This window comes from Excalfactoria chinensis, chromosome 3 (genome assembly GCF_039878825.1).
Source record: "Excalfactoria chinensis isolate bCotChi1 chromosome 3, bCotChi1.hap2, whole genome shotgun sequence".
Classification (NCBI taxonomy): domain Eukaryota; kingdom Metazoa; phylum Chordata; class Aves; order Galliformes; family Phasianidae; genus Excalfactoria; species Excalfactoria chinensis.
In genome coordinates this window covers 90,755,420-90,864,540 of record NC_092827.1, presented here as the reverse complement: position 1 = coordinate 90,864,540, position 109,121 = coordinate 90,755,420, and the positions used below count along the sequence as shown (strand labels likewise).

The 109,121-nt window shown below is 45.2% G+C and overlaps 10 protein-coding genes across 24 annotated transcripts; 3 read left to right on the top strand and 7 right to left on the bottom strand.

The window, feature by feature from the left end:
* Positions 1–356: 356 nt before the first annotated feature.
* Positions 357–1,172, bottom strand: SMIM26 (small integral membrane protein 26). The gene is made up of 2 exons (XM_072333122.1): positions 993–1,172; positions 357–757 (listed from the first exon to the last, which is right to left on the bottom strand). Exons 1-2 carry the CDS (start codon positions 1,111–1,113, stop codon positions 570–572), a joined length of 309 nt encoding a protein of 102 aa, XP_072189223.1. The 5' UTR covers positions 1,114–1,172; the 3' UTR covers positions 357–569.
* A 93-nt stretch (positions 1,173–1,265) lies between these two features.
* On the bottom strand, positions 1,266–16,575 carry SEC23B (SEC23 homolog B, COPII coat complex component). Its single transcript, XM_072331045.1, has 19 exons — positions 16,165–16,575; positions 14,641–14,698; positions 13,926–14,012; positions 13,482–13,715; positions 13,273–13,358; positions 12,370–12,514; positions 11,667–11,825; positions 10,704–10,819; positions 9,801–9,924; positions 9,328–9,408; positions 9,007–9,096; positions 8,148–8,254; positions 7,813–7,966; positions 6,337–6,414; positions 5,935–6,096; positions 5,534–5,620; positions 3,875–4,030; positions 2,560–2,625; positions 1,266–1,703 (listed from the first exon to the last, which is right to left on the bottom strand). The coding sequence occupies exons 1-19, from the start codon at positions 16,383–16,385 to the stop codon at positions 1,614–1,616; spliced, it is 2,301 nt and encodes a 766-aa protein (XP_072187146.1). The 5' UTR covers positions 16,386–16,575; the 3' UTR covers positions 1,266–1,613.
* A 2,491-nt stretch (positions 16,576–19,066) lies between these two features.
* Positions 19,067–25,590, bottom strand: POLR3F (RNA polymerase III subunit F). The gene is made up of 9 exons (XM_072331044.1): positions 25,420–25,590; positions 24,959–25,076; positions 24,125–24,192; positions 23,058–23,125; positions 22,355–22,467; positions 21,376–21,519; positions 21,053–21,160; positions 20,322–20,513; positions 19,067–19,679 (listed from the first exon to the last, which is right to left on the bottom strand). The coding sequence occupies exons 1-9, from the start codon at positions 25,473–25,475 to the stop codon at positions 19,602–19,604; spliced, it is 945 nt and encodes a 314-aa protein (XP_072187145.1). The 5' UTR covers positions 25,476–25,590; the 3' UTR covers positions 19,067–19,601.
* DZANK1 (double zinc ribbon and ankyrin repeat domains 1) lies at positions 25,572–46,233 on the top strand. Of its 6 annotated transcripts, none has more exons than XM_072331040.1 (20): positions 25,572–25,812; positions 26,437–26,590; positions 27,836–27,953; positions 28,340–28,436; positions 32,179–32,300; positions 32,805–32,887; positions 33,279–33,396; positions 34,310–34,423; positions 35,497–35,592; positions 36,979–37,101; positions 37,959–38,123; positions 38,712–38,940; positions 39,847–39,950; positions 41,718–41,792; positions 42,401–42,494; positions 43,361–43,452; positions 44,601–44,681; positions 45,222–45,349; positions 45,612–45,686; positions 45,923–46,233. In XM_072331040.1, the coding sequence occupies exons 1-20, from the start codon at positions 25,704–25,706 to the stop codon at positions 46,086–46,088; spliced, it is 2,343 nt and encodes a 780-aa protein (XP_072187141.1). In that variant the 5' UTR covers positions 25,572–25,703; the 3' UTR covers positions 46,089–46,233. The 6 variants fall into 6 exon arrangements, with proteins under 6 accessions (XP_072187141.1, XP_072187144.1, XP_072187139.1 ...); XM_072331043.1 differs by having other exon boundaries at positions 25,577–25,812; positions 43,364–43,452; positions 45,923–46,189; XM_072331038.1 differs by having other exon boundaries at positions 25,590–25,812; positions 33,240–33,396.
* A 196-nt stretch (positions 46,234–46,429) lies between these two features.
* Positions 46,430–47,789, bottom strand: LOC140250266 (baculoviral IAP repeat-containing protein 5-like). The gene is made up of 4 exons (XM_072332890.1): positions 47,648–47,789; positions 47,457–47,566; positions 47,252–47,369; positions 46,430–47,068 (listed from the first exon to the last, which is right to left on the bottom strand). Exons 1-4 carry the CDS (start codon positions 47,762–47,764, stop codon positions 46,985–46,987), a joined length of 429 nt encoding a protein of 142 aa, XP_072188991.1. The 5' UTR covers positions 47,765–47,789; the 3' UTR covers positions 46,430–46,984.
* Positions 47,790–49,457: 1,668 nt separating this feature from the next.
* Positions 49,458–65,604, bottom strand: KAT14 (lysine acetyltransferase 14). Of its 3 annotated transcripts, none has more exons than XM_072332886.1 (10): positions 65,349–65,604; positions 63,443–63,561; positions 60,686–60,807; positions 58,960–59,141; positions 58,080–58,499; positions 56,604–57,172; positions 55,947–56,083; positions 55,271–55,446; positions 51,945–52,135; positions 49,458–49,631 (listed from the first exon to the last, which is right to left on the bottom strand). In XM_072332886.1, the coding sequence occupies exons 1-10, from the start codon at positions 65,602–65,604 to the stop codon at positions 49,458–49,460; spliced, it is 2,346 nt and encodes a 781-aa protein (XP_072188987.1). The 3 variants fall into 3 exon arrangements, with proteins under 3 accessions (XP_072188987.1, XP_072188989.1, XP_072188990.1); XM_072332888.1 differs by having other exon boundaries at positions 58,080–58,496; XM_072332889.1 differs by having other exon boundaries at positions 58,080–58,226.
* Positions 65,605–65,878: 274 nt separating this feature from the next.
* PET117 (PET117 cytochrome c oxidase chaperone) lies at positions 65,879–66,714 on the bottom strand. The gene is made up of 2 exons (XM_072332891.1): positions 66,535–66,714; positions 65,879–66,028 (listed from the first exon to the last, which is right to left on the bottom strand). Exons 1-2 carry the CDS (start codon positions 66,628–66,630, stop codon positions 65,879–65,881), a joined length of 246 nt encoding a protein of 81 aa, XP_072188992.1. The 5' UTR covers positions 66,631–66,714.
* A 9,409-nt stretch (positions 66,715–76,123) lies between these two features.
* OVOL2 (ovo like zinc finger 2) lies at positions 76,124–80,926 on the top strand. Its single transcript, XM_072332805.1, has 4 exons — positions 76,124–76,294; positions 76,689–76,876; positions 78,416–78,605; positions 80,616–80,926. Exons 1-4 carry the CDS (start codon positions 76,195–76,197, stop codon positions 80,924–80,926), a joined length of 789 nt encoding a protein of 262 aa, XP_072188906.1. The 5' UTR covers positions 76,124–76,194.
* Positions 80,927–83,748: 2,822 nt separating this feature from the next.
* Positions 83,749–91,778, bottom strand: MGME1 (mitochondrial genome maintenance exonuclease 1). Of its 8 annotated transcripts, none has more exons than XM_072332010.1 (6): positions 91,473–91,545; positions 90,773–90,922; positions 88,504–89,107; positions 87,105–87,327; positions 86,526–86,658; positions 83,749–85,600 (listed from the first exon to the last, which is right to left on the bottom strand). In XM_072332010.1, the coding sequence occupies exons 3-6, from the start codon at positions 89,039–89,041 to the stop codon at positions 85,466–85,468; spliced, it is 1,029 nt and encodes a 342-aa protein (XP_072188111.1). In that variant the 5' UTR covers positions 89,042–89,107; positions 90,773–90,922; positions 91,473–91,545; the 3' UTR covers positions 83,749–85,465. The 8 variants fall into 8 exon arrangements, with proteins under 8 accessions (XP_072188111.1, XP_072188108.1, XP_072188114.1 ...); XM_072332013.1 differs by having other exon boundaries at positions 83,760–85,600; positions 90,875–90,922; positions 91,473–91,538; XM_072332011.1 differs by having other exon boundaries at positions 83,760–85,600; positions 90,863–90,922; positions 91,473–91,530.
* Positions 91,749–108,120, top strand: SNX5 (sorting nexin 5). Its single transcript, XM_072332006.1, has 13 exons — positions 91,749–91,939; positions 100,048–100,152; positions 100,664–100,774; positions 101,322–101,443; positions 101,744–101,867; positions 102,491–102,586; positions 103,436–103,541; positions 103,632–103,707; positions 104,378–104,417; positions 104,513–104,599; positions 105,577–105,736; positions 106,458–106,543; positions 107,517–108,120. The coding sequence occupies exons 1-13, from the start codon at positions 91,853–91,855 to the stop codon at positions 107,562–107,564; spliced, it is 1,248 nt and encodes a 415-aa protein (XP_072188107.1). The 5' UTR covers positions 91,749–91,852; the 3' UTR covers positions 107,565–108,120.
* The last annotated feature ends 1,001 nt before the right edge of the window (positions 108,121–109,121 follow it).

Genomic DNA, 109,121 nt, shown 5'->3' with positions numbered 1-109,121 from the left:
AAGGGGAGGCAGCACCTATTAAGATCCTATAAAGCAACAGCAGCTCTAAGAGGAACCACAGAAAGGAGATTTAGCAAACTGAGGTAAAGGGGGGTAATAAGAACAGGTAGCTGTGCATCAGGGCACAAAGCTGTACGCCCTGCCTGCTTCTTGTTGAAGGATGACAACAACTCCTACGCCCCAAAGATTAAACTGCATTCGTTCCCGCTTAATCATTCTTTAACGTTTTATTTTGGACCCAATCTGTTTGCACACAGCAGCCCCTGTGCTGGGAAACCTTCACAAAATGGCTGCTGAAGCACCTGGGCAGCCCCCCGGGCAGCACTGCAGCTCGCCCCCATCTCACAACACCGCACTGAACCTAGCTCACATTTAATAACGAGTACATGTGCAAAGAACAGCATTGATGTGAACGGACAAGAAAGCCTGCGAGTTTTGCAGAGGAATTTCAGCCATGGAGCTGCTGTTCCAACAGTGCGACTGAACCTCCCCAGCCAACAGGGCGGTGCCAGACGACAAACACATCCTCAGGTCTCCTCTGCAGCACGAGGTTCCACGTCCCTGCGTGCTCAGCTCTCGGAGGGGGGAGGGCTGCTGCCGGCACTAAAGTAGGCTGTCACACGGCGGAGAAACCGCGTGAGAGGAGGCAATTCCTTGTGGTACGTCGTTACCGTGGTGAGCTGTATCCCTAGGGGTGCGTTTGTGACCACCACATTTCTGGAGCGCTCTTCGTCCGCCTTATCATCGCTTTTGTTCTCTAACGGACCAGAGAAACAAAACAAAGCAAAGAACCTCGCGTTAACACGAGCCATCCTTTCCTCGGCCCATCACACCACTCACACACAAACTCCCCGCCGTCTTCTCCGCCAAGTGCGCATGCGCGCCCCGCCAAGCCCCGCCTCCTGCCGGCTCTCAGCCCAGCCTCCCCTCCCGCCCCGCGGAGCTGATTTGAAGCGCGTTGCTCGGGCCTACAGGGCCCCACCGTCCCGTACCGTAGCCGTCCTCGGCTCCGCCGCTGTTCTTGTAGTTGTAGTGCAGCACGCCCCCCAGCATGGTCCAGCCGCCTATCGAGTACAGCAGCGCCGAGCGCGCGTTCCACACCGCCGCCCGCATCGCCCTCAGCGACTCCCGTGCGCCGGGCTGCCGCTAAGCGCATGCGCCTGGGGAGGGTGGAAAGATGGCGGCGGGCCGTGCGTGGGGCCGCGCATGCGCCCAAGCTGAGGGACGGAAGCGAAAGATGGCGGAACGCACTCAGTGTTAAAGCCTTTCTTATCCACTTTTATTCTCCATTGATTCAACCCCTGGTTGCCTAAAGCCACCACTTCAGACCACAGATGATCACGGATTAAGCTTAAGGCTGCTCAGATCTACACCGGATAAAACATCCTTTGGTTCCTGATACAGTATGAGAAAAGTAGCATAAACAACAGAGATAAAAAGGAATACAAATAAATTAGTATCTAGAAGGGCAAAGTACTAAGCTCTCCCCGTGTATTTATTTCATTTAATACTTAAAAACCTCGGTCTAAAAGGAAATGTAAATAAATCGTTCCTCTCCCATCATCACTGCCATACGTGTAACAATCCCATCTGTGCCTCTGGGTTGCATCCAGTCACGCCGCACTGGACACAGCCAGCTTCTTGAGGTGGTCCATGAACACCTGCAGGCTGACATCGTCCGTCAGGATCGGGGCTCCCGATTCCTGTGGATAAATGAAGGAAATAGATACTGAGCCTGAAATAGCGTGGCTGCCCCTCGGGACTAAGCAAAAGGAAACCAAACGTCAGCTCGAAGCTAATTGGCTGCTGAACCTTTTCCCTTTGAAGGGTAGGCTACTAGACAAGGTGCTACTTTGTGACAAAAGCATCCACAATGTATTTCAGTGCCGCCTTCACTACTGCAGAAAAGTCGCTTCCTTCCAAGGCATTAGGACGTATCGGTATGCTACTTACAGAGAACTAGATACACTAACTGTGGACTAAGGGTTTTACATCAGATTTGTAACAGAAAGCAAAAATCAATTCCTACATCAGCTCATCTAAAATCTGTAACAGATTCTCTATCAACTTAGCTGCTTCCATTAACAGCAGCCAGAAAATACATTCTCCTTGTCTACCTGTGCACTACGTAGGTAACTTGGTTACAGGAAAGATGAAAGGGACAAAAGCATTACCAGAACTGTTTATCTTGACAACCATGGACTTCAATTATCAGGATGAGTAAGAATCTACCCTGCCTTAGAGACAAACCTATTCACTCGGTTGTCTTTTAAAATACTACAGCTACTACATTGTCAGACAGTAATTCCATCACGGAACACTTGGTGCACAGAAATAACCTTGTTTTCTTGTAGTCCAAAGCACTGTTCCAAAGATCTCCAAAGACAACCACATATATATCGCAAAAAGCTGTTAGATAAGAAGAGCAAGACAAATACAACCCACTTCCAGTCTGAGGCCAAATACTATGAGACAAAATAAGACAGCTACTATGCAGACAATTATTCGAATGTACATTTTACAGCATTCCCAAACATGGGTGGCTCTACCATTGCTTACCTGTCCCCATGCATAGAGATTATTGTGGGTCTGAGAAGGGTTCACTTTAGACAACAGGAATCGGGCCTGTAAAGACAAAACATGGGAAAAACATTTGAGCAGTATGACATAAATGTCAGCTCCCCTAAGGCTTATCTCCTCAGATACATGACTGCTGATGTTCCCTGCTTTTACAGGGAAAATACTTGTTTAACTGAAACCAGTTTCTGAGATCAGAAACAGTTTTGTTTCATAAACAATTTGACTGGACTTAAAACTAAGAATCTGCTGACTTTTAATGGCACTGCTCTGAAAGGATCAACATTTGGGAAAGGTTTTATCACACAGCTGTGACTCCCATGAGAAAGACAACAGTACTGCTACAATGTGTTACAGATTTACAAGTTGTTTTGAAAGAAATAAGGTTAAGGAACATCACATAACCAGAGTAAGAGCGAGGAAGAAACCTTGGGGGAAGGAAAAGGTGGCATCAAGTTAAAAGTCAGGGTACCCTGCTGTTATCTCAAAGAGAGAGGAAGAATGTGATTGCATTCCTTTCCCTGCTGATATTCTGGAGTTAGTTGCTGGTGACAGATTCCTATGAGAGAACTCTCTATCCTCCATTTAAAAATGGCAGCATCACCTCTTAAGTTTCTCCAAGTGCTGTGCTACAGCAAGTGATGCTTGTCAAGCAGGGAAGCTCTAGTTCCATGCAGCACGGACATAGCATCAGCAGTGTCCCTTACAAGCCCTTTTCCACACATCAGAAAAGAGGTCAGTGGAGAACCAGGGCAACATGCTCACATCGGAAATGAATAAAGTTTTGTTTTGGAGCACCAATTCCTGCCTCTTAACTGCTACAAGCAAGAGGCTAACACTAGACAAACACTGAACTAAGGTAATGCCAGGAACAGCCAAAATAGAGACCATTTTATATTCTCATCTGGCATCTGAAAATGAATGAGCAGATGTTCAAACGTTCAGCGTGACTGACTGCCTTAGCCAACTAACTACATTCCCTGTCTCAGGATGCTTAAGTACACAGAGAAACCATTAATTTCCCACTGCTCAAGGAATAAAAGGATATTTACACTGGCTTTTTTAATTTCCCTTCTTTTTCTGCCCTCAGTAGTCAAAAATTCACTCAGGGAGCAACTGGCGTATTAAAAGACGCGGATGCATTAAGAGCTCATGAGAAAATCTACAAGCTCTGTACTTTTAAGAGCTAAATTACCATTGTGTTTAACTTACGGAACTGTTTACTTAGTAAAGCAAGAAAAGACAGACATTTGCTTTGCTCAACAGAGAGGGTTCTTGGAAAAACCTCCTCACTTACCTGACTGCCCCCATGTTCAGTGTGGACGTAACGTGGCATTGGGAATCTGGTCTGCAAGATTTCCTGGGCATCATCCAGTGGAGCTTGCAGTAGGTGCTTGAAGTTTTCAAATTCAGGCATGTCTTGGTAACCAGCTTTCTGCCACTGTGCAATAGTCTGTTCACAGGCATGGGGAGAAAATGAAGAGATAGCAGAGATGTTTACAGGCCTCCCCTTTTTAATCAGCACATCTTAAGTTAACAGAACATCACGTGCATTTCTGGTTACATAGAGTAGGGCAAACACATGCTTTCACTATTCTGTCAATAGCATTGTTTAGTTTCTGTCTGTTCCTTAAGAACATGCACTAAACACAGAATTCGGTAGCAGACTGAGCAGTACAAGAGCAGATTGTTCAAAGTGAACTTCAAGCCATTATGCTTCTGCCTGCCTCAAATTAAAAGCGTAAAGCATTTATAAATCAGTGACATTCCAAATCTGACGTGGTCTTCAGTGGAACAACCATCGCCTTATATTTTTTCCAAGGTCCACATGTAGTTGATAGTCCCTCTATACGCTTGCAGTTCACATATTTAACATTTCCACTGTCTAATTTTACCCAGCTGATGAGTCTCTTGCTTCCCAGTAGTTGAGGTAGGTAGGCACTGTTTAAAGTAACCTGGGAAGGCTTATTGTTACTATTGACTCCACCATCCAACTTCTGTTTGCATGGACCAAACAACTCACTACTCACTTTTCAGAGAGGACAAATACCACATGGAAGAATGTGGGGAGACAATAATGGAGCAGTCACAAGCTACCAGGCCAAACTTTAAACATAGCAGTCATAAAAAGTCAGTAGCTCAGTTCAAAAACAAAGAGAAGAGTTAAAACATCTCTCCAAAAATGTCACTAGCAGGAAGGTCAGACCAAATGCCAAGCTGAGTTTATTTAAATTCCTTTTGGTGTTGTGTTTGGGTAGAAAAAACTGCATGAAAGGCGCTCCTTAAACAAATCTGAAATAAATCATCAAATAAAAGGAACATTTCTAGAGAAAGAAGAGAGAAGCAAGCCACCTTCACCCTCTACATCGTAACTTCTTCAGAGTGTGAGATGTTCCTATAATCAAGCTGCAGCAACTCAGTGCTCCCTTATAAAACCTGACACAATTCCAACACTATGGGACTTTATACCAAAAAGGCACTGGAAAGCCAAAGCTTTAGATATTGATCTAAATCTGGAGGTTCAGAAGGAGCCTACACCTCAGTACAGGAGCAGCTGTAAAGAACATCCAGTATTTAAAAAGCAGAAGCTGGCAAAATTCCTAACTGATTTCTTTCAGAGTGGCAGTATTTAAGTGTCAAAACCCAGCAACCAATTACATATCTGACAAATCAAACAGCAGGTCTCTCTGCTCTACTTAGCTTCAGGTTTCTCTGGCCCTTTCCAGGCACAGCAAGGAAAGTTCACCTTTGTTTCCAAGCTAACTTGATGGCTATTTCTCACAGCAGAATATATATTTAACTATTCCAGCAGGATTTTTATTCATTACAACTGGCAACAGGCACATGATGTCACTATGCCAGGGGTAAGTTTTGCAAGTGGTTCATTTTGCACTAACAGTAGCATTGTTTGCATGCATGGCAGGAAGAGGGGAGTTCAGAATGGATCTCACCATACCTCACCAAGGTAGATAACTATCTGGAAGAAAGTATCCATCAGTAGGATTCTGTCAGGAAGAATGCTGCTGCTGTCCAAAAGCACTGGCTATGGAAAATAAAGGTCAGTCGTCATTAAAAACTCAAAACCACATTAACCTTACAGTGCAGGGGAACAACTCGCTCAGCCTCGCATGTACAGAGGAGTGTCGTATCTGTCAAGGGCTGCTTGACATATGAATGTTTCAGAGAGCCATAGGCCTACCGAAAATATAACTTGTATTGTACATTGCCTCATCTCATCCATTAGTAATTACTTCAATTAAGAAAAAAGAATAGATAAGGACCTTTTTGATGAACTAATGTTATCCTGACTGAATGCTCTTTACTTCGGATTGATTCACCTCTCTGTTAAACACTTACCTCAGGAGGTCCATGGAAAGAATAAGCATAAAGGATGGGCTGAATCATAATAAGAGACTGGGTGAGATCTTGCCTAGCAAAGTGGTGACGGTAATAAGAAGATTCATCTGGACTGTTATTGAAGACCTGCAGGAATGGCGAGCGTCGCAAATGGAACATGAACTGCATCAGAAAGATGAGTGAGAAACATCAGTGAGCTGCCAAAGCTTCTGCACCTCATAAACTGCAAATCCCCTGAAAAAAAGTCTCCCAGTGAACTTCCCAGAGTTCTTCACTTACCAGTTATTTGTAGCACTGCACTACGAGACCCAACACGCTCAGAAAGCATTGATTTATGGTACAAAACGCTTTACCATCCCCCACCCTTGCAAACTTCTCCCACAGTTGCAGGAAAGTTCTTACCTGGGGATACAAAGAAAATGATTCCGACAATCTGAACGAGTTGGGATCATCTTTGTTGTACTGTCCAAATTTCTGACACTGTTGGAAGCAAAACGCGTGCTTGGTTTATATCCCTCTACGAATCAACATCTTTTGGAATGGGTTTTGTATGTTTTTAAACAGAGCAAACAAGTCATGAATGTGGCAGCAAGAACTTAACAGGCTATTCTTATTTAAGTCAATAGCTTCTGTATCTTACAGGAATAACAATGACCATCTTATTTTATGTACATAAAAATCTTCCATTTTGAATCCAGATTCAAAGTTATTTAAGCATAAACAGTGCTTCTAGCACCACCCATTTTTTCCATTGGATCACCATCATAGTTTATGTGCTTTGCATGCTATGGAACACTTCAGCAAGCATCTCCTACTTCCTTCTAAAGCAACAGCAGACTAAAATTTCACTAGATGCTACACCAAAAACAAGTAGTTTGTCAAGGTTTTATGGTCTGGTTTGGCCTGGTTCCAAGACTAACAGGGTGACCTTTATCAGTTTCTTTATAAATTAATTTTTTTGTGTTAATCAACCACAAATGAGCCCACAATCATTTCAGCATGCGGTATATCTGTGTGTGTTTTGGAGCTCAAATTTTTATTTGATATTTTCCCTTTTCTTTTTTCCAGCACCTGATGTGCCAGAACTGTTAGTGTGAAATTCACTAGGGTTCAGATTAAGACAGAACTGACTGGGACTGTGGCAATTCAGGCCTGTGAAATCTGAAGAGAGAGACAGTATGAAAACACAGAACAACGCTACTAGCTGGGAAGTGATAACTCCCCTGAACTTTGTCCTGCTGAGATCCTACCTGAATGATGTATCCATTCTGAGGCTTCCTAGTTCAAGAAAGACGTGGATATACTGAAGCAAGGCCAACAGACACCAGCAAGCTGGCAAAGGAACAGGGCCCTAAAAAGCTAGGTTTGTTTAGTCTTGAATACAATGTTATGCTGTGCATAGCTACCTAATATGAAACTGAAGAAACTGGAACTCCAATTGGATATAAGGAACAGTAACAGTAAATCTCACTGTGATCAAATGTTGGAACAAGCTACCAAGAAGCAAGAGAAATTCCACCCCTGGAGATCATAAAAACTCAGCTGAACAAAACCCACAGCATCTAACTGTAACACAAACCCAGCCCTGCTTAAGCAGAGTGTTGAGACCTGTAGAGGTCTCTTCCTACATGCCTTATCATTTCACTATTACTTCTTTAATCGCAAGGTTTAACTCTTTCATCATGACTGGATGCTTACCTATCCCATCACCAATTTACTGATCATACTGCCTTCGCAGTTATCACATATTATAAGACCACAAACAGCACAAATGAAGCAAAAGTCAGTTTGGAGAAAGAACGGTGTTTTCATTCCAAGAGATCACTTCAACTGAAAAGAGATCACTGACTGCTGCTGAGTGCACTCCATCAGTCTTACCAGTCTGATCAGCTGCCTGTCCAGCCATCGCAGCACATCAGGTCCCTCCTCAGACTCAGCTCTGTACACTCCCAGCCGCGCCATCAGCACAGCAGCTGCTTCCTGGTCAAATGCAGCTTCTATGTGCTGAAGCTGACTTTGTGCATCTGCCCAGCTAAAGGATTAATAAAGGGTTAGTGCAAAATCTGTTACCAGCAAAACCCAATCCACAGTTCTTCCCCCATGGTAAGTACTCCATGGCCAACAAATGTAATAACCAGCTAAAGCAATACCAGCACACACACAGTGGCTTACATTTCTGCAATCCTGCCAAAGAACCAGCATGAGGTACTCACTTTCTGGCTATGGTGGTGACACGAATGCGTTTCTGTGTGCTGGAGTGTTGATACTGAGTGACAAACTGTACGGCTCCTCGGCCTCCCTGAGGTATTGGTGCATTGTGCTGCAAATTAAACAAAGTAAGCCCTCAACATAGGCTGGCTTTGCACGCTACAGAGACAAATCCAGGGTACCTGCTGAACAGAGTTAAGTTTAAGCTTGACATAGACCACAGAGGAGACACATATCTGTTAATGTTGTGTTTTATAAGAGCCCTCAAAGCTGAGCAATTCTGGATGCATTTTTAACTCCATACCTGGCACTTATCAGCTTGTCCTTTGAAGGATGGCAGCAATTTATTTATCATCCCTATAACACTGAACATTAGTGTGGCAGTGCAGGGTCTGACTAAAAGTTCTCTGGGTCCTATTCCCAACAACAGGAAACCCACAGAGCAGAGTGGGCATGAAACAGAATTCCTTTGGTTTAGTACTCCCAGCTACAACGTGCTCAGAAGCTTCCCCAGCCTGAAGTTGCTTTTGATCTGTCTCATAGAACAAACTGGAGGATAAATTCTCCAAAAAAAGTGAGACATTTGTGCTTTTATTCTCCATCACGCCTAATAGCAAAAAGACATTTTCCTCTTTGTGAAATTAATGCCATCAAAAGATGAAAGAATGCAATTTTGGTACAAAGTAAAAATACGCAATTTACAAATACAGAAACAACCGCCTGCGAATATCACTTTGGCACCAAACACTTGTCTACTTTGCAACCATCCATCTACAATACAAAAGATGCCGTTGGACTTGATGGCCCTGTTACAAACAGCTGGTATATAAAAATGAAAACAAAAAAAGAAAAGCCAGGGCTGACCTGATTTACCACTTCAAAGTAAATGGCCAGAGTCGTGCAGGGATCCAGGCCACAAATTTTCCACTGAGATGTTCCTCCAATTCCGAGTTCCTGCACAGAATTGAAAAGAAAACAGCCTTTTGTATTTTGGCAGCATTTAAGGTCAGCTCACGTTAAATTCTGATCAGAGACAGGACGCGATCCTTCTGCATTTATCTTCAGGATGTGGATTAAGTTACTGAGAGCAATACAGTTAGAAGGCAGCTTTATGGGGTCAAGAACTCAGTCCAGCAAGCACCGCCTTTTCTCACATTCTATGTTTTTTTCACGTTGGAAACGTACATTTTCAGAAACACAGGGTCCTTTCACGTTCAGAGATACACACGGTCCAATAGCTCCTGCAATTTTCAGCTCCCTGGATGTCTAGAACAAGACAACAAAAATTCTTAAACAAAAAAAATCAAGTTAGTCAAATGGAACACACACAGACTGAATGAGGTGCTCAGCTTCAATCAGAAGGTGAATATACAAGGCTACCAAGGAAAGAATCCTTGAGTATTCTTGCAGGTCACCTACTGCCACAGTTGGTGAAAATAAGCTCAGCTTTTTATTATTATTAATTTTTTTAACCATAAATTTAATAAAGTTTCAAATAAAGAATGCCTTCTCCCATTCCAGAATGATGCTTTTTCCAAAGGCACTACAGCTGACTTCAAAGACGGAGAATTTTCTACATACAAATACCTAGTCAACTTTTCCAATCAACAGCACTTGCACTTCTAAGTCAACGTCAGCTAATTAAACTCATCTCTCACCTTCACTTCCAAATTTGCACCAAAAGCCATCCGAAATTCCCCATTGAGCCCTTTGCTGAACACCCGCTGGAAGGTCTGCTTGAAGAGAGAAGTGTTGAAGGAATCTCCCATCACCATGTGTCCTCTGAGAAGGAAAAAAAAAGCCATGCAAGGGAACTGAAACAATTGAGTACTAGAAGTGTATCACCAAGGATACAACCCTTCCAACTCTCATGCACTCAAATACAGGCAGAAACTGTTGTAAAGCATGCCTTTGCATACGTAGAATTCGCATCAGGGAATGTAGTCGTGGATGCCTCCAAAGCCAAACAAGTTAGTGCTCCATCTTTGCCAGCTTGCTTTCTAAACTATATTTCTTGTCATCCCTTCAGCTGCCTTAAAAACACTTCTGTTTCAACTGGTTACAAACACCTCTACCCAGAAGAGAGCTTTGCTCAGCCTACTTCTGTTAAGAAAGCAAAACGAGCTGTTAAGCATGAGGAAATCTGGCCAACACAATGAAAGCATTTACCCACCATGCCTGAAGCTCTGCTATTCTGATAGCATTTCAGTCACGCACACACCACAAAGGATACCTCTTGCTACCTGCCAGGGCACTTGAAGGAGACAGAAGGCATTTACAAGACATGTTGCATCATGCTTTAGAATACCTTTCTCCAAAGCAGGACATTGAGTTTTCTACCAGCAGTGTTAACTCTTACGCTACTTTGAGGCTTCAGAAATGTGGACTGGGATCAGGGGAGGTTTACCATGTAACTCCTGGCAAATTCAAACCACAATTTAGAATAAAATGCCACAAATCTCACCCTTTTGCTCTCCTAGAAAACTAACTGCTTTCCAAACTGTTCTCCCCTTCTAAAAAGAATAAAAGTGCCACCTTTGTGTTTCCTGTTACAGACATACCCAGTGAGGTTTGCACAACATTTCATCTCTAGCAGTCCAGTCTGATCCAGGGCGCAGGCATAGATGTCAATGCAATGCCCATTGGTGGCAGTGCGATTGGCCAGAGTCTCATAGTGCTGGGGAGAAAAGACAACACAAACAATATTAAGGAATATTTAGGATGCTGCACTAGGCAATTTTTCCTCTGTTCTCCAGCTGAAGTCAACGCACTGCTGCATGAAGCATAAACGAAGCCATTGCCAGTGCTGTAAAGGTAAAGAGCTGTCTGCTTGAACATAATTTTTCCTCCTAGGCTGTTTGCCCTTGGATAAACCTGAGCTGCAAGCTGCAAGTGCAGAGAAGACACACATTGCTACCATCATACAAACACAAGCTCTTTGTGATAAAGAACCTAAAGGTTTCTAAGTGATAATTAAGCAGACAGGTATCATACTACTCCCTCTAAGCTGACAGGCACATTTCGCACCTAATATTTTAACTACTCTTTCATATGTCAAGAGAAAAAGCCGCCTTTTTGGAAATCACCAGTTCTTGGAGTAGAGGCTTGTTTTTTTCCCCTCTCCTATAGGAGGTAAAAGGACTTCCACTCCCCATCAGCTAAACGAGAACACTGAGATACATCTGAGAAGGCACAGGACCATACTTGGAGAAGTAACTAACAGTAAGACTCTCACCCATCCTTTGACCATTCTCATAGCTTAACACACAGAAAGGCTCATGCATTTCATGAACAGCCATGCAAATGTCTGGACATACTAATTCCATACCAAGAAAATAAGACTTCTGTGACCTACAGAAGGATACTGGACAGCTGCCTATATAGGTTTGGGTCATCTCCTTCCTCCCAACCCCATTCTGTATTCTAACACTTGCATTTGTATTTTGCCTTTAAACACCTCCCCCCCACGCAACAAGTCTAAGCTGCTGTGTGTGTTTTCTCCCTCAGCTGACACCAGCACCTACCTTGGTAGCCTTCTTCATGAACCTCGCGTTGTCCTTCTCTATGTCATGCCAAGAACGAATGGGTGTTTTCAATTCATCTCCCACCACCATGCCTGGTCCCTGTGTCGGTGGACCACCTGTAAATAGCATTATTCTGGCTCCTGTGTTCGGAAACGTGCCCTAAAATAAAAACAAGATCTTATATTAGAACTCAGGGAGAGGACAATGCTTTCTTTAGAGAGGAATCTGTACGTTATTCTGCAACACCACCTGGGACCTATCTCTGTTACAGGCAGGCCTGAAAAACAGCAACACATTTCCTGACAGGCACCCTCTAGGTAAGACTCAAACTACAACAATCTTCACAACAGGAAGTAGGCAGTTTCTATTCTTTTTACTTCTACCTTAAATGACCCTTGCAAAAAAAAACAAAGAATCACAGTACATACATTCACCTTCATGTGGCAATATACACAAGAATTAGAAACCTTTAAACACCTGCACCTTTCACACAGTTTACAAGTAAATATAAATTCCTAGCCCGCTCTACACCAGCTGGTAGTAACTCATGCCAGACATCAGCAAAGACAAAATATGCCACTGCATCTCAATGTAACTGGGCTGCAAAACCAATCTGCACTGAGACCTGTACATGTCTCAGCAAAGACTGCCACGTGCTTCATTTGACCAGCTCATCCCTAACAAACAGCTGCAATAAAAGTACCTCTAGCAAGCCAACTGCAATCGAAAGAGCTACTCCAGTGGAACGCAAAGGCCTCTTTCCTTGGGTCACTGGCCACGGGTCCCTTTGAAGTTCTCCAAGGAGATCTGTTAAATTCATGTCAATCTTATGTACTGGCTGCAGGAACCTGAAAAATTGAAATGTTTTCCCACTTTAAGTGTGCCCCTGTTCCTAGCACACCTTAATTACACTGGAAGACTTATCAAAAGCAAAGTGTTACACAGCACGTTCCTTTATGTCCAGACTATCCAAGCTAACAGGCCTGTGCAAAGTAACAAAATTGATCAAATGAAGCCATCAGGAACTGACAAGAAGGCAAAGTCACTCACAGCACAGGAAAGGACCTTAGTGGTGATTTAGTCTACCAAAAGGTAGAGGAGCTGCCACAGAAAAAGAGAAGCGGAGAATAAAGGCAAACATCTGTATTCAACAGAGGCAAATAGGGCTTCGCTGTTCAGGGGTCACTGCCTGCCCAGCAATTGTTGTTTTTTGGGGTTTGACTCGTCCAAGCAAGAACTGTTACTCATAAACAAGGGCCCCATGAGGTGGTCAACCAAAAAGGCTCCTGCTCTAAACACATTCGACCCCTGAACAATATGCTTTCATAGGACAGCTATGCTATACTTCTCAAGAAGAAAGTCAGTCTGAATAGCAATTATGTTCTTGTAACTGCAAAACTGAGACACCACAGAAGGCAAAAAAATTGTCCTAGTAAAGCTCACCCACTTGTATCGCTTGATGCAGGGCAATAACTCTGACAGGACAACACCATTTGCGTTTTGTTACAAAAACACCTCTTGGAAAACGTAGGTTTAGAAGTGTGATCCCAAATGATATAAAACACCCACCCTGCTCTTCTGCTGGTTGCGCTTCTGTAGCACTCACCTGCTCGAAATAACAGGCTGCTCTGGAGCTTGAAGAGGCCTTCCCTGTTGAATAGGGACAGCTGGCCTTGAAAGACCAAGCATATCCTACAGAAAAGGAAAAGAAAAGGAGGCAGAGGAGACTTCATAATCAAGCACTACACACTGTTGGCTTTCAAGCAACAGAGATAAGAGGAACAAGCCACTGGCCTAACAGATGGCAGGACATACCTGTATTTGCTTAGCTGTCAGGTCCTTAGTGCCTCTAAACACGTAGCTCTTAGAAATCCCTTCACAGCTCAGCTCATGAACCTGGATCATTCTGCCAAACGTGATAAGCCCCACTAGAGCGTCAGCAGGCAGCAGACTTAGGGACATCTGGAGGGACTCCTTCAATGCCTGCAAGTCCTCTTCCAAGCACGTGTCGACAACATACAGGAAGATCAATGGCGTCTGTGGGCCTCGCTAATGCGGAGAGAGATTGATTTAATAAGCTTGTACATGAACTGGCTGACACTTTGCCCAATGACTCCAGAAAAAGAATAAAATGAGCCCTATCTCAAACATCTTACATGAGTGCTACTTATTTCCATTAACTTAAGTACAACAAATACATACAAAAGATACCGCAGAATAAAATTTTGGAGACTGCAAACTTGCCTATGTATGATTTACCTGCACTATATATTCGATTGTTGAAAACTGAGGCATAAGTTCAGCTGGTTGGTTGACTTCAGATATGCCTGCATACGCTGGAGGGAACTGAAAAATAGGACCAAAAATTAGGACAAGTTGCAGGGCAGAAATGTAGGGCTCTCCTCTGCGGTACAGAGGCTGCCCAGCTTATGATGTGTTTATTCAATTCTTTACTAACTACCAACTGTACCAACCTGGTTAACTCATCAGAGCCCTGTACAGCTGCTTTGCTAAGCACGCATGACAGTGGCCAGCGCTACCAACAGTTCATCAACCCAGTGTAAGTTAAGGATAGGACTCAAGCAGCAACCACATCAGCCAAAACTTGCTTAGCCACATGAGCGTTTCTGATAGTAAAAGTCTACATGAATCTAATAAAGTTTATATTCAGCAAGAACAGTAAAAGTCACATACCAAAAACCACACTGGAAGCACATGTGATAAAATGGCTTTTTAGCTATTTTCCGTGTTCTCCGTGCTATTAAAATCACTAGCAAAACAACTGAAAATAAGCAAGATTTCTTATATAACAGACTCATTAGCAAGCACTCTGGCCTGGCTTCAACAAGAGGAAAGCCCACGAGATGAAATCTAGACAGGCAGAATTTCTGCTTCTTTTAATACCCTTTGCACAGTGAGATCATCAATAAAACACTCCTAAAAGACAAAAATGCTGATTCTTCTTTCAACGTACCTGATTTCTCTGAAAGCAGAAATTACAGGCCCAGAGCTTGGCCCGATAGTCAACTTGGCTGCAAAGGAAAGGTGAGGCGTTAGTATAAGAACGGGAACAATTTCACAACCCAGCTTTATAGTTGTCTGTGCTGATGAAGAAGAAACAAAATACCAGACACTTCAACCTGATGGATAGTTTTAGGGATTCAGACTCTTGTTCTAATGCCAGAAAGCCTGTTAGCTCAGGCAGTCCTGCTGTTTCCAGGCTTGCTAGCATGAGGGATCACCAACAGATTGTCATAGCTTAGGATGCAGTAAGCAAACATTTGCATCTAATCACTCTTTTCCTATACTGAGGCTTATCTCAGTCCCCTTACTGTTTGTACAGTTGCAGCACGCAAGTACTCCAGTCATAGAGCTGCAGAAGCCATTTGCTCACATCCTGTACGAACACAGAACAAATTAGCTGTTCTCTGCCCTAAGGAGTTTCCTCTCCTCAACCCATTACGACATACTACGTTGACTGCTAGTGCAGTGAAGCCTGCATGGCTTCTTCCTTCATGGGTTTGACCTCTTCCTACTTCCTCTTGCTAGCTTTTCTGGTTTATTTTGCAGCCCAAAGCAATGCTCCAAGGAAGTATGTTAGTAACATGGCTCTGTGACAAAGATTATTCCTCTTACTTTCTCAGCACAACTCCAAAGAAAACCAATACTCATACTGGAGCTGGCTGATAAGCAAGGGAATGTATAGAAAGCATGAAATCAAGTGAACACCACAGCCCAGAGGATAACACCAGTATAAACAGCATCTTTAAGTTCCACCATTCACCATAACATTCTCTAGGATGATAACAGCATTGCCCATGTCCCTATTATTTCCAGCTGAACAGCCTCCCTGATGATACACCTCTCTTCTCAGGCTCTGGCAGCTCCAGCAGTGGGTGCTATTCAACACACCTCACCAGGCATGTAAGGCTTTCAACATAACCAGTATATCTAAAAGAAAGAGGCTGCCAAGCACCATGTTGAGAAAAAAGGGGAACTATGAATAACCATAATTATTAAGGATGGAAAAGACCCTACAACCATCATGTCCAACCATCAACCCACCACCCCCATGACCACTAACCACGTCCCTCAGTGCCTCTCCACAGCTATTGAACATCTCCAGGGATGGTGATTCTACCACCTCTCTCACAGGGCAGCTGTTACCTGGGAAAAGAGGCCAACCCCCACCTCAGCACAACCTCCTTTCAGGCAGTTACAGAGTGCAATAAGATCTCCCCCTGAGCCCCAGACTGAACAATCTCAGTTCCCTCAGCTGCTCCCATAAGTCTTGTGTTCCAGACCCTTCACAGCTTCGATGCTCTCCTCCGGACACACTACAGGACCTTAATGCCTTTCTTGTTGTGAGGGGCCAGCAGAGCTGAACGCAGGGGGACAACGACCTCCCTGCTCCTGCTGGCCGCACTACTGCTGATACAAGCCATACAAACCAGACTCTCCCCATCCTCCCCGGCCCCTCCGGCTCAGCGTTACATACCACAGCGGGTTGAGCACGGCCTTGCAGGTGGGCCTGCTGCAGAGCACGGGCTCGTACTGCACGGGCGGCAGGTCCGGGCGCTCCCGCAGCGGGGTGAGCAGGCAGGAGAGCGGCACGACCATCCGCGTAGCCTCCAGCCTGCTGGACGGCCACACGTTCCAGCTGAAGCGCACGCCGTCGCGCTCCTCATTCTGCTGAATGAACTCCAGGTAGGTCGCCATAGGGCAGCTCTGAGAGCAGAGGGGAGGCCGACCTCAGACGAAAACACGCGCTGCAAATACCAGCCCGCCCTCCTCACAGAACGAAGGGCCGACAGAACGCTCCGGTGCCGGCTCTTCCCGTCAGCGGCACCTCACGGCGGCACCTCACGGCCGCAGCCCGCCCGGCTCCCAGCCGCCGCTCTCTCCCGGCAGGCCCCGCGCGGCCAGCAAGGCCAGCTCAGCGGTAGCGGGCTGCCCTCACACAAGATGGCGGCACCTACACACGACGCCCTCCCGCGCCATCTTAGTTAAGGGCATCCCGCCCGCCGTTCCGCGTGACCCTAGCAAACATGGCGGGGAGGGTCGGGCCGAAGAGCTCCCATTTGTCTCAGGCCAGCCATGCCCGAGTGAGGCAGGAGGTGGCGCTCAAACAGCAGCAGGTGAACAGCCATTGCTCTACGGGTCCAACAGGAGAGGCGTGAAGCAGACTGCACTGAAAAAAAAAGAAAACAGGGGAAATCCAACTAGCCAATCAAGCACAGCTTTCACTATCAAAGCTTGAAGTTTGCCATTAACGTCTTAAACTTTGGACTGCAAGGCTAGGCACGTTAAACAGTACCCGCCAGCTGTACTTTCTCTCCATTAACAGTACAGCCTGACACTGCAGTTCATGCTTCTGCAAACACCCAACATTTATATTTCATAGCACATGGTAAGGGGGGCAGCTTACTAGACCAGCTCTCCACTCCCTACAGCCACTGAGAACAGGCTCTGTCTCCTGTTTCTGGCTGCCAGTAAATATGGTCATACTGCATGAAGTGACAAACGATATATCGTTTCCATGAAAGCTGTCTTCTAGCTGGAGTACAGACAATGTGCACTGTCTCTGCTGCAGCAGGATGCAGGCTCTGTTCTGTTAGGTTGCCTTCATAAGAGGCAATCCCAGCCTCACACCTCAGGGAAATCATCTTTGGCCACACAACAGGTGCCTGAAGCTGAGGTTAAGATCAGTGAAGCAAGCAGTGGTTTTCTCAGGCTTCAGTGTGCCACATGGTTAAAGGCAGCAGAGAAAGAACAAACATCTCATAGTTTCAGCCCCCACTTTGTGACAACACTTCTTCCTCTGCAGGAAGAGATGTTCCCCTGTCACCTCGAGAGACAACGCTGCCAACAGAAGGAAGAGCCAGCTGTGGGTGCACACAGTAGCTAACACCATCAAACTTGTTCCCATTGCACCCTAGTAGGCCGTCCTCCAGAATTCAGTCTATATTAGCCAACTGCTTACTACTTGGAGTCAGAATCCCTCGCTTGCTGAAAGTTCAGTTGCAGAAAGACTTGGCCTTCACCCTCCCAAAAAATGTCCTGGAGGGCTTATTTTCAGACAGAGTTCCGAGAACAGATGCAACGGGTCCACTATTGTGATCAACCCCACTGATGGCTTCCCAGTGCCGGGAGGCTATCACAAAGATAAAGTAGTTGTGTAGACATCCTGCAAAGCTAAGCCAGAGGAAGCAAGCTGTACTGAGACCAGGCTCTCTCCACAGAGTTCATGTATCTACATTGCCCTGCCCACTAGTACTTCATCTCAGCCCTCTGTTATTGTAGGTGGTGGAGAGATGACTGTACCATATATGCACAACATTTTCATTGATGAAATGAGCTGACTTTTCAAGATGTTACTTGATGACAGGACAAGGAAGAGGTGATGTAATTAATTTCCCTGTTAGTACAAAAGCCTGTTTACTTCCAAAGAAGGATTTGAACACACATTCCCAAAGACAGTATCACATCTCTAACGCTGCCAGATAACAATAGCTAGAAAGCTGTATCTGGTTGCCTCAAAGAATAGGCCTCCGTTCCAGCATGTCTTTGGCCACTATGAAAGGGCAATAGGCTTACGAAAACACAGTTAATACATTATTGCCAATTCATGAATCCAGAGATGCATAGAGAAGGAGCACGAGAGGCTATGCTCAAAAGAAGCACAAATTTGCCTGCATTAGAAATAGTGTGACCAGCAGGAGCAGAGAGGTAATCACCTGCATGTACTCAGCACTGGTGAGGACACGCCTCAAGTACTGTGTTCAGTTTTAGAATTCAGGTTTAGATTAGACATAAGGAAAAACTTTTCCAGTGCTCAGGCACTGGAATGGCTGCGCAGGGAGGTGGTGGAGTTGCCATCCCTGGCAGTTCAAGAGGCGTCTGGATGAGGAGCTACGAGATATGGTTGAGGCTTGTGGTAGCAAAAGTAACAGGAGGACGGTTGGACCAGATGATCTTGTGGGTCCTTTTCAACCTTGTGATTCAATGATTCTGTGATTCTAAGAAATCGGCTCTACGTGACAGGAAGATAAGAGCATGTTTTTGATGGTATGCCAGTATCATGCCTTCAATCACAATCCGTATTTATGTACAAACAGCTGTCACTGGTGCTTTTTGTAATCCTCAGGGCACCGATACAGCCTATACAAATTTTCACTGTACCTGAATAATAACCAGGACAGAAGAGCTGTTTCTCATCTGGAAAACACATCTTCACAGAATACCTACATCTGGATTTCAGCTGACATTTATGTGCACGATGCAGCTGCCAGAACAAAGAAGTGCAGATCAGATAATCAGATCACAGTAGCTGTCCAACAGAAAATGCAACAGAAACATTGACTCTGACAGCAGTGGAGAAAATGAAGCACCAAAATAGATACGAAAAAAAAAAATCAAATACAGTTTTAATCATAGATCATAGCAGGTAAGAACAATGGTAAAGAATCATCCATTTCTATTTTACATATGGGAAGAAAGTGTCAGCTTTAGGTCTTAAGCTCCCACCAGCACTCTAAGTCTGAAAGCGAAGTTTAGGATCTCATTCTTGGCAATGCTTCTTACAAGTTCTTCTGATCAGCTGATGACTTATTTTCCTCCAAAGTAAGTGCCTGTTGAGTACTCAACAGAATCCTTGAATGCAATGCCTCCCCACACAGCTGTTCTGTGGCGCTTCTCAAGTCAAGCACTCACATTTTGTACAAGACGGGATCTACGTTCAGCCTTGATCTTCAGTGCTGGTTTGATTTTCAGTCCACTTACAGGACTGCTCACACAGCTGATGTGCTGCAGCTTTATGTTTACTTAAAAAGAAAAAAGGCAGAGGAACTTCACGTCTTGAAGTAGTTCACAACCAGAAGCTGCTTTGTCATCTTAGCTGTGAAGAATGAATCGAGTTTACAGTTTTCTTTCACCTTAAAACTCCAGCCATTCTGTCATATAAATACAGTTAGATGGAGAAATCTCACCACCTTCGTGGCAATCATCAAAAACCTAGGAAAGAAAGAAAGACCTGTGTCAGACCTGTGTAACTGCATGCAGCAAGCATGAGTTAACTAGAAGTAGCAGAGCCTCATGTTTCCTTTTCCTTTCTAAGTAGAAAAACAGCAGTCTAGCTGAGAACAAAGTCTAGGAAGTTCAGTGCCAGTTTGGAGTAAGAGCAACGTGAGCACAACAAAGCAAAACAGAACCCATTGTAAGAAATGATGCCACAGACCCGTCTGGCAAGTTTTACCTATGAACCAACTCACGGTCCTTGCAGAAGAGGCCAAATGCTACACAGATGTGAGTTAGCTTTTAAAAAAGGATACAAATAGGCAAAGAACAAAAAGTCAGATAATAAAAAGTTATATTTTAGAACAGGCTGAACTTGAAAGCACTCTGTAACACACAGTAAAGGAAAGAGTCAGCATGTACGTGGGAAATCATAGAAATGTCCTCGTCTAAAGGCTCTCCCCTTTATGCCACAGCTAAAGCATCACCAGTGATGTTCATGAGCATCATGAGCACGCTTGGCTTAGAAACCCACAAGAATCACTCACGGGTATAACCTTCATTTGCACCAGCTGACCCTTTGAAGGACTGCATCCAAAATGTGCATGTGCCACCTGTTCATGTACAGAATTTGTTACTTACTGGACAGAGTCCGCAGGGTGTCCTGACTAATCCAGTGGGTTGTATGAGAGGACTGACAGCTCTGTACAACTTCATCTGTCCATCCACACTGCCTACTGTCCCTTCCTTTGCAGCAATGATAGTCATCTCCACTTTTCCATCGTATATTAGTGTATTTAAAATGGTTTCAATGTCTTCCATTGACAATTCTACCTAAGGAACAATTTGTAAAATAAATATAGGAAAGACATATGCCACTAAGTCCTGCAATGAGGAAACAAGAGCAAACCCCGAGTAACCGATGCTTCCAGGAGCCCTTCTAACTTGTCCCACATTACAGGTACAGCTCTTAACTGAGCACTTGATAGGGTTGTGTAGATACAAAAAGAAAAATCCCATGACTTTTTGGACTACATTAGCCTTTACTAGCGCAAAAGAATTTTCATATGCACCTCAAGTGTCTACATTATCTCAGCATGATATATTCCTAGTCCTACAACAAAACAGCTGTGGAAGAAAAGGACAAGAGTACCGAAGACTGCTGGTAACAAGCAATAATGGCCCACGCATACAGGCTATCCTGGAATCCCATACAGCACCACTGGCAATCCTCAACAAGCAACAAAGCAGCAAAGTCCACCTCCACTGCAGTAACTGCAGGGAACCAGAGCACTCACCAAACTTGCACGACCCAACTCCTGTTGCTAATCATGTACTGACAATTCTGATCAGAAAGATTGATTTATGCTGACCTTACTGATACCCAGCTCACAGATGTATTTCCACACCTCGTGGGAAGAGGCAAATGAGCTGTTCCTCTGTATCATAGGGTTCTGTTTGCTCTCTCGAGCCGCTTCTGCCTGAGGAAAAAAACACAGACAAGTTGTAGTCAGAACTCACTGTCTTGTCATCACGGTTTGGAGAAGGAAGGTTTCACTCACTGCAAAGGCTACAAAAAAGTGTAACACTCACAGAAAGTACCATGGAAAACTCAAGCCTTGTCTGACACTGGCTTTAGAAATAAAAGACTTATTTGCGAATACAAATGGAGGATCAGTTTAGTAATGGCACTTACCTTACTCTGTAGAAATTTAAAACACTGCTGATTTAACACCTCCACAAATTCAGACTCAAAGTCCTGGTCACTGTACCAGGCCCCACCGGTCACCGATCGGTCAGGCTGCAGGTTATACAGCATATACACCTTCTTCTTGGATGCCTGGTAGAGAAAGCACACGGCTCTGAATAGATGAAGGTAAAATATAAGGCACAGTAATGATAACTTGAGTCAGCTGGATTGATGTGTACAAGTCCTAGATAAGATGGACATGCATTGCTAGTATGCAACAGGCCCTGCAACAAGACAGGACCTGAGCTAGAAACCAGGAGAGTGCCCAAATAATATGCACATGCCAATGATTTGTAATTAAGCAGGTAAGGCAGAGCAGGATGCTGCATTACAACAGAATAACAAAAGTAGTGAAAAAAATAAGCCCTACCCTCACATGTGGGATATTTGCATGTAAGAAATGAAAGTGCACAAAGTACTCGTAAGCAGGTTGCTTATTTGGGTGGAAACAGTGGATGAAGGTGGTAGGTGGATGGTGGAAAACCAAGTCAAGAAACAAAAAAGAACGTGGTGTAAATACAAGCCAGCAATCAACAGAGGGAAAGGTGCAGATGGCAGGAGCACGGAGACAGAACTGTGACAACAGTTTTGTGTAATTAAGAATTAAGAGCACTGAAAACGTGATTTGATAATAATGGTATGTCATTAACAGCAGTATGAACAGAAATAGAACAGTATATTAATGGCAGTGTATTTATTACTTATATTATTGATTTGCTTGCTATAGTATGTTTATTATTTATCAAACATGATAGCATCTTGGATCTGGTACACCTCAAACATACATTGTAAATGTTGGTCCACGTGCAGTGACAAAGCTGGAGGCAGAGCAAGGTTTCTCTGCTCCCTGTTCCACGTTCAAACATGTGCAGCATGTAGCAAACATTTGGAAATGTTAAAAAACAACAAGTCACAAATTACTCACTGCCACAGATTTAACTGCTTTAATTAGTTTCTTGCTTTCCAAGTTTTTCAGTATCTTGTTGATCTCCGTTAAAGGCAAATTACTTTTGTATCTGATGTCCCTGCTCCAAATACCTGTTTAAGAAGCACAGAAATGAAAAGAAATTAATTAGAGAAGCGGGTATTTGTTTCTGTAAGGATTAACCAAGCCAAAAGTCACAATGTTGCTTGCCGGCCAAAGGATGCATCTCCAATCCTACCATCCTCAGCAAAAGGGAGGGAAGGGGAAAAAGAGAATGAAATAAAAATCAACTGACAAAACAGAAGGAAAACCTCACAGCACAGTCACCATCTGCATCTCTGGGAGCTCTTACATGTACACGTCATTTGGCCTCACAGGAGATCCAGGAGACACAGAATGTTGTCTTTTAAGTAGTGAGTGTTTTGTATAGATTCCCCAGTTTCACAGTCCCATAAATAAGCCATAATTTATATTCTGAAACTTCATATTTTGAAAGAGGTCCCAAAAGGTCAGACCAGATAATCTGTTATTTTAATAGAGAAATATGTCTTCCTCTGTTTTTAATAAGTAGGCACGTGGAACATTAGCTACAGACTTAGCATACTCTAGATTTGATATCTGCATTGCCTGGACAAGAATTTGGACAGGAAAAGTTCCATAAACAAAGCTATTACCATTCACCGTTATAATTTATTTAAACTACCTTTGTTGCCTGCATCTTCTATGATTTGGTAAACCAGCTTCTCTTGATTGTCAGAGCCTTTCATTTTACTGTGGAGTAGAAGAGACAACGAGATTTTTTTGGGTAAGTTTGAAGTTTGAAAGAGGGTGGATTTATTTTAAACTGAAAACAAATACTATGAAAAAAAAACACAACACACAAAGGAAAAAAGAAGCCCTACACAATAAACCAGCCAGTGGCAAATAAAATACATGACACCAAATCTCTCTGGATCATTCTGCGATTGCCAGTGAAAAGCCACAGTAAAGAGAAAATAGCACAGTTGAAAAAAAATAATAGTATTAGTCATTAAAAATGAGGGTAAGCAGGAAACGCTCAACTTCTCCTAACAAAGGGAAGTTTGGAGTCACATATGAACACAACTGCGTAAGGTCAAACACTCAGCACATAATTCAGGATCAACTGTCGCAACAAGGGGACAGTAGAGCGCTCCAAGCTCTACAACGTGCCTTCTCACTGCTCTCAGAAAGCCTCAGCTTAGAAGGTTTTTTTCTAATGCACTGGAAAGAGAAGTTGAGATGCCTGCATGGAAGATAATTTTGATGGATGTTTCTTTCTAGAAGTAAATCCAGGCATCTCCTACTCAGCTTCACACAGACATCGCAAAACATGACTTTTTTGAAGGCACATTTTAATACATCAAATAAAGAGCATGAACAGCAGATCAAGCGGTCTTCTGGAACTGCTGTAAGTGGCTGAAAAAGACCACAGAACTACACTTGTAGATGGTGTGGCCAAGCTTCAGCTGGGTTTCATCTGAGCATACGCATCTGCTCACACAGATCACTTTGCCAGATGAAGAATTCTGCTAGTAAGCTACAGCTGGAGCCCCATGGTAGAGTCTGTGCAGCAGAAATCATAGAGCAGTTGTCAGAGTTGGCTCAGGGGGGTTAAGCGTATCAAGCAAGTAAATTCTGTAATATCTTTGTTATAGAGCTCATGTTAAATTCCTTACTGCGTTCCCAGCAGTGCTGCACATCAGCTGCAGAACCGCGTTCAAATATGTATTGCATAAGCACAAGGCTCACCTTGCATTTTGAGACTCTTTGATTCTATAGAGGAGACCTGCGTTGCTCCTGAGAAGGTCCAGTTGCCCCTGTGGGAAACAGGCACAGCACATTAACTTTCCTTCTAACAGCTCGTTTTCAGAACACGGCAAGAAAATCTCCTTAACTTGTAAAGAAAATAAATGTACTTTGTATCAGCTGAATACAGAAAAGGGAAAAACAACATTTCTAACTGCTAGACACAACAATAACCCTGAGGATATTATTCTTCCCCTCTGACCATCCACTTATCATGAGCTGTCAGAAATAAACACAGTTCCAGCCTCTTCCCACAACACTGGTGTACTTCCCATTGTTTCTCCTAACATTCACCTTGCACAAGGGACATCAAACTCTTGTATACTTCCCACCAAAGTGCTCATTCACGTGGGCACCCAGATATCAAGTGAGAGCTCTGCTGGCCAAGAGCATTGAACAACTCTGATTTCCAGTGGAAGAGATGAGGGCTCTTATTTTGTTGGTTACGTTCTCAGTTTTGTAGAGATCACCAGAAAACCATCAGCCAGGTTTGAGAATGCCTCATAGAGGCCGATCACTCACACAACAGATATTAACTTTGTATATTACAGAACGGAAACAGTACATGTTGAGATCTGTTTTAATAGGTTATGGTGACCGTGGTGGTCTCAAGTGGTTATGAGAACCAACATTACGCTGCAAAAACTGCCAATTCTGGCAAATGACACTAAATCCAAGATGAACTTCCTAGCCCTGCCCGGCTGGGTGCTACCATGCAGATCATTTACATCGAGAGCCTCGGGCTAAAGCAACTGGAGGGAATGGGGAACATCATACCATGGAGAGCAGCCTGTTGATGGCCATGGCTCGTTGCTGGGCCTCCATGTGGGGCATGTCATTTTGGATCACCTGGTCCGTGATGCCGTGAGGGAACTGCTGACACAGCTCAATGATCCTGGGGGAAGAGAGGCGGTTTGGGAACCCAAGAGCGTCGTGCACAAAAGCAGCGCCCTGAGAGGCGATCAGCGCCGGGACGGGAAGAGCAGCTGAGGAAGAAGTAATGACGAAGCGCTCCTCAGCCGCTGACAGCGCCGAGTCACAGCGCCCGGCCCTGCTGCCTGACAAGGCGTTTCTCCACCTCATGGAAAAACGGCCTCAGCTCCTCCTGACAGCGCTGCTGCTCCACTTCACTTTTAGGCTGCCCCCAACAGCAACACACCGGGCCCCACCGCTCCCCGCCTCCCCAGCACCGCGAAGCCTCTCCCGTGGATATGGGGCCAGGGCCCGGCCCAGCGCACCTGCTCTCTATATCCACGGGGTCCGGCACCTCCGGCTTCACCTTCACCTCCGCCATGGCGGCGGGTCCGGCTGCGCGGGGAGATGGCGTCACCAGGCGCGGAGAGGAGCGGTTGCTGAGCGGCACGTCGCGGGCGGCGCGTTGAGGTGACGTTATTTGTACGAGCCGGTTGCCGAGCAGCGGGACGCGTAAGCTTTGTCGAGAGTCATCTCCGGTTGCTTTGCCGTTGTTGTTGCTGCTGCTGTTGCTGTTGTCGTTCTGTTGCAGGGATCGCCGCTGAGCAGGATGGCGGCGGGCTCCGTGTCGGTGCCGCAGCTCATTCCGCTTCGGGTCCCTCTTCCCGGGCAGGCCAAGCGGCGCATAGACACCGGCACGCGGGTGGAAATCAGGTCAGGTACGGACTGCAGCTTTGCCTGTCAAACCTCACGGGAGCGTTCGAGCCTTTCAGCCTCCGTGCTGCTGGCTGCAGGTAACTGTGGCCTTTATCCTCATGAGCTTTACCGTCTGCCTTCAGTAGCCCGGAACACGGACTGCTTGGAGACACCAAATATACTTGCAGCGGCGTGCGATTTTTTTACATACAAACAGTATTATTGACCCGGGGGTCACTTGGGGTCTCACCCGGTGGCCTCGGCTGCTTCCAAGGTCCAGCTGTGTGAGCGGCTGCGTTTTGCTGTGAGTGCAAAGCCGGTGTTTGGCAGCACCCTGTGCCAGCCGCAGAAACTCCACCTGCCATCAGAGGAGGAAATGGTTTGTCTGCTGTTAGAACAGCGTTTTCCTGCACAACCACCGTGCGGTGACTTTATGAAGAGAAATATTGCTAATCACGACGCTGCAGCCGTTTAGTTTTTCATGGGAGAAACAGTTTTGGTGCTGAACTTTGATGCAATTGCTTCCTTGTGTTTATGTGAGGAAGTCAAGCGCAGTACTGAGTATTTGCAGGGTTCTAGAGATGTTTGTGGTTTTTTTTTTCCAGCTCCTGCACAGTTTGGCTAATTACTTTCTCTGTGTTGTTCAGATACACCTGAGGTCTCTATTTATTACACTTTAGATGGAAGTAAACCAGAACTTTTTAGGAAACCTGGCTATGGAGAGAATAACACTTTTAAGTATAAGAGTCCTATCACGTTGCCAGTCGGGAAAATAACAGTCAAGGCTCTCGCAGTTACCAAGTAAGTATCCTGGTTTAACTTAGTTCTGTTTTAGAAGGGACAGAAAGCAGCAGTGGCTTGGAGCCGTGCTGTTTAGTGCAGCCTGTACTTAGCAAATGAGAGGCAGCAATCTCCCCAGCCAGTTTGCAATCCAAGTAATTTCTGGGCTGCTTCCTCATAATGCTTTTTATTCATTAATATTTATGGGGATGGATTACCTCTAGGATGTTTATCTTCTGCGCTGTGGATGTAGGCCAATGATCCACAGAGGCTATGGATGAGAGACTAATGACATGCACTGTACGGTGTGGTCAGAACTGCCAGAAGTAGAACTAGGATGGTGTTTCCTGAGGTCAGAAAGCACCCGGTGTTTCAGCAGATTTACAAACACTTCCCAGCAATTACCATAGCTTCTGTGGGAGAAGCAAACAGTGGCTGACCTCACATTGTAAGTACAACACTGCCTGTGCAAGAGAGAAGTAAAAATAAAACAGTCCAGAGAACCGGATTGTGCTGCACAACCTTTGACTGTCTCCTAACTTTATGGTTAGAAGAACACAGAAGGAATCCCCAGTCCAGCTGGGAATCTGGGCTTGCTGTTGCCCACTATTAGCACCTGCAGGTAGCCTTAGCTTGTATCTGCATTGGAATATGACAGCATCATATTCCCTGTGCAGGACATGCAAACCCTAGGTCTGAAGGTATTTTCATATATCACTATCTGAATTAACAGTTCATTCCAGTGTTTTATTAAGACATTTTCAGGTGCACCAAATCGATGCTCTGGAATGAAAGCAAATTCTAAATAGCTTGTACATTTGTGGCATTTTAATGTTACTGCTGTAATTTAACAAGCGAGAAGGTAGAGAAGGTAGATAGAGATGGACAGTTGTTATATCACATTGACAGTGTGCTGTCTGCTGCTTGACTGTCCTTTGTTGCCTGCAATGCTGGCAAGCAGTAATTACTCCAGAAAGCAAACACAGCAGCATCAGGAGTTTTACAGCTAAAAGATGTTGAGGAATTAACGTATCCATCCGTATGTTTTACTGTTAACTTCTTAGTGTGCACACTAACTTTAAAATAATAACAAAACAAAACAGAGGTTTTTGAGAGTATTTCCCAGGACTGTGCTTACTACCTGAAGTAATGACTTGCAGACTTGGAAGAGATGTTCCAGAAGATCAACCGCGTTCCCCTGTGGTTTCCTTTTCACCGCACGTGGTTTTATGGCATGTTCATAGCTTTGTGATCATTGACTTTCAGGGACTGCAGGGAGAGTGCTGTTGTGACAAAGGTGTTTCTGGTAGAGTACAAGCAACCAAACATCCTCTTCTCTATGGAAGACAATGACAAGAAGTTCCTAAAAGATGTCACAACACAGGCAAGTTGTAGAAGTTGTAATCTCTTGTCTGGATACAGAAGGTTGTAGGTATGATAGTGCTTAGAGATTAAACCTTGACTGCCTGTATTTTGTACATATTTTATTTTCCCTGTTGCTCATCTTTGCAGCCGTGGTCCTTTTTATGAAGTGAAATTTCAAGGGAACACGTTTTTTTTCTTTTCTCACTGCTCTGTCATGATCGATTCAGGTCAAATATCATAAAATACATCTATCCTCCAAGCTTTTCAAATGCTTACAATGAAAAGAAATACCTCAATGATATGCCTTTAAAATCATAACAGATAACTATAGCTTCCTATAACTATAGGAAGGATTAGAGCAAAAAACAACCAATCCTAAGTAATCCAAATGAAATCACTTCTTAGGAGAAGGAAGATGGAACATTTACTACAAAACCAAAGCAAAATGGAATGGGTGTGGAAATCAAGCCTGCCTGGACTGAAACAACCCGGGATTTTCAAGGTATGGTATTACTGAGAATACAGTGCAAAGTTTTCATCTTATGTCATCATTAAAATACAGGTGAATCTAAAAAACATCTCAGAAGACAAAACATCTTCTGAGGAGTCCAATTTCCATTTCTCAACACTGCAAGCAGAGAACAAAAATTGCCTTGTATACTTACCAGATTGCTTATTAAAAACAACAACAAAATGATTCATTTCTAAGCAGCAAAACAAGGCCCGTTCTACATCTGCATTTCTGCTAGAAAATGACGTTAAACTGATGAGATTGCAAATTCATTTGCAGTAAGATTTAAAAGGAATCCACAAAGCAGAAACAAAAGCTTGATAGATTTGTATACATAAAGGCTGTTAGCCTGTGGTAACAGCAATGGGAGGGCTTGTCATGGTTTTGCAATTCTGTAATTGTGCTATCAGTATTCCACATCATAACATCATGTTAAGCATAGATAATTTTGACGAATCTGCTGCTCACAAAAGAAGACTGAATGTCCCAGGGAACACCATGGTCAGTCATATGACAGGGACTCTATATAATCTCACTTTGGTGCTGAACTCACTCTCTTGGACCTTGCCAGCCAGGGGGAGAGCCGTGTGGGAGCGTTCCAGCCGTTTCGCCTAGAGTTACAGTAGGTCTCTTGGTTTTGGGACTCACTCTCTCTTATTTTACTTGATTCGTTAGCCGTAATTCCAATTATATTGTATTATATTGTGTTATTCTGTATTCCGATATAGTATTTAGTAAATAAGTGTGCCTCCTTAGATCGTTGCCACTGTATTTATTTTCCTTTTCCCTGTTTTTCTTTTCCTTTTGGGCCAGCGGCCTGCGGGCCGACTGCCCCCCTGTCATGGGTGCAGGTAGATTTTAGGGTAACCTGTGACATTCTTGGTGGAGAATGCGGGCAGTCTGCCAACAAATTTGGGCATTGGTGGGCAAAAAGTGGGCAAAAACTGCTTAAGTTGCCATTTTTTTCTGCTGTTCTTTTAAGCCCGTAGAGAGAATCCTTGTTACAAGTCTTTTTTTCGTTAAGAAGCTAACTAAGTTTACGTTTCTGCACCTGGGAGCTTGACCTTGAAAGTCCAGGGGGACCGCCAATACCCCGGAATAGTCTATAAGCTTTGAGGTCTTGAAATCCAGGCAGACTGCCGACAGCCCGGTATGTTTTGTAAACCTTAAGCTCTATTTTGTAAACCTTGAGCTCTACTTTTTTTCGCTATTGAAGGAAAAAAATGCGATTTCTTGTAAAAATTTTCCTTGAAGGTTTGCTTACCTGGTACAAGTATAAAGAGCAGTATACAGCTCCAAAGGGAGCAACTAATTTTACAGAAATGGTGGCTTTTGGGCATGCTCCTCGTCGCTTCCTTGAATCCATTAGGCAGTTTTTGAATGCCCATTTGATCACACTGTCAATTTCCCTGAACCTGCTGTTGATTATTTTACTTATTGGTTTCTGGATTTATTACATTCTGAGGAAGTCTTCCCCAGAACCAGAGAATACTGAATGGCAGGGAGTGTGCAGAGGTTTTGGAGAGATTTTTAAGGGAAAGACATCTTCAGTGTCATGGAGCTTTACTCCTGAACACTTGAAGAATCCCGAAAGTTTGATTGCATATTTGAGACAGGAATGTTGCGGCTCAGGCAGATCTCAGGAGGCACAAATGATTTTGGGCCTGGCTAATGCTTATCGGGCCTTATTCAATACCATTCCAGAGAGGGAAGAAGTTTTGGAAACTGAGAGAGAGCGTTTCAGAGCTGAGAGAGAGAGTCAGAGCTGAAAAGGCAGTGAGGGAAAAAGTTTTGGAAGCTGAGAGAGAGAGTTTCAGAGCTGAGAGAGAGAGTCTCAGGCTAAAATGGAGAGCATTAAAATCAGCCAATTTGATCAACCACAGGGGGCACCAGATTCAATGTTGGTTGCCCCCGTAAGAAGATGAAACGAGTTTCAACTCAGTTAGAAGATCAGGGGGAGGAAGAAGAGCAGGAGGAGGCAAAAGAGCAGAGGGATGTAGAAAGGAGGGGGTTAGAAGAGAAAAAAGTAAAGAAGGGTGAACTGGAGGAAATAGAGGAAATAGGAGAAGCCAAAAACTAGTGTTTCTTTGCGAGAACTTTTTGGCCCCAAAACTTCAAATGGGGGGGCCTCATCAACACAACTGCCACTAGCAAAAGGCGAGAAAAAAAATCACAACTCTCACTGATCGATCTTTAAAACTGAGTGAAATTCGGGATCTAAGAAAGGACTACACACGCCACCCAAAAGAATCTATAGCCACTTGGTTACTTCGATGTTGGGACAATGGGGCCAACAGCGTGTGGCTTGATGGCGATGAAGCTCACCAACTGGGTAGCATTTCCAGGGACTCACGTGTGGACAGAGATATTGGCACATGCCAAGATGAGTCCTACACCCTCTGGAAGCGAATGCTGTTAGCAGTAAAAGAAAGATTTCCCCTTAAACAGGACTTGACACCTGAAGAAAATAAATGGACTGATATAGAGACCGGTATTCGACATTTGAGAGAACGTGCTGTGGTGGAAATGCTATACAGCCCTGACTTCAATTATGATGACCTGAACTAATTACATGATCCTGAGACAGTCCATGTTTCACGGCTTATGTGGCATGCATTCACAAGGACTGCACCAAAAGAGCATGCTAGTGCACTAGCAATAATATATGGCACAGGGGCAAGGGAACCCCTTGTGAGTGAACTGATTGATAAAATTCATGGAATTGAGTTATTTATAAATGCTATAGAATTTTACATCTCGGCTGTCACCAAGGTAATTAAAAGGTTAGATAAAGTGGAAAACACACAGAATGATATTATAGATATATTGACTGCCATGCCTGATGTTGATGGATCCTTGGTGGTACCAGATGATGGGGACCAGGATTCCCACAATGGCCAATCAGGAAAACTAAACAAAACAAGACCCTCCCATCCTGTATCATTGAAGATTTCAGCCATAAAAAAGGGACGTCTTCGTGTTGGAGCAAATGACAACAGTAAGGTCATACGTTTTGCCTTGTTGTTTTTTCCTGCGTAGTCAGGGGGAGGATATAAAGAAGTGGAGTAATTCACCCACTTCTGCACTATAGGCACGAGTGAAAGAATTACAACGCAAATCAGTCATCAAGGCGAACCCCTCCAAAAGGTGGAAGGCTCCAGTTGCCGCAAGCCACCGAGGTAACCAATAGAGGGGCCCTGCCCCCAGCCAGGGGGGGGAAAGGGACAATAGAGTATACTGGACTGTGTGGATTAGGTGGCCTGGCACATCTCAACCACAGAAATATAAGGCCCTGGAGGACACTGGTGCACAGTGCACCCTAATGCCCTCCAGTCACCAAGGGACACAATCAATACATGATTGTCATGGGTGCAGGTGGATTTTAGGGTAACCTATGACAGGGCTAAAGAGCAGGGAATCATGTTAATGTCCATGCATTAATTTACTCTATAGAGCACATGGTTTTTGAAAGTGCAGGAAGGAAGAAAAACCTAAATGGTGCAAAATACAAAAGAAAGCTCTTTTGGAGAAGAATGAGGTTTCTTCTAGTTTAATTTCCTGTAATTTCACCCACTTTGTGTTAACCTAAAATATGGACATGAAAATGAGTTATGAATGGCTAGCAATATGCTTGCCTATTGAAATTTAAAATTTGAGCATATGTACTCATCATGTTAACACATGATAACTGTATGAAGTGAATACCAGAAGGATAACACATCTTTTGTTTTAGGCTTGGAAACAGAAAGAAAGACTGATCACAAGTCCCTGCAAGGACCACAGCTCCTCACCAGCCCTTTGGGAACAGCAGGGTACGGAGAGGAATCCTCAGTACTACCAATGGAGTCCTCACAGGCAAGGAAATGGGCATGGAGGAAAACTGTACAAGTCTGTCCAGAAAAGAGAAAGATGTGAAAATCTGTCATCATTTTGATATAATCTCTCAGAAAGCACTGCCTTTGGCTGTACTACACAGGACTGATTTAAGGTTATGGGTAAAGACATGCTTAAATAGGAAAGCAGTTATCAGTAAAGACAAAACCAGGTATGACAAATTACCAATGCCTGCATTGTTACAAATCCTTTTCTAACACATTACAGAGACTGCAATTAACAAACATTTAGACCTAAGATTTAATCATACTGCCTTGGATAAGACAGATTTTTTTTGAATTGCAGAATCTCTGGGTCACCAATACAGCTAATGGGAGATGTATTAGATATTCCTTAAAGCAATACGTTTCTACGCACTTTGTCTCAAATAACATGTCTTTATTTGAATTAGCTAGATGCATTTATCTGCATCTTGTATGTATTTGGCAAACAGTAACTAATGCAAAAGTATTACCTTCATTTCAGTTCGCCAGTTCTGCAGTGACCAGCCGGAAGAGCTTAGCAAGCACACGGGTGGCAAGGATCCAGAAGGAGAGAGATTTCCTCAGGTAAATGACTGCTAGTGACATCTTTGTTCTTAGAAACAGAGCAGTTGCTTTCAACATGCAAGTTGATAATGCTGCGAGACTCTGTTAAAAATAAAGAAAGCAAAAGAGATACAGTAGAAGGTGACAGAGCTGACGTCTCAGTAGACCTTATATGGTGAGTAAAAATCATGAAACTTTGTAGCAGCAGCCAGAGAGCTTCCACCTTGCCAAGCTCTTCCTTGTTCAGTCTCCTGCAGACGACACTGGGGAATGGCCTGGTGAGCCACTGTAGACTAGGAACCACAATTTAGACATCGGCAGCCTAAGTCCAGACACAGATGGTTCCAGATTTTTCCTTGTTATGCACCAGTAGATCACCAAAACGAGAGAGCCAGCTTGCTGTTGTTTTCAGATGTTGGTACTGCTCCGCACCTCGCCTGTCTGACCCCTTGGCTCACTTCTGCCAGGAATGCGGCTCTCCTATCCCACCTGTGCCAGTGCATCGCCTCCCATCCCCTGAAGGAGCACAGGTCAGCAAAAGAACATAACACAATGAATCCTCTTTGGAGGAACTTCCTCAGCAAATTCCGTATTCATCGTGTAGTCACCCTTTCATTTGAGAAGTTCTTTTTTTTGTTATTCTGTTTAGTAATTTCAGCAGCGGGACCAAAGCAGTTATTTAACGGAGGGCAAAATTAACTGGATTGCTGCAGGTGCCACATATTTTACTAAGGATAACTTTATAAAATTAAATTGTATTTTATTCACTTGTGCCAGGAAACATCACCAATTTCAGATTCCTCCTCATCCTGCAACAACGACCGATTCTTCAGGAGCTGCACATGCATCTTATATCAGTGCTAACTAGTGAGGTCAGTTAGTTAGTAACTAGTAGCTATGCCATAGCTGTAGAAGACCCATCTAATATGCCTGAAGATGTAAATAGTGGTATGCGTGTGTCAGAACACCCCGAGTTTTTGCGGTGATGTCTATAACTCTCTTCCATAAGATATCTCTTCCAGGAGATAATAACCTTATCTCTAATGAGTCGATGGTGTTTGTTGTTTTTTTTCCCCCTGTATCCTCAGAAAGATGCCTTGTCTGAGGCAGTGCTGTAGTTTCAAGAGATAACTGAAAACATGCAGCACCTCTTTAGTTTAGGTTCGTAGTTACAATGACTTGAACTACCTACACACATTATGGCACATTTAAACCTACTGAAATGTAACTTAGCACCTCTCTGGCACAGGTATCATTAAAGCATTCTCTGTGATCTGTGTCAGCTTTTAGTTTTTGCTGTCAGTCTGCTGACTTTGCTGCTGCTATCAACTCTAATCAGCAAGATACAGAAAATGTCGCAATATTGTGACAAACTGTCACAGTATCATTAATGATCTCACAATAATCTCAATGATCTCCTTAATAAGATGTATTTTCTTTCAGATGGCACCATGTCTTGAATGCAGACATCTCGTGCCAATGAATACACCCACCTGCATTGTGTGTGAGTCACCAATCGATCCACAACTGCAGCCCCAAACCAGCACCTGCTTTAAGGTAACTAAGAATCAATATAACAACACAGTAATTCAACTCCTGGCATGCATTTCTTTAACAGGTGACTACTTTGAATATTTTGATCTAATGTTAAATACCTTAAGGCAGCATTAAGAGTTAGGAGGGTTAAAAAAGCTTGAATAGGAATAATTATTAAAGGCAAAAACACATAAGCTCAGGAAGGAACGCTGAAGAGCACCTGAGGTAGAAAACCCAAAGACAGGAATGCATGGAATTGTATTAAGTAGGGATCATCTTATCAATTAAGTGTATTAAATATATTCTAATTACTCTGCTTACCTCATCTGACTGTGAGTGCTCAGTAGAGGTCGGCTGGAAGGATCAGGGCAGTCTTGGTAAGTGATCTGAAAGTGCTGATGGCTTTATCTGGACAAAAGTTGAATACTCCCAACATGCAGGCATTTGGAGCATGGGAACCTTCCTCAGTCCTGCTGCTGAGGGAATAGATTGTCAAGAGGGGACTGATGTTACACACCAGCAATTGGTTGTGGAACTTTTGACGACAGGATTTTAGTTTCTATGATTACAGGATCTTCCTTAAAAGAGGTGGGATCCACCTCACTAAGCAGGGCAAGGGTTCTTTGCTATCAAAATATCATGCTGACCAGATAAGGAAAGTTTTAAACTAAGAAAAATAGTGGAATAAAAGTTCCTAGCTGCCCTGTGAGGCAGTGGACAGGGCTGGTAAGCATAGGAACACACAATCAACAAAACATATTTTTTGTTTTTTCCTTGCAAATACGGCTCCTTCTGTTGTGCGTGAGTGCAGTGACTGAGCTGATGCTAATGATTTGAAAGGTCTGCATGTGTTGATACTGGATCTCAAGTGAATTGTACTGTAGGTTAAAATAAAACTGGCATAAAGTTCTGTACGTGTGTAAAGATCAGGCAATCCAGCTTAACAAAAATCTAAAGCCCAGAGCATAGACTTAAGTATCTTTTCTACTTGCAGAGCTGAATAACCACAACAATTTCTAAGATAAAGCCCTCTTGCTATGATTGTTGTTCACTGTTTTCAAATACCATGTGAAATGTATGCTTTCTTTATTTAGAAGGGCAAAGTAATTTGTCAGGCATGTGGCACAGGAAATCCTCTACACCATAAACACTGTGTGACCTGCGAAAGCGAACTGCCTGAAACACAGATGGTAAGGCTTGTATCGACTGCGGTAGCATTACTGAAATCAAATCATAAAATTATTTGCTTTTCAAAGAAGTCACGTCCCTGTTTGCTTATGTTACAAAAGCAGAGAATCCCGCCCACACGCCATATTCTGGATCAGTATTCCCACAGATACACCATCACAAAGGACAAGCTAAACATTATATACATGTATCCTATGCCTTCAAATTTCTTCTGTGGAAATCAGGACTGGAAATGCCATTGTCAAAACTTAGGATGCTCTTTCAAAACAGGTAGCTGTTTTGAAACTAGGGAGTCCCACTGGTATTCAAATTATTTTTAATTGCAGTAAAAAACTTGAAGATCATTCTCATTGATTTAAATGAATAGATGATTGATATTTAAATAAATAGATCAGCAGGTAGATGCAAAGGTCTCTGGTACAGCCACAGGGGTGTCACTTTAAAGTGAACTTCAGTAGGAATCTGTACTTACCTAAGATGGTTTAACTGCTTCACTGAATGTAGGCGTTAATATGTAACTGCATGAAGTTAGGCATGTGACTTGTACGGTGAGCTCTGCAGTAGCTAGGAGAGAAAGTTAAATGCTCACTGAACTACAAACTTTACCAATAATATTGATTGGTGACAACCAAGAGTAATTCCTGAATAACTGATCATTGGTCCGATAATACCAATATTGCTATTGGTGATTATTGAATGATTTAGATGGAGAACACGCTTAGACATGTTAGTGCCCTGAAGCAAAATCTAATAAAACCATTTTAATGCCTATCTGTCCTAGTTAGGAGCTGTGTTCAACCTCTGGAAGTTTCAGCTGAAAAAACAATCTTTCTTTTGCATACCCACATAAGTAAATTGTAATTGGAAAAGTAGGTCATATGTGACTTGTATGAGGAAAACGTGTGTAGAAAAACATTCACGTGGAAGACATCAACTGAGCAAGAACTCATTGTCTGAACACACTTCCCTGAGCATACTACAAAAAAAGGCTTTAAAAGGTACTGAGAAAAATAACTCTTATGTTTTGGATTTGAAAGTACATGTTTGCCAGGAGAGAAGCCTCCTTGTTGATTCCAAGTATACTTATACGTGGGGCCATAAGAATAAGTACTCAGTGTAAAAGAACAGGATTGCAAAAGAATTTTTTGCACTATTTTGTACTAAAACAAACAGTAATTAATTAGTACCACATTTTAGTGTGGCTCTGCAAATAAAAAAGTTGCAAGTTAGAACAAAGTTGGTCTGTTGCTTATTCTGTGTTGCAAGAATTCCTTTAGGCTGAACTTTATGTTATCAAAGCAGCTTGCTTTCCTATTTCACCTTACTTAGACACTGAACTTTTCTTCATAGGAACTTTTTTCTACCTAATGCTTGCCTTGTTTTATTAGCCCATGTTAAAAAGAGACCCTCCTCCACCTTACGCCACTCAGCAAGGGAAGACAGTATTCTGTTCAAAATGCGGTCGTGTGAACCACTGTGATGCACGTTTCTGTGACTGGTGTGGAGCCAAGGTACGCTGGTCTTCTTGTTGACTAATCTGTTTTCACTCATCTATGAGCTACAGCTTACAGTTTTCTCTTTGCAAAACTGGATGGATAGTACATAGTTTACTACTACCAAAACACTTGCTTAAAGCACACAGGATAAGGTAAAGAACAAATAAAGGCTGAGGTTACATTTTGACTCCACTTCAGTCAATGATTTAAGGGTTTAGAGATGTATACAGATTACCATGGATGAGTGAGCACCACCTCACTCCATCTGTTGAGATGCAGTAGCTGTGAGATGTGGACCAGTTGCAGCACATCCAGAGGAGGGCCACAGAAACAATCCAAGGAATGGAACACCTGTACTGCAAGGATGGGCTGGGAGAGCTGGGGCTGTTCAGCCTGAGGAAGAAAGAGAAAGCTCCAGACTCTCCAGCAGAATCTGTTGTGATAAGAGAAGGTTTAAAACTAAAGAGAGGGAGATTTAGATTGGATATAAGGAAGAAGTTTTTTACAGTAAGGGTGGTGAGGCACTGGAACAAGTTTCCCAGAGAGGTGGGAAGTGTCTCCCATCCCTGGAGGTATTCAAGGTCAGGCTGGACAAGGCTCTGAGCACCTGATCTAGCTGTAGGTGTCCCTGTTCATTGGGAGTAAGACTGGATCTGTCTGAAAACGTTTCTCTCCATATCATAGTGCTGAGATTGCTGAAGAGCCAATCTTGTATCTGCCGGAGTGTTAGCAGTCTGCTATCTTGGTTAATGTTTCTAATCTAATAGCTTTAGATAGTGCTATTTTACTGCCTTTTAATTCATGTAATACCTTTCCTCTCCCAAACTGTGCATTGTGTTTCTGTAGTCACAAGTGTCTTTTGAATTTTGCAGCCTGACCCTCCTCCATGCTACTTTACTTGTTTCAAGTGTGGTACAAAAACTCGTCCGTATGCTCGGTTCTGTGGGTCCTGTGGTGTGTACATAGAGCCCCCATCAAGGCTGAGTTCTCAAAATGGAGTTTGCATGGATTCTGGAGACTCGCTGAGGTTTTCTGAGGTAAGACATATAGAAATTGAAAACCAGGCTTGAACACAGCTAAAAGATGTACTGATCTGTACCAACAGTGGACTAACCTAACTCCATTCACTTCCTTTTTGAGATGTGCTCTGTGAGCATACCGAGAGCAAAACTAACTGTGTTTCTATTCCAAGAGCTATTTTCTTTACAAATGTAGCCTTAACCAAAGGCTTTAATCCAATCTTATTCTAAATATCAAAGTGAGAAACAAGCACCTTTTCAAAAGACTTCGTTCTTTAAGTAATTTTATCTTAGTACTTGTGAATTATTTGCATCCTGCTAATATAAGGCACTACTTCATGCATGTGTGACACTGCTTTGCAAATTCTGTTTGAAGAAAAAGCTGTGACACTCAGCAAGGCCAACTAAGTGGCCTGATCCTGCTGACAGTAACAAAGAGCTTTTCTTTCTTGATTATTTGTGATAAATTGCATCATTGTTACTGACTGGTAAATATAAGCAACAATTGTTAACGACTCTCCCTTCTAGCTTTGTCAGTTTTTATACTGTTTTAGCTGTAAGCCATCTAATTATATTAGACTTTTCCTTCATCTCCACCCTCTACAGACTAAATCACTTCAAGCTCAAGTTGTTTGGCAGCCTCTTCCTATTTCCTTGTCCAAGTCAAGAGCAGAACTAAAAGAAACAGAAGATAAAGGAACCCAAACTGTTGGACTTTTTTACCCATCTAGCAAATTGCTGGAAAAGAAGGAACTTGAGCTGGTTTTACACAAAGAAAAGCTGCAAAAGATGAGTGATCATAAGCCTCTCCTGACAGCCATAAGTCCCGGAAAAGGTTAGGAAGAGCTCTGATTTTATGTGATCGTGAACAACAACTCTTACTCAAAACAAAGCCCTGATGTATGACCTTGTTTTAATTCATAAGATTACAGTCTATGCAGCTTTTGAGCAACCCCAGACTTGCTAAACTTTATCCACTTAGAACAGTCACCTGTGATGAAGCTGCATTCTCCATTAGAGCCTGCCAAGGGCTGGGGAACATATTTCATTCTGAAAAATCAATAAATGTCTGTTACATCAAGTCTTTTATGCTGTTCTCTTACCTTGATGCTAAGCTTGATGAAGGGCTTGAATCTACATGTACCAACGGGAAAGTATGCTGTCACCCAGCAAAATCTTTGTTATATAGGCCAAATATATTCCAGAGATATGGAGAGGCAAAAGAATGAGAATGCTTTAAGCTTTTCATTTGCCCTCCCATATGTAATTGAAATGAATGTATTTGGAGCCTGAGTTACATAGAGCAGAATGCCATATAGGCTCAGTTACAATGTCTGCAGCTTTCAGATCTGTCATATTGTTAGCTGTCAGTGACCTCAAATCAACTAAAAAATCTGTTGAAAGTTGCTACTTGTACTATTGCACTTTTAACCTGAAATTGAAAGTTTCTTTTTTGCTCAGGGCCAGTCTTGATTCCTAAGAACTCGAGACATGATTTTGTTGTGAATGGACCTTGCCTTAGGAATGAATTACAGCCCATGGATGAGACAGTGTTCCACCTTTTTTTAAGAGCGTAACATACTTGATCAGTTACATTTTCTGAAGAAAATTTCAATCCTTTTTTTTTCTTTTTTATGTCTCAGTGAAAATCTTCTGTTTTTAAAATAAAGTATCAGACGAGTAGAAGAAATACTAATTGTAACGCTAGGGATTTTTCTCCTGCTTAACTCTCTCTGATCAGGCTACTGGAGAAAACAGCTGGATCACGTTTGCGCTCACCTTAGAAGCTATGCCCAGAACAACCCTGAATTCAGAGCACTGGTTGGAGAACCTCGAATGGGAAAGGTAGGAGTAATATCTTCCTATGGAGCATCATGAAAAGAGCATTCTGGCTGCTAGACAAACACTGGAGTAAGCGGTTCAGTTTTCTTTAGACCTTGACCCATTTGTATATGGAGATTTCTGTTTGTTTTTGTTGTTCCATTTTTCACTTAGTCTTTCACTGAATGTTTGTTTCTGCCTATAGCAGTTTCTTCTCTCGCCTCAGTAAGAGAAGTGACAGAAGCCAGAAGGCTCTTGCTCAGCTGCTTTTACAGAATCCCACAGCAGGCAATCAAGAAGAGGCCACTGACATCTATGTAGTTGTTCAGTTAAAACAGCCCTACTAGGGCTGTTTTATAGGTGATATGCTTGCCCCTGCATTACACCAACAGATAGCAGTGGTTATATAGCCTACTTTGAGGATAAACTGTATCAAGTAGCAGAACAGTGGATTTTTTTTCATTCTGGAGACAGGGCCTTTAGCACACCGAGTGGGTTTATATGATTACATTGTAACAGCAAGAAAGTAGAAATTGGAGACTCTTTCTAGAGTCCTAGAAGACACAGCTGGAATGACCTATCATTCAGTCCCTGTCCTGAGGGAGGTTCAACTCTGCCTAAGCTTTGCCTGACAGATGTTTGTTTTGAAGCTTTGAAAACTCACCAACAATGGAGATTTCACAATTGCCCGAGGCGGTCCTTTTCTGCAGTCAATTATCCTTTGCAGTTCAGCTGCGGTACTGGATTGCTTTCTTTGGCAGTCCTGCTGGATTAAGGAGTTGCTTCCTCCCTGAATGGAGGCTTTCCTAGGTGATGCCAGCACAAGTGGTTGTGACAGTGTCCTGTGGACTGGATCAATGAAGCGACCTAGGCTAAAAATAGCTGGGAAGAAAAAACATCAGTACTAATACAAAAGAAAGTTGGCAGCAAGCAGCTGGAGGTGGGATGGAGGCAGAGGTGGGGTTAGGAATTCCTTAAACTAGCATAGCTACTGGAAAACTTCTTCTGTGTCCGACCTTGTCCCAGTTCAAACCCAACGCATCTTATCCTGTTCTGACTGATATGGCACAATAATGAAAAAGCAAGTATAGCGCATTGAAACCACTATAGAAAAGCTCATGAATACCAAAGTGAGAAATCTGCTATTTGGTAAGAGTACTTTGTTTTGGGAAGTTTAGCAATCCGTCAGATATTTTGCACCCACGCTGTGTACCCACTGAGATGTACCTGGTACACCAACATGTTCAGAAACTATAATGCAGCTATAAAAAATATAAAAGATATCAGCTTGATATACGTGGTACAGCAAGTGAGGTATAGGTCCACTGCAATGTGTTTCCATTGCTAGACACATTGGAAAGCTTTAGTTGCCTAGAGCAGCTACTGCTGACTTCCTGGGCTTTGATCATTCTAATATGTTGAAACCACTGCCTCCCAGAATAACAGAAGTTATTCAGAGTAGATGCCAACTGTCTGAGTGCAGTGCCTCTTTTTCAGTTGTAATGCAGATTGGAGATGTAACCAACCTTGTTATAGGTTTTGTATAGGGAATCTTAACAACAACACAACCTTCCACGCAACTGCAAAATCTAAGCTGTAATACTCAAAATACCACCTGTTCTTTGCTCAGTTAAATGGGAAGCGTTGGTACTGAATTAGAAACAGATAAAAGTCCTGTGTGATGTTGTGTATTGGCTCCACCAAGGATACCTACAGCCCATTGGCATGACTCATTGTCAGGTATTTTTTTGTAAGGATATTAACGGTTGCTTGGTTGTTCTTTCCCTACAGATTACTTCTGCTGCCATCCATGAGGATGACCATCAAGTCACTATTACATTAAATTATGCTCTTGCTATTAACAAGGTCAGTCCGGGGGATGAGGCCTGTTGTCAGGCAGCTGGTGTAAAGTTGTTGCTTTAGTAGTCAGAGTAACACTGATGTATTTTAAATTCAGGTTTAAACAAGGTATTATTTTGTTCAGAGGGTGTTCATTTTTCACTGCAGAGAAAGGAATCTTTTTTGTTTACTTTTGGAGCTGGTTTAACAGGTATCTTTATCTGATAAAGGCAGACTTCACAATTGTGTTGCTATCATTTCTGCACTTCATTAGTTTACTATTAATATTTACATTCTTCTTTCTAGTAGTGATATTTAGACATTCTAGTGCCCCTCAGCGCCTTATCTTAGAACCTTATTTTCTTCCGTCCACTATTGTGCTCTTAAGCAACGCAGTTAATAACATTCAGTAGTTTGGAGATCACACTTACCAGATCTCCTATAATATTACTCAAATACTTGAAATCCCTCCCTCCAGAATCATCACGTTACAAAAACTGATGTCATGTCAGCCGAGGCTGATATTAAAAGCCTGGTTGTTTGGAGGGTTTTTAATGTGCAACACCACCATGTTTGTGCTCCAGATGTTGTAACAGCGTAATCTGATTAACTTTCCACATTTGATGATTCTACAGGGTGCTCATACCAAACCAGTCAAGTTCAATAATCATTACCTGAGCAGCCTAACAGAGGGCAGAGGTGAACAGGATGGCAGTCAGACTAGTTCTGGTGAGAGCCTTTATTTCTGTCATTGTGATATAAATATAACAGTCAAGAATAAGGAACTACTGATTAGAAGGTTAGACGCTGGGACAGGCAAACATAGACTGGCACATTTGCACCTTAAGTGCAGATCTTTAAGTGTCAAATTCTGTTTGAGCTGTGATTTCAGCACTGTACAGGCTGTCAAAGGCTCACAGGTCTGCTTCATACCCAGAGAACAGCTGGAAAGGCCAATGAACTGTGGCCACACACAGCTGTGTTTTTATTCCAGCGATAAAAATTTCAGATGCTTTGCATATTGGTTTCCAATATTACCTCTACATTTGAGCTCTGCCGGGGACTTCAGCATTGGTATGTTTGGCAGACATAATGATTAGATGCATTCATTATAGACCTAGTTTTTGGAGACACTTAGCTTACATCTCCCAGTGCCCTCCTGCACAGCGGTATATACATTATAAAAACACTGGACATACGTATATATTCAGTGTCCTCTAGTCTTGTTCTCGAGTATTTGGGAACTAAAAAGCATTGAAAGAATTGTAAGTCAAAACAATGATGAACCCAAGTCAAACGCAAAGAATAGCTGCAACTAGTTAAGAGACTGAAACACTCCAACTCCATATTTCACTGAATCTTCGTTTCAAAATAGCAAGTATTTAAGTCTGCTTGAGTGCAAACCTTTTGTTCAAACCAGTCTGATCTGCAACAAATGTTTCATCACTTTCTCTTGTAGAAAAACTGATAAATATCGCTTTCATTTCAGCACAAAATGAAATATTTTTGGATAAATTATTTCCAGATTTTTTTTCCCTGGGTTCTTGTTAGGATACTGACTCTGCTTTGAATTGTTTACTCGTTTCCCTTTCTAGTAGGCAAAGAAGATCACAATCTTTCCCATTCAAGAGGCAAAATAAAGAGAACAAAGTCAAGAACGCTCACAGAAGAAGAAGATAATCTGCTGGTACGTATCTGCTGCTGGTACAGGAAATACTAGGTACAGAGCAGCACTGACAACAAAAAGGACACCCAGGGAGAAAAACAGAAAACTGACTTGAGGAGGAAGGAGACAGAAGTCCAACTTAATTCAAAACCTGAAAGTTGATGGCTGATGTTTATTTCAAAACTGATAATGGTCAAGCTTCCTTTCTACCAAAAGCTTAATGAGACTATTCCCGGTTTTGGATTCATTCTGTCTTAATGACGTAGCGTTAGGCCTAAATACTGTTGCAGAATGACTTATGGGTTTTTCTAAGAAGCAACATCTGATGGAGGCATTCCTGTCTTCCCTTGATGTTGCCTCCTGGTTCTGACCCCACAGAACATCCCCTTGGCTGTGCTATAGCTGCCATATAGTCTGACTGCAAACAAAACAGGTTATGAGACCTATGCAACAGGTTTTAGATTAGCTCAGTTTTCTCATCAAGCTGAGAAGTCAGACAGCTAAAGCATTCCCTAATGCTAGAAGCAAACCTCTATTTCCACTAGAGATCAAGCATTCAGGAAGCACTGCCTACTCTTTTATTCATTATTTCAAGAGGGAAATGTGCAGTTATCTGAGCTTGGATCACTCAGCCTACTCAATAGGTGGAAGATGGAAAGCTCTGCAGTGTGGGTCCAGAGATAAAATGCTTTGTCGAGTGGGCTTTTGAAAAGGGGGGGAAGAAGGTGGAAGGGTGGGAAGAGAGAAAATGAAAAAGGTGTTGGTGCTGTTATGATTTAGTTAAATAACTTCTGCAAGGCAATTATTATTCATTTTCTAAGTAGTGTGCTCCCACAAGTTCTGGGAGCTTGAGATTCTATAGGAAAGAACTAATGCTGTGTTTAATTTTACTGTGGTGAGAAAATCTCTGTACAGCCCCGGACAGGTGTATCGACGTAAAGCAAAGCATTTGCTGGTCTGTTTATGGAATCAAGACTTCAGTAATGAGTTATCCAATATTTGCTCAAATTCAGAAAGAAATTCCCACAGAAGCAGCTGGGGTAATGCAGGCTCAGCTATACTGCAGTCTTCCCTCAATTACACTTTGAGTGCATTTTCCAACCTTCACCCAAATGCAGACCTCACACTTGTATTTCTATGTGAAACATGAGTTTTCTGTGTTTCCAAAGCCAGAGTCCAAACAACTACTGGATGAACTGGGTCCAAACGGGAAAGGAAGAATCACCTTGATAGAACAGTTGCTTAGTGAAGTAAGTTACCATTTCACCTTACAAATCTTTGACCACTTACTGCATGAATATTAGCCTGGCACATGACTTCAGCTTCACGCTTAGGAGGCAACACCCTCACAGAACAACCATCTCCAGGTGGAAAGAACGCTTTAAATGAGAGAAGTCTACTTGACATTTGTATTATTTGTCCCCAGATTTCTTTTTAGCGGGCACATAAAGCATTCTCATTTCACAAGGCCACATACAAAGAAAAAATGAGTGTTGAGGATAGAGTCCTTTGTGCAGAAAAGAAACAAAGCACACATCCTCTGCTTTTTGGCTGTGTAGTAAGTGCACCTTGACTGCAGGAATCTATTCTGACTGCCCTTGGTACATACACATACTCTGGTTTTGAGCTAGGAGACAAATGTTTTCAGCTGAAACATGAAGAATCAATCATACAGTTTGGATATTTATATCCTGAAAACAGAGACCACTTGCCAGTGTAAACTGACTAATGTTAAAGCACAGTGGAAGAGCATGGCTTGTAATGGCTTACCTTCCTCCTGCACATTCTAGGGAGCTGACCCAAACTGCATCAGCGATGAGGACCGACCTGCTCTGACAGTGGCTGTCCTTAACAGGCACGCAGAAGCGATCTCTCTTCTTGTGCAGAAAGGTGCTGACGTTGACCAGCAGTCAGGACTGTAAGTGAGCTGTGCTTCTCTGCCGCGGGTCTTCATTAAAAAGGTACCTGTATTGTTTCAGTTAGAAAATCTACCATTCTATTTAATTTCTTTCCCTTTGACTTAATACATGAAACCACATCAATGCATACAAAAGAAATCAGTGCAACGTCTTGTATATTCTGTATCTTCCAATTTCCCTTAGTTTAATTTGTTGCAACATTTCCCTAAGTTCACATGGTTTCCTTAGCAAATAAGTACCTTGCTGACTCCTTCCATGCAGGCACAACAACACTGCTCTCCATGAGGCAGTTCTGCTTGGACCAGAGGGAGAGGAATGTATCCGAGCCCTGTTACGGTAAGTGCTGCAGCTGAGCATCCACTCAGTGTACCTGCACAGACCTAGCCAGCAATGCTGATGGACGAGAGCCTGCCCAACGCTCAGTGCTCCCCCCTCATAGCTGGCCTTGCAGGAAGAGGCATTCAGAAAGTCTAAGTGACTCCACATCAGCGCTCACCTAGAAGCAACTCGACTAATTCCAGTAACTTGGAATGAACGTAAGTAGCCTAAAACAATCTATTCTTCGCTTACAGCTGCAATGCAAGTATCAAAAAGAAGAATACAAAAGGGCGATCAGCATATGATTTGGCTGTTACAGCTGGAAGTAATGAAATTATTTCATTGTTTGCAAGTGAGCTTGGACAGGGAATGCTGGACAGCCTCACAAAACAGAGGGACGTTGGTCTTGTCAGCATCTGATCACAACTGCCATTTCTCCAAGATGGAGCTCAAGGTTCTCTGAATTCATGAGAACTTAAACTCACAGATCCAGTTCAGTTCAGTCTGCAGACTTCACTGAATCATGCAATAAACTCTAATTATTCTGTAAAACATTCTCCTGCTTATTCGCAGCAGTTCAGAGCATAATTCTTCCCTGTCTGTGCTCCGGTGAAGTTTCTTTTCCTTCCTTAACTTGTACAAGGTGAATAACCAACCTTATCTTACAAGGCACGACGTTTCAAGGTGACCCGGTGAACACTCCCAAACACATTCTGACACTTGAGCAATAGCACTGCAAGCTGGGCTTTTATGCTGTTATTTTTCTGCTTTGAGCTAAAAACTGCATTCAGCCTTCTGTATTGCCTTCCACTTTTATTTACAAATGCTTCTATATGAGACAACAGCCAACTCTAACAAAAGCTTGTAAGGATACACAAAAGCTTGTAAGGATACTAAGTACACCACAGTTTGGTGTTACTAGACATTATTAAGCACCACAATCTTACGTCCCTGGAGTTTTAATCCTTTTTATTTCTAAAAGTATCCATAAGTACTGGTAGAATTCAGTACAAAAACAGAAACGTCTGCTGGCTCTCACAGGTTTCTTAAGCAGAGCTACCAGCACTTCCAAAATGGGAAGAACCGAGTTTATAAAACATAACAGAACAAATAAAAACACAAGTAACGGGAAGAAGAATCCCTACTGACAACCTCCATGATGCACCAAACTCCAGGTACTTCTTGGACAGACTCGGATGACTAAAGAAGAGTTCAGTTGTGCTTCCCACAGGCATGACCATTGCAGAAGTGGTCCCGAGAAACAGTTACAGCATGGCAGTGTCACAGCACATAGGTCTGGTAGAGACCAGAGGAGCCTAAGGGCCCATGTTCTCTATGGCATGCTGCACGTCCTTGGCTGCATCTTCGATATCAGTCTCCTTCTGAGAAATTGCTTTTTTCTGCAAATAAAAAACCAAAACCTTACTGTCTGCCACTGCACGGAGCACCAGCCGCTGTCAGGGCCCCATAAGGCGAGGGCTGGAAGCAGGGGCAGTGCCGCAGCAGGGAGCCGAGGCCGGAAAGCAAACAGCTCTTCCAGCCTCGGCGGTGAGGAAAAGGCCGCGCTGCCGAGGAGTACGTACAATGACGTTTCTGATCCGCTTTTTATCCAGCTTCAAGAACTCCTTCACCGTCAGGCTAGAGGGATCTTTCTGAAGGGAGGCAAAAGCGCAGCCCGCGGAGTGCTTTATGTGTTCCTTCCTAAAAAAAAAACAACGCCCAACGCTTCCTACCGGCTCCAGCTGCCGCCCGCTCCCTTCCCTGGCCCGGCCGTGTTCCAGCACTCACAGCGGGTCGTCGTCGGGCTCCCAGCCCTCCAGCTCCTTGAGGCAGAAGAAGCACTGCACCACGTCGGGGCTGTTCTCGGTGGGGCAGTGCACGAAGCCCGCCGCCGCCATCTGTGGGCACAGCCAAGGCCGTCAGCGCCGGCCGGACCCCGCCGCCCTCTCCCCTCACCTCCCCCCCCCGGGAAGGCTCACCCGCTCGGGCGTGCAGGCGCAGCCCTCGGTGAATGGCCAGTTGCGGAAGGTGGCGGCGCGGGTGGAGGCGAAGTAGACCAGCCATTCTTCGGGCAGCCTCTCAGCACACACCGCCATTTTTCAAACGGCGGCGGTTGGGCTGGAGGGGCAGGGCGGGAACGGAGCGGCGCGAGGGCTGCTGGGAGATGCAGCCCGCCCCGCCTGGAGCAGCTTAGGCTGGCGGCAGCGCACAGCCGGCATCGGGGAACAGGCAGATCATCTCCAGCCCTTGTAACCGTTACCGAGTCCATCCCGGAAGGTCCTCAAACTCCTCACTGCCACCTTGGAGAACGTGGTACAGAACTACTCTTCTACGGATTAGCTTTTGTGCCTGCTCTGGCTGGCAGGGATAGAGCCTGCTAGGTCCTGAAGGAATGTGGCCTCCAAGTGGATGCCCAGTCGAGAAGTAGTTGCAGATTTCATCTCGGAGAAAGTCAGCTTAGCAAACAGGATAACTACAGGTCGGCTCTTTAAGGGAAGGGCTTTAATTCCATTCAGAGACATTTTTTTCCTTTCCAAGTACAGCTAATTCCTAACACCAGTAACATGGACAATGCTCACAGTCATAAAGCAGGCTGAAATGTGCATGGATGTTAGGTCACAATTCTTGGATGGGTTCTTATTTCCTCCCACTAACACTGGTTTTGATTGGATGAAGATGTACATTGGCTACACAAAAGCGTAATACACATCCACCTTCCTGCTGTTACCAACATGAAATGGCCATTAAGGCAATACTGGAACCAGCTCACCTCTGCTCTCTCCAAGCTGCAAGCAGGTTGCTTCTACAAACCAGAGCCCGCATTTCAAACTTAACCACTGACTTCTGCTCCTGGTTTCTTCTAGTCAGAGTGTCTACAGCAGGCAGAGACAGATGCTGTCTGGAGCTTGTGAGGCTTGCTCTGTGGTTAGAGGTGAGCCCAAAGGGCTGATCTGCAGTATCAACAACTGGCAGATAGGCTGTAAGATCTCAAAGAGCTCATCTGGCAGCTGCTGTATCCTACCTCACCTAGCTACAAACCCACCTGACATCTTGTTCCTGAACTCAAAACACTGCGTGCTACAAGAACTTCACAATGAGCACAGAGTCAACAAGGGTGAAGAAGGCCACAGGGAAGGAGCAGAACAAAGACATCCCTGGGCCTTTTAACTTGGGATCACACGAGTTCACACACACCTCATTATTCCTAAAACACAGCTTCAGTATTGCTATTCTGGCCTGTGCAGAGCCTGAAATCAGAACCTGACTATATCCACCGATATTGCATTCCCCTTTGTGGATTCAAGATGTGGTTCCTAACAAAGCAATCAAATCGCAGAAACACTGTGGATGATTTAAGTTTAGGTGTTCATTTTCCATAAACAAAACATTAACAAAACCCCTGTAACTTGGGATAGGTTTCAAAATTTGAAATCCACGCGGCTCCTCTGAAATGACAAGTTTTGGGTGGCTTTTTTTGTTTGGTTGGTTTTTTCCTCCAGTGGCAATCTCCAAAGTATCAGGAAAACTCCATAAGAATCTCAGTCTTCCAGTGGCTTCAGCATGTTTCTGTTGGCATTTCTGGGCCTCTCCCTTGGAGAGTATGAATCAATCCTCTTGGATTGCACTTGCAGCACAAAACATAGCGCTGTTGATATTAGAAGTCCTACCGTAAAAGGCAAATGTGCGTTGCAGCTCTCATGTGACAGCCAGCATCCTCTGCTGAAAGCCACGGTAATACCTTGCTCAACAGGCTGGGCTTTTCACAGATCCCCCAGTGGCTCTGCCAGATCAGCGCCGTAGTCTGAGAAAGAATGCATGCTTGCACTCCTTGCTGTCCAGGGGATAATATTTGTCATAAAAATCCAAAATGTATTCTTCAGTCTTAAAACCAAATTTTTGGTAAAGCAGCATAGCGGGGTTGCTTGCAGAGACGTGAAGGGTTACATCTTTGCCCATGCAGGTCTGCCAGGGGAGGAGGAAAAAAACCAAGTAAGTATCACAGCAAGAGAATGAGAAAGCCTGTGGGGGAATGCAGAGGTGAAGAGATTCATCAGCTTTGGTATTTAAGTCACAGAGAAAACGTGAGAAAAATCGCAGGCCTCAACACAGACGTTACCACACATAGCAACAGCTGAAACATGAAGGCAATACTGTTCTTCCTGAAAGCCTTTTATTTTGGGAAACAGAGACTCTCTGACAATGAAATCAAAGCTTTGGATTCTAATTTGTAAGCTTTCCATTGTCAATTTCTAAGTAATTGTTAATTAAAAATAATCTCGGTGTACTGCACTAATCTCAAGTACTTGACAACAGCCCGAAGAAAAGACAAAACACGCCGAAGGATCAAGCACTGTGCTCCTCCCCATCAGCAAACAGGGCTGAACTCTCTGGGACCACCTGTAACACCAGTGCACCTCTGGGCCGTCACACTGGAATTCCTCTACATTCCACCCAGCTCCTCTCCCACCCTGCAGGGCATGGCACTCACCTCCTGAGCAGGCAAGAGAATTCAGTTCTGACAGCAATTGGCACTGCTGAAGTTACCACAAAGATCCAAGATTATACGGGCACCTTTCTCTCTGATCAACTAATAATATCACAACATTTCCTGCTTTCCTTTAGTGCTTTCATAGCATTCTATGTACACTGAACATACGGTAACTTTAAGTGGTAACAGCACTCAAGGAACCCTACACAGCATATCACTCAAAGTGAAAAGCTCTCACCAGGATTTAAGGGGAAGAAAAAACAGCACAAAACCAAAAACCCTGAAATACTCAGGAAACACAAGGTAATTTCTGAAAGCGAGACCCTCATCAAAGCACTATTTGCCTCAAAGCATTTTTTGTTAGATTATGCTGTTCCCAATAATCCATCCCCAAACTAAGCACATTGATCTTTACCTTCAACGGAGAACGACAGTGCTACCCTCCACCCAATCAACGTATGAAGGTGGCCTGAGCTACAGAGAGAGCAGCCCCTGATATCAGCCCAAGCTCCCTATCCCTGACAAATACGCAGCAATGTAAAAATAAACCTAACATGAGCCTTATACACAATGATCCAATCAGCCTCAGCCCTGCCTGGCTCTCCTCAACACGATAAGCTTTTTGCTAGTCTCAATGAAAGTAGAATTAAGTTAAATGCCTATGATGGGCCCTACAAAAAATTTGTGGTGATTTTGCACAGCTGACTTGCAAATACATCCCAGCCAGGAAAGAGAAGAGTCCAGCTGTTGGATCCCTACAAACCTCAGCTCACCTCCCTTGCCTGTTCCCATTGGGTGTTAACATCTCACATCAGCTGGCTGCAGTTCACAGCAATTTAGTTAAATGATTTAAGTGGAGATGCTCAGGAAAGGCAAGGGGTGACTTTAAAATAGACCGCTCTGTATGCTCACACAGGCTAACAACCAGTAAGAGCTGGGCACTGCAGAATGAGTTTTTTGCAAGTGCAACTAATCTCAACTAAAACAAGTTAAGGAACGTTTCACATCAGCAGCTCTGCCAAAAGAGCTCAGGGAGTGCTAAAACTGGGTCCTGAGGAGGTACAGCTGAGCTCTGATAAGGACACCTATCTGTACCCTTACTCAAAATTACACTGGCTTCCACATAAATCAATTCAAGAAAGTAAATGGAATTAAGGACACCTTATAAAAAGTGGTATAATGAAGTTTAACTACTTTAACACAACTCCTTTCGTTAGCACGGATTAATGTTCCCAAGTGTCCTTGTCCAGCAAAGCCTGGTACAAGTCGGTCTGAACAAATATGAATGAGGTTCCAAACACTTTATCTTCAACTCTGCTGGATTTTATCCAGCATATTACAAGTGAAGGAGAATGATTAGGATCAGTTAAGTGATTTAACACAGCTACACTGGCCATGGAATAAGCCATAAGATAAGAAAAACTGCCATATATTCCAACTGCACTATTAGCATTGTTATTTTTTCCCCTTCAGTTCCCAAATTTACAGGATTACTGTTATGTGAACTACCGGCCACTGGAAAATGCAAAGTTAATCCCAAGAGAAAGACCCCGTCACCTCACTTATTCTGAGGACCTGAGCAACACAGTTACTCTTCTAATCGCATTTCTGTTTCTGCTTTTCAAGCATAATTGTTCCCACAATGTTCCCACATGCTGGCAAATCTGTGCAGCTATGTGAGCAAAGAAAGTGCAAGGGGGAAGAGACAGAAAGGAGGAATACAACGCTACCTGCTCCTGATCACGTGCACACGCACACAGCAGGAAGAAGGGAATTGTTTTTATTACCTGGATAAGATGATAAATCATGAAGGTTGCAATTCCTGCTCTCCTCCACTCAGGGTGAACAAACAGAAAAGAGATGTAAGCTTCGTTGTATTTCACGTCTGGCACCATAAAGCCAAAGGCAATGATAACTTTCTTGTAAAGGACAACAACACTGAAGTCAGGATACTGCAGGCATTCTGACAAATCAATTCCTATGAAAAAAGGAACAAACAACAGTTGGAAGCACTACAAACCAAATGGAAAGCAGGGCTACACCGTCACACTTGCATGGAAATTCACATTTTAAAGCCCTGGTACTTGAGTTCTTCCTCTTATCCATTTCTAAGCCCTGTGACCAACAGATGTTTCAACCAAACACTTAAACAAGATGAGACTTTTGCCACTGATGACAATAGATACAGCAGAGTTAGCATGCACAAAGGGGAAAAACCTGATTAGCTGTCCTGAAGAAAGAAACTAAAACCAAATTAGCCTAAAATAAAACTCAAAATCAAAAAAAGAATGGTTTAAAAAAATACTTCAAAATGTAATAACTAACTCAGCACTCAGCCTTTCCTTACTTTGCATTCTGAGCCATATCAGCAGCCTGTTGAATCCAGTTCTAAACACGCACATGGATTAAGATACTTGGATATGCAAATATTTTCAGGATAAGGTTCCAGTAAATCTGGGACCCCCTTTGCCTACAGCTCTTGGGGCCACAGTAACGTTGAAGGATAAGAGCTTACTTCTTCACCTGCCTGCACCCTGTCAGCACCAGGCAGACATACACCGTTATTACTGCAACCTGCAAATGCCAAAGAACCTGACTGCAAGCAAAGGGGAACAGTACAGAGTGCGTCAGCTACTCCATCCTCTTCCTCCTGCAAACTCTCTCCAGACACAGCAAACCTGAAACTGGGTTTCATGTTTGGTAGCATTATCCACCTACAATTACCGTCTCTTCTCCATCCGGCCTTCACCTCCTACTGCTTGCTCCATTATCTGTACTCAGCTGTTTGTGAAGCTGACCACAGCTTTCAACACAATGAAAACATTTACTTTTAGCATGCAAATTATCCAGGCTGGTGTCTGAAACTGCCTCTCTGGCAGTGGTGCTTCTTTGAGTCAGAGGCTGGACAGAAACACCTGAAGTCAGTGGCTTGTGAGTGGAGTGTCTAACTTTACCTAACCACATTGCTGGTGCAGCCTGAGAGCACCTACAAAGCAAGGGCCAAGCTGTGCTTACAGCACAGAAGACTGCTTGGTAACTTGTCTGCATAGACAGGCCCTACACGAGGCACAGAATCATACTGGCTATTTCAACCTCAAATTGGCAATCTCAGAAATACCTGGAACACGGGGTAACAAAACAGAGTATGTTTTCCAGTAATGTTTATCACTCATAACGAGATGTGAGACTTCAGAAACCATTAGGCTTATAAAAGTGGGTGAATTATTTTCTTGCTCGAGAGTAAAATGGGTGGAGTAAGACGTGGGAGGAACTGATTGGCAATAGGGAGCAGCATTTATTAGTTTATTATCTCAAGGCTGCAATTGACTGTGAAGTGCCTCAGAGCATGTCTGTACAGGAACACTACACTGCCCTGAGCAGCTCTGGTAGTGATGAAGCGGTGTCGTCCCCTCAACGTGCAGTTACTCCTGTAGGAAGACGCTTAGCTCAGTACAGTTTTACCACTTGTCTGCTCAGGAGATGTTTCCCATTAAGGCATGAAGGCACAAGATACCATGTGGGACAAGAGGGAGGAATCTTGCTTCACCTCAGCTCATTTGGGGTAACTACCCACTAGCTTTTTTCTGTCTTGAAGAAAAGCTTTGACAGGAAGGATTTGGAGATGTGTAAGAACTAAGGTTTGGACTTCCTGCGCCTGATGAAGTGCCTATGGACCTAGAACTCAGCCAGCAAGACAGTGTAACTACTACAACACACTGAGTGCACTTAAGTGCACTAAATACAGCTTAATGATAGCACATTTGATAGGTCAGGTTGGCAGACAGACTTGTGGAATCTTATAAAGTCTTACCCAATCTAAATGATTCTATTTCTCTGAACATTACTGCTATGAAACCCTTCCAACTGTGCATCCCACCCCCCCAGTTCATCAGCAGCTACACCGGTCCAGCGTAAATCTAAACCTCTGGTGCCCACACAGGCACCTCATTAGTCTACTAAAATAGATCAAGGTGCAATAATCTTATAACCCCAACCTCAGAAAACTTACACCATGGAAATGATTTTGATTGCTGTTTGGAGACTGATGGGAGTGTCAGCTTTCTGACTGAATGATGCACAGTCCCTAGTAGGGTGGAACACACCCACGTTCCTTATGTTAAACAAAACAAGGTGAGTCCTGAAAAGCTTGATGAATGCGCAACCCAACTTGGCCAGAACTTCAAATGCATTATCAAGAGGATAGACTATGACAAAGGGGTTCTGTCTCTGTCAGGACTGCAGTATTTTATGAGCTCCCAAACAACCTGGCATATCTTGCCTTTTACAAGCCATCTTCCCTTGGACCATACAATTTGGACAATAAGTAGCACAAAGAGCTCTGATCCTGACTGTAGCTTATGAGCACAGCTGAACTACAAGCAACACTGAATCACTATCTGCAAATCAAAGTATAAAGCAAACAGTTATTTGGAATAAAGGCGTGGACTGCTTACACTGGGCTTTTCTAAATTAGCCTGCAGTGTTGACTCCTAATCAGAAGCTTCGCTTCTGTTATTTCATAAGAATCAGAGGCCACAGTCTAACTGTTGCCCCCAGTCCCATGCACCCTTTATAGGTGGCATTCACTGCCCCAGGGATCTTACAATTAAAGAGATGATGCATAAAAATCTATATTCAAACTCTCTCATACATTGCAAATACCAAGCCTTGAAGAAATAAAGAACACCACGCTGAAGCCTGCAGTAGTTAGCATGATTCCTAGATTTCACTCCAATGACCGTTAGATCTATGGTATAAAATTGTTTACACTCTGCCCACTCCCAAACCTCCACGTGGATTCAGCAAAAGGTTCAACTTGTTCCTTAATTTTAGTAACTGACTATTTCTACTGGCATCAACGGTATTACTCAGAATGACCTATTTCTTTAAGTGCTATGCTAATTAGGGCCTAATTGCCCAGGTCTAAGTGATCTCAAAAGACAAAGACACCAAACCCATGTCTCCATCTCAACCACATTCCTATGACATCAGACAATGGTTTTCTAAGAACTGAGCCAGACACCAAATGAAGCAAAGTTTGGCCCCAGAATGCTTTTTTTTCCTGAACAAAACCACTTCCTTCTTAGAAAACCAAGCATCGAAGGAATCTTACCAGGCCAAAAGAATTCGTGGCACATGGAGTTTATTGTAGGGATGTGATTAGGGCGAACGTAGCAGTAATCAATGGGCGCTTCTGGCTCAGCCTTCCAGTTGAGATCATTTCTGTGTGGATACGCCCAGATTTCTGCCAGCAGCCTGAGTTTGGGGGGCTTTGTCTCATAATCACGCCTGCCAATTAACATGAAAAGCAAACACAGAAGGCAAGTGAAGAACAATGTCACTGCAGCCCATAGAATACTTTTTCTAACATGCTCAACTTGGAACAAAAGAACAATCTTCCATTCGTGTGGGAACACAGCATAATGCTCAGCAAAAACACGGCTGTGTTACAGGTCAGAGCACTTGGATCCACAGCACATCAAGACAGCCAGTCTTTACGTCCGCACAAAGGATATTATGGGTCTGACCCAAGAGCAGGTACATCTTGTATCAAAGGACCACTTGATTCCTCCTCTGCTCTACCCCCCATTCTCTTGGAGATTCCCCTTTCTAATGCCAGTTTAACTATTCAGCTAAACAGTGTCTGAGTTGTAGAGCAGGAACAGGGGAAGACAGCTGCCCAGATGAAAAGCACCATTTCCCACATGAACACTCCTTGCTCAGAGGCCGCGAAAGGTGAGCTGCTGTTTCCCAAGTGAAGAGCAAATTCCACCTCTGACCACCTGTACCTGATGTATGGTTTCAGGACACGGGATGTGTAAGGACTGACAATGCTGTGGTCTGGCAGCAGGTCTTCTGAGCCCACCAGTCGATACAGAAACTTTGTTGTCTGCTGTCGATATCCCTTCATGGCAGGCAGCACTGTCTGCACATACAAAAAAAAAAAACCATAATACTTCAGGAAAACTAGTCAATAACTTAACAAAATGGAATCACAATAACATAACGAAAAAGGCCTTTCATTACGGCAGGATGATCTGGATCCCAGGATAACTGTCTCACCTCAGAGGACCGCAACACACTCAACAGATTCAGCAGCCATAACTATGAGCTACACTTACTGCTCAGCAAACCACACCATGTAAACTCTTTCCTACATGGCATGAAGGAATAGTTGAGTACCACCACGGTTTTTGGGGCAGGGCTGGAATACAAATACATAAAAATCTGTAGTACTTATATTGACAGACAGTTGTGCTGACTGAGCATTTCCTGAGGAAAAAAAATATGGACCTTGTGAAATATCCAGTGGGTACACTGTAAGTCACAGTAAGCCTTGTTCACACAATCCTTTCAACTTCCCAGGCCAGATACACTAAAGGTGATGCAGCAAAAACTCTAAAACAACCAGAGTCAAAGAACCACTTAGATTTAACGGCACTCACTTGGTATCTGTCCAAGATCCTGAAGTCCTGACTAGTAGTTCTGTAGGTCGCTTGCCCTACTGGGGACCTGGAAACACCTTCTTTGGCTCCATAAATCCCATCAACCAAGAGCAGTGCAGCATTCACGACCTGGTCCAAGTCAAAAAGCGGCAGCCCTCTTTCCCGCTTGGCTTGCCTGACTATCAGCTTGCGCCTCAGTCTCCGGGCCTCTGGGGTCATGCTCAAGGCATTGGGACAGGCTTCCAGCCTCTTCAGCAGCAGCTTCTCCTCATAGATACTAACAGAAGTATGCTTGGGAGCTCTGGGTTTGGTATCCTTCTCCAGCTGTGGTTTCCTCTTGTCTCGTCCCCTCAACTGCAGAGATGCATTTGATTCTTCAGGATCTTCACTGTCACCTTCCATCCTTTCTGTTTTCTCTTCTTCACTCTCCACTTCTTGCTTGATCTGCTCAGCCGTCTTCACCTTTTTTCTACTTGCCATCATGGTCCCAGCACCAGTAGTCCCACTTGGGGGGGGCACATACTCTATTCCTGGGTCTATGACTCCATCTCCTTCCATCTCCTCATCATCTGCTCAAAACACCAAAAAAATCCAGGGGAAAAAAAAATGTAAGCATACAAGTCCCACTGCAAAGGGGGCTCTTGCAGAATATTTCTGCTAAGGAAAAATACTGTGGGTTACCCAACAGACTCCATTTTCTGTATACTTCTAGGCCTCCAGATTTGAGGCAGAGGATACATTAAGGAGCCCAATTTCGGGGCAAAGAATCGATCCTTCTAAGGTATCTATCTTGCAGTTTGGCATCCAAAAACATCACACACTGAGCTGTAAAGTTCAAATATTAAATTGCTGAGAATTCCTGAACACTGGGGATCAAACGGTCAAGCTGATGAGCTCTACCTTTAGGTAGCATACCCTGGAGAAGCTCTGTTTAAAGTGAAGTAACAATTACGAGTCACAGAAGAACAGTGTTTGCTGCTCTGCAGAACACAGTTCAATGAGTCATGAGGGAATCATTTGAAGTTGCACCAGGGGAGGCTGAGGTTGGATAAAAGGAAAAATTTCTTCTCCAAAGGAGTGGTCAAGCACTAGAACAGGCTGCCCAGGGAGGTGGTGGGGTCACAGTCCTTGGAGGCATTCCAGAATTGTTTCAGTGTTATGCTAATGGACATGTTTAGTGGGGAAATATTGGTAGTTAAGTGGACGGTTGGACTAGATAATCTTGGAGGTCTCTTCCAAGCTTGGTGACCCCATGATTCTATGACTACTTTCCTTCCAATAATAAGTGATTTACTCTCTATCTTCTAGATCAGAACGAGGTCTGACTCCCCAAGGAACTGCCAGCATTCACTATGCATCACTACTCTGCAACCATCTTAACTTGAAAAACTCCTGCCGTTCTTTGAGAGTTCCTTTTTTTTAATGTCTCGTCAACAACTATGTGCAGCGTATTATTAAAAACATAGCAACTCTTACCATGAAACAGGGCCTGTGGTGGCATGACATCAGGGATGAGATCTGCTTCTGAGAGAAGGCTAGGAGTGGCTGAATGGGAGGCTGGCGTGCCGGGAGCAGAGAAGTCCAGAGATGGGGAAGGAGAAGGGCTTGTCAGAGGAGTGCGATCTGAAGAGCTCAAAGAAGAAAAGTCAATCACCTCTCCTTTCTCAAGGACAATATCGGGACGACGGCCTCGACTGGAGAATTTAACAGGAGTGGAAGAAGTACTACGATCCAGGAAGCCAGCTGCCTCCTTCTGGGCTCTCCGAATATCCTTGGCTTCCTGAGTGCGAGACCTCTTCTCCTTCAGCTCCATAGCCGATTCGACTGGATTGCGGCTTACCCGTTTCCTGAGACCTTCTACAGTAATGATGGGATCCAGAGGTGGCTTTGAAGCTGCTAAAGAAGTAGCTTGCTTATTCTAACATACACTCAGCTCCTGCAATCACTGTATACGTACTATATGGTGATAAGAACACACTGCCTTGAAATTTAAGAAGTATATTTTATATTATTTTCAATATATACAAGAAATTTACTTCAAGGCATGTAGCAAAGCCTATGCACCACTATGACATCGCTTCAACCCTGTTCTTGCTGCTCTACGCTGAAGGGAATTCGCATTCAGTGTGGACAAAATGAAAACAAAATAAAACACTCCCTAGGGTAAAGAAGAACAGAAGAATCACAGATTTCACTTCCAAAGAAAGTAAAAAAAAACCACCAAAAAAGACCGTACAGATCTCAAAAGCCTTTAAATCAGTTAGTGCGATGCAAAAAGGAAACACAATATAAAAGGCTTTTCTTTTAAGCAAACTTTTGTTGTGTTTTCCAGACACCCCATCTGGGAAACAGTTACCTTTTGCCTTTAGCGCTGATGCAGATAGCTTTTCTCCTTCAGGTTTCATTGTTGGGGGTTTATTATGAACCAGTTTCCACCATCCTGGTTCTCCGAACTCCTGGGCTCCTGAGCGGAAATACAAGGGGCTCCCCACAGAGAGACAGCCAGCAACTGTGCTCCACCATGTTGAGGTCTTTTTCCTACAGCAGGAGGTGTGAAAACAAGTATTAGGTCCCTACTCACCAGCAGTGCCTTCACCCCAAAGCTTCCCCACTTCTCAGAGATGGTAAGGGCAGAGAGCTTCAGGCACTGACTGACACAGAGGGATTATCTACTCCCTAAATTCCAGTCCTCCAGGAGGTAAAGGATTAAAGAATTTCTTCTCAAACAGAGAACTGTTCTAAAGGACAACCTACAATGTATCAATGGGCTCTGACATACAAAATGCTGCATACCTATGTTCCATAAACACCACACAAATAGAGCATGGTGAGATGTTAATTTTCTTCTTTTGGCAATGAGTTGTAATACACTAAGCTGACAGAGGACAGGCTAATTCTGCCACTAGCACCCCTGCGATGCTCTTTAAATCTGAGAGATCAACATCAAATGTCCCAGTTCAGAGTCTGGAGTGATTAAATCTAGCAAGCATGAACACCACAGCAGTTCCTGAACTGTTACATATATGGTTTAGCTGTCCCTGCTCCAGCAGTGGCTAGTCCAGGAAAGGAGGGAACCAACAGATTCAAGTCAGTAATCACTTCATCTGAAATCAACCAGAGCAGGGACTACCCCACCCATAAGGCAAGTCTCAAGAGACAGCTGCAAACACTGGAAGGCAAGGCTCCCTGAGCCAGGGACAACGGGACATCAGCTGCCCTCCTGTCAGGGTCCTGTTGGCTTCCAGAGGGGAATAACACTGCTGGGTACAGAGCAAGGAGGCACAGGCATGCAATGAAAGCAAAGCCAAGCAGCAAATCTGGGCAGGGAGAAAGACCAGATCTCACAACAGAGAAATCCTTGGAGCCAGGAGGAAGTCTGTGAAACCAATAAATACACAACTCCATAGGCCCGATTGCTTCCGTTCCTGCTTCCATAGCACATGCATTAACAGTGACATTTGGTTTTGACAGTGACAGTATGCTTAGAAACTAACACAACATTCACCTGTGCAAGGCACAAGACACTATGAGAAGGGTTCTTATCTAACAGCTCCCTCCTCAGTACACACGGGCTGTGAAAGAATTCACCATACTGTGCAATACCTACTAAGTAAGAGCTATTTTATTAAGGTCCAAAACAAGCTAAAAGACAAAGCCCAGTTTCCCTTTGTCTTGCACTTGACCATACAAGCTTTGGAGCTGAGGAACAAGGTACTGTGCTGAAGTTCTAAAGTCCAGGTAGATGATATCAGGATTAGCCCATCCACTGTGAAAATTCAGTCAGACTGAAAAGCTCTGTGTGTTCATACAGTATCAAAATAAAGGTAAGAAACACATCCAAAACATATGCAGCTACATCACTACATTTTTTATTTGCTTTTTTTTTCCCCCCTCACATTGAAAAATGCTCATTCTTTCTCAGGATTACCCCTCACACCTACATTCTGGTTCTTAGTACTAACTACTTAATTTTCTGGCTAGCTAGACCCAACAGAGACATCCCTAACTAACCAGGACTCACGTTGCCCACCTGTACACTAGTTTTAATTCATTCAGCTCACCAGGACACAGCATGTCTTTACCTGTTTCCTAATAAGAAAGTCCAGTGTTTCTCAATAAAAGCACAGATATCTTCTTTCCATCTGAAGTACCCCTGACGGCCAGTTCCTTCCAGAGACAAATTGTACATTGCCAGCATGACAACCTGGAACAGAAAGCAGTGGAAACCAGTGCACCTTTTCTGCTTCTCCTGGTGAGCTGCCTTATGATGCTATGCACACACACATCTTAGAAGCCTCATAAATATATTAGTTTTGCAACACCTCTTAAGCAACTTCTGCAATCTTTTTCTTTCATGCTGCCTTTTCTCATCTCTCTATTGTTAGGTGAACATTCTTCTGTCCTTTCCCCCCCACCGAGATTTCACCACCCTCGGAGAATAAAAGCTGCCTAATTATGCAGGTTTATGAAGAAACACAAACTTCTGCAGAGTGGGAAAAATTGATCATATCGCAACTGGGACCTGAATGCAGCGTGGAAGTATGAACGGTCTTTTGAGAAAGACAAAAAGAACTGTGACAAGCAATCCCACTACCTTATTCATCAGAAACACAGCAGTCTCTTCCCAGATATTTACTATTGCATACCAAACTGAACGCAGGTTAAACTATGTAGACATCACATGTCATCTACTAATATTTCTTGGTATGCGGTAATGACGTTTGTCTCCAAATCACAGAAAGGCTTGGAAGGGACTCCAAGGATCTCCAAGTTTCAAGCACCCTGCCACCAGCAGGGCTGCCAGCTGCTAAATCAAGTACTAGATCAAGTACTTGCCCAGGGTTCCAACTCCAGGGACGTGGCATCCACATCATCTCTGGACAGCCTGTTCCAGCACCTCAGCAAACTCTCAGAAAAAAACTTCCCTCAACACCTAACCTAAACCTTCCCTCCTTTAGTTTAAAACCACTTCCCCCTTTCCTATCACTATCTACCCACGTAAAGTTGATTTCCATCACATTTAGAAACTCCCTTTAAATACTGGAAGGCCACAGTGAGGTCTCTCCTCAGCTTTCTCTTCTCCGGGTTGAATGAGTTCAGTTCCTTCAGCCTGTCTCCATAGGTGAGGTGCTCCAGCTCTCTGAGCATCTTTGTAGCTTCTCCTCTGGACCCTATCCAGAAGCTGGACTTCTTTCCTGTGTTGGGGGCTACAGACTGGATGCAGTACTCCAGATGAGGCCTCACAAGGGCAGAATAGAAGGGGACAATTGCCTCCCTATCCCTGCTTGCCATCCCTTTTCCAATGGAGCCTCCCAGGCTGCAAGAGCACACTGCTCATGTTCAGTTTTTCATCTATCAGGACTCCTAAATCCTTCTCAGCAGGGCTGCTCTCAAGGAGTTCCTCTCCCAGTTTGTATACATATCTGGGATTACCTCGACCCAAGAGCAACACCTTGTACTTTGCTTTGTTGAACCTCTTTAGGTTCACAAGGGCCCGTCTCTTGAGTTTATCAAGGTCCCTCTGTGTGGAATCCCTTCTTCCACTTCATCAACTGCACTGCTCAGCTTGGTGTTGGCAGCAAAGTTGCTGAGGGTGCAGTCAATCCCATCAACAATGTCACTGATGCTGAAGAGCACCAGTCCCAAGACAGACTACTGTCCCCTGGGGGACACCACTCGTTACTGGCCTGAAAATGATGCTCTAGAAGTGATCTTCATTAAAAAAAAATCCATTACAGCACTTCTACATGCTTCACAGCCTAATTCAGTCCAACCAACTATTGGAAAGGTTTGGAAAGAACCACATCTCTTTGTGAGTAAATCCCAGATGACCAACTGTTAATTATGTGGAATCAATTCCATACTTCAGACAGATTTGATCACTTCCCTCAATTTAGCGTACCCCAAAGGAGCAGCATCTGCTTGAAGCCTAGGGAAACTTTCCTCTTCACCATTTCTGACTCCATCTTTCCCTTTACCATACCACTCCCATTCTACTGAAGAAGGCAGAGCACAATGCTACTGACTTTGCTCTCTGGGTCTGTAATCTTGCCAGCCACAGGTGGCAAGACTAACTGTTTAACCCTGCAGCCCTACACAGGGCACAAGCAGGAAGGACTGCAGAAATTACAACTGATGTTTGAAATGATCTGTTACATGACAGCACGCTACTTCTGTTACAAAGTGCAAAAAGATGTCTTGTACATATCTCCCAGTGCTTGCCATCTGGAAGCACTTAAAGCAAGCTACTGCTTGACCAAATCCATTTATGCAAAAGCAACTGGCACTTCCTGCTTGCCCCTCAAAGTAAACCTGCACCCTACTGGGAGCAACACACACATCACTCTACCCGCACAGTGGCTGCTGTATAATGCAGGATATTTTGATCACACAGGTGTGTAAGTGACTGAACTTCCAGAACTACTGTTAGTAAGCAAGCAGCCAAGTTAGAGCTTTGCATTCAGGGAACTGGCAAGCTTCCTGTTTGTGTGCTGCCACCTCACTAGTTTTACATTCACTCGTATATACAAAAAACTGTTCATGCCTAGAAGCCAAATTGCATTTTGCTTTTCCACACTTGCCTGAAGCCATGCAATTCATAAGCAACATGAATGAGGAGGGGAAAAAAGGAGAGGAATGTGGTTTGTGTGATTACCTTGCCACTTACTTGCCAAATACTCAAGTTCTAATCTGCAGGCAATCCTCTACTAATTAATTTCTGAAGTTCACTCATGTTTGTCATCTATACCCAATCCTCCTTTTCTAGGTAATGAATGCATAACAAACAACAATTCTATAAAGTGCTGTGGTCGTTCTCCAGACACAGACATCGTACTTACTTGTTGCCAAGTTAATCTCAGCCGTTCAAATTGTTCTTTCCCATCTTCTGAGCAATCAGAGCAAGTAAATCTGAAAAAGTTATCTCCTTTGAGGTAGCTGAGCTGTTCTCTCAGTTGACCTAAAACCAATAGACAAAAGATCAAACTTTCAGTCCTTTCATGTGAAGGAAAGTTGCAAAGAAGATTTGGATTCCCTACAACATCAGGCAGAAAAACACTTTTGCCTCTTTCTGGAGCCTGAAGACCCAAGCAGTTCCCAAGAAGTGCTGGCACGAGCTGTAATGTAAGGTATGGATTCATTTCACAGTTGCAGCAGTCAGCAGTGACTATCAAAAAGCACAGGCATTAGAAAGTCTCATTCTACTTAGCAGCTGAAAACAGCCAAAGGATTTCCTCATTTCCTCCACATCTTTTCATTAGTTTTTGCTTCCCAAGAATAATCTATATACTGCAATAAATAACCACTTTCCACTCAACTTAAAACACACAACAATAACAAGAACAGCTAACCCTGCAAAAACTTTGCCTAAATGTGATCTGCTGAGGTCGAGCCAACAATAAAACACCACGCATCCAAAGTTAAAGGTTCTAATTCTGTTTCTGCAGCAGAGAATGGGAAAAAAGATATATATCAGGACCCCTAAACTCAACAGGGATGAAAGAGATATGAAAAAGTACAAAGCAAAATCAGAAGAGAGGAAAACAGGATTACAGCATTCCTGAAAATACACAGGAAAGGTCTCCCTTTAAAAACGTTCCATCTCTTTCGTTACTGCTCTTTGTATTTGATCCACAGCAACAACAGAGAGGAACATCTTTGTACAACAGAACAAACTGAGTGTTAAATTGAGTGCCCGAGATCTCACACTACCTTTAACTCTGTTCCTTTTTATTGTTATCTATTATTAACACATTTTAAGCTAATATGTCCCACTGTCAGCACAGCATCATTTTAACAGTACTATGCTGGCTCCACCGCATCATTAGCAATGCTCACACAATGCCTTGCGAGATTGCTACACTAGACTTGTGGGGAGTTTTAGGATGGCAATGAGGGCAGCCCCGATGCAGCTGCAAAGCAGACGTCACCTGAAGAGTTCCACGATTCTAAACACAGAAATAAAAACACACCAGCAAATAGATAACAAAACAACAACAAAAAGCAGTCCTTAGCAATACTCAGGTTTTGGATCTAATAATAGATCCAGTTGTCCAGAATTTCAAAAGTAAATCCTGTTATTTAGCTAACAGCATACATCTTATGTCAAGCAGCAACAGCAAAGGGATCAAGTTATCTAGCTTGCTCCAAGCACCCCCCAGTGCTAGCTACTACAGGTTGGACACGCTTCTGCAAAAGCTAAATTAAACTCACATTATCAGAAAACCATTAGTGCCGAGATTTATCCATATGCTGCACAGATGCAGCAAGCTAGCTAGGGAAAAAACAATTAAAAAATAAATAAAAGTGGCTCCACATACAAAGCCCCATTCCTCCACAGACCTCTGCAGAAAGAGCTGCTTTGTATTTGAGAGGAGTGAGGGGACAACTCACTTGCCCAAAGTCCCTTGGCATGCCAGTGACGGGCCTCAGGACAGCATGCACATTTTTGATGTCATACTCTTGTTTGGCACTAATTAGAGCAGACAGCTCCCCTTCTTGCAAGGTACATCAGCTAACAACACCCGCACAGCTCATGGATAGAAGTGCCCAACACACAGAACAAGCAGCATAAGGCAGCTAGGTTCTGCCCTACACCTGAACAGCATTTTCTCCCCACCACTGGGATAGAGCTAACCAAATGTCAAACAGAACATACAGGACAGCACAGACACCTCATACATTACAGCCCTGATGATGCCAATCACACATGAAGGCTACAAGAAACAGCGAAGTCAACCCTCTTACTTGCTGGAATCCACTTCTGGCACTTCTCGCAGTAGTAGGACATCTCCTCCATCCAGGACACATCACCTTCATCACTGTTTAGTGAGTCTCCGCTCTGGTCATGGGATAAATCCACTGAGGCCTGGTCCTCAGACTCTACAATCAGAAGGGTTTCCCCTTCCACCTCACCCTCCTCCAGGCCCTCTGACGTCGAAGTCCTCGTGGCTTCATCATCGTGGCGGCTCAGCAGCCCACTCATGTGGACGTTATTAGCCATCCTTCATGGCCTACAGCAGGATAGTGCTCGCATGACAAGGAGCCTGTCCTCCCTGCATTCACACATCCATCCACACTGGATGTGTCAAGTCTCCACAGTATTAGTGATGGAAGAAATATTCTGCTGTGCCCTATGGCTTCTGGTACAGGAATATAACGTGTCTGAAAGAAACAGTCTTTCACAGGTGATGCCTGTTTACTGAAATACTTGGAAGTAGTTAGAACGCAATTGTCCCAGGTGCCTCGAATCAAACCTCTAACAAGTCAGGTCCCACCTAGGACTGCTGGGATCCCTTTTCCACCAGCATCTTCTCTCTCTCTTCTGTAAGACGCTTCGTCAAAGCAATCTGCTCTTCCAGCAGGCGAATGTTTTCCCTTTTCTGACTTTGTCGCTCCAGATCTCTGAGAACACCGCTGTACAGCCTCTGAAAGCACAAGGGACAGCACTGTACAGCCTCTGAAAGCACAAGGGACAGCACTGTACAGCCTCTGAAAGCACAAGGGACAGGGTTCATCACAGCCTGTTTGATTGTGAGCGTGACCAACCCCACCTGGGCTCCAGTCCGCCTTGCAGGGCTGCTCACAGCCCCATCACCCAGCCTGGCCTTGAACGCCTCCAGGGAGGGGCATCCACAGCCTCTGGGCAGCCTGTGCCGGTGACTGGGAAGGTACCTGGGAGGTTTTTTCCAGGCACCTCTTGAAGCCGCGAGTGAGAAGTGGATTTGGGGAGAAGCTCACAGGAGCAGCCTCGGGTGTCCCAACCAAAGCCACCTGCCAGCGGCTTGCAAACGAAGCAACGACTACAGCACACGAGAAGGTGCAAAAAGGGCTGCGAGCCCGACTCTGACAGCGGTAATAATAAGCGAACAGACGAGCGGGCACCGCACTGCTCCGGGCCTGCCTGCCCGCCCGCCTCCCCGCCCCCGCTCACCTCACGCTCCCGCCGCTGCTGGACGTGCACGGCCGCGATGGTGGCGGCGGAAAGGAGCGCGGTGACAACCAGCACCGCCTGGGAGCTCCTCGACATCGCCGGGCACGACGCACGACCGGGCGGCCGTTAACAGACCGCGCCACAACCGCCGGCCCAACGCGGGGGGAAAGGCGGGACCGCCGTGAGGGGGGGAAGCGCGCCCCGCCCTGCCGAGCGCAGAGCGCGTCGAACAGCCGCCGGCAGCCCTGAGCAGAGGAAGGCCGAGAAGGGCAATGGCGTCCGGACTGCGATCAGCGGTAGTGCGGGCAGCGGGAGCCGGGCGGTGTTCGGACCGCTGTATTCAGCGCTGGTGAGGCTTTGTGTTCTGTGCTAGGCATCTCATACAGGAAAGATACTGAGGCCCTGGAGTGTGTCCAGAGAAGGGCAATAAAGCTGTGAGGGGTCTGAAGCACAAGACTTATGGAGAGCAGCTGAGGGAAGTGGGATTGTTCAGTCTGGAGGAGACTCGGGGTGATGATATTGCTCCCTACAACTGCCCGAATGGAGGCTGTGGTGAGGTGGGGGTTGGCTTCTTCTCCCGGGTAATAGCAATAGGATGAGAGGGAATGGCCTCAAGTTGCACCAGGGGGAGTTCAGGTTGGATACTAGGAAACGTGAGCGGTGAGGCATTGGCACAGGCTGCCCAGAGAGGTGGCGGATGGAGTCACCATCCCTGGAGGTGTTTGAAGAAGGGTAGATGTTGTACTGAGGGACATGGCCCAGTGGGCAGCATTGTTGGGAGCTGGATGGTTGGAGCTTTGTTGTCTCATGATTCTACGATCACAGATGGAGGGTTGTGGTCAATGGCTGTATGTCCAGGTAGAGGCTGGTGGTGAGTGGTGTGCCCCCAGGGGTCTGTCATAGGACCTGTGCTCTTCAGCATCTTTAACAGTGACACGGGCAGTGGGACTGACACCCTCTGTGAGGCCCAGCAGCCCCACTCGGACAGTGTGCATATCCCAGAGGTCTGCCCGCAGGCACACCTGCACACCTGCACACCTGCACACCTGCACACCTGCACACGTAATGTGCACTGAGGCACGTGAGCCAGTGATGACTTTCCTTGCACAAGCAAACTTCCCTTTGGACTGACAGCAGTGAGTAGAACAGGAAAACTGAATGCATAAAGCCAGTCCTTCCTTGTTATAATCTTCTTCATCTGTCTGCTGAACAAATGTGATTAAAATGAAAGGTAAAATTAGTGAAAATGATAGCATTTCAATTTAGTATAATAGTTTTGCTCACATTTGTATGTTTACTGTTATTAAGACATGCTTAAGTGCTTGTAGCACGGCCAAGGCCAGCAGGTGCCAAGAACAGGGTTGGGCCAGATGTAGAGTGGGTGTGAGCCAAGGCACGGTGCCTTTGGCACCATGGAAGGGCACAGCTTGCCCATCTGGGAGCCAAGTGCCTCTGTGTGAGCCTGGCATTAATCATTTCAGGGCCCAAAACCCCAGACAGGGAATGTTCAGGCTGTGGTTTCACAGTGGGGAGTTCTGGCTCAAGGTGTTCCCATTTTCCTCCCACCCCCCCCAAGGGCCAAGCGTTGCTGCACTGCTCACCTTCCCAAGTTCAATCTGCTGTGGTCCACCATTCCGGATGGTTTTTGGCTTTCCATGCTCAGAAGAAACTCATTGAGGAGGTGACCTGATAGAAAACCAAGCTATGGGTCATCTAGGTCTGTCTTAAAACCCCACAGTGACCGTGTGGACAAGTCCCCCTTTCTTTTTGTATGAAGCTGCTCTCCAGCTGGATGGTGTGGGCAGGCAGTGTGCATGCAGCCAGAGGCATGGTGCAGGGATGGAGAGCAGGAACGGCATGGAAGGGAGGGAGGGAGGCTGGTGTGCCCTGCGGTGATACTGTTGTGGAAGCCTTTCAGCTGGAGTTTAGCACAAAGGGGAAAAAGGAGATTTCGGGGTTACCCACAACAAATACAACCTTAACCACCCACGAGCCATTGCAGTGGCAACTCACAGGACTTGCGGTGCCATTGGTGTTAGCTTACTGCAAAGAGTCAAGCCACGCTGCTGATGCTCAAGAGCAGGAGTGAGATGAGACCTTGAGCTTGTGCTGAGGGAAATTGGCTCAGAAGAGCCTTTTGTTTTTTTGCTGGCTCACCTGGTTTCTCTCCACGTAAGGTTTCCTCAAATAAACACCTTGGTTTGCTAATAGAGGGTTCCTGGCATCTTGTGTCTACTATTCTTTGATGTCCTATTTCCTGTGCCTCCGTTGCTAGCCCGGGCATAGCAGCATGCATCATCCCACCGAGAAGGGCTTGCAATTCAGCCAGGAAGGAGTTTATTCGCATGTGAAGGAGGCTGTGAAAAGCTAAAGGCCATTTCCCTCCTGGGCAAACAGCTCAGATCTCTACAGTTATCTTGAATAAGCGTATGAAGTCAATGCTTAGGGGGCATTTTTATCCCGGTTTCCTAAGAAAACGAAGCTTGTGCAACCTCTGTGCCTCATTCACTCCCTCCCTTCCCCTCTGTTCATGCATAGGCGTCTGCCAGTCTCCCAGAGGAGGCCGCCTTGCAGTTTCTGTGTCAGGAAGGTTTCTACGTTCATCTGCCAGTCCCAGCCCTTCCGATAGGCGTGGAGGAGCTCTTGCTGCGCTGTGAAGGCGTGGTTACAGCGAAGCAGGAGAGCAGGGTGGAGGGAAGGGGTGGCTGCGTCACCTCAACCCAGCCACCAGGGAATCCAGCCCACGGGGCGCCCGCTTGCAGCTCACCTAGCGGGTCAGCAGCAGCAGGGAATCCCCACCAGATGTGGCAGGGGTGGATACAAAATAGGAACTGAATCCATTTCCAGCTTTGATTTGCAGCCTGAGCACAGCCCGGACTGTTCCACCTCTCACACCAAGGGACAAAGCCAGCTACAAGCACACAAAACACGAGTGAAAACCCCAAAGACGTGATTCCCTCTTTGCGGAGCCAACCATTCCTCCTTATACAGCATTTGTACACACCCACAGCGCCCCACCGAACAGCCAGAAAGAAGGCAGAAGGTTCAGACCCCAACCAAAGTATGGTCCCCTCCATTCCCTCCTAAGAAATGCCATGATCCCCAACACAACAGCTGCAGACCCAATTGCTGCAATGTGGACATTGCTCAGCCTTACCTGGCCAGGCAGTCCTTGTTACTGTAGGATTTGCCGGGCAGGGAGCGTTGTGTTGTCAGTGTGCAAAACCTTCCAAAACAGAGAAAAGAGATGTCAGTATTTTAAGGGCTTCCTGTCCCTGCTCTGTAATAAGAGGGAGGGCAGCCGAGGGCTTCTCCGCATGCAGACTCCACGAGCAATTTGAATGAATGAAACTGTGTGTTATTCTGGCTGGCTGAGCTCCCTCTCCAAACAGGTGAACATGTGTGTAACGTGGGGGGCTGCTTTTACTTTCTGCCAGGCACCAATGAAGTGAATGCTACCAGAGTGTCCATGAGGGGGTTCCTGCCCTCCCACAGCAGCACGGATGGGTTGGGCTGCTCATCCCCCAGTCTGACGCCGCTAAGATCTAAACGATGAGGGAAAAAAAAGAGAGAACACCCATGTGGAAAGCCGCCTACTCTCTCGAGAGCAGCAGGAAGCAGCGCTCTTCCAAACCTCCCCTTCCCTTCGCAGGGCTCTCTGTAAAACAGTTACTTCTGGTTTTAATTTGCCTGCGCTCTTCCTCCTTGGTGAGGAGGGCAGGCAGGGCAGGGCAGGTGCCGCTGCGAGCGCTGCTGGATTTACAGCTACCTGTGCTCAGTTATAAGTTGGCCAGCGAGCCCTGCTGCGCTCCAGGTAACCTGCAGCACGGGCTGGGCCGCCCTGTCTCCCTGCATTGCCCAGGGCATGGCTCCTCTGCTCCATACCCCGCTGATGGCAGTGCTGGGGGGCTTTGGGGCGCTGGAGCAGGCGCCTGGATAGGGAGCTCCCCCCGGCTCCTGGTGGTGCGGGGAAGGGCGGGTGAAACACAGGTCGAGGCCAAAGTCTAGCAGCGAGGCGACAGGAGGAGGATGTGAAAACAGCACTTTATATTTATATTGGTGGCAATTTCACAGACCCTTGTCCGCAGACGGAGCGAGGCAGGCAGCGCTGCTGGGAGGCTGCTGTGGGCAGGGAAGCTGTTTTTATTTTATATCTGTTTCTTATTTTTGGTCTGGTAAACACCGTCAAAGGCGTTGGGGATCAAAACCCCTTGTGCAGAAAGGCACAACAAGGAAGAAAGGAAAACGCTGGCAAAGTAATCCTGCAAGAAATCACCCCAAAGCTTGCATGACAAAGGTGGCCCTGCTGGAAAAAGAGCCCGTCTCCACCTGAGGCACCCCCAGCTCCGTGGTTCCCTGAGGACGGGGATGGCCGCTGGGGCTGTTTGGGGCCACCCCCACAGACTGGCCTAAGCGGGAGGCTAGGGGGAGGGGACAGAGGTGCCCGCGGTTCCCCTGAGCCCTGGCTGAGAGCAGCCCCGCCGGGAGCGGCAGCTGGGGCCATTTTGAGGCGGCGGGTGCCCGTGCTGATGGGTAACTGCTCCGGGCGTGTCGGAACAGATGCTGTGCCTCAGCACGGGGGAGCACGAGAGGGAAGGCTCTGGCCCTGACGTGGGGATCAAACACCCCAGCAGCCCCCGGCCCAGCTGGGGGCAGAGCGGGCAGCGGGGATCTGTGGCGCTCAGACAACCTCTTTTCTTTCCGCCGTTGCAAACACCTCGGGATGTTTCCCGAGCACCTGAGCCCAGCCCAACACAATTATTTCTCCCTCCATCTCATCCTCATCTGTGCTTGCCCCTATTGCTCCTTTGTGTCCACCCGCTAGTGAAGGGGATGGCACCCACCGCCCGGCTGCCCGCTTCCAAAGGTCGACTCCCACCCATTTGAAATGGTAAAGAAGTGTGACGGCCCCATATGCATACAATGGGTTTTATTGCAGCCGGTCGTCCCGCAGGAATGAGGAAGTATCTCCCCGAGCCCCACAGATGCCATTTGTCCCCTGGGGATGGGGATTTTCTCCCTGAGCTGGAGGGGGATGTTAGATGCGGTCGGCAGGGAGCGCAGCCCGGTGCCTGCCCCGTTATCGGCTGTGCCAGCTGCAGGAAGCAGGGCTCATTATTTTTAGGAAGGGGTTGGCTTGGTCATACCCCAGCCTTCTTCCACCGGCAGCAGCCCTCCTGGGGGGAGCTTCATGCAGGCAATGCAGGGAAAATGTGGCTTTCTGGGGATATTTCCTGCCATTCGCGTGGGTCACCTTGCTACAGCACGCACCATCCCAGCAGAGACGTTGAGACGCACAACTGTGGCGGTGTGGAGAGCTGAGCAGGATGAGATGGAGTGGAAATAAGGGGCACAAGGTTTCCATGTGCCACCCTGCCCTGAGCTGCCCCTTCAGCAGAAGCACTCAGCTCTTTGTTCTCATGGGTACCGGCACCTCCGTGCCCAAGGGAACCACTCAAAGGCCACCAGCTCCACCCCTGTGATCAAACCAGCAAAGCCCTGAACCAAGCAAGAGAAGAGACAGCAACCCACCCGAGAAGCCAAATGGATGGATGCCTACGGAGCATCTGCCGGCACCTCGGTGGGTTCTCCCTTGCCCAGGCACGGTGGGAACATGAACAGGAGTGGGTTTCTCTCTTTAGCATGCATGTGTGAGGAGCTCGTGGCTGTGTGATGCTTGGCAGCCACACACACACACACACACACACACACTGCTCTGGGGGCACTCGGAGGCGACACTGGGAGCGGCTGGGGCTGCTCTGGGTGCCCGAGGGAGCTCAGCCATGACGAGTGGGCGGCAGGGAGACAGCACTGGGCTGGGAGAGGAGCGGATGGATCGGTGCGGAAAGACAGGGAGACGCTGGGAGTGGCAGGGGCTGTGGGAGGCTGGGAGCCAGTGAGTCAGCACGGCGGGGCACTTCTGAGCACGGCAGGGTGCTTGGAAGCACACAGAGCCGGGCCTGCTGCAGGCTCACAGCCACGTTCTCCTGGCTGGCACCCACTGCTGCCCTCCTTTGTGGCTCAGCCAAGGTGAGCAGATCGCTCTCCCGGTTGGGGAGCTGCTGTGGCCTCCTCCTGGGTGTGTGGTACACCTTACTGGGGCAGATGCGGGAGTAGAGCCCAGGAGCGGTGCTGCCTGGCAGCCAGGCTGTCCCAGTGAGCAGGATGCTGCTGGGGACATCACAGCTGGTGGTGCTGCTCGCATCTCCTGCACCCAGACGGGGGACCATCTGTGCTTTGGGTGACACGCTGCATCCACGCGTTCTCCATCCAGTCCATTTGGCTCAAAATCTAAAGGAATCATCAGAAAATGCTGTGTATTGCTGGCACAGAGCTCATCTGCTCAGGATGGCCATTCTAGGTGGCATGGTGATGGCCAAGCTCAAACCTCCTGTCCACAGATAGACCTTTGCCCTCACCAACCCCTTTACAGACAAATGCCTTCGCTTACACTTATTTACTTCCTTTCCCATATATTCCTCCCTCCACTCTTTTCCTCTCTGCCCCCTCCAGCCCAGTCCCTCCCCTCACTTTCCATACCCAGGTCTCCACTCTTGACCTGGCCTTCCCCACTTCCTTCTGGCATTATATGGACCAGCACGGAGCTGGCAGTGAGGACAGCCTTCCACCAGGGCTATGGACCCATCCCCATGCAGGGCTGTGTGCGGGAGGGGTGCGATTGCGACAGCGTCGCGTGGCTGCTGTGCATTGTTTGATCCCATCTCTCCCTTCTCACTCCCAAATGATTTGAGTCAAATGAAGCCCATTTTAGTAGTCAAATATGTAAGGGTGGGTCCCATTGTGCTTTGACCCTACGGGGCGTTTTGTACATTGAATTTGATTTACACCCAAAATGTTAATATGACATACCAGATTTTCTTCCACGCCCAGCTAAGGCTGAAAATGAAGCAAAGTCCCACAGAAAGGTTGGTGCCACTCAGTCTCATTAGCATCGCTGTTTCTTAAGCAGCTATAGTGCTCAGGCTGCACGTGGTGTCTCTCCCACAGCCAATGGGGAAGGATGGTGGCGCATTTGTGGGTTGCTTTGCTGGGGGAAGCACAGCCCTGAAGTACTGCTTGTGGCACCTCATGCAGTTCCCTCCAATGGTGTTTGCGGGGCCATGCTGTGAGCCCTATCCCCAGGCTCCTTAGGGTTAAATAGCAGCATGAGGGAGGTAGCCCATCACTCCAAGAGCTTCTCTCCTCCCTGTGCCACCAGTGGTGGGCACGCTGCAGCCCTGACCGCTCGTTAGGGCTCTGGAGCTGAATTATAGTTCCTGATTCAGCCATGTGAGTGAGTGCACACCTGGTGTGCAGCACCCAATGGGAGCTGAGTATGTGCTCCAGTACCTTAATGAGTGGGGGCCTCAAAGCAGGGTTTGAAAGAGCCGAGAGCGTGATGAAGCAGTCCCAGCGAGCTCTTGGTGCAGGAGTGCTGTGATTAATGACGTTTGCTGCCTCTTTTGGCTTAAAAGACAAGGAGTGGTTAAAATGAAAGAAACCTCAAGTTGAAAGCCTTGCAAAAAGTCAATTAAAACCTGTGTAGTTTTATCCTGACCTGGAGCAAAATCTCAGACAGAACAAGCGAAATCACTTAGCCTCACAGAGAAAGACAGGAGGAGCATTACCAGTGGTATCACTGAGGTGCCCTGGGGCACGTTGGGTTCCACCTCCCCTGGCACCACGGGTCCTGCAGTGTCTGTGTGCTGAGCTGCCCTGGGTGGACGGGGTTGATGGTGGCAATGAGGAGAGCAAAGCCAGGCGTTGTCCCTCAATGCAGCTCCTTGGAGAAGGCTTCTCAGCTCTTCCCTCTGGGCTCTCCCAGCAATTTGGGCTACAAGGACAGGTGGTGATGCTGTCCTGCCTCTCTCCTACCAAACCACAGAATCACTGAATCGTTCAGGTTAAAAAAGACCACTGAGATCATCGTGTCTGACTGGCAGCCCATCACCACCACTGACCACGTCCTTCTGTGCGCCATCTCCTCTTTTCTTGAGCACCTCCAGGGATGGTGACTCCATTACTTCCCTGGGCATCCTCTTCCTGTGCTCGATCACTCTTTCAGAGAATACTTGTTTCCTAATATCCAACCTGAACCTCCTCTGGTGCAACTGAAGGCCATCACCGCTTGTTCTGTTACCTGGGAGCAGAGGCCAACCCCCACCTCACCACAACCTCCTTTCAGGCAGTTGTAGAGAGCAATAAGGTCTCTCCTGAGCCTCCACCAGACTAAGCAATCTCAAATCCAGCTCCCAGCTGGGAGTGTTAGGATGCTCAGCCCTAAGGACGGTGCCTGGTGGACAGCTCTGCTCCATCCTGATCCCACCAGGAGCTCCAGACCCACATGAGCAGGACAAAGTCACCAACAGCCCTGCACTGGTGCTCCTCATCCCAGAGGGGCCAGGAGGGACATGAGTTGAACACAGATCTTCAATTTGGACGTTGCATTTGGAGGCGCATCCTTTCCAGAACCTCCAGGTCTGGCCCTCAACACCAAATCCTTACCCTGGTGGAATCAGCAGCCGATTCTCCCCCCCGCCCCCCTCCCCATCATCTCTCCCTGTGGCATTTTGCTTTGGGAGGAACTCGGCAACCTTGAAGGAGCGCGATGCCCGGAGGCCCCTTGGCGCAGGGTAGTGCCGTGGGGATGTGCGGGGAGGAAGGAGTGCGCAGTGCCAGGCGCAGGGCAGGGAGCACCCAGAACGCTGCTCAAGGACACGCCATGTGCGGGGCTTTGCAGCTCTCGGAGGCTCTTCAGCGCTGTTTTGTGGGTTTTCTTCAGTTTCTTTTGCTTCCTTCCCCCCAACCCGTCCTCTTTGCTTTTGTTTCGTTTCCACTTCGGGAAGAGGAGAGACGACAAGAGACAATTAAAAAAGAAAAGAAGAAAAAAAAGAGGGGGGGGGGGGGGGGGGGGGAGGCGGAGAAGCGAAAAGTCGGAGGCCTTGACACGTTTTTCACTTCAAACAAATGAATAAAGCAGAATGAAGCTTTCCCATCTTTTGTTGGCTCTTCCTTCTCGCTCGCAGAAGTGAAGCCGGCGGTGAAGCTGAATAACTCCGAGAGCCGCTCTCCTGCCCGCTGCCGCCCCGAGGGCACCGCTGCCCCGCACGGCCCCGCTCTGCCCCGCACAGTCCCGAGCGCCGCGGGCAGCTCCGCACACGGGGCCGGGGGCATCGTCGCTCCGGGCTATACGGGAGGGCAGCGGCGAGCGGCTCCCCCCGACTCCTCGTGAGCCTTTTTTTTTTCTTTCTTAATTTTCAGACGTTAAATTCTTTTGCAAACATTCATGCCTTAGGAAGGGCTGGAACAAAGCTCAGCTGCTCCAACCGGTCGGACAGGTAAGCAGACTTGTTGACACCGTTATGTTTGCAGCACGCATGCTCCTTCCCAAGTTTCCTGGTGCATTTTTCTATTCCACCTTATGAAACTTTCCCCCCCCCCCCCCCTTCCACCCCCCCACCCTTTCCAGCCACCCCTCCCCTTCCCCTCCCCGCTCCTCGGGCGGCTCTGCCCCGGTGCGTGCGGTCCCGCTCCCCGCGCACGGCAGCGTTGCGCCCCGCCGGGCTGCGGCCGGCCCGGCCCCGGCTGCGCTCCGTGTGCGCCGCACCGCTCCGCGTGTGCCACACCGCACCGCTCCGCTCCGCGCCCCCCTCCCTCGCCATGCCCAGAGCCTTCCTGGTGAAGCGGCGCAGCCCGCAGCCCGCCGTACGCAGCTGGGCTGGGCTGCCCGACGACGAACGCGCCGACACCTACATCCCAGGTAAGGACCCGCCGCTCCGCTCTGAGCCCCTCGGGGCCGCGGGACCCCAAATAGCGGAGGAGGGCGGCCCCGTTTCACCGCCGGGACACGGCGGGTGGGAAGGGCGGCGGGGGAGGTGGGCGGCGGGGGGGCGGAAAGGAAGGGTCGGGGGTGTCTTCCCGCCCCCCCCCCACTACCCTACTCCTTCTCCTCCCCGCCGCCTGCCCTTGCCCGGGGTATAACGGGAAGGCGGCGGAGCTGCGCCCGTTTGAACTTTGGGACCGTTCGTTGTTTGAGTTTCCGATCGCGGAGAGAACCTCCCCCACCCCCTCAACCCGAGGGCCCGCCCGCGGATTCAGCGCCGCCGGCAGCCCCCGGCCCGCTCCATTTGTCTCCCCATCCCCACCCGCCGCAGGCGGCCTCGGCTGCGCCCCGGGCTACGAAGACAACTGCAGCCTGGAGAGCAGCGGCAGCAGCGGGACGCGGGACCCCGAGCTCGGAGACCCCCCCACGCCGCAGGCGGCCCCCGCGGAGCTGGGTGCGCCCGGGGGGATGCTGCTGGACCTGGCCGTCAGGCGCCCCGCCGTCAGGTCGAAAATCAAGGTAACGGCCCCGCGCACTTTGCCTTCCCGAGCCCTGCCCCGCCTCGCCGCTCCCGGCTCCGGTTCCGCACGGGTGGGCCCCGCTCCTCGGCACGGGGCCTCCCGCAGAGCCCCGCTCCGGGTGCGGGCACGGGGGGCTGCGCGGGCCGTCCCGCTGCCCTCTCTCGGCTTATCGAGTCGCGTCCCGCCCCGGGGCTGCGCGGGGCCATCGGCACCTCGGAGCGGACCTGCGGGCCGGGGACAAGGAAGCGCTTATCTCCCCGTTAGCTTCGCTGCTGCACGGCGGGAGCTGTGATAGGCTCGGTGCCGCGGGCACTGCCGGCGAGGCGAGGCTGAGCTTTCAGTCCCGAGGGAGGTGGGGGGATGCAGGGTGCGGTGGGGTACGCAGGGCGGTGGGCTGCAGGATACATTGTATGGTCAGTACGGAGGGATGCAGAATATGGGATGTAAGACATGGTGGGATGCAGGATGCAACGGGATGCACCGGGCTGAGCCTGTCCATATGGGAGCACTGTGGCCACCCCCGTGCTGGGGCGGAGATGCATAACCCAGCGGCTGGTTCTCACCTCGTTAAGCCCTGAGCACCGCTCTGCGGATGGGGCGGAAAACATTCCCACAGCCCGCGGTGGGGCTGCAGCAGTTCAGCCGTCACGTCGTGCTTTTCCTCCCCTTACGCTCAACCAGGGTGAGGGGGAGCCCCACCTGCCGCCAGCACTCCGCTGCCCCTCTTGTTCCACAGAACCAAGTCTCGCTTTGACTTGAGCCCACCTCTTACAGCGTAGCCTGCACCGATAGCAAAAGATACAGCCCGGTCCGAAGGCGGACCTCTGTGCTCTGCTCCGTTTCTGCAGCGCTGGGTTTTCTGTAGATGCCACAGAAACTTGCCGGGAGCCCCTGAGTGCTGACGGCGTGTGCGTGAGGCGCTGCTGGCTGGAAGGGCCGGCGGCAGCTGCCGCGAGCATAATTAAAGTAATGGCCGGGCATTTGCATAGAAACCTTCCTTGTGAGGAATGCTCTTCCTCAGAGCTGAATCATCCGTGTCTCCCTCCCGACAGGTTGGGCTGTGGAGCTGGCACAACAGTTTTAGTAGTAGAAACGCGATTACCCCATAATGACAGCCTCGAATTAATGAACCTGCAAGGGGGAGGCTGACAGGAGATGAGGGTCATTGTTGTAGGCTCCGCTGAGTCAGCACAGCCCGGCTCAGTCTCAACACATCACCTCTGTGGGCAGAAACACCGCTAACCCCGGGCACCTGGGTGGGAAATAGCGCTGTTTGCAGGGAGGCGCACGGGGGGACGGCGGCACGTGGGAGCTGCTCTGAATGGGCCGCCGAGCAGCGTCCCGGCACGGCACAGAATCACAGAATCCTTAAGGCAGAAAAGACCACTAAGATCGTCAAGTCCAGCCCTCAGCCCATCCCCAGCGCTAAGCCCTGTCCCTCAGCGCCGCAACGAGCCAGTCCTCCCCTCTCCCTTTCGGTTCCGGTTGGTCCTTGCCATGCCCGTAACCCACTCACCCGGTCTCTCCCGTTCCCCAGTTCACCACGGGTACCTGTACCGACGCCGCCGTGCACTCCTGCGAGCTGTGCGGCAAGGGCTTCCGCCTGCAGCGCATGTTGAACCGGCACGTCAAGTGCCACAGCCAGGTGAAGAGGCACCTGTGCACCTTCTGCGGGAAGGGCTTCAACGACACCTTTGATCTGAAGCGCCACGTCCGGACCCACACCGGTGAGACGGCGGCGGGATGGGCGCGACGGGCTGAGGGTAACCGGCGGGGTGGGCGCTGAGCGAAGGCGCTTTGCCCTCTAGAGGAAACGAGCGGCAGTTTCTTCCATCACGTTGCGGCGCCTCGGGCTGTTCTGTGGAAATGGGGCACTTGGGGGTCAGTTTTGGCACTGCAGTGTACGCTGTGCCTCTGGGCTCTCTTGGGAGACCACGCGATGGCTCAAGCACACATCAAAGCCCATCTCCACCACGCAGGGCACTCTGTCAAGCCAGGCTGCTCGCACAAAGAGCCTTTCCATTCCCACCATGAGGTACCCAGGAGATGCAGTCTCTGCCTCTCCCAGGCGCTGTCTACCTTTCCACATTTGCTGCTCCCTCCAGGACTGCTCTGCAGTGCTCTTTTCTTTGGCATGTAGAATTAGGCAGCATTAAGCAGGTGCATGAGTCTGTTGGTGGACAGGAGCTGTTCCTTATTGGTAGACCTCATGAGAACAATGCTGCCCATTTTGGTGACAGATCGTTGGCCAGGGCCAGTGTTTTGGGTTGGTTTGGGTTGTTTGCTAAGCAGACAGGAAATCACCCAGCTCTGACCAATAGGCTGCTCCTGAAGGGCAGAGCCAACGCTTCACAAAGAGGTGGTGCTTTCTACCCTTGCTCTCATTTTGGGCTTCAGAAACTCACCTTGCTTAGGGCAAGGTCTCTGGCCAGAAGCCTTAAGCATCTCTGCTGTGTCTGGGACAGCTGAGCTCAACAGTTGCAGATCCCGACCAGCTGCCTTAGGTGCAGACCCTGCTGCTGGTGCTGGGTGAGCATAAAACTGCACCCAAAATACTCTTCAAAACAGACGTGCTTTTTGTATGTGAATTCTGAGGAAGATTTGGAGCCTCTCTCCAACTACAGTTCAATATAACTGAAGCCACTGGTGCTGTCTCACAGCGGGGAATCCACACTGCAGGTTTGATAGCTCTGACGCTTCGGAATGAACTCCTTGTCGAAGACTTGCAAAAATATGATCAAGTTCTGATTGGAACTCCCAATTAGTTTGGATTTCCAGTGAGAAAATAGCAAACTCAGCACAGTTCGACGACTAATTTAAAGCCATCAGTAGGAACACGGCAGCTTTGCTTCTGCTCTTCACTGTTCCTTGCCCAGCTGTTGCTCAATGATACATGCTTTCAGCAAAGCAGGTTGGGGTAGCACATTGTATCAGCTTTAAGGTTGGCCTTAATACTGAGCTACACTGTATGAAGAAAAACCATGACCATGTTTGGGTTTAAGTGCCGATAAACCCCCAGGTGCTCATCCTCTCAGCACTGAGGAGCTACTGTTGTTAAATCAGAGCTGATTGGTGATAAAGTGGATACTCTTCACTGCTTTCATAGTGACAGTATTGAGGCATTCAAATCACAGCCGCTGGTGTTCTTCCTCCTCCAGAGACACACACGTTTGTTTTTCCATCTCAGCGCACTATTTTGTAGAACCTGAGCCTGTAATCACAATAATTAATGCTCCATCTTATGAAAACGCTCCTGCTCATTGGAAGTGCTGTGATCCCTGAATGTCCACGTTTGGCAGCCATCCACTGAAGAGTGACTGAAAGAGGAAAATAACTTACTAAGACACCAGATTTCATTCATTACGAGCACCACAATGATCACTTAGCTAAAACCATCAGACCTTCCTAATCGCAGCACTAAGGTCTTAAGGCAGGTCTTTAAAGGAATAAGTGTCACAGGAGCAGATAACGTTTCTTCTTTAGGACCACAGCTGTGATGGGCACCAGTTACCTTCAGCTCCTGCTTCAATCTCCTCAAAGTATTCACACGTTCCTAAATGAATCAAAAGCCATTCATGAAGATTTTGGCCTAAAAGTAAAATGTCCTATTTACAGTTTTTTGGTACTTAGTGCCAGGTGTTTGCTTGCTATCTAGAAAGACAGCTTTGCTTTTAGCCGATTTCTTGGCTGTAGTAGATGTAAACTAGAACAATAACGACCCTCTTTTGGTGTTGTAGGAATCCGTCCTTACAAATGTGAGGTTTGCAACAAAGCATTTACCCAGCGGTGTTCCTTGGAATCCCACCTCAAGAAGATTCACGGAGTGCAGCAGCAATACGCCTACAAACAGAGGCGAGACAAACTGTACGTGTGTGAGGATTGTGGCTACACCGGCCCCACGCAGGAGGACCTGTACCTGCACGTCAGCAGCGTTCACCCCAGCAGTGCTTTCCTGAAAAAAACCTCAAAAAAACTCGCAGCGGTTTTGCAAAGCAAACTGAGCCCTGTCCTGCAGAGGAACTCCAAAGAGGACGACAAAGATGAGTAACGCAGTGGATTACAGTGGTCTACAGGAATGAAGTTTACACGTAGGACTACATAGATATTATTTTTTTAAAGAAACCTATTTTGAAACAAATCCCTGAAAGAAAAGGGAGACTTTTGTTAACGGGACTCTCTTGATAATGGTAGAACCTCAACTTGAAAGACATATTGCCACAAATCATACAGACATCAGACTTTTATCTGGTCAAAAAATGGAAACCCTAACGTGGAGTATTTACTGACCCTGGCATTCAGGTAACCTGCTGTTTCAGCTCTCCTGCACATCCGAATGGCACTGACAAACAAGCTCACCTTTTCCCAACACATTTCTTAAAGACAGCAACAGTTACCTCCCACAAAAATTACTTGTGAGGGCGAAAGGGGCCATGTAAGAGTGGCTCCTAGTACACTGTTCTTATGTGCAAAATTAATTACCATTGGCTTACGAGCAGTACATCGTGTTGCTAATTGAGTTTAAATGTGCAAATAACCTTAACCCTGTGCAGTAAAGGAACCATCTGCAGAATGGCTATAAAAGATGAGCTGAAACTTTATTTAAAGCAAAGCAGACCTTTTTCCCTCTGAAACTTTCCGTTCCAGGGCAGAGATTTGCATTTTAGGGACTTAAAGCTGTGAAATTATTTCATCCTATTTAGATGTAAGCGTAACCTTAACACTGACTTTTCTGGACTCCTCATGCTTACCTGGGGATTGTTACTACATCCTTTTGACGTAAATCAATATTAAGCAGAAACCCAAAGAAACCATTTTAATGATTGGAAGATATGTATTTTTTGTCACAATGAAGTGTAACTTTGAGTGTATTTTGTGGTGTGTGCAAGTATGTGGGTTTTTTAAATTTGTAACCACCAGGTGCCTGTCGATTAGTACAACAGAGCTGTGCAAAGCAGGTAAGAGTGTGACTTAGGCTGTTCCATGAGATCAGTGCAAAACCGTATGCATAACTCTGCCCCAAAATCACTGTCAGTTTAGATGGCTCCTAGTGAGACTGATGCTACAAGAGAAGAAGGTGGTGGTGCTGTTGATGAGGGACCAGTACAATGTCTTTGCTTTTAGGACTCCCCTTATATCCAACACTGTAAATCTCTTCAGAAGCTGCTGCAGCCCTTACTGGGCACTCAGGTGTCTAAGTTAGGAAAGACAGAGTGGGGTGGTGACTTCCTCAGCAATAATCCAAGTTACACCATTCCAAGCACACGTTATTCATCTGTCTCATAACTTAATGGCCACAGTCTAGATTGATTTAAATGCTAAATAATGGTTTTCATTGGTGATTTTTCCAATATTCATTTTGGGCTCAAAATAGAAGTATGCTTTTGGAAGAACATGTCACACTCTGTACACATTGAAACAAACGCTCTGTATGAGCAATTGACTGGAACTCACCTGAAATAGTCGTGGCCAGGACCTTCATAATCATCACTACTTAAATTGTAAGGTTCTGACTAGCTACATAGGAATTAATAAAATAAAATCTAACCTCAGGATACCTCAGTCTTGTACAGACATCTCCTTGGGTTCTCGCAGGGAAGAGCTTTCAGCAGTTTCAATGCATTCCTAGTGGTACTGATATTTTATTCAGCACTAATCTATGTGCTTGAGATGTTGAAAATGATGATAATAAAGTGATGCTACTATGTAAAGAACAAACTTTACTGCTATGTAACAGGAAAGTTTGCAAAATACTTTTAATAAATAGTAAACCTACTGAAGAAAAAGCATCTGAAGTAATTAGAAGATACTGTGCAAAAACAGCTAAGGCTCATGTGCTAATCTCAGCTCTTCTGAGATGGTGCCATTATAACTGAATAGTGTAATTACGTAGCTGTCACTTCCTTTAACCCTCACAGTACAGTCCCAGACATGACTTGAGTTCAGCTATCAGGAAGGAGTGTCGGCAGAAGCTATCTGAGCAAGTGAGTGGAATTCACTTAACCACAAAGGATCTACATGCTTAGCTCTGCTGAAACAGCAGCCCTTGGAGCAGTGGTGTAGCAGCTGAAACCCTTCCCACCTATTTTAACTGAATAGGGAATTTGTGATGGCTACGTGTGCAAGGTGGTGGTAGGTGTTCTTCCTCCTGTAGGACACAATGCTTTAGACTTCCTTCTGTTGCAACTGCCAAACTATGCCTTTGCCAAAGAACTAGACACGTCAAGGTGGGTCATCTATGTGATTTCAGACATAGAAAGCATTCACAGCAAAAGAATGAAGTAGCATGTAACAGTGCACAGAAACAAAACTGCCCTGAATGGAGAGCAAAGTTCCAACAAACTTGACACTATGGTTGCAATAACTGCCCTGAACTGTCTGACAGGTTCTTCTACAGAGGATATTCCCTGTAGCAGACGCCTTGGGCATGTCAATTTAACCGTCTGACAAGCTATTTTAAACTAGTGACAAAGTGGATATGACTTTGCATAGGACAGGCAATAGCTTGTTTAGGGACAAAACTGGCAACACCTTTACCTCTTCAGAACAGTTTGAGAACTCATACAGGGGTGCCTGAGGCAGCCAGGCTTTCAGAAGTGCTAGACTGATACTGTCTACCTTCCCCTGCCTCTGATGTTACAAATTAATCCAAGACTTAAAAATAGGTTTACAAACTGGCGCTGCTACTGAAGTTGGCAAACTTCCTCAGAAAGACTTTTGTAACAAACAAATCAACTTAGATGAAGCCAATACGTGCCTATGCTGCCCGGGCTCAACTAGGCCTCATTCAGTAGGAAGCAGGATGAAAACGAAAACTTAAGACAGCTCAGGGACATCTAATGGCTGTATGATACACTGATGCAGGAGGCAACTCCATTCCAATGTTGTTCAACTTTATTTATCCAGCCCTATTCAACACAGTTCAGAACATTGTATCACCTCCTACTTCAGCCTGAAGCATTGTCTCTTGCTTATGCTCACCTTCTTTGCATCCACAGAGCTGTGTAATTGACCATCTTCAATGACACTGACCTACCTACTTGCTGAAATTCTGTGATGTGGAGATGTTCTTGCCAAACAGGTAGAACAGAGTATTCACACAGCTTCGTTACAATTAGTCATCTCAGAACTTAGTTTCTCAGTCTCCTTGTTTGTCTCCTTAGAAATCTAATTAAGCTCAGAGTAATCACACCGTCACCACACCATCGTTCGAATAAGCACGTACCAGCACAACTAGCAACATTTTATTGCGCAAGTCTTCACAGTTCACTACTCTAGAAGAGTCGAGTATCAAATACTACAGAGACTCGCATTTCTTTGGCAGCAAGCTTGCCCATTAGTTTTAGGTACGGTTCTGGTTGATTTTCTTGAAGCCTGTAAGTCAGTTGTATTTCTATATGTAATCTGCAGTGATATTATGAAAACTCACACACATCAATCAGAGAAAATAAACAGAATAAGGAAAAGGTTTTTCCAGACACATGAAGCGTTGTCACCTGACATCATGACTTATTCTATGTCTGTCAACTTGACTTTATGAAACAAGGTTCAAATTAACTCCTCTGTTTTAGAACATTTATTCCTTACATTATTTTGAACAACAAACCAAAATAAATCTAAAAAAAAAAACCCCACAAAAACCAAAAAACCAACCTAACTGCTCCTCAGAATGTCCAGCTTCCAAGTCACAAAAGTCTGTGACTTTTGTAAAGAAATTCACTTGCACTGGAAAATGCTAAAACCTGATACTAGAAATAGTTCACATGGGTAGGCTCCTCATCTGCTCAGACCCACAGCAAAGTCAGGAGAGCTGAAAAGAGTTGCAGACTTGGCCTGCACAGTATCCATTATAAGTCCACCACCAAAGGTACAAAGCTCATGTGCATTTTCACATTACTTTTACTGAGGCTACACAGCCCATTTTGGAACCTGCAGGAGGAGCTACCAGAAGTAGTAAATCTTCCTATCTTTCATAACACCTGCTGGAAATTTCTAAGTGTATCAGTTACAATTCTGCTCCTCTGTTCCTAAGCCACTCCTGTTAAACAATCAACTTTTTTGTAGCATTTTAAAGCTTTGGTAGTATTTTAAGAGCTTTGGTTGTAGTTCATAGTGCAAGTTTTGCAGTTGCTGCTGTAAGGAAAAACACAAATAGTAACAGGCCTGTTAATAGATATCTTTGAAATGGGCGAGAACTAACTTGACTGAAACCCAGTCAACAATATTCATTTATTTTTCATTTTCAGAGTCTCAGCTTTTTCTCAAAAAACAAAAGGATGCCTGAACAGCTTTTACTTGATTTAGCTGATTGTAGAAACCTTCCTACAACTACAAACTGTACAGACTGGGAGGGAGAGATATAGGGATGATTTAGGTCTACTCCATCCTGCCAGGTCCACTGAAGTCTCCTACAACTTAGGCAAATGTACATTCCCCATTCTGCTTTTTTTTTCCTTCTTTTTTAAGGGGGAAAAATGACAGAAGTTAGCCCAAGTTACTAATAACAGAGTTACTAAATAAAGATTTAAACAAAAGATTTGTGCTTTGGCTCTGTGCTCAGAACACTTGCCTCCGCATAGCCTAGTCTGGGTCAGTTTCTGTCCATGTATTCTTCAAGACGCAAAAGCCACTTATTCCAGTATTGGGAGCACAGATCTGGATCCATGAAATGTGGGTGTGCGGGGCAGCCGTCCTTATAAGCAACCACAATGAGTCCACAAGTAACCTATAATTAAAAGCAGGAGGCTGTTAGAGGTTGAACATTAACATGCAACTTCAATCAGTAGTTTTAGCAATAGGACATCAATGCAAAATATCAGCTTAGATCTTAATATCTCAGAATGGCTAGGGTTGGAAGCCACCTCTGGGTCTGCCTGCTCCAGCAGGGACACCCAGAGCTGGGTGCTCAGGACCACATCTGAAGGACACCAAGGAAGAGCTTCTGGGCAGCTTGTGCCAGTGCTCAGTGCACAGTGAAGAAGCGCTTCCTGATATCTTAAATAAGAAACATTTAATTTATGAGAAATATGTTCTGAAATATTTCATACTTGATGAACAGCCATAATATCCAAACCATAAGGAAAGTGAAGAGAAAGTGGCAGGTGTGATGAACAGCACAGTCCTTGAATTACTTCCTATACTGCACTTTAAGGATCTGTTTTATGCTTTCCCCCTTCAAAGCTTTGCAATTCTTCAGGTCAAGCAGGCCTGACTACAATTACCTTTGGAGTCTTAAGTGCATCACATGACACGAGCAATGCATTCCCATCCCATTCCCCTGTTTGCACGCTCTTTCACTTTACTTTTTCGTCCTTTTTCTAGTCCTGGCACAAGCTAAAACCACACAGAACAAAGCACTCAGGACTCACCAAATACCAACTCACTGCAGCCTTACCTGACCTTTGAGGACACAATTGTTCCCACTGAACAGGGCTTACCTTAAAATCAGACAATGTACTATGGACAAGCAATGGCAACAGGAAGACTAGAGCAATTATTTTGCAGTAAGGTTGTATGTCAGTTTAGCCTGACCTAAAGACTGGGCTGTTTTGTTACAAATCCTACTAACAGTTCCATGCTAATGGCAGTAAGTTGGGAGAAACGAAACGCAGGCACTGTTGCTTGTCTTGGCTGGCAGCAGACTTACTGACCTGGAAGTCATAATTGGCATCATGATTTATGGCTCCAATATATGCTGCAACTTGCAGCGGGTTGTCAAAGGTATTCTGCAGAAATGGCTTTGGTTTCTCTGATGTCTTCCAATCAATCACACATAGCTGTCCTCTGTGTAAGACAACAAGAGAAGACGTTTCAGCTTAAATTCACTCACAGCAGGAAACAAGACATAGCACAGCATAAAATAGGCATATCATTTTCAGCCCATTTCCAGCCAAAGTCATGCTGCTCATTACTATTTCCAACCTAAGGAATTCTTCCCCTGGCTGGCAGTTTAGATCTCAAAAGAAAAGACTTGCTAATACCTGCTGCAATTCCTGGTAACTGCACTGCTCATACTCTGCTCAAAAACAAATCCTCTACAAGACACAACAATTCTGTCAGTAGATTCACCTCTCAGTCCCTCCGTTTCACCCTTTTTAAAGGCCCTTCTAGCTTCCCCTCTGTAACTCACCAACACACCTCCTCCATCACAGGACACAGCTTCCCACATGCCACATAACACCACACAACAGTTGGACATTACTTGGCTTCTTAGAGAACCAGTACCTCACCGATACTTAGCCACGCAGTCTACCAGGCCCAGATACTGAAGACTTTCATGCTGAACTGCACTTTCCAGAGCTTTAACTTCACTGATATCTTTTAAAACATGTTGCACACTTGATAAGTAACCAGAAACAGCAGAGTCTTCTCCTTGCTCCTTAGTTGCCATCTCTTCAGGCAGAAATATAGATTCCAAAGCTGCATGAAAAAGTTCTCCTTGGTGGAAAAGATCTATGAAAGATGCAACATTTTAGACACTACACATAATATGTGGCAAACATGCATAATAGATATTACACAACTTAACTCTTAAACCAGCCACTTTTTAGTACTGAAAGCTTAAGGATGTAGGGCAGGGAATGCAATAAGACAGCAAGATAACTATCGAGAAATTCTCTCTCATATCAATGCTTATTTTACTTGGTTTTGGTCTCATTAATTCTGCAGAAAGAAAATAAGAACTTTACTGTTCAGTCAGTGGGTTTATTTTATCTCCAAGTGGAATTATTTTAATTCCAAATGAGAATTTCTGTAATTTTTAAAAGATTATTCTAGGTTTCTCACCACATTTGCTTTCTACGTAGTACAAGTTCATTTGAATTGAACAAATCTGAAGTGGATGGGCATAGTTCTGAAGAGTAAGGGCTTATCTCAGAAATGTTTCAGAGAAGGATAATTTTAAATAGCTGTATCAGGTTTGTTGTGTCTGTCCTCCCTAGTAAGCTTATTCAGTCAAATGCTTAGGAACTCAGAAAGAGCATAAAGAAGGATATTCAGTTTTCCAAAGAATAACTGTTTGCATAAGGAGCAGAGTTATATACCAGTCCTTCTGCAAAAGGCATTCTCCATGTCACCTCAGACTGTCTTCAGCCCTACAGTAGGGGTCATTTTTGTGTGTGGCTTTATTAAATGAAAACCTCTAAAACCTCTGAACTTCATAGAAGAAGCTGTATATACTGTATATGCAGTTTCCGATGAACTTGAGCATACACAGCAATATGTGTAGTCTTCTGAACAATCAAGATGATATAATTTCAGAACGCTTCTTTTCACCTGCCTACAAAATACCTTTGTATCTCCAAGCAGGCTCAATAAATTCAGCTGGGAAATACATATTTGTAAAGAGAAAGTAACAGAGAAACAGCAGAGAGGCAGACAGCATAGAACAATGCAGTCTACAGCCTAATTCTATCTTCCCCACTCATTTCTGGATCAGTTTTAATGGTCCCTGAACAAAGATTACAGCTTACACTGACTACACATGCCCTCGTAATATGCTGACCTCTGAAATTGAAACAACTTAATGGATTTTCAAAATACAACTTCTAGAACCAGACATTGCGGCTATGCAGAAAACTATCCAGACCATTGCTTCTGCTTCATCACCACACTGTGATTAAGACTTACTTTTAGTATACTCCGCAAAACCATCCTTCCCAAGTTCCAGTATCATTTTTTGCTTCCATCTTTCTAGATAAAAGGCCTGTTGCGGAGGGATAGTCTGCTGAAGAATACGGGTAACGCTGGGCATTTGGGATTTTTGTAAAGCAATTTTCATGGGGCGGTTTGAATTGCTGCTCACAGGCGGAATTCTCTTTTCGGAATTTATTAGAGAAACCCAATTCTTAGGAGTTTTTGTTTCAGCTTTATTTGAAGGTGTACGTTTAAGTGGTTGTCCATATAACAAATTGTCTTCCTCAAAGATTGTCTCTGGTGTTTGAGCGCTGGCTTTGTAAGATGTAACTGAGCATACCAAGTTTTTGTATTTTTCTTGGTCAACTTGTTCATAACCGTTCACTTTTTTCTTCTTGCTATAAAGACAAGCAGAGGTAGCCAGACACATATAGGGGAACTGCTTTTGGTAAAAACGTGGCTGAAAAAGCATTTCCAGTTTCTCAGATTTCCTAGCCAGCAGCTGTAGGAGCTTCATTCTGATGAGAAGCATTTGTGAGCAGCTCTACAGTTTTCTTCCTTCTGTTAGGACTGGTCCGTAGGCTACCATAATTTCCCCCTGTAGAAAAAATAAACCTGTTATTTCCAAAGTCATAAAGCACATAACCATCAAACTATTTTTGCCCTTCACCAAATCAAAATCTGCTATGCTGCCTTCATAAACTTAATGCCATCAGATTTCCTTTAGATTACTGACAGAATAACAGAAAGAACACATTAGCAACGAAGCAGGAAACAGTCCTGAAAAGAATGAGTTCTGGCTGGCAGAACTGGAATCAGCGAACATAAAGATGTTACCAGTAGCAAAAGGAGCAGTAGAGGATGCTCTTACAGCAACAACATCATGAAACTCAACAATGATTTGTAACAAACAACCCCAAAGGGGGGGAGGGGAAAATACCATAAATACGCCTATGAACATAGCTAAAACAATCAAACTGTGTAATTTAAATCAGCACTACATAATTGCAGAATTGAGGTCCTGAAAGTTATGTGCTCACCACCACAAAGATCTCTTCCATCTATCCTCCGCAAACAAAGAATACAAGCAACACACACCACCAAGCAACATTAGCATCCTATTTTAAAACTCTTTTCTTTCACCACACTTCTTACACAGCACTTCATTCACCATCCAAACCGTAGGCGACACAGAACACAAAGATGTGACAGGAGGAGTTGTTTAGCATGGACACATCCTGAACTCATTTGGAACTGCAGGGACAGCAAAGTATGGGTGCAGGAATTTGTTGCACAGAACAGCTTGCAAAAAGAATAAATAGATGGGGCTACACCAGCTGCAGCTGTTTAGATCAAAGAATCTTGTAACGAATGGGTGAGACCTTGGACTCCGTTCCCATAAATATTGTTCTTCATCTATGAAGGACAAGACCTTCCAGCTGTAGAAGCTTAATCAGGAGCAAGCAGACACACTGTAGTTTTTCTTCACTGGCTTCACATTTTCACACTGCTTCTGTATGGTTTGGGCAAATAATAACTGATCTAACAAAAAGCCAACATAAAACATCGAAGTTGCAAACAGCACGTGACCTGATGCAAAATTAACCAAAAGCAAAAGCAAACTTAAACATGGAAAACTCCATTAGATTGGATCAGAACTTTGAGTGACATAGTGGCATTTCTGACCCAGTACCAGGAGCACTACAGCCAGCTTTGCAGTACAAACTCAAACCAAGACAACTTACTCCAATGTAATAGTATCTAAGCTTGTAGCTTCTCAGAATATTGCTTGATGACCACTACTCTGCTCACCCAAGTGTATTAATCAGAACAGAATACACACAGTGGCTGACCCAGTGGTTTTGTTATGCTAGTCAGGGCATAAATGAAATAATTTACATTGGTTTTGTGTCAGCTGCAGCACACAAGATGATACCTGATACAGCATAATGCTTGCTTGTAGGAATCTGCCCCCTCAGTCTTTTTTATGAGTAAACTTATGCAGGATCATCGCTTTAAATAATCGGGCTTTTAGGATGTACAGTATTACAAGCACTAGTACGAATTTAGTGGAACACATGCATTATTTCAGAAACGTCTAGTACAAATTCTAACTTTACAGCCTATTTTGTTCCTGAATAACCTGCATGGAAATGTTCGTGCATGCTATATACTGAACCGCCAGGAAAGTTTGTCCAGTACTATCCCATTCCACAAAGATAAAGAGGTTCTACAACCACTGAGAAATAACGAATGCTTGTACTTAGCAGACTGGATAACCACGGGTGTTGTTCAGTTAATCACACTGATCCTTCTGTATGAAGAGCGTTCCCCAAGCTAGTAGATTTTGCACCTCTAGCATCACCTGCACTGAAACAACTGATGAAGTTTCTCCAGGATAGGAACAAGCAGCCTACAGAAGAGAAACAAGGGCTGCGTGAGGGGTCACATCCACTGAAACGCTGCCACAACAACGGTGTCAGACAGCAGCCAGCACAGCTTTTTTTACTTCCAGTCACCAATCCGGCAAGTAACAGCATTAGGACACAGCTACCAAAGACAGGCACTGCTGAGCAGAGGAACGGCTCTGCCGTTGCCTGCTTAGAGCCGCAGGTTCGGCCCGCCGGCCCAGGCCTTGCGCCCTGCCAGCCGTAAGCTGCCCACCGAACCCCTACAGATTAATTAGTCTTAAAGAAAAATCTCCCTTCGGTCTCATTTACAGCACCGAAGCCCCGCAAGGACGGCACAGCAACACAGCAGCTCCACAACCGCCGCTCTCCCTCAGCGAACCCTGTGAGAGCCTCCTCCCCTCCTGCCGACCCTCGCACCGCCTCACCCCGCTGTGTTCCCGTTATGTGCCCGTTATGCGCCCGCTGTGTTCCCGTTATGTGCCCGTTATGTGCCCGCTGTGTTCCCGTTATGTTCCCGTTATGTGCCCGCTCCGCTCCCCGTCCCGTCCTCACCCCTCACAACCCAACACGAACCGCCGCTCCCTGCGCGCCACGCTTCCCGCCGCCGCCTGCGCGCATGCGCGACAACAGCCTCCCTCAGCAGCCGCGCGCCTCGCGGCCTCTCGGGATTCGTAGTCCTTCCTCGCCGCCAGCCCCGCGGTCCTCTCCCACCTCTTGGAGGGAGCTGTGCGCTACACCCGCCGGTATTTGTTCTGTCTTCCTTTCGGCTGCGTTTTGTCGCCTTTGTAAAGTACCCCAAATCGCGAAGAGAAAACAAAACGAAAAAGAAAGCGCCGCGCCGCCATCTTACATGAAGGCAAACGGCACGCTGCCCTCACCCAAGATGGCCGCCGCGCCGAGAGGCCGGGCGCAGCGGCTCCGCCCCGCGCTATATGAGGGGCGGCGGCGGCCGTGAGGCGGCAGCTGGCGGTTGGCGGCACCGGGACATGGCTCTGCTGCGGGACGGCGCGCAAAGCAAGGTGAGGGGGCAGCGCCGGGCCGTACCGGGAGCTGGGCGGCTCTGTGCTGGGCCTGCTCCGCCGGGCCGACGGCGTTGTGAGGTGCGGTCGCAGGCGGTGGCCCGCGTTGAGGAGCTGTCAGCTGTCACCGGGCTGTGCCTCCCTCCTGCTCCGGCTGTCGCGTCGGGTGCTGCCTTGGTTTTGCGTTCCGTGAGGTGCTGCGTCGGGATGGGAAGCCCCGGGCGTTGGGTGCGTTCGGGATGGTTGGCCGGGATCGGGGGCTGCTTCAGAGGAAGCGCAGCTTAAAGGCTGAGACGGGAACTTTGTGAGGTGTTCAATGTGCAGGCAGCGCTTAGGGATGCTTCTTTAACCAAGTGGTCTGCCTGGTTTAGTGTGCGTGCCTTAATAACCGCCTCTAGCACCACGGGCGGAAGGTAAGGCAGCTTTCCTGCAGGGGTCAGCTGCCTGGCCGGCTGTCTGTAACGTTGGATCTGGATATAGTTTGCATTATGCCTAAACTGAACTGTCTGGAAGGTGAACTGTGCTTCATGCTGTTTGAGCTGCTTAAGGGCTGTGCTCTCAGTGTCTTCTCCAACCTTCTGGGAGGTGGACTTGATGGGGGTTGGACTTGATGATCTCTGGAGGTCCCTTCCAACCTCTATGATTCTGTGGCTTGAAGGGCTTTAAGGACTTGAAAGGCTAGAAATGCCCCTCCAAAAGAGGAGATAATTACATTAGATATGAAGAGGAAGTATTTTTTACTCAGAAGTAGTGAGGCTGTGGCACAGCTGCCTGTAGAGGCTGTGGGTGCCCCATCCCTGGAGATGCTCAAGGCCAGGTTGGATGCCTGAACCGGTGGGGGGAGATCCTGCCTTTGGCTGGGGTGTGGAACTGGATTGGATTTAAGGCCCCTTCCAGTTGTAAAAAATAAATCTACCTTGAGCAATCTAGTTAAATAACCTCTTTCTTTCCACCTTCTTCCCTAGAACATGAATCTTTTAAAACAAACTTGACCCGTTGAACTGACAGAAGCTTAAGTGTCTTGCCTTCTAGTTCTTTACTTTGAATTGCGAATCAGCTGCTACTTCTACTTCTTTCTGCTGTGCATGAAATGACAAGCATTAAATAAAATATCTGTCACTCGAGTGTAGTGATTGAAAGCCTTTGTAGGCTGCAGAACCTTCAGGTGAGAAGGTAAAACATCAGCTGTCTTGTAGCAATGAGTAGCTGTGTATTAATCTGCCTTTCTGACATAATGGGCAGGAACACTGAAGGGAGGGGAAAATGTTCCCACTAAGGGTTCAAATAGCTTTAAGCTTCAGCAGTAAATGACCAAAGATTAACTAGCTGTTCAGGTAGTAAGGCTGTCTTGGGATTCCAGCAGCTGCAGCGAAGATAGAAACACAGCTATCTTGTCTGTTCCCGTTTAGGTATGTGGGCAGTAGATAAAGCTTCTGTCTGTGAAGGAAACATCATTATGTACTAACCTTGAGTGGGAATTGTTGGTATGTACAAACTAAAAACTGACCCTGAGTAGGTGAAGCAGAATTGTGTCAAGATATATAGGAAGAGGAAGGGAGGGCTGGGAAGGCAAGGGGGATTGGAAGTGCAATGGAGAAGATAGTGTAATGGAGTGGGAAAAGCACTACAGAAAGTGAAGCAAGTGGTGGGACTGCCAAGCAAAGCTTGTGTGAATATACTGAATTTATTCAAATGCTTGATTATTCAGCTGCAGGCTTAGGTGTCCTAAATGCTGTTTTAGGTCAAAATACTGAGAGTGAGTGTTGTGGCTGCTCTTATATACAGTGGTCAGTGGAAGATGAAGTGTTATTAGGCTCTTTCTGGGGACCTGTTGTTAACACTTCTGAACGGCAGTTCTCTGTTCTAGCCAACTTCTGTGAGATGCTCTGCAAAGAAGGAGTTGCCTATTAGGCCTTTTGCTCTGCAAGCAAACGCTTTATAGTGAGATGAACTACTAGCAAGGTGAAAGTTACTAAATAGGAATAGTGTGCTGTCCAGTCTATAAAACTGGCCTGGTGATTTGGACTAATGACAGGATCTCAGATCCACGGGATGTGAAGATTGCATGTGTTGCAGAGTCTTTTTTACTATTTCTGGCCTCACTATGGGAGGTCAGCATAGCATTCTTGGTAATGCTGCGTACGGCTTAGAGGCTTGCTTCTGTTGCACAATTTCCATCCTAGCTGGGCATACTTCATGTTACAGATGAAATACAGACTGGAAGTACTTAGCTAAGGCTGTGCTCTGCAGGCAAATTGCTGTGCCAGGGTGGGTTCAGCCTGTGTTGCCGAAGCTGGTGTTTGACTCCTGGAGTGGAGGGAGTTCCTATGTGCTGCTAGCTGGAGCAAGGTGAGCGAGAGGCTTTGGCCTGAAATATGGGAACCCTGAATGCTGGCAGTATCCTTCCCACAACTCCTTTTCTCTGTAGAGGGCTGCTTGACCACTTGAGAGAAGAACGAATCTGGGATCCCTCTGACAGGAGAGCAGAGTGATGAGGGCAGCTTATTGCACAGCCAGTGGCAACAGGTGCTCTAGCCATAGAGCCTGCTTTCTGCTTGCTTGGGAAGCTCTGTGTGGAATAGCATCTCACTGGGACTAAACTAAGCAGCTTTGCTTAGAACAAAGATTACGAGGGAATAATCAAATAATTGCCCCACTGGAGTTGTATGGTACAAAAATCACAGATTTGGGAGCTTTCTGTAGTGTGAGTAGCAGTGTGAGGACTGCATACAAGAAGCCTGCTTCATTTTTCCTGGTTATGTGTAACTTGAATAACTTCAGAACGATTTCAACTAAATGCCAGAGAAGTAATAGCAGTTCTGTCCCAAAGGCTGCAAAATCAAAGCTCCTCATCTATTCTGTTGGCTCTTTGCTGTATGCATACAGAATACTTTCAGGCATATTTTTGGTATCTTGATTAAGGGGAATCTTAAGCCACTTGTGCTGAGTATGACTGAAATGCAATTCTAGGAAGTAATACTTACTGTGTGCTGGTCAGTTACTTGGAAGGGCTGCTGGTTGACTCCTGGGTGTTGAAACGTGGCACTCTGTAACTGAAAGCTCTATAGAAACTGCCAGAAAATGTCATGATCTAGTGGCCTCGAGGGAGCACTTAAACTGGTTTAACTAAACTACCTTGTTATTTTTTAAAACAAAAGTGGATGCTGGGTAGTGGCAGATGTAATTACTTCTGATGTTTTCGTGGCTGCAGGTTGACTGACAACAAGGAGGTGATCAGTAAGAAGGGAACTGGCTGCAGCTGACAATTGGGAGAAGGTTTTGTGAAGTGTAAGCTCTCTTTGAAGGCATTACTTGTTCCTTCTGGAAACCAAGTTATGTTGGAAACCCATGGATTAATTTGACATTGAGAATGAATATGAGATCTTATTTCACTAACAGTCAAGCATTGTATGCAGTTGCTTGCACTGGCAGATTCTTTTGTTAGAATGGAGAAGTGACAGAGTCACTTCAGCAAAGCTGATGCTAAATTGCAAAGAATGTGACTGTAAAAGCTGCAGCTTGGGATACTTGCCAGAACCAGGCAGCTTCTGTGGCTGAGGATGTTGCCTTCCACTGGGAGCTTGCAAGTACGAAGATGGCCTTGTGCTGATGAAGCGATCAATGTGATGATTATCTGCTTTTCTGGAGAGCTCTGTGTGATGTCTTGCTCTAATTGCCAAGTCAGGTTAGGTGGGAGTTAATGGTGGTTGGTACCTTTACTGAACAGAGATCAGGTTTTCTTGAATCCACATGAAGTCCTGAGGGTCCCAGTATAAGTTGGTGAAGCGGCATGAGAAGTTGAAGGCATCAGTATTGTAATTGTAGTTGCTGCAAACCATAAACTTCTAAAATCTTTCCGAGGGAGGGAAATAAGAGGTGAAAGTAGGGATGCTGTGCTCTGCTAGTCAGAGTGTTCAGGTTTCCAACCCAGTTCAGCTGCTTCTCTGCTGTGGTGCTCCAGGAGCTACCATCCTTAGCACCTCTCTGCTGTAAGTGGGGCATGCCCTCATCAGCTGCTGAGCTCTGGTCGTATGCCCCTGGCACTGAAAATGTGCGGGAGCACAGGTTAGATTCTGGTTGCTGGAATGGGGAACCTTGGCTCTGCTCATTGTAGGCTAGAAACAATCATGTCTTAACTATGAAATGATGAGCTGATGGAGAAGGGCTGTTGGGCAGGGCAGGCTGGGGAGCTCAACTAGGGTGGTTTCCCAGAAAGACCTTAGGTTGGGTGCCTGATTCAGTAAAGGAACAAGCCTCGGGGCCTGGAAATGAAAGAAGGCTCTGCACAGCCTACCTGTGTCTGTAAGCAAGTTTTTTCTCATTGCTGCTTATGGGATGGATGTAAGAGAGAATGACAGCAAACATATCCTGAAAGGTGAACTGCTGGTGATGCCAGAGCAGATGATTGTGTTGAGATCAAGCATTCATTTAGAGCATCTACTCTGGGTGCTCACTGGGTTAGTGCCTTGTAGAGCTGATAAGTTTGGGTGGGCAGAGGAGGAGGTGGGGGGGAAGAGCTCCTTGATTCCAATTCAGTGGAGAAATGCTATAGGGGAAAAAGTGCTCTGCACAAAGCTGGGCTGTGTGAATGCTCTCTTTGTAGTGTAAGCTTTTCTGCCATGATTATGCAATCTGAAAGGTCTCTGGCCTGGAGTTAGGAGCCACAGTGACCTTCACAGGGCTAGAATAGACTGGTGGCTTTCTATCCTCAGATTCATATTACTGTAAGACCTGATGCTAAGGCTCCAGATAGAGTTGATAATCCTCTGCTACACTCCAACAATGAAACGCTTGATGTTTCAGCCTGCAGTGATCTTTGTGCATGGGCTATGTCCGTCATGTGCTTACAGCAGATGTTTAGGGTGGGAGAAAGTGCAAGATTTTTCAGCAAATAGTTCTTCATTATTCTGGTTTTTGGACACTCCTGTTATGGGCTGTGTGTCTGTATGTACTGCTCTGAGATGTGCTGCTGATGACTCATGCTTGTGCTTTGTAAATGAGGCCCTGCTGGGGCACTAAGCTCTGCTTAAGTAACGTTATGGGGGAGTTCTGAAGTTGTAGGTTACATGTTCTTGCCCAGTTGTTTTAGTCTGACAAAACAGTACTGTCTTATGTCCATACATTCATCCCTACCTCCTGTGCGGACAACTACTAGGCATGGAGAGCTGGGGAGAGCATCTAATCACAGGTTACTTCCTTTGTGACACTTAATAAGAAAGCTCCCAAAGTCAGGGCTGGCTGGTTTATGTAACCTTTCCTGTCGTTTAGCTGAGAGGAGGCAGTTTCCTTTAGCTTATCATACTTTTCACAGACTCAGCAGTTTGTATTGTTAGCTCTGCTGATCCTGTTTGGACAGTGGAGATAAGTAAGCAGGATGCAAAACAGTGTAAGAGGGGCTGCATCTTACTGCTTTGGCTGCTGTTTTATCTGACGTTATAGTAGCTGGGAAATGTTGAAAGTTGCCTTCCATTCAGATGGCAACAAACTGCAAGCTCTGCTCCCTGTGGAACTGTTCCGAGTTGGTGGCCTTCTACCTAGCCTTCCTCTACTGCTTCAGTGGAGTGGTGTGGCTGCCATTGGTGACATCTGAACCACGCCTCTGTGTTGTGCTGCTTCATCTGTGCCTTCCCAGGGAGAGCTTTGTGTATGCAGGGGAATGTGATGGACAGCCTCACTCTGTGGCTGGGGTCCCCATGGTGCTGGGAGTCTCATACATTCAGAGCTGAGCAGTGTCTGGGCTGCTAGGGCTGCCCTTGCTCTGTAAGCACAGTGTCTGGGGTATCCGTCTTCTATGTGTGGGGGCCTGAGCTAACAGTAACTATTAGTGATAGCTGGAGTCTAGCCGGCAGCAGCCTGACTAGGGGCAGATGCATGCCAGCCTGGCAGGTGTGTCCTCTGCAGGCTTGTAGGGAGACTTGCTGTCTGCCAGGTCTGGACTGCGGTTCACAGATGGCCCGACAAGGGGTAGGGAGGTTTCTAGAGCTCTTGGAAGTGAAGTTTTCACCTTAAACAGAACAACCTCTCAGCAGTTCTTATGCAGCTTTACAGAAGCTTAAAGCAGTGTTAAGCAATCCACAACATGATGGCCTTGCTCAGATGCTGTCTGGTGCTATTGTGTTGTGGGTTTGGTGCTGGATTGTGTGGTTAGCTGGTGGTATGTGCAGGCTCTTGGCTTCTGTTAGCCAATATGCTGCAGGGTGGTGAAATGGTATTGCCTCAGCCCAGCTCTTGAGATTTCTTTCCTGGTAACGCATTCAAAATAATCTCTAAAGGATAGCTTTGGGATTTGGCCCAGCTCTGACAGTTGTTCTTCCACAAACTTCCTGCATTGTGGCCTTGATCAGCACTTTCTCATTACGCAGGAAATAAGAATGATTTGTTAGACTGCAATGCTGGGGAAAGAGCCTCTTACGAGACAAGATTTGTAATGCAAGAGCCACCATAATATAGGCTGGTGCTATTGCTGACTTCTAGAATAGATGTCTAATTAGCAGTAACTTGCGTTCTTGGTAGCAAGAGTTTGTATTTCTTGATATCTAGATAATTGCATCTGCTTGATTTGGGAACTGGATGCATGTATCAATAATCATCAGTTATCTGTGCTGAATATGCCTAAAGTCTTTTGCTTCCTGCTGAGGTCATGTAGCTGTCTGATGCTGCTTGTCCTAAACATTTAGGAACAAGCAGTGTAGTACAATAGTTGAAGGAAGCTCAATTCATAAACAAGAGGCAGAAAATGATGAAAGCTTGTGCTCTAAAGCAGTAAGGTTCAGCATAACCTGGCCACTTCCCTGCATAGTGATGATTGCCACAGTCTCACCTGCTGTGAGTCTAAAAGCATTGTCCTCAAAAGGAATATCTGCAGGGCTGTGACTTGCAGAGCTCAGAGCTCCTTCACCACTTACATCCTTGACTGAGAAGGCTACTCCACTGCTCTAGAAAAAAATAAGCGCAGTTGAAATGATATTCTGGACTTAAGGTGTTGGAAAGAAGTGTCTCCTGCTAAGAAAGGCACTGGATCTGTTTAAAGCCCCTGTCTTAATCAGTTAGAGGGCAAGTCTTTGTTGAACCTCTTCTGAGGGATTTATTTGGAGCTCATCCACATGTCATGCTCAGAAACCTCTTCATAGGTGCTGTTTGTTTCTGCTTGGAGCACTAAAATGTTGCCAGGCAGAGACTCTGTCTGGGAAAGATAAGACTTGAATTCAGGAGAGGTAGAGACTTGTAATTACAAGTATAAATAGTTTTCATAAAGTGAAGTTCAGGTATCTCTGAAACTAGTTCTCATTCTAGCTCATGGGGGGCTTTCTTTAAACAGCATGTGTGCAATCCAGCAGCTATTAACTAGATGCTGGTACTCTGAAAATAAGATTACCAGAGCACTAACGCTGCATCTGTATATTCTGGGGTTCTGGTCCAAACGCTTGGATCTTAGGCTCTTGGGAGTCTAAGAAAGGTTTTATGCATCTGTTCCATTTTTCCCTGGGGGCAAAGAAACCTTCACAGCTGTTAGAACAGTTAGTGGAAATGCCACTGTGGAAGTTAACATCTTGTGTAGTACTCTTGGGAGATCAGAGTGGCAGCACTGAGCCTGAGGAGGAATTGCCCAGTTTTTGGCTATGTGTTGCCCTTTATGGTGGATAAAAAATCACTGAATTCTTGTGCCAGACCGGAGCAGCTGTCTGGTGTAAAGATAAGGAAATAGATCACAAGACTAGGCTCTCAAGAGTTCTTCTTCCATGTATTGTGGGGATACAGAATGAGGAGAACTACTACTGTTGTTACTCCCTTCAAATTGATTAACAAACTTTGACTTGATGTGCTTAAGTAAATAAGCTGGAGAAGTGCTGGAGGGAAGATGTGTCTTTCTAGGAATACTTCGCTAATACCCTTAGTGTTTTCTCTAACAGTTGGGTCCGTGGACTCTTGAGTAACACTCTTCTTATTTTATGCACTTGGAAGAGGGGGCTATGTTGAGGCTGTTGTACCTCTGTGTATTGCTCCTTGAGGCAGCAGTCTACTGCATTGTGGTTCTTGTTGACAATGCCAATGACCAATTTAGCTTCACTAAATCTACTCGATGCTTGACCAGAGCAATTCTGTTGCAGCTGAGGTCTGTATCTGTAGACCTGAATGTTGATCCTTCTCTTCAAATTGATATACCGGATGCCCTGAGTGAAAAGGACAGAGTGAAGTTCACGGTACATACTAAGGTAAGATAATGGGGCTAGAAAGTGCTCTTTGTAGATATGATGCAAGTAATGTGTGTATTTGTAATGAGCATACCTGCGAAGATGGGTTTGGCAATGAGGAAAATCTAGTTAAATTGAACTTTACTACTTAAAGGTGGACGGAGGGTATAAAACCAGAAACTTTTATGCTTCTGAAGACTTGAACACTCACTTTAGACACAAGGTAACAGATATACTAGGTTGGCTTTACTTTAAAAAAATAAAAAAAGTATCTTGAGACTGGGAAGGCCGGGGAGTGGGGGAAGGCAGTTACTGTGAGATGCCACAAAATAAACTGTATTAATGCTGTTCTACAGCAGTGCCTTTTCTTTAAATAATGTCCTTAGTAAGGCTCTTATTCGAGTGCCAGCTCAGCTAAAAGGGAGTAGGCGAGGCTCTTACTAGGCAAAATAGCTTCCTTTGAAAATAGGCAGAACTGTTTCTAAAAGCACTCATTTACAAAACAGCGGGGCTTCCTTATCTTCTCTTCCAGACTACACTGCCAGCTTTTCAAAGTTCTGAGTTTTCAGTTACAAGGCAGCATGAAGATTTTGTGTGGCTGCATGACACACTCAGTGAAACTGAGGAGTATGCAGGACTCATTGTAAGTAGTTCCTGAAAATGTGTTTCTAAACAAAATGCTGTAATAATTTAACATGGAAATTAGTAAAGTTGTGAAGTCTGTTTTACCACTGCTGCTAGTGTTTCATGGCATGGGTATTCCTTATGCTTTCTTCTGCCTTAGTTACTCACTCGAGTGGTACAGCTCTAGTGTTAACTTTCTTTATGGGCTGGCTGGGAGCAGCAAAACAGCCACAGGCCTTGCTCCCTGACAGCACAGTGGGGCTGATATCTGCTTGAAGGTGACACAGTAGACTGATCTATTAAGTAATCTGTCTTGTCTTAAGATTATTCAACTGCCACAACAGGCATCTGGCTATGAGTGGGTGGTAAAAGTATTTTTCTCTTTGTTGGCTTCAAAGTGCAGAAGAGCTGGAGGGGCGATGAGAAACATAAGCCTCCAAGCTTTTTGGTTGCAGAGCCTTGTTGGCTTGACATGACCATGCAAAAAGACTGCCTTCTACAGATTGCTAGAAGTAACTTTGCAAAGCTTGTTACCATCCATCCCTAACCAATTATTCCTTTGCTAGATACCTCCAGCCCCTTCAAAGCCTGACTTTGATGGTCCCAGAGAGAAGATGCAGAAACTAGGGGAGGGAGAAGTATCTATGACTAAAGAAGAGTTTGCCAAAATGAAGCAAGAACTAGAAGCGTAAGTAGAATGAGTCTGCTGCTAAAGGCTGAATACAAAGAAGCCTTCTGGGAGACAATATATTTAGCAGTAACTGATGTTGAAGGTGCTGCTGCCTGATACTCTGTAAAATCCTGGAATTAGAGAGTTGATAAAGCTTCTCTCAAACAGAAAAATTTCCTAGTTAGAGACGGAAAGTAGCTTCTCAATTGCTAGCTGGCTATTTCAGAGGCACACTGAGTATTTTTACTGGGAAACTATATGCAATTCTTTGTATGATGAAGTTGTAGATGGATCTCAGTTTTTCTTTTTTTCTTTCAGTGAATACCTTGCTGTCTTCAAGAAGACTGTGTCATCACATGAAATCTTCCTTCAGCGGATTTCTTCTCATCCCGTGCTCAGCAAAGACCACAATTTTTGTGTTTTTTTGGAGTATGACCAGGATGTAAGACACTTTCTTCTTTGCATGTGAGGCAGGGGGTGTTACGAGTGCTGCCACTCTTCTGTGTGGTTAGGTTAGAGTGTTATATAAATATACACTCAGTGTCAGCAAGATGTTGCCAGTAGTAGTTCTGTGAAATGGTTAAAAGATAAAGGCTTGTCTTTAGATCACTTTATGAATCTCATAGCATCTCTTAACTGTAGTCAAGTTAGGAAGCCAACTTGATGTGTCCGTGGATCTTAAGAACAAATATTGTGCAGGTGTGTTTCTGCTGATATATTCGTTGTCCTTTAAAATGAAGAGTATTGGTGTGCTGAAGTTAGTACTGCATCATTTTGTACCTTATAAGTGGTGGATGCTGATCGATGTTACCTAGAGAGAAGCTGAGCTGTTTCCGGGAATGAGAAAAATCTGTGTTGTGAAGCAGCTGAACTTCTAGTAAAGCTATTTGTTACCTGTACCATCTCTTTTAGAACTGACAGGAGTGTTAAGGGGAGCTTGCAAATCAGACTACCCTGTCATACACTAGACATAAGTGATGTTATTATTTTGTAAATGTTAAAGTAGTCATCTTCTCCCTGTATCCATCCTGGATTAATTTGAAGCTGTCTTGGCCTCTCTTCTAGCTGAGTGTTCGGAGGAAAAACACGAAAGAGATGCTTGGTTTCCTTCTAAAAAGTGTGGTAAAGAGTGCAGATGAAATCCTCTTGTCTGGAGTCAAGGTAAGGTGGTTGGTTTACCTCCTATTTGCTTTATTCTTGATTGCTTATTTCTTATTGCTTATTTCTTAAGGGCCATTAGTTATTTGCTTTAGACTTAATGTATGTGAGGCTTAGAGTTACTGCTGCAAACCTTGCTGCTGTCCCAAGGTGTGCGGAGTGGCCTTTTGACTTTATTTAAAAAAAAAAGTCACTGAAGGTATAGACTGCTAAAAACTTGAGTATATTTCAAGAACCTTATGAGGAAGTGTTGCCCCAACACCTGATCCTGGTGGGGAAGAGGGAATCTCACTTTCAGCAAACATGCTTTTGTCTACTTCAGAGGTCTGAATAAACATAAGTTATGGATAAAGTCAAATATCACAGACTCCTGTAAGTGGTTCATCTTCAGTTTTTCTACCTTATTGCCATGGCAGATCTTTCTAATAGACTTGCTATCCTAGACACCAGGTCATGAAGCTGGTATTACAGTACATATGTTTTTTATGGATTTGAAATAAGCTTGTAAACTTCTTAATATTCGGCTACTGTACTGTTAAAGACCAGGGAAATGAAATTCCAACAGTTGTTAGCCTTGATGGCTCTCTGGTTACTTCAGACAGCCTGCGGTGCTGAGTAGTTGTGTGTCAAATCCATTTTTGCTTCAATGTACTTATTGGAGAAAAAAAAAAAAAAAGCACCTTATCAAATATTTAGAAATTCTCAGGGTCTTTTCTTGAGCTCTACCTTTTTGATAGAAATTGACAGGCATAACACTCAGGTGACTAATGGTGTTTGTTTAGACCCTTCCTTAAATAGAAAAGTGCCTGTGCTCTGTGGTAAAGTAACTTAACAGGTTATACTCTCTTTCAGGAAGTAGATGACTTTTTTGAGCAAGAGAAGACTTTTCTTGTAAACTACCACAACAGAATCAAGGATGCATGTGCAAAAGCAGATAAGATGACAAGATCTCGTAAAAGTGAATCTTTTCAAAGACTTTTCTAAAGACCTGCAATCTCACTGGATTTAGTGATTTCTGTAGCCTGAAAACCTTCTCTTGTTCTTGCAGATATTGCAGATGACTATATTTATACTTCAGCTTGCTTGAACAGCCTGGCTTTAGAAGAACCTACAGTTATCAAAAAGTAAGCAATGCTAATTGCTCATAACATTCTGAGTCTGGGTATTCTAAGTTTTCAGAAAATCCAGGATATTGAGTCATAGCTAGTTTGAGTTTATTGAATTGCACACAAATGGCATTGAAACTCTTTCCTCTGATGCACCAGGTGCATCGGAGGAAAGAATATCAGGTGCATTCACTTCTTACCTGATTTCTTGCCACTTGTGTGGCACAGCTTAATTGTACTGCTCAAAGCTTCTTCAGTATCGAAGCCTTGAGTTTTATTCGTGTCACAAACTCAGAGAATATAGGAGGAGTAACACACCTGTATTCTAATGTATTAAATGCATTTACAGCTTACACTAGAACATCCGAAGTTCTGAAATAGGGTTTTCTCACATTGTGGAAGCCTGGTCATTCTAAGATAAATTCATCTTGTTAACAATGTACTGAGCCTTATTAACACAGTTTATAGCTGAAAAAAACACAATAAAATAACCTGTCGCTCTTGGAGAGTAGCAATGGGAAATTCTTTACAAGATTATTAAATGGCATCCAGTTGCTCAGCTTTACTGATTTGTTAAGAAGGAATCCAGCACCTCTTGCATTAAACCTTTTGTCCGTGTTTCTACATAGAATCTTTTGAATCTCTTGTCTCTATCTATATCTAATGCTTATGCATTTTTCTCCCTGAGGTACTTGCTGAAAGTTGCTGAACTCTTTGAGAGACTCAGGGTAAGAGAAGCCTTGGGAAAAGTAAAAATAACACAAATCTTTAAGTCTGGATGATGCTGTGCTGTTACATGCAGATTCTATAATCTCTTCTGCAGAAGGTGGAGAGTAGAGTTTCATCTGATGAAGACTTAAAGCTCTCTGAACTGTTGAGGTACTACATGCTCAATATAGATGCTGCTAAGGTGAGAACTCTTTTCTTTTTGAAGCTTATTTTTATGGGAATTGTGATTCGATTATCTCTGCCCAGTTATAAAAGGTTTAAGACCTCTGGTCAGTTTCTTTGGCATGTAGAGGTAAAGAACTCAGAATCGCGGGACTGTAGGAGTTGGAAGGAACATCTAGAGATTGGATCCAACCTACCTACTAAAACAGGTTCCCTATAGTATGTTGCACAGGTAGGTGTCCAGACAAGACTTAAATATCTCCAGAGAAGGAGACTCCACAACCTCTCTGGGCAGCCAGTTTCAGTGCTTTGTCACTCTGACGGTAAGGAAGCTCTATGGGAGATGCTTCGGGCCCTTAATGGTCTTTGGCACCCTTCACACTCCAATGTGTCCTTACCTATGATAGAAGTGGAGGAGAACCTCCTTTCATTTGCTGGCCTTGTTCTTTTTTTTTTTTTTAAATGTACCTCAGGGTACCATTGGCCTTCTTTAGCCACAACTGAATGGATTCTTGTCAGTTAGAGCCAACTGAGTTTCAGTTTTCAGTGTTGTGGTTCTTCCAGTGTTTATAACCCATTAAAAAATGCAGATAACAAATTAAAAAACCTTAAGTAAATCCCAAGTACTGGAGCCCCCTTTTACATGGTAAACATGTGACAGCTACTGGAGTCTGGATTTCCAGCAGGTAGTGATATTACTGCTTGGTGGGGGTGCCCACCTTACAAAAGGATGAAGCTGTTTTAAGAGGAGCAATTATGACTAAAACAGCCCTCAAACTTCCTTGATTAAGACATAAGTCACTGTCTTGAGCATGTGATACTGTACTGGTGAAACACTTCTTCTGCTTTGCTAGGAGTAAAGAATGTTAGAACAGTTTGTTAGAAAAAGCATAATCTAGGGCTGGAAGAAGTGAAACCTCCTGCTAAAGTAGTTGTAACTCAATTTGGTCTGTAGTCCTCTTAAGATTTCTACGCATTATTCCTGTCTGCTTTCAGGATCTTCTGTACAGACGTGCAAGGGCTCTTGTTGGTTATGAAAATTCAAACAAAGCTCTAGACAAAGCTAGGCTAAAGAGCAAGGATGTCAACCTGGCTGAGGCACATCAACAGGATTGTTACCAGAAGTTTGAAAAGATTTCAGAATCTGCAAAACAAGGTGAAAAAGACTTTACTGTACTTAATCTCGAGGGAGACTTTAATCGTAGTTGTGGTTTCAGTGTGACCTTGAACAGCTGTAGACTTCTGAATACTCTCCTGTAGCAAGCAGTCTGAAATTCCCAAGGCCTCTGTAAACGCATGTAAAAATTAATGCAACTGTATCTTCTGAAGAATGATTACATGAGTCTGAGCAATGTTAGTACTAGGCCAACTGTAAGTGGAAGCCCTCATTTGCTTTCTAGACTGAACTCTTGTTCTTAGCTTCCATATCAAATAACTGTGCAAACAGGCTTTTTCTCTGTCCTGGTGCTGCTGAGTGCCTGATACCAAATCTCAAATACTGCTTCTTAGTTGTATGCTTTTGGCAGTATTGGAAAAAAACGGACCTTCACGTTGCACACAACTTCCTTCCTATTCCCAGTTTCTGAATATTCCAGTCTCTCACATAAGAGAGCTTATGTGGCTCACTATTTCATTCATGTTGTTTTCCTATGAAACCCTTCTGTTTTAGAGCAGATAGGCAGTTTGTCTACTAAGATAGCACTGTTATGTGATTCAGTGCATCTTCTGGCTAGAAACAGCAAGATTTAGCTCTTAAATCTTTTTGTGGTTGAATGCTGTACGAGAGTTGCACAATGCGAAACACAAGGGGCGTTACTGAAACTTCAGTCACTATTTTGTACATCTGTCTTACTTGTGCTTATGCTTTCTTCCTGCAGAATTGATAAGCTTCAAGCAGAAGAGAATAACAGCCTTCCGCAAAAACCTAATTGAAATGGCAGAACTGGAAATAAAACATGCAAAGGTGTGTTCTTTAGAATTTAACAGGTAGCTTGAGAGAAGTGAATACTGTGCAACTCATGACTTGCTGGGTTTCCTTTTAAGACTAGTAATTTGTGAAATAGAACAGTCAGGTTCTCTAGCTGAGATCTATAGAAGAGAAGAAAAAGCAATTGAAAGTCTGTAGGTATTTGTATATGCAATGAACAAATGCTGGCAGTCTCAGACTGTCTGTATAAGACAGACGTTTTCAGCCTGTCACTCCTAGGACACTAGCCTGTTGTCCTGTGAGTAAGAATTCTCAGTTTAGTGTGTAGCATATACCCTTTCATTTAAACTTTCTGTGAAGCCCCTTCATCTATGGGATTTGATCCCTTCTGAATAGGCCTGATAGTGGGCAGCTACAGATGCATTACTGAGAGCTGCAGGCATATTCTGCAGCTTGTGATTTAGCTGTCGTCTCTTCTTGTTTGGCTTTGTAAAGGGAGGCTCTGTGCTGAGCAAACTTGATGTAAGATGGGGAGGCCAAGTTGCGTGCTGTAATCTTAATGTCATAATGCATATACTAATTGTAGAGTCTGCTAATTTAAAGAACAAAGTGGGAAGCCAGAAAAAGCAACTCTAGCCTCTTTTGGGAAGTCTAGAGAGTCTAATTTTCCATTCCCTGATTGCCTTGGACTTCATTATGGGTGGCTACTTCAGTGCTGTGCTTAAACTAGATATAAGAAAGGCTCTGTTTGGCCCACTTTAGAAAAAGGATAAATAAAAAATTCCTAGTCTCCTGTCCTTTTCCTCCTTCCACAGCCAAGGTCACAGTAGCAGGTTTACAGAGAGGAGCAGACCACTGAATACTTGTTTCTGCAGTACAATCTCTTAGTTGCTGTCACAAGCTACAAAATCTGGGGATGGACCTGACACCTTGAAAGCTCCTTCATTGTTGAAAGCCTGATTTAAACAATCAGTCTAACTCACCTGAAACTAATTATCTTCCTTTCCAGAATAACGTCTCTCTCCTGCAGAGCTGTATTGACTTGTTCAAGAACTAAGGAGCCTTATTCTGAAAATGTGAAGGAATTTAAAAAAAAAATAAATCAATTGCACTCAATGGCTGGGGTAACTTATTGGCTCGATTTCATAAGCTTAAAATAAATATTGTCACTGAGATTATTTGACTAATACTGAAGTATGTTGATGGTGATGTATTGACCTTCTGGGTATAAATGAGAGCAGAATTGCGTTATGAGTTGTCTGGATGTAGCTAACATCCTGTTGACTGATAACTCAAAATGAGTCAAATGTTGGGGAAAAAACAAATAAATGAACTTGCTGTTGACTGATTCTTCATCCAGCAGAAAATGTTTTTGGAGAAGAATTCTTATTTTGCAGGATCGCAAAGCAATCTGTTGTCATAGACCTGATATTTGAAACTTGCAAGTGGGAATGACTTATGTGTAGAAATTTTATAAAGCAAATATCCTTAACATTCCACTTCCCAGATGGATTTCTACTACAGTATATTTTGAATTTGTATAACAACATTCAGTATTTGTACACTTGGGTGATACAGCAAATAAAGATATCTGACAAAACAAGCTGTTGCTCTATGACAAGACTTTGTGTGGGATCTAAGTGACATACCAGGGCTTCAGGTACAGTATTATCACATCACTCATCACCTGGAGCTTTTCATTCTGTGTATTAGAGATGTATATTTGACTCAGGATTGCTCTTGAAATGGATGTTGATGTGAAATACGGGGATTTGAGGTCATGCTGCTGCTTGAAAAGCATTCTTAAGCTGTTGGTTGCTATATGCTAAACACCAAGGAAACCAAACCTTTCCTAAGCCATTGTTAGGTCTGGATGGCTTGGACTCCTTCAGGCTGCTTCACAACACTTTGTGTTTTATTGATCTTGACACTTCCTGCTAGCACCAAGAGGCTGTTTGAAACTTGCAAGCACAGCCCTTGTCAGTCTTCTGTGTAAGCTATAAGCCTTTAAACTTTGGCCCACTGAGTGTTCACTACCATAATCTGAGTACTCCAGTGTGGCATGACAGTGTGGCTGTCATTTGGCATGTTTGTATATGGGTTGACTAGCCATGTCCTTCTAGAGACAGCTTTCTGTAGAGTAAAAGAGAAATTTGAGCATATTTCTTTTGTTTGGACTTTTAATTGTGCTGAAATTAGACTGCATCGCTATACTCTGATCAGACTGTCTGAAGCGGTTCCAACCAGACAAGCTTGTTCAATTGCTTACTCTTCTGTAGCCTACTACTTATTTATTTGGGCTCCACTGTGCTGCTCTTGGCAACCACAACATCACACAGAGTTGTTAGGTAGGTAGCATTGCCTGTAACAAGGAAACTCTGCTTGCTTGTCCTGGGTGTTCAGGCAGGCAAACTTTTCCTAAAACCTGTGTGCTGCGCTTTCAGCCATTACTTTGGCTCCTTCATTCAGAGAGAAGAGCAGGCTGAGGTTCCTAGGCTCTGCTGGTATGCCAGCTGTGTCATGATTAATGTGGCTGTGACTCACAGAAACTGTGGTTGCTTCATGTCCTCTTGTACCTATTGCATGTTTTATAGGAAAATTAGTATTGCCTTGC

Coding starts and splice junctions, on each gene's coding strand:
- SMIM26 (XM_072333122.1), bottom strand. CDS start 1,113: ATGCGGGCGGCGGTGTGGAACGCGCGCTCGGCGCTGCTGTACTCGATA. Junction 758..992: donor CGGAGCCGAGGACGGCTACG/GTACGGGACGGT, acceptor CTGGTCCGTTAG/AGAACAAAAGCGATGATAAG.
- LOC140250266 (XM_072332890.1), bottom strand. CDS start 47,764: ATGGCGGTGTGTGCTGAGAGGCTGCCCGAAGAATGGCTGGTCTACTTC. Junction 47,567..47,647: donor GCGCCTGCACGCCCGAGCGG/GTGAGCCTTCCC, acceptor CTGTGCCCACAG/ATGGCGGCGGCGGGCTTCGT. Junction 47,069..47,251: donor AGCGGATCAGAAACGTCATT/GTACGTACTCCT, acceptor TTTTATTTGCAG/AAAAAAGCAATTTCTCAGAA.
- SNX5 (XM_072332006.1), top strand. CDS start 91,853: ATGAGGGGCGGCGGCGGCCGTGAGGCGGCAGCTGGCGGTTGGCGGCAC. Junction 104,600..105,576: donor TCAATATAGATGCTGCTAAG/GTGAGAACTCTT, acceptor GTCTGCTTTCAG/GATCTTCTGTACAGACGTGC. Junction 106,544..107,516: donor TGGAAATAAAACATGCAAAG/GTGTGTTCTTTA, acceptor CTTCCTTTCCAG/AATAACGTCTCTCTCCTGCA.
- DZANK1 (XM_072331037.1), top strand. CDS start 25,704: ATGGCGGCGGGCTCCGTGTCGGTGCCGCAGCTCATTCCGCTTCGGGTC. Junction 26,591..27,835: donor AAGGCTCTCGCAGTTACCAA/GTAAGTATCCTG, acceptor ATTGACTTTCAG/GGACTGCAGGGAGAGTGCTG. Junction 45,350..45,611: donor GTTGACCAGCAGTCAGGACT/GTAAGTGAGCTG, acceptor CCTTCCATGCAG/GCACAACAACACTGCTCTCC.
- MGME1 (XM_072332015.1), bottom strand. CDS start 89,041: ATGCTTCTCATCAGAATGAAGCTCCTACAGCTGCTGGCTAGGAAATCT. Junction 86,659..87,104: donor GACTGCGTGGCTAAGTATCG/GTGAGGTACTGG, acceptor TGTCTTACACAG/AGGACAGCTATGTGTGATTG. Junction 85,601..86,525: donor ATGCCAATTATGACTTCCAG/GTCAGTAAGTCT, acceptor TTTTAATTATAG/GTTACTTGTGGACTCATTGT.
- POLR3F (XM_072331044.1), bottom strand. CDS start 25,475: ATGGCGGAGGTGAAGGTGAAGCCGGAGGTGCCGGACCCCGTGGATATA. Junction 21,520..22,354: donor AAGCAGTTAAATCTGTGGCA/GTGAGTAATTTG, acceptor TTTCTCTACCAG/GCATCCAAGAAGAAGGTGTA. Junction 19,680..20,321: donor CACCCTGCGGACTCTGTCCA/GTAAGTAACAAA, acceptor TTTCTTTCCTAG/GTTTTTGATGATTGCCACGA.
- SEC23B (XM_072331045.1), bottom strand. CDS start 16,385: ATGGCGACCTACCTGGAGTTCATTCAGCAGAATGAGGAGCGCGACGGC. Junction 13,359..13,481: donor TGACAGCTAAGCAAATACAG/GTATGTCCTGCC, acceptor CCTTTTCTGTAG/GATATGCTTGGTCTTTCAAG. Junction 1,704..2,559: donor ATCTCTATGCATGGGGACAG/GTAAGCAATGGT, acceptor ATTTATCCACAG/GAATCGGGAGCCCCGATCCT.
- KAT14 (XM_072332886.1), bottom strand. CDS start 65,604: ATGGCTAATAACGTCCACATGAGTGGGCTGCTGAGCCGCCACGATGAT. Junction 59,142..60,685: donor ACTTTCTTATTAGGAAACAG/GTAAAGACATGC, acceptor CTCCTGCTGTAG/GAAAAAGACCTCAACATGGT. Junction 55,447..55,946: donor GTCCTGAAACCATACATCAG/GTACAGGTGGTC, acceptor GTTAATTGGCAG/GCGTGATTATGAGACAAAGC.
- PET117 (XM_072332891.1), bottom strand. CDS start 66,630: ATGTCGAGGAGCTCCCAGGCGGTGCTGGTTGTCACCGCGCTCCTTTCC. Junction 66,029..66,534: donor AGCAGCGGCGGGAGCGTGAG/GTGAGCGGGGGC, acceptor TTGTGCTTTCAG/AGGCTGTACAGCGGTGTTCT.
- OVOL2 (XM_072332805.1), top strand. CDS start 76,195: ATGCCCAGAGCCTTCCTGGTGAAGCGGCGCAGCCCGCAGCCCGCCGTA. Junction 76,877..78,415: donor CCGTCAGGTCGAAAATCAAG/GTAACGGCCCCG, acceptor CCCGTTCCCCAG/TTCACCACGGGTACCTGTAC. Junction 78,606..80,615: donor CCACGTCCGGACCCACACCG/GTGAGACGGCGG, acceptor TTGGTGTTGTAG/GAATCCGTCCTTACAAATGT.